Below are 144,179 nucleotides of genomic sequence, written 5' to 3' on the forward strand. Positions count from 1 at the left end.
TCATGGACAATCCGCCTCACTCTGAATGGTCCACTATACACCGTAAAGAATTTGCTAGTTATGAATCTGTGCTTCTTTGATAATCGATGAGTTTTAATTAGAACCTTGTCTCCTACTGCCAATTCGATCTTACGGATCTTTCCTTTCTGCTTCTCCTGCCTATCCTTAGCTGCTTTCTTAATACGCTCTATCTCAACCTTGACAATTTCTGTGTGCCTCTGCTTTCCTGATCGCGGAAAATCTACCAGCTCCCTGACTCGATCTGGTGGTGGTTCATTCTTTAGTACCGTAATTGGTGATAAACCAGTTGCTCCATGTGGTAGCTCATTGAGGATGTCCTGAAAATCTTTGAGAAAAATACTCCAACTTCTATGTTGCCTATGGCAATAGATCTTACACAACTTTCCCAGTTCTTTTACCACTCTTTCACTGGGGTTACTTGCAGCATGGTATCGGGATATGAACACCGGTTTTATCCTTCTTCTCTTCGGTGTGGTTAGCCATTGTCTGGATCTATATTGTGGTCCATTGTCAGCTATTAACTTTTCTACAGTTCCTACTTCTCGCAAAAAGTTTTTAACGATCGCTGCTGCTACTGTCCTTCCCGTTGCACGTTTCAATGCGGTAAAAGTCACATACTTTGACACCAATTCCACTGCTACTAAAACATATCTATATCCTTGCACTGACTTAGGTAGCGGGCCAAACAAATCTGTTGCTCCGAATTCCCTCAATCTACCTGGCACTATCGGAAAAAGTGGTGCTTTGCATGAGATAGTTAACGATTTTGCCTTCTGGCACAATTTGCAACTACCAAGCACGTTCTTGATCCTCCTCTCCACACTAATGAAATAAACTGATTCCCTTAACTTTCTTACAGCATTTCCTTGCCCCGTAATGCCCGTAACTTAGGTGCTTGTACCAGATCAACTTGTTGACTATTTCATTTGGTATACACAACACCCAGTCCTGTGTGTTCGGATTTCTACGGTAGAAAAGGACCCCGTGCTGAATCGTATAAAAGCGCGCTATATTGGCATCTAAGTTCGCTCTAACTCTGTCCTTCACCATTCTCCATGACGCGTCTTTATCCTGCTCTTTCGCGATATTTGTGAGTACCGCCCCTATGTATTTCTCGAACGGCACGCCCTGCATATACAATATATCATATCTGTTCTCGTTTACCTCCTCATCAAAGCGTTGACCATGACCTACTGGGTTCCTTGACAACGCATCTGCCACTATATTCTGTGGCCCAGGAATATACATGACCGTAAACTGAAACTCCTGTAAATAGAGTGCCCACCTAGCGAGTCGTCTATGGTTAAGTTTGGCCGACATCAGAAACTGTAGTGACTTGTGGTCAGTATAGATTTTAGTATGCCTCCCAAACAAATAGTACCTAAACTTACTAAAACCCCATACTATTGCCAAAGCTTCAAGCTCAGTTACCGTGTAATTTCTCTCAGTTTTGCTAAGCACTCAGCTCGCAAATGCAATAGGTTGTTGTATTACTTCTCCTCCTTGCTCTTGCTCTTGGAACAATGTTACCCCAAGTCCACTACGGGAACTGTCCGTGCCATACAAAACTCTTTCCCTAGGTCTGGATGCCCGAGAAGAGGTGCCGATAGCAGTGCCTTCTTTAACGCCTCATATTCTTCCTGCGCGACAGGGTCCCAATTCCATACCGTTTTCTTTCCAGTCAGCTGACATAGTCTGGGTGTCGCTGCACCCCCAATCTTAATGAACCTCCAGTAAAAATTGATTAATCCTAAATAACCCCGTAGCTGACGTTTTGTTCTCCGCACCGGAAAATCTCTGATTACTTCGAGTTTGTCTGGATTTGGTCTTATTCCCTCTGGTGTCACAATGTGACCTAGAAACTCGATTTCTTTTCGTCCAAATTCTGACTTTCCCAAATTCACGGTCACCCCATGTCTCTCCAGTGCACCGAGCAATGTGCTTAACGTTCTATTGTGGTCTTCCCAGTTTCTTTCGGCTATCAGGACATCATCCATTAGGAATGACAGTATTTAGCGCTCTGATAAATGCAGCGGATGATACATTTAACCCAAATGGTAGTTTCCGGTATTGATACGATTTCCCGTAGCACAAGAAAGCAGTGTATTTTCTACACCCCCTATCTAACTCCACCTGCCAGAAACTCATTCTCAAATCAACTGAGCTGAGAACTCTGATCCCGTGGAACTTTTGTAGCAATTCGTCAAGTGTCAGCGGCCGATCTGTCGTTGGCTCTATTATCTTATTAAACCTTCTTGCGTCCAAAACTAATCTAATTGACCCATCCTTTTTTTCAACACAAACTAAATGGCTGTTGTACGGACTGGATGCTGGTTCGATAATCCCTTGTTGTAGCATGCTCTCGATCTCAGCTTCCACTCTTTCTTTGTACACAACAGGTATCGGGTACACTTGGGCCCTAAACTGTGTATGAGGCTTGACCTTGAATCTATACACAAAATTTCTTATTGTACCCGCAGCATGTTCAAATACCTTTCTATTCTCGTATAAAATTTTCTGCAATTCCCCGTAGACCGTGGTCCCTCGTAAATGCCAGATTTTCTCCCTGATCTCCTCCTCCAAACATTTATCAATTTCCTTCTTCTCTTGTTCGAACCCCGTATTCTGTGCCTTTCTACCGGACTTTACCGCCAGACATAATGCTAAGTGTGCGTTATCTTTAGCATATAAGCAATCGTCGAATCTTAATGTAATTTCCTCCGAATCTCGTTTCAACTCCATCGAACCATTTCTCATGTTAACGACTTCTTTATATTGGTTCAAAAAATTAACGCCTAATATCCCTTCAACAGTTAGAGATGACACAATCATGAACACTGTACTAAACCTCTTCGCCTGGCACACAAAGTCTACCTGCGCTTGTAACTTCACCTCAATTCCCTTTCCTGTAACTGCCCCTCTCACTGTTGTCCTTTGCAATGGCAACGTTGGCCATGGTTTTGTAAGACTACAACACTTAAACACATCTTCCCTCAAAACACTCATTACACTGCCTGTGTCGATGACACAAGGTACGATTATATTATTTATTTCTACGCTACTTTTTGGGTGGACTTCACTCCCCACATCTCCTACCTCCTCTAACAGATTCTCCCTTAGTTTTCCGTAATCGATATACCTAATATTTACATCATTAATAGTCCTGGTTTGTACCCGCCTATCATGTAGTCACCTTATTGTCCCTCCGTCATTGTGACAGTGATCGCCTGTCGTGAACCCAATCACTGCCTATCCTCTCTTCGCCCAACATTTTCATTTTCCCTTCTTCTTCCTTCTCTGTCCCATCTTCTGTTTTCCCGGTTTGCCGGTCGATATCCCCATGAATTCTGCCCCCTATTTCCTCGCCATCTTCCATTTCCGTCATTCCTCTGATTACATGCTCTCCTGTCATTCTGATAGTTTCTGCCGTTCCTATCCTCAACTCTGTCTGACCTATGAGTCGTGTCGCCGTTCACAATATTGCTCTCATTACCCAGTTCCTGTAACAAGTGCTGAAATGACGCGGAATCGTCTTAGCCTGTGCCTGCTATCACTATATCTCTGCGCAATCTCACTGGCAACTTCGTTATACAGATCCTAATGAGCTCCCCAGTTTCGTATGGCACATCCAAATACCTATTTCGTCTCAGCATTTCCTGAGAGCACGACACTGGATCTCTTATACCACCTTCGTTACAGTTTGGCATCATCAATATGCTTTGCTTAACCTGGTCCTGCTTACTTTTCGACCAGAATTCATTTAAAAACTTGTCACAAAATATCTTGTAGCTACTACAGTCTTTAATAACTTCCTGTATTTTCGCTCTAGCCTCGTCCCTCAAATGGTTACACACAAACTTCATTTTGAGGAGCGGTCCCCACGATGAAGGTAATGAATCCAGAAATTGAGACAGCCACAGGCATGGATGTTGGTAGTTATCAGGACCCGGAAAACAAGTGTACGTTTGTACCGACACGAAGTGCCTCCTACATTCTTCTTCCGCATTTATGTTTTCCGACCTTGGACTATACCCAGTTGGGTTTGACACCTGTTTTATCCGACACAACCGTTCTTCTAACTCTCTGAGTTCGTCTTCCTCTTTCTGCCTATTTTCGTTTTTTGAATTTATCTCACTCTCCCTCTGCAATCTACCTGGTGGTGTGTCACCTTCGCTACTGCACGCTAATTGCAACTGTGCTAGTTCTTCCCTATGTTTCCTATTTATTTCTAATTGTGCCTCTTTAAACTGTAATAGTGATTGTATCTCCTCCTCGTCGGCATAAACCTCTCGCTGCGTACTGTCAGAGCCTGTTTCGCCTCTTATACTGACCTTTTCTACATCTGCGCTAATCGTATTCATTCTGACTACCTCCGCAACTTCATCCCTGTGTTTATTTAGCGCCACTTCCTGCCGGGTGACGTGAGCTTCCACGCTGTCTAATGCCCTTTGTTTATCTGCAAGTAAGTCCTCCACTATTTCTTTGATTCGCTCATCTGGCAACACATCCCTACGTTCTGTAATATCACTCTCTATTGCACTTATTCGTACCTCCAAATTATTGGCTTTTTCTTTCACGGCGTCACATACTTGCTTCAACGCACCCAGATTCTTCTCCCCCTCATCTAACCGATTATTAACAGCGGACAGACGCTCATCGATAACTCTGTGTAGCTTCCTCATTGCCTCTTTATTTCCCTTATTCATTGCCTCCAATCTTTCCTTACTATCTTTATCCATCGCTTCCTATCTTTCCTTACTATCTTTATCCATCGCTTCCAATCTTTCCTTAGTATCTTTATCCATCGCTTCCAATCTTTCGTAAGTTTCCCTATCTCTCTCCTTATTATCTTTATCCATGCTCTGTAAAAACTGCAGTAGCACATTGTCATTTGCTACTTTCGGTGCGCTCACCTCATTCGCCTGAGAAACCGTAGCTTCGCTAAGGGTAGTTACACTTTCACTGCATATAGTTACACTTTCACTTCATACCTGACCTAGTCCCGGCTCGCCCGCATCGTCTGGAAAAGCCCCCGATTGTGGACAAAGCCCGCTGCCTAAAGGATCACCTAGCCACAGTCCGATGAAAAATTAAGCCCCTTCCGAGTGTTTACTGTTCTCGCTCATTAACCCACAGTCGACACCTACTTCCTGTTCCACTGCTACATTCACCCCAGAATCACTCTCCTCCATGGTGACTACACTTTTCGACTGCGACCTAGCTACTACGGACATTACGCAAAAAATAAATAAATTATACAACGATCTTCCAGCCTTGAACGATATAGCAATTAATTACAAAAAAAAAAAAATAAAAGAACCTCACCAATCCAGAAAGAAATTGCAAACAAATAAATTTTACTTCTTAGCGCTATCACAATATATCCCACCAAAAAAAAAATCTTAACAGCAAACTCGAACAGCACAATCCTGGGAGGGTCGAAATTATGAGAGGCACCCACATGCCTTGCTCATACTGTGGCATCAAGCAGTCAGGCCTGCAAGATGAGTGGTCTGCCAAGCGAGTGGATTAATTCTTATTTATCGAGTAACATGAACTCTCGTACTCACAATTAAGTCACAAATTATCCTCCTATATGAGTAATACGCAATGGAAACGCACATCTATCAGTAATTTACAGAACTCTGACTCTGACTGTTCACTACCCACTGGCAATACCACATTTCCCTTTTTTTTTTATTTAACGGCTTTTATCAACACGTGGCCATCGCACTGAATATGAGTGGCTCACACATTATAAATTCTGGACATCATGACAACATACAATTCGAAGGAAAAGGTCACCAATCATTTTCTTTTCACTATCTTATTTATTCAGATAAATTCTATAACCTAAACACACAAACTCCATAACCTACAACAATAACACATGAGAAATTCCGCCCAGTGGGCATGGCTTTACATTGGTGATTCTCTATCTTACGGTCTCGAAATTATTTAACGCTACAGTGCACTTTCTGGATAGGATGGTGGATCTTTTATTATTTCTCACACTTCGACTCTCACAATCATCATCACGAAACTTTCCTCCAGACTGAGCAGTACAAAAGGAACACGCATAACCCACTACCTCTGAAACTACCTTGCTACTCTCCCATGCAAACCACACATACTTAAATTACATGACATACACCACACTACAACATGAAATACAACACAGGGAATAGTCACAACATTATCACTTTCAGCTTTCCCACTTCAATTAGTATTTATCCCAGTTTCACACGACACTGCCCCACTTCGTAATTCAACTTTCCTACTATGAACTCTGGAGATATATGCACGTCTTCCTGTGCAATGCAAGCCAAGTGGTGTTGAAACGTCCCCTTAGAAAAATTTATACAAGACTGTGCTTAACCTGAGACACAATAGTTTGTTAGCGCAACGCAATCTGACTTTCAAAATTCCCTACAAAAGAATGGCCCTGACTAACATTAAACTATACCTTTCACAAATCACTTACCTCACAAAAATCTTTGTTACTCAAGCTACTGCAATACAGCGAGCGCCACTACTGCCAGCTAAGTAAAAGATTCAAACTACGGAAGGCACTAGCTACTGATAGGCATAGTTAGCAAATGAAAGATATTAATAGAGAACAAACAATGTATTTACCTTAATAGTCATAATATATATAGCAGTTCATGACAAATTACAATACTCCGCCATCTCTCTCCCCACATCCACCACTGCTGGCGGCTCACCTCCAACTGCGCAACGCTATGCGCTGTTCACATCCAGCTGCCGCTGCCCAACACTACAATGGCAGACAACAATGCAAACTAGACACAGACTGCACACAGCACAGCCAGTGATTTTTATACAGAGGTGGCGTTACCCATAAGAAAACTTAAACAGCCTACTTACATAGCCCCCATGCTCCCCACAAAAAATTTTACAAATTGTTTTGGGCAGTGGCCACTAATGATTTGAAAAAATTTTTCATAATTACAATAACAAAGATATCAAATGCACACACTTATTGATACAATGTTGGTCAAAAGCTAAAATTTTCTCACAGTCTATACAGACAGTCCTGATTCATCACAGTAAAATTACAGTGTTTTTCTTATTTTTCAAAGTCTGAACAGTAAAAGAGAATGCACACAGAAGTAGTGGATTTCCGTGCAGTCTTGAAGAAGTAGTGTTGTCCTTCCAACGGAAAGACAGTGCTGACTCTTGACATGCAGACAGGTAATGGGCCACAACAGAGCAAACCCACAGCAGAGTCAGTCGAAGTTTTGAAGAATATTGGTAGGTCATCACAGAGTAGACCCACTATAGTCCTGGTAGAGATTACGGTATTGGTGGGCCACCAGAGGTGCAGACCCACTGCAGTCCTTGTAGAAATAATGGTACTGGTGAGTCAGCAAAGGTGTAGACCCACTGTAGTCCTTGTAGAAATGGCCAGGAGCCACTTGTTGTGACTGTGCAGGTGCACAATCACCATTGAAGAGTCTTGCGGACAATATAGCAAGTCCATAAACCACCACTTGTGCACTCACAAAGTTTCTGGAATTGTCCTTAGAACCAGCAATGCTGTTATCCAGTCCCTTACTGAATCATTAACACACGTGCAAACACTATCAGTCCCTACTTCTCACATACTGTCCATATACTATGACCAACAGAAACGTGTGCAGTGAAATGTAACTTAATTTGAAGAACTGGTGTCTATACAGTTATAAGTTTACAACATGAAAATACAATTACAAAGGTACAAAATACATCATTAAAGAACATAACAATATGGATAACATTTGTATCGAAATAACATATACATCAGTGTTACAGGAATTATGACATAAGTACATACATAAAAGATCGAATAACTTTCGAAACATCAACTTTACATATGAGCATTAAAACAGAACAGAATAAATAATGTCTAAACATCTTCACAAAGTAAATAACATATTATAAACGCAAATTATATTTGAGGATAACAGTATTCATCATCATAGTGAATGTAGCTTAGTACTAGAAAAATTCTACAACATAAGTCTTATCAGATAAACACATAAAGACAGGAAGTACACAAATACACAAGGGTACACAAACACATAGCATAACAATACAAAAGGAAAGGACAGGGTTTGTTTTACTGCAGTATTTTGCAAACAAAACTTTCTTTACTTCTTGGAGATCTCCCTTCATTCATCATTATTCCGAAAAAGTCCTATCTATACCTGCTTTCTGTATTCTATTCATATTTCTTTCAAAATAATTATTTCTCAGTGCACAATACTCGTTTTTGCCAAATCTGCTTCTTATATCTTCTCAATGCATTTCTTCCAATTCATCGCAACTCATTCTCTTATATAGTCTACCCCCTCTTAAGCTAACTTAAATCTACTGAGCTCAGATGCTAAACTAAGGGACGAGGCAATGCAGCAGCACAAAACAATTAACACAAACAGCAATGACAAAAATACAAATGCCAAAGCAAGCAGCATAAATTAGCAGAGCAATTGCAATATTACAACTAATATGAGGCAATGAGCAACAAACAAGAAAAATAAATCGGTAGTAAACTGGCTTAGCAGAGTAACACAAATTAAAATTCAGTAGCACTATGCCTGGCAAACAGCAGCAGAAAATGAAATACCTAAACATGACATAGCTCAAGCAGAAAAAAATAGTACACTAAAGATAACAATGCAGACAAGGGAAATGTATAATCACATCTTAATGTCTATGTAATTAAAGTGGTGCACCACAACAACTTATTGTAAAAAAAATATTACCATGTACTTGAAAAGAATATTATGTATGCAGTTACTGTTACTAGTCCCTTCTTATTGTTCTTTCCTTTCCAAGTGCTCCTTTTTTGAAGAATGTGGATCACAAAATTATTATTTAATAGATCTGTTGACAGAAAGTGTTCACATTAGCAAATGCATTTAATTTTATTTTATGAAACCAATGCTGCAACACAGCTGGAAACCAGATATTAAACAAAATGAGCAATCTCTTAACTACAAAGACAATAGATGTAAAATGTTTCTAATCATTTCATTAGGCATTTTAGTAAATATCATAAATTACGAGCTCCACAGTATCCTTTCAACAAGGAAATGTCAATAGCGAGGACAATGGCCTCCCCTTTCTTTTTTTCTACCTGTGCCGCTGAAAGGCTAATGGCTTTTTTTCGGCTGGCTGTCGCCCAGGTGGGTGCCCGCGACGCATTACGTGCAGGTGGTCACTTAACTTTCTTACGGAAATATTTACGACAGCAGTTTCCGCTATAGTGACAGTCTCACATAAAAATATTTCACAGGTCAAGAATTAGCGTTGCAAATCTGTAGAAAGAAAATCCTATAAATATAAGTGTCCAAATAAAATATTTGTCAGCATTGTGATACAGTCACGCATTTACGCACATTTCATAACTCTTAAAGTACTATTCTTGGTTTCCAACATACTTCTTATTCCTCATATACGGTAGCATCATGCTGTAGTATACAGAGAAGTTGCTGCATTAGAAAATTGTAGCGAAATACAGGAAGATCTGCAGCGGATAGGCACTTGGTGCAGGGAGTGGCAACTGACCCTTAACATAGACAAATGTAATGTATTGCGAATACATAGAAAGAAGGATCCTTTATTGTATGATTATATGATAGCGGAACAAACACTGGTAGCAGTTACTTCTGTAAAATATCTGGGAGTATGCGTACGGAACGATTTGAAGTGGAATGATCATATAAAACTAATTGTTGGTAAGGCGGGTACCAGGTTGAGATTCATTGGGAGAGTGCTTAGAAAATGTAGTCCATCAACAAAGGAGGTGGCTTACAAAACACTCGTTCGACCTATACTTGAGTATTGCTCATCAGTGTGGGATCCATACCAGGTCGGGTTGACGGAGGAGATAGAGAAGATCCAAAGAAGAGCGGCGCGTTTCGTCACTGGGTTATTTGGTAACCGTGATAGCGTTACGGAGATGTTTAATAAACTCAAGTGGCAGACTCTGCAAGAGAGGCGCTCTGCATCGCGGTGTAGCTTGCTCGCCAGGTTTCGAGAGGGTGCGTTTCTGGATGAGGTATCGAATATATTGCTTCCCCCTATTTATACTTCTCGAGGAGATCACGAATGTAAAATTAGAGAGATTAGAGCGCGCACGGCGGCTTTCAGACAGTCGTTCTTCCCGCGAACCATACGCGACTGGAACAGGAAAGGGACGTAATGACAGTGGCACGTAAAGTGCCCTCCGCCACACACCGTTGGGTGGCTTGCGGAGTATCAATGTAGATGTAGATGTAGATCATCTTATTGATCATAAACATATCTCAACAGCATAGTACACATCGTCGTCGTAATAATAACATCATAACACCTCAGTCAAATCTCAAAAACGTCGTACCTTTCTGTAATAATTTCAAAACCTAAAAAAAATTCTCTGCTCATTTCAATAGTGTCTTCTACCTCAAACGTACTTTAAAACTCATGATCCCATACCAAATATATCATTCAAAGCTCTCATAGTATCACAATGGTTCCGAAAAATTATGAACAGTTTACAAAGAACAGACAAAATACAGTTTCATAAGTGTGAAGTTACCCAACTGTGTATTGCGTAAACATGTGACACTGATGTAGTAAAAAAATGTTTATCTCTCAGTTAAATGATCAGATAGCTGTGTAATTTGTGTGTTAGAGAAATATGGTACCGATGTGTAAAGTTGTATAAGCAAATACCATATTAGCTAGGGTTCCTTGTGGTTGCCACACACATGGTACACAAAGTAAGCGTGTACCCCCATGAGGATTAATGTAATTATACCCTCAGGTGTTACAGATTACAGCAATGGAATGAAATGTATCATGGAAAAACTTCGTATCATTGTACTTCAAATATCTTTAAAAATAAATGTTTTAAGTACAAAATTAATCACTCAAATGCGTGTCCTGTAGCGCTAAATGTGCGTCTTGCTGTAAGATAATTCTGTGGAAGTGTCATAATTATCGTCCTCCGAAAGCTAAGTTCTGCAGAAGTCAATGTACTTACCCCATCAATAACGAAAGTGAAATGCTTTGTGTATAGATATCGTAATTATTATGTACATTACTGTGATCAAGAAAATACTATATTGTAAAGTATTGTTGTGCTACGAAAAAGGCCCTCACATTGTAGCTTACTACTAAAACATGTTTTGCTTTCCAGAAGAATTCAGAAAAACTGTGCGGATATAAAACAGATACACTGCAAAAGCAACATTGTAAGTTGTCACTCATTAGTAGCGTCGTGATATAATCGTGTATCTGTCAAAGAAACCAAATGCTAAGTCATCATTAATTCCACAGAAAGTACTTTAAATCCAGAATGTATTTTCAAGTAAACCAAAATGTTCCATTAAAATCTCATTAGCAGTACTGGTAAATGTTCTAAGTATGTGAGCCTTATAGTCGTTACGTAATCGTGCAACTAACAAGCAAGAATGTACACACACAATAACACTGTGACGTCTGTTCACTATAACAATGCATTCGTCATTTCTGTTTCAATAAGTTCTCTTGGTTCTTGACTGGATATTTAACTTCAAACATTGTTGCATGTTAACAGATTCTAAGTCTGACAAGCATACTAGTAATGTAAAGTGAAAAGTTTTATGGCAATGACAAAGTTAAAAAGCAGATTATCTTTCAATAAACGGTTTTACATGTGAAATGTGGTGTAAACCTTTACTCTTCCTAGTACGCAGAGTTTCAACTTCAACGCAATTATCATGTGGTATACGTCGGATTCTGTAAGGTCCATTGTAAACTAGAAAGAATTTGTGACTCAAGTGTTTCTTCTTATGTGACAATGAATGAGCTTTAATGAGAACTTTCTGACCAATATATAATTTCTTTGCATTTGCTTTACCGTGTAGTTCTCTCCTTTTGTCTGCTGCAGATTTTATATTTTTAAGAGCCAAATCAATTATGTCTTTGTGTCGAAGTTTATGTGTATTCGGGAAAGGTACAAGCTGTCTGATTCTGTTCGGTGGTTCTTCATTCTTCAGTACAAGAGTAGGTGGTAAAGCAGTATCATGAGGCATTTCATTCAGCACATTTTGAAATAATTGTAGATATCTGTCCCAATGCTGATGCTTTCTGTGACAATAAAGTCTGCAAAGCTTATTGATTTCTTTCATAATCCGTTCAGACGGGTTGCAATGTGTTGAGTACAATGAAATAAAAACAGGTTTGATTTTATGATTCCGAAGCGTGCGTGACCAAACAGCAGATCTAAATTGCGGTCCGTTATCTGAAATGACTTTAGCAACGTGGCCAACTTCACGTAAGAAATTTTTAACAAAGGCGTTGGAGACAGATCGTCCAGTGGCTTTACGTAACGGAGTAAAAGAAACAAATTTTGAAGTAAGTTCAACAGCGACTAGAACGTACGAAAATCCATTGGATGTTCTGACAAGCGGTCCCAAGAGATCAACAGCAGCAAATTCTTTTAATTTAGAAGGAATAGTAGGAAACAACGGAGCACGATGTGAGACAGTAGATGGTTTCGCCTTTTGACAAAGTTTACAAATAGACCAGACTCTACGAATTCTTTTTTCCATATTGTTAGAATAACAAGTCGTTCGAAGAATATGATAACATTTTCGTGGACCAAAATGTGCGTAGCTGAAATGAATGTACCAAATGAGCTTATTAACAAAATCGTCAGGAATGCAAAGTACCCATAGCTTGTCATCGATAGTGCAGCGTTTGAACAGTATGTTGTTTCTAACCAGATAATAATGCCGAATCTGTGTGTGTGTCTTTTCATGCCATTTGCTCTTGATGTCTTTCCAAATCGGATCTTTATCTTGTTCATGAGCAATGTCCTTTAAAGATGTGGTGATGAAGTTTTCAAAGGCGACTTTCTGAATGTAAAGAATACTGAAATTTTTCTCGAGGTTGCCTTCTGTGGTACTTTTCTCAAGCCCAGCCGGTGCGCGTGACAGTGCGTCCGCAACAATGTTCTCCTTGCCGGGAATGTAGACTATTGCGAAGCGGAATTCTTGCAGAAACAATGCCCAACATTTTAACCTGTCATGATTTAATTTTAAAGACATAAGAAATTGTAATGCACGATGATCACTGTATACTTTTACGTGCTTACCAGAAAGAAAGAAACGGAATTTGTTAAATGCCCAAACGATAGCTAACGCTTCTAATTCAGTAACGGAATAATTTTTTTCAGATTTTGTTAGCACTCGGCTAGCAAAAGCAATGGTTTTCTGAATGGTAGTGTCATTTTCTATGGCTTCTTGAAATAAATGGGCACCAAGACCAACTTTAGAAGAATCCGTGCTAAGGCAGAAATCTTGTGACAGATCTGGATGAGCTAAGATTGGCGCGTGAAGTAACGCTTCTTTCAAAGAATTGAATTCCAATTGTGCTTGTTCGTCCCAGTTCCAAATAGTATTTTTTCCAGTGAGAGAACAAAGTTTTGGTGTAACAAGAATTTGCATATTCAGAAAACGACGGTAAAAATTTACGAGACCTAGAAAACTGCGGACTTGTCTTTTTGTGGATGGAACTGGAATGGCTCTGATTGCTTCTAACTTTTAAGGATCCGGCTGAATGCCTTCAGAAGAAATAATATGTCCCAAAAACTTCACCTTTGTCCTACCGAATTCAGACTTTTCCAAGTTAACTGTAATTCCAGATTCTGCAAAAATACGTAACAAACTGTTGAGGATGCGATTATGTAGTTCCCATGAAAATTCTGCTATTAGAATATCGTCCACATATAAGGTGATGTGACGTTTTAAGAACTCAGGTAATATGGAATTTAGCCCGCGAATGAGTGCTGCTGAAGAAATGTTCAAACCAAAGGGAAGTTTCCGAAACTGATAACAAACGCCGAAACCAAGGAAAGCTGTGTATTTTCTACATTCTGGATGAAGTTCGATCTGATAAAAGCTGGATCTGAGATAAATGAAAGACAACACTTTTACACCATTAAAATTTTGAAGAAGTTCTTCCAACGTTTGCGGCCTGTCTGTTTCAGGAATAATGATAGTATTGATTTGTCTCGAATCTAAGACAAGCCTGATCGATCCATTTTTCTTCTCAACAACATGTAATGGATTGTTGTATGAGCTTACTGCAGGCTCAATAATGCCCTCGTCAAGCATAGATTGTATTTCTGTTCTAACACGGTCCCTATAATGTGCTGGAATTACGTATGGTCTAACACAAAATTTAGTATGCTCACGAACACGAAATTGGTATTGAAATCCCTTGATTGTTCCTGTTTTGTGAGTAAAAACTGTGGAATGTGCTTGTAAAATCTCAAAAAGGTCCTGCCTATCAATGTCATTACGGTTCTCAATTGTTTGAATTTTATTTTGAATTAACTCATTAGTATCAAATATGTCGTCGATATCATCCCTGTCAGTACTTGCAAAGTGATTGTTAGTGTCTAGTTCCCTAGAAAACTCCGAACTGTTGTCTAACAGAAGGTAAAGCCGATTAATTTCCTCGTCATGGTTTGAGAGCTAATCTTCAAATTTCAAAGCTATTGACTTACCCTCCTTCTCTAAACTTATTTCAGCACCGTGAAAGTTTAAGATTGCTTTGAATTCATTCAAAAAGTCTACTTCCAATATAATTTCCGTCGACAATAATGGAACAATAAGAAAGTTCGTAGAGAAGCTGTGGCTTTGACAAAAGAATTCTAAGTTGGTTTGTTGGCGTACATCTACACTTTTTCCAAAGATTGCACCTTGTAATTTAATCTTACGTAACGGAAGTGTGGGGCAATCGTTCGATTTGTTGCATTTGCTAAAGGCTGTTTCACTAATTACTGAGATGGGACTGCCAGAGTCAAGTACTGCCGTAAATTTTACGTCATTTACAGTAATGTGAATCACAGGATATGCAATGTTGTTAAGTTTTACGTCGTGTTCCTGGAGTAAGATGTCCCTAATGTCTTCCATTTTTACGTAATTACTAGCTACGGCAGCTGCGTCATCAGTTTCATAAGTACGTTTTGTTGCTGCCAGCGGTGTGAGTCATTGCCTATTGTCTCTTTGTTGGCGCGCGTCGTTATTGGGATTTGGTGACCTAACTTCTACAAATTCACCGTGACGAGAGGGCCCTGCTCTGTTTGAATCCCGCCAGTTCTGATGCAATTCAGGTCTGTCGTTACGATCATATCGTCTGTTGTCATGTCAGTAGATTCCATAGTTTCTTTCTTGTCGGTCACATGGTGGAGAATTTCTCCCTGAATCATAACTGCGCGCTGGTCCGTTGCGTCTAAAGTTATTCTGTCTCCCTTGATAGTATTTATTTTGGTTCCCATATTGTCTGTTTCTCTTATTGTCTCTGCGATAGTCATTACCACGGAGAGGTGATCTTTCCCTGTAGTTATTACTACTCTGCCAACGGTTGTCATACGGGTGGTGTCTGTTTTGGTCACGATTTGTGTTGTGAGAATAGCCTTGTTGTGTCAAGTTATTACTTCTTTCATCGCGGAATTGCGACGGATGTGACCTGTAATTGTTGTGTTCCTGGTTTCGCGTTCCGCGATTGTCAGTGTCAATTTCTAATTCTTGTAAGAGTCCATGAAATGCTTCAATGTCGTCTTTGCAACGTCCTGCCAAAATAATATGTCGTAAATGTTCAGGCAGTTTGATTAAGCAAATGCGGATGAGTTCTGAGGGGCTGTATGGGTTTGAAAGATACTGATTCTTATGCAACATGTCTTCAAAATATTTCATAAGACTGGAAAATTCAGATTGTTCGAAACGTTTCACCATTATGATGCTACGTTTTACTCGGTCTTGTGTGGCTTGAGACCAATATGCTGAGAGGAAGGCATGGTAAAACTCTCCTTCACTGTGGCAATCGTGAATTACCGATCGCATTCTTACAGCTGGTTCATTCTCCAAGTAGCCACACATAAATTCTAATCTGTGTTCTAACGACCAGTTGGGAGGAAAACAATGCGAGAATTGATGGAGCCATGCTTGTGGATGAATGTCGTTGCTAGAATTCTTAAATGTTTTGAATTTACGTGTAGTAATGAACAGCTTATAGTCAAAATCATCATGTCGGCGAGTCGCATATCGGTCATTGTTAGGTCGTGTCGGCCGTTCCATCTCAAGATTCGGTGCACATTGCCAATTTCTTTCATAACTTCCGAAATGCCCTGTGTTATTATTTTGTGGCTGTTCCGTATTTCTGTGTCCCTCTTCCCGTATTGGGGCGCGAGTATCCTCTGAAATACGTAATTCCTGTATTACCTGTGTCAGCTGATCTTGTACTTCCCGGATTTCTCTTTTGTACTGTGTATTGATTTGATTTTGATTCTGTTTGAATTTTCTAATTTGTTCATACTCTTCTGTGTCAGTGAAGGCTACAGGTCTTGTGTCATTCAGATCATCATCTGCCTTTGTAGATAAGTTAGTGACCTTATCCGAAAGTTCGGCTACTTTCTCCGATAGTGAACACATTTCCTCAGTGTGTTTTTCTGAACCAAGTTTCAGAGTGTCCATTTGTGTTGAAATCGTATCTACTGTGTCCTTTAAGTTTTCTTGAGTTTTTGCAAGTTGCGTAACCGAATCGGTAGATGCAACTGAGTCAATTTTAGCTTGCAAGGTGTTGTGATTTTCATGAACAATAGTTTGCAGTTCTTTTATGGCTGCTTCATGATTCTGTAATGCATTTTCATGACGCGAAATAATAGGTTGGAAATGCTCACAACTTTGTGTTTTTACGTCATTACAGACTTTTTGACATTTCGATTCGATGTTATGTAACTCAGTAGTTCAATCTTCACGTGTTTGTTCAAGCGTGGTGTGAAGATTTTGTTCCATTGCGTCTATCTGTTGCTGTGTTTGTCTCTGGTGTTGTTCCATTGTGTCTAACTTTTGAAGCTTTTGCTGTGTTTGTCTCTGATTTTGTTCCATTGTGTCTAACTACTGAAGATTTTGCTGTGTTTGTCCCATTTGTTGTATTAATTGTAATAACAATGCATTGGTGTCTGAAACATATTCCTCAGTGCTTTTCGGCAGTGAATTTGCACCGGCAACATTCACATTTTGACAAGAAAACGGTGAGAACCCAAAACCTGAGTCTACAGTATTTGCAATATTGTGTTCTGTCATTCCCGATTCCCGAGGCGAGCTGTTGCCGACCGATCGATCGATAATGCTTCCCTGTTCACTACCTGTTTCACTGTCTACACCATTATTTGACGCCCGTTCCATTTCCCTATGCACAGTTACCAAATTACTACTTTGAACATTAGTAAATTCATTACTCGGCGGCGCTGATAAGCTACGCTTGTCGTCACTATTATTTCTCAGTTTACTTTGGAGCCTAGTGTTACGTTTTTCACACGCCATTATTGCCACAATATTTCACACGATAACACAGAAAAGCACAATTTGAAGAGCAAAAATAAGAGAACACATTAACATAGCACTGAAAAAATATCTAGTTAATTGCACGCGCTGCTGAGAAATACTTGGTGTAAAACTGCATGCATGCTACAACTGTTTTACTGTACCACAATGAAAGACTGCAACAACAAAGGAGATTCTCTCTACAATTACGCGCTAGCAATAAACAAAAGCTACACTAATTACACAAACTACAGGAAAAAATCAGAAGATTCCAGTGAAGTATTTTCGGCTAAGGGTCGACATATGAAACGTCCCCTTAGAAAAATTTATACAAGACTGTGCTTAACGTGACACACAATATTTTGTTAGCGCAACGCAATCTGACTTTCAAAATTCCCTACAAAAGAATGGCCCTGACTAACATTAAACTATACCTTTCACAAATCACTTACCTCACAAAAATCTTCGTTACTCAAGCTACTGCAATACAGCGAGCGCCACTACTGCCAGCTAAGTAAAAGATTCAAACTACGGAAGGCACTAGCTACTGATAGGCATAGTTAGCAAATGAAAGATATTAATAGAGAACAAACAATGTATTTACCTTAATAGTCATAATATATATAGCAGTTCATGACAAATTACAATACTCCGCCATCTCTCTCCCCACATCCACCACTGCTGGCGGCTCACCTCCAACTGCGCAACGCTATGTGCTGTTCACATCCAGCTGCCACTGCCCAACACTACAATGGCAGACAACAATGCAAACTAGACACAGACTGCACACAGCACAGCCAGTGATTTTTATACAGAGGTGGCGTTACCCATAAGAAAACCTAAACAGCCTACTTACAGTGTTGCTGGATAGACGGCTGACTCACCTTGTTTCTCTCTCAGAGTATTATAGTTTGAATCAAGCATCACACGGAAACATATCTCGCAAAGTAATATTAAGAACATATTCATCACACACACGAGTCCTCAACTGATACCATGGACGAGTACTTCTCTTTATTCTTTGTCTCATACACAGATTGAGACTCACACAGTACTCACCATGTGGAAGTACTCGCCTCTAATTTCAAGTAATAAATATTTCAACTTACAGTACACACGCTAGTAATTCAGCTTAACTTAAGCACATGGAAGTGTTTCAACTTATTGCTACACGTGGTTTCATTGTGACCGTTGGTTGCTTCTGAAGATTACTACGAACCCATTAATATTACCTGCCTGACATTTAATTCTCCCCACAAAAGTTCCTGAAATAGAGACATTATTATTTCAAACTGCTCTTAAATATTCCACATGCATACCATGTCTCCACTCTTTTGTCTTTACAGAGCACACCTAAGACAGGCCTTAACAGCACAAGATCCAGCGGCAGAATGCTGAAACATGTCCGTTCTTCAGGTTCTCTCGCACCTCTGCCGAAGTGGGGGAGCACCTTGCTACTGTATTGGTCAGCCACATTTCAGGCGCTCAAAGCTCAGGTAAATATCATCTCTTTGGTCCCACCAAAGGTGGCCAAAGGATCGTCTCAAAGATGATCATATATTCACATTCACTATCTGCGGTTAGCACACGACCATACATTCATATATTTCACAGATCTCACCAAACTGGATGTAGGGATTTATTTTGTGGGAGTGCACATGTGATCAATTAAATAAATAAATTGTTATTCTTTCCTACACTGGTATCCGGCTTCGCTGTATTAATTGAAATTGAGTTATTTTACAAAAAAATGTGTTGTTCAGACAAAAATAATGAAGTATGTTGTACCTATTTTCAATGTCGGGCGGTACTGTACCCTTTCAATATTTGTAGCTTTACAACTTAGCTGTATATAGGAAATCAATGTGACAGTTTGATGTGTAATCTTAACTGCAATTTTTCAAATAATATGAAAGATATGTAATGATTTGGAGGCGGGGTTATGGAGGTCAGCGTGACCAGCATTGCCTCCACGAGCGGTATTCCACCAAGTAGTAATGGTTTTGATTTTACTCTCATTTAGATGCCGAGAAATCTCAAAAAATTCTCGAATAATGCCGGGAGGAAACGAGATCAGTTGCAAGATGCTATTAAAGCTTGCAAAGATGGGAAATCTATGCAAATCTAGTCTGCGGCTCCTGGTCTTGTGGTAGCGTTCTCGCTTCCCGCGTACGGGGTCCCGGGTTCGATTCCCGGCGGGGTCAGAGATTTTCTCTGCCTTGAGATGACTGGGTGTTGTGAGTCTTTCATCATCGTTTCCTCCTCATTCACTCGAAGGTCGCCGTAGTGGCGTTAAAGAACTTGTGGAGCGGCTGCCGAACCGCCCCGCAAGAGGTCTCCCGGCCACCAATGCCATATGCGCATTATTATTATTATTATGCAAATCTACAAGGTCAGTGGACAAAGAAAGGAAATTCCTTTCAGCATCCGTCAGGAAAGAATAAAGAAGCCAACGGAGTCTCCTAGAATGTGTCGCATACCGGTGTTCACTGTTCATCGGCAGAGAGAAATTGTGGAACATTTCAAAAAGTTAGCAAATATGTTTTATGACATCTGTCCTCAGGATTTTAGAAGAGCTGCATATGAATTTGCAGAAAGGAACAAAATATTTATCCCCATATTCTCATTCAAATTATCGAAAAACAGCCAAAGTTTGGAAACTTTTTACATGGTGAAAATACATATAAAGGATCTCTTTTTGGATTATTATTGATCCTACTATGAACTTTAGTTTATATTTTCAATATAGAAAAAAAACAAAATGGTGCCCTTAATTATGATTTCATCAGGGGCCTGCGAGAAGTACGCACACTGCGTGCAGTGTAGCCCCTCAGAAGTTATCTGTAATCATAAATGGATAGTATCAGTCGACAGTACATTAACTCTGTGGGAGCTTATACCTAAACACACTGAAATAACCTAAAATTTGACGATATGATGTAAACTCGAACTCTGATTTTTGACGGTCTGTTTCACTCTTATGGCTTTACAAAAAAATACTAAATTTTGGCCAATTTCATGTATTACAGGTAGAAGCTCCCAACAAAAGTGTTTATTTTTCGGGGTCAAAGGTAAAAGATAATAGATTGAAAAGTTCTTATTTTATACTGCACGAAGTTCTGAAAAATATTTTCTCGATAAACACTTTTATATGTATTATTAGTTCAATTTGCATAAACTACATGTAATTATATATATGTAGTCCGACACGATATTACTTTTGTCGCCTCAGTGTATAGCGCATCCTGTCTATATGTAAATATCAAAAGTATTAGACTACATGTTATCATATATTTTCGATGTCGCTGAACGTGAATCTGAAGTTATATTCTCGAAATTCAATCTGGTTAATCCAATATGGCAGACCAAAACTTATTTCTTGACCGATTTTGACAAAAATTTGACCAAAAGAATGTGTTTTCGACCCTTAAATTTAATCTGCAATTTCAGGACCATATACGAATCTTCCTCTATTGTTCCTGGAGAGCAATTCCGTCGTTCTTTTTCAGAGAAAACCGATTTGGCTGAGCCGCTTATGCTGCGTTCGGCTGCCTGCACACGTTGTTCGGCGGATTTTTCAGCGAATATGTTCGCATGCTTACTGCAATACAAATCATTTTGTGAACGTGCGTCACGGCACGACAAGTTTTCTACCTGAGGCGGGCGTCTCCGACTGAGAGCGTCGCGTTGGCCGCCGCACTGCTTCGAACAATGGACTGTAAAATATTTTGTAATGCAAGGATTAAAAAACCTTTTTGTCCCAACGCCCTAGACACATACAACTTTCAAAAAATGCAATTAGAACACATCGAATTTCGATCATTTTGAATGAGAACCTCACCTTAACTATTTCAATCCGCTCCCGCCTATGTCTGATAGAGGTTGGTTAGAGCGTTTTCTGAAGAGAAAGCCCTCCAATTTGGTGAGTTGGTTTCAAGGCTACAGTAAGGAACAAGAGTCCACATGCTATGATAAATTGTAAAATATTACGAAATATACACCAGTTTCCTTCAGCCTGTATCTTCAATATGGATGAAATGGGAATGGGCGCTGTGCAAGAACGTGGTACTGTCCTAAAGGACGGAAACATGTTGGTTCTGTATCAAGCTGGGAATGAAGAGTGAACGAAACTAATGTTGTTGTTGTGGTATTCAGTCCTGAGACTGGTTTGATGCAGCTCTCCATGCTACTCTATCCTGTGCAAGCTTCTTCACCTCCCAGTACCTACTGCAGCCTACATCCTTCTGAATCTGCTTAGTGTATTCACCTCTTGGTCTCCCTCTACGATTTTTACCCTCCACGCTGCCCTCTAACACTAAATTGGTGATCGCTCGATGTCTCAGAACATGTCCTACCAACCAATCCCTTCTTCTAGTCAAGTTGTGCCACAAGCTCCTCTTCTCCCCAGTTCTATTCAATACCTCCTCATAAGTTATGTGATCTACCCATCTAATCTTCAGCATTCTTCTGTAGCACCACATTTCGAAAGCTTCTACTCTCTTCTTGTCTAAACTATTTATCGTCTATGTTTCACTTCCATACATGGCTACACTCCATACAAATACTTTCAGAAACGACTTCCTGACACTTAAATCAATACTCGATGTTAACAAATTTCTCTTCTTCAGAAGCGCTTTCCTTACCATTGCCAGTCTACATTTTATATCCTCTCTACTTCGAACATCATCAGTTATCTTGCTCCCCAAATAGCAAAACTCCTTTACGACTTTGTGTCTCATTTCCTAATCTAATTCCCTCAGCATCACCCGGCTTAATTCAACTACATTCCATTATCCTCGTTTTGCTTTTGTTGACGTTCGTCTTATACCCTCCTTTCAAGACACTGTCCATTCCGTTCAGCTGCTCTTCCAAGTCCTTTGCTGTCTCTGACAGAATTACAATGTCATCGGCGAACCTCAAAGTTTTTATTTCTTCTCCATGGATTTTAATACCTACTCCGAAGTTTTCTTTTGTTTCCTTTACTGCTTCCTCAATATACGGATTGAATAGTATCGGGGAGAGGCTACAGACCTGTCTCACTCCCTTCCCAACCACTGCTTCCCTTTCATGTCCCTCCACTCTTATAACTGCTGCTTTCTACACAAATTGTAAATAGCCTTTCGCTCCCTGTATTTTACCCCTGCCACCTTCAGAATTTGAAAGAGAGTATTCCATTCAACATTGTCAAAAGCTTTCTCTAAGTCTACAAATGCTAGAAACGTAGGTTTGCCTTTCCTTAATCTTTCTTCTAAGATAAGGCGTAAAGTCAGTATTGCCTCACGAGTTCCGACATTTCTACGGAATCCAAAATCTTCCCCGAGGTCGGCTTCTACCAGTTTTTCCATTCGTCTGTAAAGAATTCGTGTCAGTATTTTGCAGCCGTGACTTATTAAACTGATAGTTCTGTAATTTTCACATCTGTCAACACCTGCTTTCTTTGGGATTGGAATTATTATATTCTTCTTGAAATCTGAGGGTATTTCGCCTGTCTCATACATCTTGCTCATCAGATGGTAGAGTTTTGTCAGGACTGGCTCTCCTAAGGCTGACAGTAGTTCTAATGGAATATTGTCTACTCCCGGGGCCTTGTTTCGACTTGGGTCTTTCAGTGCTCTGTCAAACTCTTCACGCAGTATTATATCTCCCACTTCATCTTCATCTACCTCCTCTTCCATTTCCCTAATATTGTACTCAAGAACATCGCCCTTATGTAGACTCTCTATATACTCCTTCAACCTTTCTGCTTTCCCTTCTTTGTTTAGAAATGGGTTTCCATCTGAGCTCTTGATATTCATGCAAGTGGTTCTCTTTTCTCCAAAGGTCTCTTTAATTTTCCTGTGGACAGTATCTATCTTACCCCTCGTGTGATAAGCCTCTACATCCTTGCATTTGTCCTCTAGCCATCCCTGCTTAGCCATTTTGCACTTACTGTCGATCTCATTTTTAGACGTTTGTGTTCCTTTTTGCCTGCTTCACTTACTGGATTTTTGTATTTTCTCCTTTCATCAATTAAATACAGTATCTCTTCTGTTACCCAAGGATTTCTACTATCCCTCGTCTTTTTATCTACTTGATCCTCTGCTGCCTTCACTATTTCATTCCTCAAAGCTACCCATTCTTCTTCTACTGTATTCCTTTCCCCCATTCCTGTCAATTGTTTCCTTATGCTCTCCCTGAAACTGTGTACAGCCTCTCGTTCTTTCAGTTTATCCAGGTCCCATCTCCTTAAATTCCCACCTTTTTGCAGTTTCTTCAGTTTTAATCTACGTTCTTAACCAATAGATTGTGGTCGGAGTCCACATCTGCCCAAGGAAATGTCTTACAATTTAAAATCTGGTTCCTAAATCTCTGTCCTACAATTAAATAATCTATCTGAAACCTTCTATTATCTCCAGGGTTCTTCCATGTATACAACCTTCTTTCATGATTCTTGAATCAAGTTTTAGCTATGATTAAGTTATGCTCTGTGCAAAATTCTACCAGGCGGCTTCCTCTTTCATTTCTTAGCCCCAGTCCGTATTCACCTACTATGTTTCCTTCTCTTCCTTTTCCTGCTGTCTAATTCCAGTCACCCATGACTATTAAATTTTCGTCTCCCTTCACTACCTGAATAATTTCTTTTATCTCATCATACATTTCTTCAATTTCTTCATCATCTGCAGAGCTAGTTGGAATATAAACTTGTACTACTGTAGTAGGCGTGGGCTTCGTGTCTATTTTGGCCACAATAATGCGTTCACTATGCTGTTTGTAGTAGCTTACCCGCACTCCTATTTTTTTATTCATTATTAAACCTACTTCTTCATTACCCCTATTTGATTTTGTATTTATAACCCTGTTTTCACCTGACCAAAAGTCTTGTTCCTCCTGCCACCGAACTTCACAATTTCCCACTATATCTAACTTTAACCTATCCATTTCCCTTTTTAAATTTTCTAACCTACCTGCCCGATTAAGGGATCTGACATTCCACGCTCCGATCCGTAGAACGCCAGTTTTCTTTCTCATGATAACGACGTCCTCTTGAGTAGTCCCCGCCCGGAGGTCCGAACGGGGGACTATTTTACCTCCGGAATATTTTACCCAAGAGGACGCCATCATCATTTAATCATACATTAAAGCTGCATGCCCTCGGGAAAAATTACGGCTGTAGTTTCCCCTTGCTTTCAGCCGTTCGCAGTACCACAACAACAAGGCCGTTTTGGTTAGTGTTAAAAGGCCAGATCAGTCAATCATCCAGACTGTTGCCCTTGCAACTACTGAAAAGGCTGCTGCCCCTCTTCAGGAACCACACATTTGTCTGGACTCTCAACAGATACCCCTCCGTTGTGGTTGCACCTACGGTACGGCTATCTGTATCGTTGAGGCACGTAAGCCTCCCCACCAACGGCAAGGTCCATGGTTCATGGGGGGAAGACCAAACTATTACAAGTGTGATTTTTTTGTAAATAGGAATCATTCACTTATTCAGATTTCGCACTGATATTATTTTTGTAAATTTCATATTCGTTACATTCCATAATGCGATTCAAAATGCTCAACGGTACCGAGCGACCGCCGTGTGTCATCTTCGACCGACAGGCGTCACTGGAAGCATATATGGAGGGGCATGTGGTCAACACACCGCTCTCACGGACGTTGTTAGGTTTCATGATCGGAGCCGCTACTTCTCAGTCAAGTAGCTACTCAATTCACCTCAGAAAGGCTGAGTGTACCCTGCTTGCCAAAAACGATCGGCAGACCCTTACAATCACCCGTCCAAGGACTAGCCAAGCCCGACATTGCGTAACTTCGGTGATCTGACGGGAAACAGCGTTACGACTGCGGTAAGGCCGTTAGCGCATCCCGTAATATGTAATTTAAATATTATTCGCCATGCATTCTTCTTGATTTAAGAGTTGGTTTCCTTCATTATAATGTTATATTTGTGTTTTTCCATTTTTGTGACCATGTAATATTTATTCCTTGTTCTCTGACCGTCATTAAGCCCGTCTGTGCGTATTGCAGGTCATGGTAATATTTTCATTTGATTCATTTTGTACACAAAATGTGACAAGTAAATGCTCTAAACAACATTGTTCCTAAATTTATATATTTCAGTGAGAACGGGCTAGCCGTTTAACAAATAACTACTCAAGTTTTCGATATTATAATTTTGACTTCTCCTTAAGTGACCGCAGTTTCCCCCATCCACCCGACATCAGTAGGGTGTTTAATCAATAGTTATTCATGTGGGCCACTGTTTAATTGCATAGTTAGGTGAACACACTGTCTGTTATTTTGTGTCATGTAGAGCATTCATGTTTCACGGTTGCTAGGACCATCACTGTCCTGTTAGTTACTCGTTACACGATACCTTTTCCGTTAGCTGCACATGAGTACATGGAGAGCGATCTGACTGTCATGCAGTCCAACCCATGTGGATCATTCTGACATCCGAAGGGGTATGTCGAGGGCTTAGATGTAACCTCCCACTTACAAGTTTGTTGACATGCACCCCTTTTTTTTTAAGACACTGGTGTCATCCCTTGTGTTTTCACTTTAATAGTTACGTACCATATTTTAATGCGTTGTATGGTGGAACAGGGACAGGACACGCATGCAGGTAGCGCTTTTTCCATTTTACTTATGGACATCACATCTGGGATAACAAGTTGATATGTCAGTATCACAGAAAAAATTACGCTCTTAGTATGGAATACGTTTAAAAACGATGTATAGACAGGTTGCGCTACACACTGAGGTGACAAAAGTCGTGGGATACCTCCTACTATCGTGTCGGACCTCTTTTTGCCCGGCGTAGTGTAACAGCTCGACACTACATGGACTCAACAAGTAGCTGAAAGTCCCCTGCAGAAAAACTGAGTGCAGAATTTTTTGCACGAACTGAACTCTCCATTACGTCCTATAGATGTTCGATGGGATTCATGTGGGGTGATCTGGATGTCCATTTCACTTGCTGGGATTACCCAGAATGTTCTTCGAAGCAATAGCGAACAGTTTTGGTCCGGTGACGTGGTGCATTGCCATCTATAAAAATTCCATCGTTGTTTGGGAACATGATGTCTACGAATGGCTACAAATGGTTTCCAAGAAGACAAACTGCCTATTGGCTTCTGTCTCGGGTTCTTCGGCCGACGTTCGTCTGATGATTTTACTGACGTTTCGCCAGCACAAGTGGCTGACATTGTTAAAGCTTCACCCTCCATTGCCGGTGGTGAACTGGAGCCGAGCTCGCGGTCGCAGACTGTATGTACCTGCGGCGCCAACGTCCGAGGGTTTCTCCGCGGTCACTTCCGGTGTGGTTCTCCTCTTGCTACCTGCCACGGTCGTTCGCTGCAGTACGGGAATCCAGGATCCGTTTATCTTAAGGCTTTTTGCTTTCTTGTTGAACTTATTCCCGCGGTTTTTTTTTTTTATTTCTACGGTTTCCTGAACAAGCGCGTGGGATAGTGCTTCTCTACAGCCAGAACTTCCGTGTCGGCGAATTTTATTACGTGGTCGGTGTCACTCAGCACGTGCTCTGCCGTTGCCCATTTCTCCACCTGCCCCAACCTGCAAGTCGCGTTCTTTGCTCCTGTTGTTGATTGACTGTCTGACATAACCTTTCTGCATGTGCATGGTATGCGATATATTCCCGACATTGCAACTAGGTCCCTTTTCTCCTTTGCCGATCTAAAACACTCTTTGATCTTCCTTGTCGGTTTAAAAATCGTCTTTACGCCGTGATTGCGCAATATAGGGCCGATTCTGTCCTCCACTCTGGGAATGTATGGAAGAAAGGCGGAACCTGACATTTCTTTCTCTGATTTCTTACTTCGCCGACTGTTTGGCTCTGTTACACTTCTCATATAATTTTTGGAGCACCCATTGCTCCTCAGAACACTTTGCACGTGTTGCATTTCGCGTCTAAGGTGCTGCGGCTCAAATATTCGTCCTGCTTGCGCTACGAGCGTATTAATCATGCCTTTTTTCTGGGGTATCGGTCCATGTGTGTAGGTTTTCGGTACATGCTATGTTCCTGGTTTTCACCATCCCTTGTGACCAGCACATCTAGAAATGGTAGATGACCGCGGAGAAGCCCTCGGACGTTGGCGCGCCAGGTACATATAGTGTGCGACAGCGAGTTCAGCTCCAGGTGTATAGAGTGGCTATTGAGATTAATGACTTAAGATCGCCCAAGCTTCTGAAGTCTTGTCTGTGTGTTTTCGTCACAATGACATTTATTAGACTAGCAAATTTGACTACTGCCCATTCATCTGGCGTGTATACTATTGGACGCCTGCCTCTCGCATAAATTTCACTGCGACCAAAATCACGATCGCAAGGAAGTCTAGTATGACCCACCACGGGAAATTAATGCTTCACAGATTCAAATCTTTTGGTGGCAACGAGAGTCCTTTCCAGGGCAATAAGAGACCAATTCTTTGCCTGGCCCTTACAGTTATCTGTGATTGTGTGGAGATTTTTGGCTTGTGCTTTATTTATCTCCAAGTATTTTAATAAACAGCACCCAACTTCATCTGAACCGTCCTTCTCACTCCACAGAAGCATGTATTCCTTATTAGACCCACAATCGTGGATACCGTAGTTATACGTCCATATTTTTCTCTTGTAGAATGCTGGGCCAGCTGTTAGTTTTGCCGTGGGGAACGTTTGCTGCATGTCCATTGCTATTACGTGGTTCTCTTTCACATTCTCTTTAGCCAGAAAAGTTAAAGACACGATCATATTTTTCCCGCTATCAGCCTTTCTTAGATGCAACTCACATTGTTTTTCCGTTGTGTAATTTCTTCTGTACATAATTCTGGGTTACTCGTTGCTATTAGAAAGGCATCACATGTTGAACATGTGTCGCTTTTCGGCAGTTTGAAGTCTACGTTAAATTCGGACACAAAACTTGGCCTGAATTTGCTGTGTGAGACAGTAGGGACACCATTTTCGGAGTATTTGTCCCGAAATAAAGATGCAATTGTGAGATCGCAAAAAATATGCTTTTGGGGGTTCTGCTGCCTGCTATAGTGACTGTTATATTTTGGTATGGCATTGAGGAAGTCTCTGACACCTTGCACGGCTTCGCCTTGAAATTTATGTGGATGATTGCCATGTTTGCCTGAAAGAAAGGACCACAAGAGTTGATACATTACTACGTGTTATTATTATACTTCAACATCATTTTATTTGATTAAAATAGATATCTTATAGTAAAATACAATATACAAACCTCTTCCATCTTCTTTTGGAACTGCGCGACACAACTTTATTTCCTGCTGCAAATTCCTCACTCTTCGTATGTGGTTCTGTAAACCATGAACCCTGAGGAAAGTTTGCTTGCATATCATGACTTCCATTGGATTTACTTTTACATTGTATGAAAATGTCACAGCTTTGGGTGTAATTTTAATTGTAGTCTTTTTTGGATAGCTATGAAAGAAAGAAGTGTGAAGCAGAACATGGTAAAGTAAATTTGTGAGAGTGTTTTAAAAAAGTGAAACGAACCTTCGCTTTTTTGGTACCATTTTCATAGAACTCATCAGGTGAGTATTCTGGGCGTTAAAGTTTCCTACGTCCCAAAACGAGAGGAAAATATTTTCTTCTTCTCCGATTAGTTTCCTATAGCACTTATTTGAACAACTACAGAGACTTCTCGAAGATGTTGCCTCAACAGTGTCGTTGGATTTAGAAGACACATACTGCTGATCCGCGTTACGTCGACGTTTGGTGTTAAGTTTTTTTTTTCCACTGATCAATATTACGCTTTCTTTTTCTTGAAGAGCTTGGTTTCTGGGGTGATACTTCATATGCTTTACCTATGTCAGGCTGTAATATGAATAGAAAAATAGTCACAGAGCTTCCGTGAGATATAGTCGCAAGCCCCACAAATCATTAGATGCCGCTGAAGTGGCACTGATAATAAAAATATTCATACAAGTTTGTAGCCGTGAGACCTGTATTATTATTACAGTCGGCGGTTATTAAAATTAGGCTCTAAAGGTGTCTCATTAACGCAAAAGGCGACTATCAGCTGTGAGAGCAGTGTTACGAGAAACAAAGTCACAAGCCACTGAACAATGATTACCAGTAAAAAATATTTTTGTATACTTACCGGAACATCTTCTGAGCTGCTACTGTTGCTTGATGGGCACCAAGACTCATTACCATCACTGTCAAAAGGATCAGAATCCTCATTTACATTACTGTCACTGCCATATGCGCCTAGAATGCGCGAAGCACCTTCAGATGTACGTGAGCATTCAGCCATTTTGATGTGGCTTGTGACTATCTACAGGGTGTTTCAAAAATGACCGGTATATTTGAAACGGCAATAAAAACTAAACGAGCAGCGATAGAAATACACCGTTTGTTGCAATATGCTTGGGACAACAGTACATTTTCAGGCGGACAAACTTTCGAAATTACAGTAGTTACAATTTTCAACAACAGATGGCGCTGCAAGTGATGTGAAAGATATAGAAGACAACGCAGTCTGTGGGTGCGCCATTCTGTACGTCGTCTTTCTGCTGTAAGCGTGTGCTGTTCACAACGTGCAAGTGTGCTGTAGACAACATGGTGTATTCCTTAGAACAGAGGATTTTTCTGGTGTTGGAATTCCACCGCCTAGAACACAGTGTTGTTGCAACAAGACGAAGTTTTCAACGGAGGTTTAATGTAACCAAAGGACCGAAAAGCGATACAATAAAAGATCTGTTTGAAAAATTTCAACAGACTGGGAATGTGATGGATGAATGTGCCGCGTACGGCAACCACAGAGGGCAACGCGCAGCTAGTGCAGCAGGTGATCCAACAGCGGCCTCGGGTTTCCGTTCGCTGTGTTGCAGCTGCGGTCCAAATGACGCCAACGTCCACGTATCGCCTCATGCGCCAGAGTTTACACCTCTACCCATAAAAAATTCAAACGCGGCAACCCCTCAGCGCCGCTACCATTACTGCACGAGAGACATTCGCTAACGATATAGTGCACAGGATTGATGACGGCGATATGCATGTGGGCAGCATTTGGTTTACTGACGAAGCTTATTTTTACCTGGACGGCTTCGTCAATAAACAGAACTGGCGCATATGGGGAACCGAAAAGCCCCATGTTGCAGTCCCATCGTCCTTGCATCCTCAAAAAGTACTGGTCTGGGCCGCCATTTCTTCCAAAGGAATCATTGGCCCATTTTTCAGATCCGAAACGATTACTGCATCACGCTATCTTGACATTCTTCGTGAATTTGTGGCGGTACAAACTGCCTTAGACGACACTGCGAACACCTCGTGGTTTATGCAAGATGGTGCCCGGCCACATCGCACGGCCGACGTCTTCAAATTCCTGAATGAATATTTCGATGATCGTGTGATTGCTTTGGGCTATCCAAAACATACAGGAGGCGGCGTGGATTGGCCTCCCTATTCGCCAGACATGAACCCCTGTGACTTCTTTCTGTGGGGACACTTGAAAGATCAGGTGTACCGCCAGAATCCAGAAAAAATTAAACAGCTGAAGCAGTACATCTCATCTGCATGTGAAGCCATTCCGCCAGACACGTTGTCAAAGGTTTCGGGTAATTTCATTCCGAGACTACGCCATATTATTGCTACGCATGGCGGATATGTGGAAAATATCGTACTATAGAGTTTCCCAGACCGCAGCGCCATCTGTTGTTGAAAATTGTAACTACTGTAATTTCGAAAGTTTGTCTGTCTGAAAATGTACTGTTGTCCCAAGCATATTGCAACAAACGGTGTATTTCTATCGCTGCTCGTTTAGTTTTTATTGCCGTTTCAAATATACCGGTCATTTTTGAAACACCCTGTAGCTTCTGAAAATGACTGAAGGTGGCAGAGTATAGAACTACACCACGTCATCACCTGATACCTGTTGGAGAAAGATGGAACTTCTTCAGACCAAGATGAGGAGCGCATCGTTAAGAATATCATAGCATGAATATCTCACCTTCGACAGAAGTATGGCATATGTCTATATCCCTCCGACCCCTTCAATTGTCAAGCATTGACTGAGGAATGAATATCCGCCGATACAGACAGCGATATTCGGCGGTGGTCTCTACAACTTTTCGCCTACTCTAGCGGCAGGTTTTTGCTTCGGATTTACTCACTCCACAGCACACTCTTGACTCGCGTGAAAATCTCAGATTTTTGTAATTTCTTATAACTCACCGCTTTTATTTTAACATATCTTTTCTTAAAGCTGTTGGCAAGAGGGGTGCACTCAGTCCTTGTGAGTCAAACTGAGGAGCTACTTTATTGAGAAGAAGCAGCTTCGGTCTCGTAAACTGACATACGGCCGGGAGAGCGGTGTGCTTACCACATGCCCCTCCAAATCGGCGTCCGGTGACGCCTGTGGTCTGAGGATGACTCGGTGGCCGATCGGTACCATTGCGTTCGGACGTAATTCAGTTTCGTTTTAAAGTTGACTTTAGGCTATTTAACTTTACTTTTCAACTGGTGAGAGCGCTCTATGGTGGAAGATGACGGGTCAGGCTGAGTCAGAAGCAGTTCGTCGTCATTTGCAGCTTTCATTTACTTCCACAGCGGTGTTTGCTGGAGGCTTATGCCCATCTCAGGCGGGCGCAGAGCGGCAGGCCTCGTGTTCTCAGACCTGGGTCCAAGAATGTAATGATGACGGGGCCTCGCTGTTGCTAATACTAGCTGAGCACAGAGGTGCAGGGATCTAGCGACGTCTGCGCAATCAGGCCGCCTACGATTCTAGCTCAAGTCGGGTGAGAGGTGGCACGGCCTGTTTGGCCGTAGGCGAAGATAATGGCTGGCGGACGGCGCAGTGTGAGGTGGCGGAGGCAACCGACCCAGGGGGGCCATTCGGCAACAGCGATTGCTATTGGCTGGAGACCCATGACATCACGGTGAAGCTGTGCTGCGCAGCACAGCATTGCGATGATACGGCAAATGCGCCGCACCATAGACGCTATGGCGTGTTAATCGTTCCTTTTACTTTCCTTTAGGTTGAACACGCAGTTGGACAAATGAAAACAACAGGCATGACAGATGTGTTACACATTAGTACTAAATAAATGACAGTTAAACTGACAAAAAACTCTTTTTATGAAGAAGTAGATGTTAACGTAGTCTATTCCAGATTTCTATTCCCATTTACCAAATCAGCGTGCAGTCCAAAATTCTTCTTCCTTGTGATACAGTTATTCATGGTTTACAACTTTACTGATTCAGACACCTAACCCGTATAAATCTTCTATTTCTTACATAAAGGAAAAATAGTCATGAACCTCAGGAAACTTTTGTGTCAAAATAGAGTACGGAGACTTCAGGAGATATTTTTGTCTACACAGTCCATTTCCATGAAAAACAGCAACTCATTTTTCAGACTGTAATACTTTGTTTGCCCTATCTCGCACTGGAAATCAAAGACCACCACAAGATACAAATAACATACTCTGCATAAGGCTCTCTTACTTCACCTTTTACTGCTGGAAAACCTAATGATTTATCAGTGTTTTAACGCGTAAATGCTATACAGGGTGGTCCATTGATCGTGACCGGGCCAAATATCTCACGAAATAAGCGTCAAAAGAAAAAACTACAAAGAACGAAAGTTATCTAGCTTGAAGGGGGAAAGCAGATGGCGCCATGGATGGCCCGCTAGATGGCGCTGCCATAGGTCAAACGGATATCAACTGCGTTTTTTTAAATAGGAACCCCCATTTTTTATTACATATTCGTGTAGTGCGTAACGAAATATGAATGTTTTAGTTGGACCACTTTTTTCGCTTTGTGACAGATGGCGCTGCAGTAGTCACAAACATATGGCTCAAAATTTTAGGCGAACAGTTGGTAACAGGTAGGATTTAAAATTAAAATACAGAACGTAGGTACGTTTGAACATTTTATTTCGGTTGTTCCAATGTGATACATGTACCTTTGTGACCTTATCATTTCTGAGACCGCATGCTGTTACAGCGTGATTACCTGTAAATACCACATTAACGCAATAAATGCTCAAAATGATGTCCGTCAACCTCAATGCATTTGGCAATACGTTTAACGTCATTACTCTCAACAGCGAGTAGTTCACCTTCCGTAATGTTCGCACATGCTTTGACAATGCGCTGACGCATGTTGTCAGGCGTTGTCGGTGCATCACGATAGCAAATATCCTTCAACTTTCCCCACAGAAAGAAATCCGGGGACGTCAGATCCGGTGAACGTGCGGGCCATGGTATGGTGCTTCTACGACCAATCCAACTGTCATGAAATATGCTATTCAATACCGCTTCAAGCGCACGCGAGCTATATGCCGGACATCCATCTATCACAAAGCGAAAAACTGGTCCAATTAAAATATTCATATTTCTTTACGTACTACACGAATATGCAAAAAAAATGGAGCTTCCTATTTAAAAAAAACGCAGTTGATATCCGTTTGATCTATGGCAGCGCCATCTAGCGGGCCAACCACAGCGCCATCTGATTTCCCCCTTCAAGCTAGACAAGTTTCGTTCTTTGTAGTTTTTTCTTTTGACGCTTATTTCCTGAGATATTTGGCCCGGTCACGATCAATGGACCACCCTGTATAGCCTGAAGTGAATTTCATTGCATGTGGAAGAACATTCTAGATTACAGACTCACTGCACACAGTTACCAAGTCTGTCAGTAATTCTTCTTAGACATTCACGGTTCGGGGTGTTCTTGTACTAGCGGTTCATAAACAACATTTACACAGAGCTCACCGGTAGTGAAACTTAGGGAAGCCGAAGGGTTCAGACAAACGTTGTACTATATTTTATATTTACAAAATGTTTTACCTGTACGGCCACACAATTCCTTCCAAGTTTTTATATTTTTTCACCCATATCACGTATCATAGCTACAACATATACTCATGATTCGTCAACTGCATTAATGATATTCTGAAGCAAACTGCCAGTCATGATTGTATCGAAATCATAATAAACTGGTTGCTTCCACTGCTTATACAACCCGCGAATCATGCATCTTAAACAATGGAATCTGGATCGACTACTATGTCCTCTGTCGCGTCGTAACATATGTGACCATTATTATTCATTTCGGCAAAACTGCTAGTCTCTTTTGCGTTTGACTTGATATCTTAGAGAATACCTGGTCCGCATTTTAATTTCTTCTCGTATTTATGAAGTGTTTCCCTGTGGGACAAAAGCATTTATCGCTTTCGCAAATAAGCATGTGCTTTTGGTAATAGAGCTCTTAAAGTCAGTACATGGAGAATGTCTTCTGATTTCTACATTACGCTATTCGTACAACAGACATCAGATTTGCGCCGATGTAACACATTTTGATAAATCGTTGCTTGCACTTTTGTATAATTTGTTTATTTCTTTCGCATCAGATGAGTTTTTTGTCCGCTTTAACGAAGGAACAAAGCGAAAAAAACATTTGTTTTACTTCGTAAGGCTGCACTACATTTTCATTGCCGCTTCTTTTTATGCATTAAGTGTTTTTAAAGTTCAGTCTCGGTTCTCAGTTTTTTAGTTTCTAAATCCTTATTCATTGTTTCACTGGACTCATGAACGGGAAATGTAGTTGTTGTCTGCTCGACTTTCTTTTTTTATGGGTGACAGTTTCTAAAGCCGTCAAAACTAATTTTTGCAAACTTATTACATCACAGCACTGTACACGATTTCCATAACTCTAATGAATGAACCCACTTTTATTATTCCAGAAATGATTTATCACGTACTATACAACCTCGTACATTAATTTCTCATTATTAATTAGACAAAAAATAGACAAAATCGATAAAATATCAGTCACATAATTCGCTACAACATTTATTTCGATGAGCTTTAAAAATAAAAACTCATGTAGTCAACATGATGCGAAGTCAAAACATTCAGCGTGTCCCGTAGTGATTTTATCCACTTACGGTAGACAGCCACGGTGCCCAACAGTGCCATAATTATGCCCTCAGACACACGCGATATGTGCAGCTATAAGAGTTCATTCGGAAGCTTTATTGTATTCTTACATTGAAATAGTTAATACATCTTGAGAATAGGAAAAAAAATAAGGGCTGTTTCCAAGACAAACGCAGCTGTAATGTGTAGGAGCAAACGCTACTAAACATGCGCAACATTGTTTATTTCCTACACCATGCAGCGAGTTACTGCCATAAAATAATCTAGTACCGCGTTAAAAACGCATTAAATTCATGTGGATGAATTTATTTTAAGGGAATGTTCTACTTATAATTATTTTCAGTGTTATATATGTACTTGACTTCTCACCTTTTCGCTTGCATCCCTGCTTTCTGTAATTTCTCCCTCATTCCAGTTTCGAATGTTTACGCTGGGCACTACTGTCTGCAGTAGCTTCTTTCTCGAAGCCAACCCTGAAAGTTCGTTTCTCAAATCCCGTTCGTACTCTTCAGGCCCGAATGAACTGAACACACATGTACAGTTTTCACATTCACATAGTCTGCGCGTTTGCATCGAACTATGCATTCACGTTGAAAGTGCTCATATTTTGGAAAAACCATGACAGCTAACGTTTGTCGAGCAGTATTAACGCACTGTGCCACAGCGCAATTACAGTGGCCGTTGCTCATGACTGACACAAAACATTTTCTTTGGATGCACACCACAATTTCTGCGTTACGCTGAACGCGGAGCCACCGCAATCATCACACTGACGTCGAGACGTAAAAGGGCGTCTGCCAATTTTTTGCTAGCCAGGGGCCGGAATGACCTACCTCCTTTTTCTGTACACCTTGCCCCGACTTGCGTCTGAGTGGCGGTGTCTGGTGCTGGGACAAGCCGAGTGGGTCAGTGGCTGCGAGAGCCTCAGTTTGACCCTCGGCTCATCAGAGTTGCGGCTGGAGCGCAGGTGGTCCTGTCAGGCTGATGCTGGACCAGTAGCAGCCTCACAGCAGACACGAACTCGAGGACTCGCAGATTCGATGAGCAGCGCCGCCGGACGGCCAGTTTTTACACGCGCCGGAGTGGGTTTGTTGTGTAGCGGCTGCTGCAGATGTCATGCACGTCACGTGCTGGTTTCGGCAGCCAGCTGTCCACTGACCAACACCCTGCGTGCAGCACTTAAACAGGTGCCGTGGCGCCATGTTGCGTCAGCATGTTACAGTAAGTGGCTTCCTTGAGGCACCGAGTCTCTTTAAGGCGCGTACGCAGTAGACCAACGAAAGCCAACGAACGACAGCTAGCCACTTCGTTGGCCGATATTTGCTTGGTATGTACGGGAGTCAAATCGGAGCCAACGAAGTGGTTGGCCTTGGTTGCGGTTCGGCCTGTTGGAGGTAACATCAAAGCGCTGGCGGTTCGCTGGCCGTGGGACCCCTGTCCTAGTGTGGACGCCGTGTCGAATTTTCTCTAGTTCTGTGGTGATATGTTCTGTCTCTAGAACGGGCCTGTATTTAACAAGTCGAACTTTATGTTTTATTGGCAGGCTTCGCACTTTCATGTAACAAGAGCATCATCAGAAACTCTGGAATTAATAGTTTAAAGTACAGTACTTGGCTATTAAATCAAAGAGCGAAACCATTGAATAAAACATACTAAGTGCGATTTGTGGCTGTCCTGAAAAACTGAATTTCAACAGTCACTTTTCTCCTAGGCAATACCTGTTCTCGCAAAGAGTGTGTATTAACTTTAAAAATGCTGGAGTATAGCGCGGAATATGGAGAGAGAGCAATGAAGTTGACAGTTTGATAGTGAACGAGAATGTTTATGGGCCTCTGCTAACTGCGATTGTAAAAACACACTGAAATGACTAGACGCTTGAAGGAAAATAGCTACTGGTTAATGATGTGCACGATGTAGAAAAGGAAATGGTGTCTTTATTGACATCTTTTATCCGTGAACGACAAAGAGAAGCAAGCAGAACGAGGAGTGGCTATTAACTTTCTGCTGCTGGTACAGGTTTCCCCAAGAGGCATTATCTTTGAACATTTTATCGCCTACATGGTTCAACAACATTTCGAAATCTATGGCTTTCACTGGAAAAAATTATGAAGTAGCCCATATTCTAGTTCAGGTTCAACGTAGACATTAATTTTCTACCAGCACACTGTTCACTACTCTTTAAAAAAAGAGGTCGTCCACCGGCGTCCTTTCTTCTTGCCCTTTTCCTGATGATCAGCCTCTGCACATCCTCCTCTTCCATCATAATATCGGCCGGTGAAACTGTAACTGAAACGCTACTATATAACAGTAAGAAAACAGTAGTAACGTCTGAAAGTAACCAGAGCCAACTGCGATACTACATGGTCAAATCCGTTGGCACCAGTCACTTCGTTTGGTATCGGTGAGAAGCAGAATGCAAGTGCTTTGCCGATCAATGGTCGCCCGAATAGTCTCTATCGTTCTTGGCTTTCGCTGGCCTAGTGTGTACGTGTCTTTATGCTAAGCTCGTGCCGTTAAAATAAGAAGTATGTTGATTTTTTGTTGTTTTGTTTTAGGGTGCAAAACTGCTATGGTCATTAGCGCGCGGTCTGTGACTTAGGAAACAGTAAAAAACGAAAACGGAAGGCAGCAGCAATGGGAACGAAACTCAAAAAATTGGAGAAACTAAAAGCAGAACGAAAGCTTAAAAATCCACTACAGAAAGGGGTTGGTTGTCCCCAAAAAGAGCTTCAAATGACTGACGGCATTTCACTGGCACTAATAAAATCGAGAACGCGATCGGCCAAGCGCGTGTCATCTGCTAAAATGGACGATATATCAAGCGACAGCTGTAGACGGACGCGTAACGGAGTAAAATAGGGGCACTCAATTAAAAGGTGTCTTACCGTCCACACCTGAGAGCAGTGGGGACAGAGTGGGGGAGGATCGCCGCTTAAAAGATCTCGATGGCTAAAAAGACAGTGCCCTATCCGGAGTCAAGTGAAAATTACCTCCTCCCGACGACGCGTTCGGGAGGAAGAGGTCCAAGCACAGGGAAGAACTTTCACGTCCCGCAATTTATTATGGGGAAGTGTCGACCAATGTGCGTGCCATAAAATAACAACATGACGACATAAAACGCTCCGTAGATCGGCGAAGGGAATCGATCGAATAGCTGGCCGAAGAAGAGAGACTGGAGTCTTGGCCCCTATATCGACCGCCTTATTGCCACAGATACCAACGTGTCCTGGGAGCCAGAGGAACGCCACAGAGACGACCCCCAAATGGAGCAAGCGCAGGCAGTCCTGAATCCGGTGGACCAGAGGGTGGACAGGGTACAGAGCTTGGAGACTGACGAGAGAGCTGAGAGAATCTGAACAGATAACATACTGTATCCGCTGATGGCGGCGGATGTAGTGGACAGCCTGGAGAACAGCGTAAAGCTCCACAGTATAAACCGAACACTGGTCGGGAAGCCGAAGTCGATTTGGGGTGTCACCAACAATATAGGCACTCCCTACACCTAACGATGTTTTCGAGCCATCAGTGTAAATAAATGTGGCTTCCTTCATTTGTGCACATAGAGCAGCAAATGCCCGACGATAAACAAGTGAAGGGGTACCATCCTTGGGAAATTGACAAAGGTCACGGAGCAGGCAGATCCGGGGACAGAGCCAAGGCGGTGCTGTACCCCAAGTTGTCAAGAAGGTTTTAGGAAAGCGGAAGGAAAGAGAATGGAGCAGTTGACGGAAGCGGACTCCCGGTGGTAGTAGGGAGGAAGGGCGGCCTGCATACCCTACATCCAAGGAGGTGTCGAAAAAAGTGTCATGGGCCGGATTAGTAGGCATGGAAGACAGATGGCTAGCATAACGACTCAGAAGGACAGCTCGCCGATTGGACAGCGGAGGTTCAGCAGTCTCAGCATAAAGGCTTTCCACAGGGCTGGTGTAAAAAGCTCCACGGTGGTGGATAGAGTCGAGACGCCGAAGAATAGACGGCCGAGCAGAGGAGTAAACTATGCTTCCATAGTCCAATTTCGAGCGCACTAAGGCGCGATAGAGGCGGAGAAGGACCACTCGGTCCGCTCCCCAGGAGGTACCATTCAGGACACGGAGGGTGTTGAGGGATCGCAGACAGCGAGCCGAAAATAGGAAACGTGGGAGGACCAGCACAGTTTTCTGTCAAACATAAGACCCAAAAATTTAGCGACGTCCGAAAACGGAAGGTTGACAGGTCCTAGATGTAAGGAGGGTGGAAGAAACTCCTTACGCCGCCAAAAATTAACACAAACGGTCATACTGGGAGAAAAACGGAAGCCGGTTTTGATGCTCCAAGAGTGGAGGCGATCGAGACAGCCTTGAAGACGTCGTTCAAGAAGGCTGGTCCGTTGAGAGCTGTAGTAGATCGCAAAATCGTCCACAAAGAGGAAGCCCGAGACCTCAGGAAGGAGACAATCCATAATCGGATTTACGGCAATGGCAAACAGTACAACACTCAGCACGGAGCCCTGGGGTACCCCGTTTTCTTGGGAGAAAGTACGGGAGAGAGTGGTGCTCACTCGCACTCTAAATGTGCTCTCTGCCATAAATTCGTGAAGAAAAAGGGGCAGCCGACCTCGAAAGCCCCAAGAGAACAGTGTGCGGAGGATGCCTGTCGTCCAACGGGTATCGTATGCTCTCTCCAGATCAAAAAATAGTGTTACTGTTTGGCGTTTCCGGAGAAAATTGTTCATGATATAAGTGGAGAGAGCAACAAGATGGTCAACTGCAGAACGATGCTTTCGGAAACCGCATTGAGCAGGTGTTAAAAGACTGCGGGACTCCAACCACCAAGCTACACGGCAATTCCCCATACGCTCCAAAACCTTACATTCACTACTCGTGAGAGATATGGGGCGATAGCTAGAGGGGAGATGTTTGTCCTTTCCAGGTTTCGGAACAGGAACGACGATAACTTCCCGCCATCGTCTGGGAAAAGTACTGTCGGTCCAAATTCGATTATAAAGGCGAAGGAGGTAACGCAGACTATGGTATGATAAATGCAGCAACATTTGGTTGTGGATGCCATCCGGTCCTGGGGAGGAGGAGGGAGAAGAAGAGAGTGCATGTTGGAGTTCCCACATGGAGAAAACAGTATTGTAGCTTTCGCGATTTTGAGAGGAGAAAGCAAGAGGTCGCACTTCCGCTGCACGTTTCTTCGGGAGAAACGCTGGCGGGTAATTTGAAGAGCTCGAAATCTCAGCAAAGTGTTGACCCAATGAGTTAGAAATTGCGACGGGGTCCACTAATGTATCATGCGCGACAGTGAGCCCAGAGACCGGGGAGAAACTAGGCGCGCCTGATAACCGTCGAATCCGACTCCAAACTTCCGAGGAGGGAGTGAAGGTGTTAAATGAGCTAGTAAAGAATTTCCAGCTTTCCTTCTTGCTATCGCGGATGACGCGACGGCATCGCGCTCGGAACTGCTTATAGCGGATACAGTTGTCCAAAGTAGGATGGTGGCGGAAAACGCGAAGAGCACGTCGTCGCTCACGTATTGCGTCACGGCATGCCGCGTTCCACCAAGGAACTGGGGCGCGGGGGCAATGCGGAGGTGCGTGGTATTGAACGTTCCGCAGCTGTAAGGATAACGTCTGTAATATGGGTGACCTCATCGTCGACGCTAGGAAAGTGACGGTCATTGAATGTCGCTAGGGACGAAAAAAGTGTCCAATCGGCTTGGGCAAACTTCCAGCGTCCCGGGCGCATATATGGCTGTTGAGGCTGCAGTCTAAGGACACATGGAAAGTGGTCACTCGAGTGTGTATCATCAAGGGCGAACCATTCGAAGCGCCGAGCTAGCGGAACAGTACCGACCGAAAGGTCCAAATGAGAAAAATTTGTCGTGGAGGCAGACAAAAATGTAGGGTCCCCAGTGTTGAGGCAAACTAGATTCGCTTGGTGGAAGACGTCTATCAATAGGGAGCCACGCAGACAAGGATGTGGAGATCCCCAAAGCGGGTGGTGGGCATTGAAGTCCCCAACCAGCAAATAGGGGGGTGGAAGCTGACCAAGAAGATGAAGGAGATCAGCTCGTGCCATTGGCGTGGACGATGGAATGTATACAGTACAAAGAGAAAAGGTATATCCAGAAAGGGAAAGATGGACAGCGACAGCTTGGAAGGAAGTGTTTAAGGGGATTGGGAGATAATGGAGAGTATCATGGAGAAGAATCATGAGTCCTCCATGTGCTGGAGTGCCTTCAACAGAGGGGAGATCAAATCGGACGGACTGAAAATGGGGGAGAACAAAGCAGTCATGGGGACGCAGCTTTGTTTCCTGAAGACAGAAGATGACCGGCGAGTAGGATCGTAAGAGGATCGACAATTCATCCCGATTGGCTCGAAGGCCGCGGATATTCCAGTGGATAATGGACATAGGGCGAACAGAAAATGGAGGAATGTGACCAAGGTTGCCGGCAACTCAGCGACTGCTCAGAGCTTGCGACCGACAGCATGGAATGGCATTCAGCCGAAGGCAGAAGATCCTGATCCATAGCTTGTTCAGGAGCAGCTCCTGCCACCAGCGATCGGCCGGTTGATCGGCCGCCAGCAGTGCGCCTCGACGACACAGAACAAGGCCGAGGGCGATTACCGCCAGGTGGTGCTGTAGATGAGACACGCCTTGGCGGAGGAGATGAACTGGGTTTCTTACTAGCCTTCTTGGAAACATGATGTTTAGATGAAGGAGGAACCGATGGTTGTGAAGCTGGGATACGTAAAAAATCTTCACGAGTATGCTCTTTTTTCGAAGTCTTGGTGTCTGACTTTTGGGCTCGAAATTTATCAGAACCCAATGAAGGGTGAGCCATAGAGTGGGCAGGCGAAAGTGGGGAGGTTGAACGGGCGATCTTTGTGCTGGCCGATCTGACGACCGTGGCACTAAAGGTAAGGTCACAAGTCTGCGTGGCCGCCTCCTTTGTTGGCCGAGGAGAGGCAAGGACAGTGCTGTATTTTCCTGTCTGAGGCAAGGTGGGCTGTCAACTGGCGAGTAATTTTCGAGCAGCAAAGGTCGACACCTTTTCCTTCACTCTGATTTCCTGAATGAGCTTTTCGTCTTTAAAAATGGGGTAATCTCGAGAGGAAACAGCGTGGTCACCCATACAGTTGATGCAACAAGGGGATGGAGGTGGACAAGCACCCTCATGGGCATCCTTGCCACACATAACACATTTGGTCGGATTGGAACAGGACTGGCTGGTGTGATTGAACCGCTGACACCGATAGCACCGCGTAGGGTTTGGGATGTAAGGGCGATCGGAAATTATCTCATAGCCTGCTTTGATTTTCGATGGGAGTTGAACTTTGTCAAATGTCAAGAAGACAGTACGGGTTGGAATGATGTTCGTGTCAACCGTTTTCATGACTCTATGAACAGCTGTTACGCCCTGGTCAGACAAGTAGTGTTGAATTTCCTCGTCGGACAATCCGTCGAGGGAGCGTGTATAAACGACCCCACGTGATGAATTTAAAGTACGGTGCGGCTCCACCCGGACAGGGAAGGTGTGTAGCAGTGAAGTACGCAGCAATTTTTGTGCCTGGAGGGCACTGACTGTTTCTAACAACAAGGTGTCATTTCGTAATCTGGAACAAGACTTTACAGGACCTGCAATTGCGTCGACACCTTTCTGAATAATGAAACGGTTGACCGTGGAGAAGTTGTGACCTTCGTCAGACCAAGAAACAACAAGGAACTGTGGCAACGATGGAAGGGCTGTCTGTGGCTGAGACTCATTGAACTTACGCTTGAGAGCTGACATAGTAGATGAGGAAAGCATTGCGAAAGTATCCCCCATGATTACCGACGTCTCCGATGGCGCGCTCCTTCCTTGTGGGGGCCCTCTCTGAGGGCACTCCCGCCTTAGGTGATTGTTCACACCTCAGGTCACACCTCCCGACAAACGGACGGAGGGACCAATCGGCACTTTCGGAAAGTGTCAGCTCGGGTAATCACCCCTCCCTGGGCCTGGCCGTTACAAGGAGGGATGTACGCGTCCTACCTGTCTACCCGGGGTGGGGAATTACGCGTTACCCCGTCACCGACTACGCATGGAAATGCGTGGGTCAGCCTTCAGACACGCACAGGGAGGAGAAAAGAGAAAGGGAAAGGAAAGAAGAGAGGTCTCAAACGCCGCAGCGGAGAAAAGGGCAGAGAGAAGAGGTAAGGAAAAGAGGACAAGGGAAGGACGAAGACTTGCAAGCGGAGAAAGCAAAGAATTTGTTACAGTTTCGAGCGTCCGTCTCCGGACGTAGGCACAAAACATACTCCCAGAGGGGGAGAAAGGGAATGAAAGAGGCGGTGGTGAGGGGGGGGGGGCGAAGAAGGGGGATGGGGAAGGATGCGTAAAAGGGAAGGTATGCAGCCCGGAAAGGAAGGAAGGCCACATTAGCTCGGGGTCCCGTGCTCGCTATGCACATATCCACAAAAGAGTTGTGGACCCCTGGGGGGAAGCATGTTGATGTAGAGCAGATTCGGGTATTATGGAATGGTTGGGCAATAAGGAATAACAGAGATTCTCCTCTGTTAGATACCACAGCGTTGTGGAAATATCATGCTCTGTTTCGGTTCCCATGATATTTTGTAGTGTCAGCTGCTTGAGAGAAATGCTTTTTCACTGTTCAAGAATGTGAGCTCTCTACAGTCAAATTTTGAATAAGTTATATTGCCTATAAAAATGTATCTCAGACACTGAGAACAACCACAGTGCTCATTCAAATAGCATTAGTTTATTATGCACTAGCCTTTTCTAGTCGATTTTTTTTTCTTTAGGAATATGAAAAAGATGTTTTTCCAAGCCAGCCTGTCAAATTGTACGGGACGTCTGTGAGTTCTGATGTAAGTGTTGCTTCTTCTTCTATGTCTTATTATGTACCCATTCTTCTTCAAGGGAAACTTTGGTTTTACACTTGGAGAAATCACTACCAAAAAATTAAGACGTCCAAGAGGTAGAAAACCCGGAACATCGTATATACTAACCTGTTCTCCATACACAAGTCTATTAGAAGTCGACCTAAGGTGTAAGCAAAGCCCAAAAGTGACTTAAATTCTAAGAAAATACCATTTACTTCGAAGGATGATGATGAAGTGGCGATAATGACTCATTGTATTGCAGTGTGCCGTCTGCAACGGACATCGTAGCACGTAATACACTGGAGAAGACCAATATTCAGTGTCTCTTTCACCATGGAAAGTTTTCTGAGGATAGACAGTAGGTAACTGGGTGCAATGTTTGGTGTGCGGTCTGTGGACCTACATCAAGTGCGCTAGCGCAGAGAAGAAAGATTACATTTGTGACTTCCCTATGTAAGAAATGCTATGGTGCCTTACAAAAAACAGAAAACTATATTGTCAATTGTTTTACATATACTGAATTATATTACCTATATCGTGTAGTCTATCATTCCTGACATCTAGTATTTTGCCAAATGTAGATCGGTTTCCCTATTTTGAAACACATTCCCCATTAACTGTCTATTTTGTTTAACGATGTTTTACGATGTAATACGTATCGTTCTCATCAGGTCTTGTGGGACTCTCACAGTCAAAAGGCTGCATTTTGACGACGACATGTGCTCATTCTGACAGAATGTAACTTTGCAGTGTCACTTGAAAATGACCATAAGGCCGAAATTGCAATAGTAACAATAAATATTTGATACAGTCAACTGCGACTATGATTTTTAAGAATGTCTGTTTTGTATTACCCTCTGACGTATCCTCATACTGGGGAGTGATCGAAGACAGTTCTAAAAGAAAAAGCTTTATTACCAAACCGAAACGCATTTGTAACATCCTTTGAGGAATATCAACAAACGTACTTACAACCGAAATGTCTCTCCTATGACATTATCTGTGATGTCCCCACAAACCGAACTCCAGAGTCGTGGTAGGCGACGGCATGAAGATAGGAACTTTGCTGGGCCGATTCTGCGGACATATGGCGGCTGATGTACTGTTGGTGAGGACTCGGACGAACTGCGCTGGGTCTACCGGCGTGGAGCGCTGAAAAGAAACTACTGGTACTGTCAACTTGCAACGTCGAGAGCGGACTGTTGATGCGGCCGGACAGGTACTGCCGGCTTGACGCGTGGGTCGTAACTGACTTCTCACCCTTATTTTTTTTTTTACTTCGCACGGTACGGCGGTGGCCTAAATAGTCAGGCTAGTCAGGCGCGATGGACGCGATGGGTATTCGCGTGGCACTGCAAGGGCAGGTGGCTTGTCATACGAGTGCCCTGCCGACAGCGCTCTCTTCTTCGACAGGCATGCAGCCTGTCGGCGAGATTGGCGACTTCAGACGCCTTGGAGGCGACATGTAAGTCTGTGGTAAACAGCCCTTCCCATACGTGGAAAATTCACTGAAGCGCCAAAGAAACTGGTATAGGCATGTTTATTCAAATGCAGAGGTCTGTAAACAGGCAGAATAAGGCGCTGCCGTCGGCAACGCCTATATAAGACAACAAGTTCAAAATGGTTCAAATGCCTCTGAGCACTATGGGACTTAACATCTGAGGTCATCAGTCCCCCAGAACGTAGAACTTCTTAAGTCTGACTAACCTAAGAACATGACACACATCCATGCCTGAGGCAGGATTCGAACCGTAGCAGTCGCGCGGTTCCTGACTGAGCGCCTAGAACCGCTGGGCCACCGCGGCCGGCTTAAGACAAGTGTATGGCGCAGTTGTTAGAGCGCTAACTGCTCCTACAATGGTAGATTATCAAGATTTAAGTGTGTTGGAATGTTGTGTTACAGTCGGCTCACGAGCAATGGGATACAGCATCTCCGAGATAGCGATGAAGTGGGGATTTTCCCATACCACCATTTCACTAGTGTACCTTGAGTATTAGGAATCTGGTAAAACAGCAGATTTCCGACATCGCTGCGGCTGGAAAAAGATATACAAGAACAGGACCAACAACGACTCAAGAGAATCGTTCAGCGTGACAGAAGTGGACCCTTCCGCAAATTGCTGCAGATTTTAGTCCTGGGACATCAAAAGGTGTCAGCTTGCGAACCATTCAACGAAATATCATCGATTTGGGCTTTCGGAGCCGAAGGTCCAGTCGTGTAGCTTTGATGACTGTACGACCCAAAAAACTTTACGCCTCGCTGGGACCCGTCAACACTTTTGATGACTGGAAATATGCTGCCTGGTCAGACGAGCCTCGTTTCAAATTGTATCAAGCGGATGGACATGTACCCCGCATGTCAGCAGGGGACTGTTCAAGCTGCTGGAGGCTGTGTAATAGTGTGGGTCGTGTGCAGTTTCAGTGAAATTGGACCCGTGATACGTCCAGATATAACTTTGAGAGGTTTGTGGGGCGCTCAACTGCGTGCTCATCAGCGCCCACACAAAGTCCCAATTTTCAAGCAGTCCAGTTTTTACACAGTTCAATCTAGCCACTGTCACAAATGATGATGATGAAATGATGAGGATAAGACAAACACCAGTCCCCAGGCAGAGTAAAATCCCCAACTCGGCCAGGTATCGTACCCAGGTCCCCATGGTGCAGAAGCAGCAGCGCTAGCTGAGAACACTGACAGGTGACAAGTGCGTTAGCATCCTGTCTGATCACCTGTGTCCAATCATGCCCGTTGTGCATTCCAACGGACTTGGGCTACTCCAGCAGGACAATGCGACGCGCCACACGTCAAAAATTGCTACAGAGTTACCCTAGGAACACTCTTCTGTGTTTAAACATTTCCGCTGGCCACGAAACTCCCCAGACATGAAACGTTATTGAGCATATCTGTGATGCTTTGCTGCATGCTGCTCAGAAGAGATCTCCACCCCCTCGTACTCTTACGGATTTATGGACAGCCTGCAGGATTAATGTTGTCAGATCCCGCCAGCACTACTTCAAACATTAATGGAGTTTCCTTGGCTCTTAAGTATATCTCGGTTCTGATGAGAGCCGTTTACCAGCGTCTTCCTGAAGGTGCGGCTTCCCGCACGGCTTGCTTGGTATGCAGAGGAAACGACTACCAGGTGGATACAACGCCCTCTCTTTGACATGTATATACGAGGGTTGTTCGAAAAGTAAGGAACGATTGGTCGCGAAATGAAAACCACAGTGAAAATCAAAACTTTTCTTTGCACATTTAGCTACACCTTCCACGTACTTCTCTACATAATCGCCGCTCCGACTTAGACATTTGTCGGAGCGTTATACCAAATTTCCAACACCAACGTCATAGAAGGCAACCGCCTGTGCTTTCCAATAATTCTCTACACTGGTCTATAGCGTGTAGCCTGAGCCCAAGTGTTGTCTTCGTATCCAGCGTTTCAGGGCCATGTCGTGGGTGATCCAATATTTCCCAACGAAAAGACTGCAGGAGCGTCTTCACTGCCGCTGCAGAGTGCGGCTGATAATTCCCATGAAGAAGGAAGTGCGTGGCGGTTGTGTTAGGTGGGTTGCATTTCATTAAGGCGAAGCCTCTCAGGGGGCCCTCCTACTTGGCAGGAGACATTGTTGCTCTAGGCACCTTTACTCGCTCACAGTGCGCTCACAAGTCAAAAAAGCATCTTGATGTGATTTACAGCCACACTAGAGACACTGCCCAAAACGTCTGTGAAAAGCCTCGTCGGATTTTCACAGTGGTTTCCATTTCGCGACCGATCGTTCCTCACTTTCTGAATAGCCTTCATACTTCATTTCTTTTTGGAAAGAATTTTTTTTAAGTTCCTTTTTCATAAGACATGATTATTGCAGAACTTAATGTCTCCATTTTCTTTGTTTTTGATGGATTTAATGAGTACCACAGTAAACTATGCACAAAAATTTAAATTGGATCCCATAATACCTGTACCTCGTATACTCATGATTTAGATGGCCTTTCCTTGTCACAATCGGTTCCCTCATTTTCCGTTTTAATGCTGCGTCTTGTAAGGTACCATTATTTTCAGATAAGAGCGCATTTTACTTCATTTTCAGTTCTGCTATTTCACATGTGTGAAGTGAATGTATCAGCGCTGCAGTATGTAAGGTGTAACCAGAGAACGGCATGTTTCCAAGCTGGTTAGCAGAGGCGGTTGGCCATCTGACTTTTTCAGAGTCTGTGGGATAACGTGCCGATACAGAAATCACTCGTGACGTCAACAAGTACCTAGGGAAAGTGCGTTTATTGTGAAGCGAACCTAGTAATCATTATTAATAAATATTTGCTAAGGAAAGTTGCTTTTTGCCACTCACATATTATGAAAAGACAACGAGTCATAAAAACGATCTTCCAGTAACTTTACAATGCCAGCAAAAGTTAATAAATAAATAAATGAATATCTTTCGCATAACCAGATGCGTACGACTCTATACGAACTATACCGATTGTACGCTCAAGTTGTACGCTGTGCACTATAGTTGGCAGTCATGGATAGGATGCCTTTCGCTCTAGTTATGCGGCAGACCATGCTCTCGTACCGTCAATAATTAGCTTATAACCAATGCGAACATATTCTTTTTTCGGGCTCTCTTAAAAAAACGGACCATAAAGGCATCCTGTGTAAAACTTATTTGCACAAAAACCTTCTTACCGCTTCATTGCGTGAAACACACACAGTAGTATTGCACTTTCAGAATCCGATGGAGCTGCTACGGTTCTGCAAGTGGAAATAAAGCTACGAGAGCATCTCCACATAACAGTAAGAATAATTCCTATGTGGCAGCTTACTAAGTCAGTTCAAGGACGGACAGGCTTAATTATCACAAAACTTGGGTGTGAAAGCGTGGCCAGTTATTCTGTACGTCCCTTATACCACCGTCTATGGACTCACAGGCTAAACTGAGACATTTATGGAGGTTTAGTACAAATGGCGAGTTCTTGCAGTCTCCCACAGAACGTGAAACGGATATAGAATACGGTGGATTCGAAGCAAATATTTCCGTCTCAAGCCATACCACTACAATGTTAAGTGAGAAACTAATGCTTCGTGTTTCCATACTTTTATTTTACAAGAAAAGGAAATTTTATATACATACTGTAACATTTACAAAATTAACGATTAATACTTACCTTTTCAGTACATCACTACCTTACTCCACAGCTTTTGCACCTTTAAACAACAGTTTATTTAAGGTGCGTTCAAAAAGAATCTCTTCGAGTACCGTACAGTTCAGAATCGTTATGCCAATCAGGCCAAGTTGGAGGGAGCAATGAGGCAATCAGGTCACAGTCGCTCCAGGTTGAAGATACCTGTTTGGTGACACATCGTACCTTCGTGCGTGAAGAAGTCGGCAAATGTTAACATTGCAAAAAATTGTTAACTAAATATATTAAACGGAAACTATCACTTTACTTCGTCAAAATTAGCACATATTTTATTGGTGGAGTGCGAGAAGACGTACAGTATTTATCAGCGCTGCAAATTCTCTTCAGCAACATCTCTCTTTTTCAACAGCATACAAAAACGTTCAAGAGACGTCGTTATCAGGAGAAAGAAAACTGGCGTTCTACGGATCGGAGCGTGGAATGTCAGATCCCTTAATCGGGCAGGTAGGTTAGAAAATTTAAAAAGGGAAATGGATAGGTTAAAGTTAAATATAGTGGGAATTAGTGAAGTTCGGTGGCAGGAGGAACAAGACTTTTGGAGAGGCGAATACAGGGTTATAAATACAAAGCCAAATAGGGGTAATGCAGGAGTAGGTTTAATAACGAATAAAAAAATAGGAATGCGGGTAAGCTACTACAAACAGCATAGTGAACGCATTATTGTGGTCAAGATAGACACGAAGCCCACGCCTACTACAGTAGTGCAAGTTTATATGCCAACTAGCTCTGCAGATGACGAAGAAATTGAAGAAATGTATGACGAAATAAAAGAAATTATTCAGATAGTGAAGGGAGACGAATATTTAATAGTCATGGGTGATTGGAATTCGGTAGTAGGAAAAGGGAGAGAAGGAAACGTAGTAGGTGAATATGGATTGGGGCTAAGAAATGAAAGAGGAAGCCGCCTAGTAGAATTTTGCACAGAGCACAACTTAATCATAGCTAACACTTGGTTCAAGAATCATAAAAGAAGGTTGTATACATGGAAGAAGCCTGCAGATACTGACAGATTTCAGATAGATTATATAATGGTAAGACAGAGATTTAGGAACCATGTTTTAAATTGTAAGACATTTCCAGGGGCAGATGTGGACTCTGACCACAATCTATTGGTTATAAACTGTAGATTGAAACTGAAGAAACTGCAAAAAGGTGGGAACTTAAGGAGATGGGACCTGGATAAACTGACTAAACCAGAGGTTGTACAGAGTTTCAGGGAGAGCGTAAGGGAACAAATGGCAGGAATGGGGGAAAGAAATTTAGTAGAAGAAGAATGGGTAGCTTTGACGGATGAAGTAGTGAAGGCAGCAGAGGATCAAATAGGTAAAAAGACGAGGGCTAGTAGAAATCCTTGGGTAACAGAAGAAATATTGAATTTAATTGATGAAAGGAGAAAATATAAAAATGCAGCAAGTGAAGCAGGCAAAAAGAAATACAAACGTCTCAAAAATGAGATCGACAGGAAGTGCAAAAAGGCTAAGCAGGGATGGCTAGAGGGCAATGTAAGGATGTAGAGGCTTATCTCACTAGGGGTAAGATAGATACTGCCTACAGGAAAATTAAAGAGCCCTTTGGAGAAAAGAGAACCACTTGTATGAATATTTAGAGCTCAGATGGAAACCCAGTTCTAAGCAAAGAAGGGAAAGCAGAAAGGTGGAAGTACTATACAAGGGCGATGTACTTGAGGACAATATTATGGAAATGGAAGAGGATGTAGATGAAGATGAAATGGGAGATACGATACTGCGTGAAGAGTTTGACAGACCACTGCAAGACCTGAGTCGAAACAAGGCCCCGGGAGTAGACAACATTCCATTAGAACTTCTGACGGCCCTGGGAGAGCCATTCCTGACAAAACTCTACCATCTGGTGAGCAAGATGGAAGAGACAGGCGAAATATCCTCAGACTTCAAGAAGAATATAATAATTCCAATCCCAAAGAAAGCAGGTGTTGACAGATGTGAAAATTACCGAATTAACAGTTTAATAACTCACGGCTGCAAAATACTAGGTCGAATTCTTTACAGACGAATGGAAAAACTAGTAGAAGCCGACCTAGGGGAAGATCAGTTTGGATTCCGTAGAAATATTGGAACACGTGAGGCAATACTGACCCTACGACTTATCTTAGAAGAAAGATTAAGAAAAGGCAAACCTACGTTTCTAGCATTTGTAGACTTAGAGAAAGCTTTTGACAATGTTGACTGGAATACTCTCTTTCAAATTCTGAAGGTGGCAGGGCTAAAATATAGGGAGCGAAAGGCTATTTACAATTTGTACAGAAACCAGATGGCAGTTATAAGAGTGGAGGGTCATGAAAGGGAAGCAGTGGTTGGGAAGGGAGTGAGACAGGGTTGTAGCCTCTCCCCAATGTTATTCAATCTATATATTGAGCAAACAGTAAAGGAAACAAAAGAAAAATTCGGAGTAGGTATTAAAATCCATGGAGAAGTAATAAAAACTTTGAGGTTCGCCGATGACATTGTAATTCTGTCAGAGACAGCAAAGGGCTTGGAAGAGTAGTTGAACGGAATGGATAGTGTCTTGAAAGGAGGGTATAAGATGAACATCAACAAAAGCAAAACGAGGATAATGGAATGTAGTCGAATTAAGTCGGGTGATGCTGAGGGTATTAGATTAGGAAATGAGACACTTAAAGTAGCAAAGGAGTTTTGCTATTTGGGGAGCAAAATAACTGATGATGGTCGAAGTAGAGAGGATATAAAATGTAGACTGGCGATGGCAAGGAAAGCGTTTCTGAAGAAGAGAAATTTGTTAACATCGAGTATAGATTTAAGTGTCAGGAAGTCGTTTCTGAAAGTATTTGCGTGGAGTGTAGCCATGTATGGTAGTGAAACATGGACGATAAATAGTTTAGACAAGAAGAGAATAGAAGCTTTCGAAATGGGGTGCTACAGAAGAATGCTGAAGATTAGATGGGTAGATCACGTAACTAATGAGGAGGTGTTGAATAGGATTGTGGAGAAGAGAAGTTTGTGGCACAACTTGACTAGAAGAAGGGATCGGTTGGTAGGACATGTTCTGAGACATCAAGGGATCACCAATTTAGTATTGGATTGCAGCGTGGAGGGTAAAAATTGTAGAGGGAGACCAAGAGATGAATACACCAAGCAGATTCAGAAGGATGTAGGTTGTAGTAGGTACTGGGAGATGAAGAAGCTTGCAGAGGATAGAGTAGCATGGAGAGCTGCATCAAACCAGTCTTAGGACTGAAGACTATAACAACAACAACAAAAAGGTTCATCTCAAGTGGCATCATAATTCTCCCTAGTTACTGACATTGCTCTCGTAGTTCTATATTATGTTTTGACACTGCTCTATAGATTACTTGTTTGGGAAAATACCCTTTCAGTACCAGCATACTAAAACAGGTGAAATGAACATATCATTTGGAATAAATCGCTTTATAACTGTTAAATCCAGAACAAAGAGGTGTCCCGATATACATCTGCAAAATTTCGGGACGGAGCTAGAAAAATTGTGACTGCCAGAAAAAAATGTTGGGCGGGGAGAAGGGAGGGAGGGTGGGTGGGGGGGGGGGGGAGGCGGATGCAGATGGTCACCTTCAATGCGAGCGCCATCTATGGCACACAGCATATCTAAGTGATATTCCAGTTCCATGTCTGGCCTACCGTGTCCTCATTAACGTGTGCTTTTCTGATGCAGGCTGACAGTTCCTGCAGGCCCTACCCAATTAAAAAAACGTAATGATGTTCCAAAGGACCGGGGTCTCCGATCTGGTCTGTGCGAACCATTCCAGACACTGCGTCAACTGCTGGGGAATGGCCAGTCAATAAGCAACATGAGAAAATAAGAAATTATAAAGAAAATTTCGGTATGTATTTGAACATTATGTCGCAAACCGCACCTTTCTAACTATTCCAGTTTCTGAAATGTGCATGACCATAGTTGTAAAGATCATTTTGGGACATCCTGTACGTGTACAGGAGAGCGTGTAAGCGTGCTTGCCTCTGGGTATCTACAATAAACGAAGAAACTACTTACGTGCCACGTACTCATTTATTAAATATTAACTAAGGTTTATTACAATTTATTTATTTCCAATCAGTCGAATTTCCCGAGACACGAAACAAGGTCATCGTTATCCCCGGAGAGTTGTACAAAAATCCCTCCATTACGCCTCTGGACGCCCTCAAAACTATAACCAATCCTGGGAAACCCAATGTTGCAAAATTATAACTTTACCTAACTAATTAAATGTATTTGTGCGTATAATAACACTGAGCGAGCACGCTCACAGTTTATTTGAACATGGGTACACTATGTGATAATGTTATTCAGGTCAACAATTTTAAGGTATTAATTTAAAAGTGTGTCTGATCGCTATGTGCCAGACTTGGAAAGGCGAGAGCCATCCCGGTTTCATGCCCTGTCGCTTCGAAACGCTTTTGCCAGCCAGCCTGAGTGTGGTTTCTCACGCGGTATCTCCACACTCATCTAGGCGAATTCCGAGATGGTTGATAATTCAAACCACATTTACACGATGCACAAACACTTGCAGCACGTAAAATGTATCTACATAATAACACTGTTACGCTACCACATGGGACGCATGCAATAGGCAATTGGTACATGAATAGTTCACCTAAGTGGCTAACAGTTTTATTGCACTTCAAATGATACAAACTGTTCTGTGATTTTTCGCAACGACAGTCAGTCTCTTTACTTCTTACTATTATTTGTTGCATGCGCCCCGCGTTTTCCGTTTTTCTATTTTACAAGTACTGCCATAGCAATTAAAAATTCACAAGCACCAGTAACTTACTACATGGAAGTAATTGGAACTGTATAGCACTATGCGAGATTATTTACTACTTTTTAGTCCGTTTATGAAACGTGATACAAGAAAATTTTTTATTTAAATAGCTATTTTCTGCTTTTTAGTTTTGTATGAAATTTTTCAACTGATTTACAACATTTTGATGAGACTACAACAGAGGCATATGGTAAATTTCAGGTTCCTTTTAGGTGCTCTTCAACTGGGTCAACCAAAATACTTCTGCCTCCTCTGTACATCTTGCAAAAAGACAGCGAGTGTAAAAATTAGAGACAATAGACCACACACGGAAGCTCATTAGCAATCGTTCCTAACTGGAGCAGGAAAACAGAGAAATAGCACTGATACACCAAGTACTCCACCACGCACCAGAGAAGAGAGTCATTTACTGTTACATTGTCATCCAGTTCTGAGCTAAGTTGAAAATTTCAAACCTTTAGCTTATCAGAGAGTTAGTTTAAAACGAGTTGCAAAATTTATACCGAACAGACAGGCAGACTGAAAAACAAAGTGCCTTCCGCCACATACCAAAATCAAAAGCGGGTTAATATTGCATTGTCATCCAGTTCTGGGCTGCATTGAAAGTTTTAAGTCTCTAGCTTATCGTGAAGTTAGTTGAAAATCAATTACAAAATTTGTACCGGACAAACAGAAGAGAAACCGCCCTAATAAAAACATGTTAAAAAGTGAATGTTCATTTTTATATAAATAAATTTACAGTGCAGCAACAGATATTAAACTGTCACGCCAGCCAAAAATTGATATTTAATGCCACAAGTACGAAAATTCGTATTTAAGTAAGTATATACATTTTGCAAATAATAAATTTTTTGAAATATGTTTTAATCACACCTCCTTGAAATAAGATATTCTGTTCGTTTGTGAAAAGGTTGTCAGTCCTAATCATTGATTCACGTGTAACGGAAAACGCTGAAAAAGTATGTAAATAAAATCGCTCAAACTCGGAAACAGATTGAAAATATTCATATAACGGCCGCGCTACCCGGATACTATTATGTGCCGCCTCTTTTGGTAACAAGGGGATATTTTCCAGACTGTGTCACTTCGCGCAGGGTCCCTCTGTGCAGGTAGCCCACTTCCTTTCTGTGCGCACCCTTAGATCGGGCAAAGTTTTAATTGTACATCATTACAGACTGTAGCGCCTATAACCGCTCGGCCACTCCGGCCGGTGTACATCATTACGTCACAGTGACTAAAATTCATACAGTTTTTAATAGGAGATATCGTCTCTTATCTCTATGTGTTACGCATTTGCCTGTTACCCCTCTTAATTAAAATTTTTCGTCTTTCTACCTGTCCCTCCGTCTCCCTTCTTACCCACAAGATAGTAATTAATCAACAATTCAGATAATCTGTCATCTTCCATTCTTGCAGAGTCGTCCATCCAGTTGTTCCTGTATTCCTTAAACTGCTCATTTAAGCTTTTCCCTCCCAGCTATTCTCCGGTGTCAGCTTTTATGTTCTGTCAGAGAGTATGTACCCAGGAACACTTCTTTGGAGTTACATCTCCATGCCTGTATTCTTTATTCTTTTCTTTCATTTTTTCACAGTCCACAATTGATTTCTCACTGTTATAGCTGGTTCTGACATCGTTTTGTAGAACTTGGGTAGAATTTCCTGTCTTACTTTCATTCTGAGGGTACCATTCATTTTTCCGCTAATGAAATTAAATCCTTCTACTTTCTTTGGTATCTCCATTTCTGTCATTATTGAGATAATTTTTTCTAAGAGATTCAACGAGTTTATGTTTTCTATTTTCTGATCACGTATTATCATTTTGCTGGGAACTGGCTTATGGTGCCCGAAAGACCTAACTTCTGTTTTCCTTGACGATACAAACAGATTATATCCATTTGCGGTTGTGGATAAAATATTAACAGCTCTCTGGACTGTATTCTCAGCTCCAAGAAAGTCATGTGCAGCAAATGTCGAACCACGCAACTAATTATCTGACGCAAATTTGCCTAGGAACAGCGATTCCTTAAACCGGTGAGAAACCAGAAAATAGTTGTACCCAGTGCTACACCATATGTTTCTGAAAATATTGTGTATCCCGGCTATGTCAGTGCTCTGTGAGTGTGTCTTTTCAAAAGCAGAACAAGTATGTACCGAGAAAAGCAGCTGACTCACTTTAAGCAAAAAAAAATATATTCATAAATCATAACAGTTTTACTTTTGGGGTACACAATTGTCAGGTTGATAGTAAATGAAGCATTTAGATATTTAAATTAATTACAATTATGCTATATTTATTATAATGTATATTGTCTCCAATAAAAGTGTGAAAATATAACAGGAATTAGTCTTGATTTTAAAATTTTCCTACTTGATGAAAATTATTTACGACTTCATTGTAATATTTTTAATTTTACAGCAGATCAAATTCAGATGATTGAAACTTCAAAACTTCTAGGAACATAACATTAAATTATTACTTCTCTTTCCACGATTATTCTAAACAGGACTAAATCAGATAAAAATACAGGTATAATGGCCTGAATTAAAAGGACAAGGTGACTTCCTTTTATTTATTTTTGTGAGTGAATGATGTGTGGGAAGTCACAAAAAAGAGCTAGTGCATTCCAGTGAGTGAGCAGTTCTGATCCGACCTCTGAAAAGAACAATTTTGCCCATCCCTAGCGGACAAGCTCGTTGCAGAGCTCATGTTTCTCACTGGTCCCATTCCTTATATAATGGTTCAAATGGCTCTGAGCACTACGGGATTTAACTTCTGAAGTCATCAATCCCCTAGAACTTAGCACTACTTAAACCTAACTTACCTAAGGACATCACACACATCCATGCCCGTGGCAGTATTCGAACCTGTGACTGCAGCGGTCGCACGGCTCCAGACTAAAGCGCCTAGAAGCGCTCGGCCACACCGGCCGGCATTCCTTACATACCCGCATCGGAGTTGCACTGTATGTTGCATATACGTACACTGCAGCAACGCTCTCAGATGGAATATTTTTGATCACCCATGGATAAAAGTCGTGGTACCCAAGGTGCATGAATCTTGGAGTAGTTCAGTTTTTCGATAATGACCATCACACTTCCTTCATCTATGGATACTGGGGACGTTATTCATCTAATGTTACCTTGCGGTCATAGTGGACTGCTTGGTCGATATGCAGCATGTTGCACCAAGTCACTGCAGTTCCTGGCTGGCCGCTTCTTGTTTCATCGGCCAACTGTTCTTGTCCTTCAGGTTCTCTAGAGCAACGAACCAATCTCCTAACGGTGCTGACATCCACCCTAGCATCTCCCGTAGTGTCATCAGCCCCTCAAGAATGGGATTGGGCGTCACAACTCCTGCAGTAAGGAATTCAGTAACATAACGCTGTCTTAAACGTACACGATATGGTGATGTAGAGCTCTGTTATTGGAATGGATTGTGGAAGGTTTGTGGAAATGTGCCAAATTCATGGTTGCTGCTTTACCGACTTAACGAAGAAGAAAAAGAGTAGGAGGCACTGTTTTCTAACTGGCCCTCGTGCAACGCGGGCAAGTGACTACAGAGGCGAGTTTGAGTTCAGTTACCTTGTGGAGAAGCGTTTAGCAGTTACGAGAATGTTAACAGGCCCATAGCGACAAGCCACAAAACAAAATTTCTGAGGTAGCGAGGCTCGTAGACGAGTCCCAATAAAAGTCTCTTGTGGGCGGTCGTTAACACCCTGCAGCGGATGCCCCTCCAGATGAAAGCCCGCTGCACAATATATCACTGTTGAGTTATTTTATTTTCCCTCGTGGCCCTTTTTGCCGCCGCGGGATTTGTAACGTAATTTCGGCTGTGAGCAGGCAGCGGCTTCCGGCGCCGGCGGAGATAAAGCACGCCCTGGCGACGCCCGCCGCCACCGTCGCCGCCGCCGCTTCGGCGTCGGTCCGGCGTCGCCTGAGGACGCCTGTTGAGGCGGGGCGCCGCGACGGCGCTGCCCAGGGGTCGCTGAGGTCGGCCAGGCCGGTCAAGGGCGAGGACGGTGGCTGGACGGAGGCGGGATGTGGCGGAATCAGTGCCAGAGGGGGCGCGTGGTGGGGCAGTGCACCGGCGAGATTGGACAGCGTGTAGCGACATTACAATGCATCTGGCTCTGGAAAACACGTCACAGTGCCTCTCGAACTTGTCTCCATTCTCTGAAAGCCACTGCAAAGTGCACGGCAGAGGGTACTTTTCTGTGTACCACATACGAGGGGCGACCGATATATTAAGCAACACAACTCTTTTCTCAGCCAAAAAATGCTGAATTTGCTGCGGGACATCGTGGAACATTCCAGTTTCGGCCGCTGTAGTTTCTTGAAGTTCCGATTGGTGGCGGTGCTATATGCAGCCTTCAAAATTGCGTCTGCAACAGTGCTGCGTTCCAAGCAGAGAGCTGTATTGAGTTTCTTTTGGCTGTAAACCAAAGCACCGCAGATATTCACAGGTGCTTGCAGAATGTCTGCGGAGTCGTGGTAGTGAACAGAAACGCGGTGTGTTGGGCAAGGCGGCTGTCATCATTGCAAGGTCGTGCAAACCTGTTCGATTTCTTGTGTGCCGGCCGAGCGAACACAGCTATGACTCCTGCAGTGTTGGAACGATTGGACACTCTCGTTCGAAGTGAGCAACGAGTAACACCTCGCTGCCAAATCGACGTCTCTGTTGGTGTGCTGATACACTTGTCCACCAATTGAGGTAAGCAAAAGTGTGTGTCCACGGGTTTCCTCGCCTCCGAACTCAAAACCATAAACGGCAACGAAGGACCATCTGTCCGCAATTGCTTGGGCGTTACGAGACTGATCAAGACAATTTTTTGTCAAACATCGTCGCAGGCGGTGAAGCATGGGTACATCCCTTCGAACCAAATATAAAACTGCAATCCGTGGAGTGACGGCACGCCACCTCTCCTCCGAAGAAAAAAAAATCAAAGCCGCCCCATGAGCCAGTAGTCATGGTGAGTCTGAAGAGGTTATTCCGCTTGATGTCCTCCCTCACGGTGCAACGGACAACTCGAACTATATTGTGCTACCCTCAGGAAATTTAAAAAACGACTTCAACATGTTCGTCATCCCAAAACTTCAAACTCTAACTTCTCCTCCTCCATGACAACGCACGGCCTCAAACAAATTTGGGCACACGAGGAGTGCTTCAAGGAATGCTAGTTCTGCAAGGTTCGCAGGAGAGCTTCTGTGAAGTTTGGAAAGTAGGACACGAGGTACTGGCGGAAGTAAAGCTGTGAGGGCGGGGCGTGAGTCGTCCTCGGGTAGCTCAGATGATGGTGGTAAATACGAAGTTCGCAACGAATCAACGGCGGCACGCGATTCATTTGGCAGACACTCCACTATGTTTAGGCTGCGCAACAGTGGACACTGATGAATATCGTTTAGCATGTAGTGGGACCGCATCGGTGTGGCAATTGGCACAACAGATATTGGCGTTCCTATTACGCTCCGCCCCTCACACAATTTCATCAGACACACTTTTTTTCCCCCAAGAATCTTATTTTCCGGTCCAAAAAAACCAATGCAGTGAAATGGGTACGGGGAATTGTTGTGGGCTACGTCTATAACGAATCGGAAAAGGACAAAATGGATTTTTGGCATTTCCTCCTGGATGGTCACACGAAGCTGCAACAGCATAAGAAATATAGGCAAGATTTTGCTAATTACTTGTGACTTACATTTACCGACCCACCGGCCAGATGGGGTGTGACGGGTGATAGATAAGATAGACGAAGAAGCCGAGATAGAAATCGATCACACTTACGACCCCTAGTTAATTTCGAGAAGACGACCCAGTCTTACACCAACGTCTGGAGAACGAGTCGATAGATGGCTCTCTTGCTCTGACGAATGTCGGGTCGTGAGCAGGTGTCGCCCCCAATATGAATTTCATTTCATTGCTACAGGAGCATGTTTCTTTTGTATTTGTACTATCCGCGATGTCTTCATGTCTCTCATTTGGACATTTTCAGTTTTATTCATTGTAAGTAGGATGTTTAGGTTTTTATATTGGTAGCGCCACGTAGTGCTCTGAATGAAAATCACTGACCGTGCTGTGTGCAGTCTGAGGTTGGTCGGCATTGTTGCAATATTCGCCATTGTAGTGTTGGGCTGTTGGCTGTTAACAGCGCGTAGCGTTGCGCAGTTGGAGGTGAGCCGCCAGCAGTGGTGGATGTGGAGAAGTGAGATGGCGGATTTTTGAGAGCGGATGATCTGGACGTGTGTCCATCAGAAACAGTACATTTGTAAGAATGGATGTCATGAACTGCTATATATATTGTGATTTTTGAACACTATTAAGGTAAATACATTGTTTGTTCTCTATCAAAATCTTTCATTTGCTAACTATGCCTATCAGTAGTTAGTGCCTTCAGTAGTTAGAATCTTTTATTTAGCTGGTAGTAGTGGCGCTCGCTGTATTTCAGTAGTTCGAGTAACGAAGATTTTTGTGAAGTAAGTGATTTGTGAAACGTATAGGTTAATTTATTCAGGGGCATTGCCTTGTAGGGATTATTGAAAGTCTGATTGCGTTGCGCTAAAAATATTGTGTGTCAGTTTAGTGTTGATCAGAATAAGTAAAGAGAGTAATGTCTGAGTACTTTCAGTTTTGCTCAGCTGTTTGAAAATCAAATAATGTAAGAGGTTTATCAGCACAGTAATTCATTAAGTTTTCTAAGGGGACGCTTCATATGGCGACCCTGCCAGGATTCGAACCTGGAATGAAACGTCCCCTTAGAAAATCTAATGAATTATTGTGCTGATAAACCTCTTACATTATTTGATTTTCAAACAGCTGAGCAAAACTGAAAGTACTCAGACATTACTCTCTTTACTTATTCTGATCAACACTAAACTGACACACAATATTTTTAGCACAACGCAATCTGACTTTCAATAATCCCTACAAGGCAATGGCCCTGCATAAATTAACCTATACGTTTCACAAATCACTTACCTCACAAAAATCTTCGTTACTCGAACTACTGCAACACAGCGAGCGCCACTACTGCCAGCTAAATAAAAGATTCTAACTACTGAAGGCACTAACTACTGATAGGCATAGTTAGCAAATGAAAGATTTTGATAGAGAACAAACAATGTATTTATCTTAATAGTGTTCAAAAATCATGATATATATAGCAGTTCATGACATCCATTCTTACAAATGTACTGTTTCTGATGGACACACGTCCAGATCATCCGCTCTCAAGAATCCGCCATCTCACTTCCCCACATCCACCACTGCTGGCGGCTCACCTCCAACTGCGCAACGCTGCGCGCTGTTAACAGCCAACAGCCCAACACTACAATGGCGAATATTGCAACAATGCCGACCAACCTCAGACTGCACACAGCACGGTCAGTGATTTTCATACAGAGCGCTACGTGGCGTTACCAATATAAAAACCTAAAAAGCCTAATTACATCATTTCCTTACTTAATTAATTGTCTAATTATCCATTATTTGTCAACATTTGGACATTGTAGACACTTTTTATGCGGTAGTACAACAATATGTATGTCAGCAAAGGTTGTAATTCTGATATTGAAAAAAGAAGACAAAAAAAGAAAAAAAAATATCGTAGAGTATTTGCCCGCGAAAGGCTAAGGTCCCGAGTTCGAGTCTCGGTCCGGCACACAGTTTTAATCTGCCAGGAAGTTTCATATCAGCGCTCACTCCGCTGCAGGGTGAAAATCTCATTCTGGAAACATCCCCCAGGCTGTGGCTAAGTCATGTCTCCGCAATATCCTTTCTTCCAGGAGTGCTAGTTCTGCAAGATTCGCAGGAGAGCTTCTGTGAAGTTTGGAAAGAAGGAGACCAGGTACTGGCGGAAGTAAAGCTGTGAGGAAGGGGCGTAAGTCGTGCTTGGATGGCTCAGATGGTGGAGCACTTTCCCGCGAAAGGAAAGGTCCCGAGTTCAAGTCTCGGTCCGGCACACAGTTTTAATCTGGCAGGAAGTTTCACACGAGAGGAGTTCACAAAACTTCACTGGATTATTCTTCCTTAGCCACCCTGCAGCGCAGATTTCGCACCTTCCGACGTCCTTCTGTCAGCTCCAACAAAGGATGCACTTTGCAGGAAGCAGTATGTGGATGATGTGAAGGTTATTGATGCAGCAAGACGTTGGTTGCAACGTCGACCAGTAGTATTCGAGCCTTCCCAGTACGGTGGCGTAAGGCGTCGCATTAAATGGAGATTATGTTTCGTACCCAAAAGAGAGGGGAATAATATGGCTTATTGAAATCCTAAATAAAACCAACCCGCTTTCAGAAAAAAACGTATTGCCTTATTTATTGAACGGTCATCGTGTAAGGTCTTCTTCCCGTTCCATTTAGATATGAAGTGTTGGACAAGTTATTAATAAATGCCTCTCTATTATCTGTCAGTAGCTTAATTTTACCTGCCTCAGCAGCTGAGTTCGATAACGCATGCCAGTGTCTTTTTCGTGTTTATTTTTCCCGCTTGCCATTCGATAATGGAGCAGGCAAGACATTATACGAAAATGATTCTAACGAACTCTCTGCCAAATCCTTGATTGTGAATTGCAAATTAGTCGCGTGGATGCATATGTAGACCTAACGCTGCTTCTTTAAGCTTTACAATTAGGCTTTCTTGGGACATCTGAAGGTCTATCTTCAAGCGTCTGCCCTGTATATTGGCAACATTTACCGTTGACTTTCTTATTAGTGTGTCACGTGGCTATTTCTGTCGTGTTTGACAGCGGTGACATAGATTAGACACGACAACTTTGGCGTCAAACAGTGACAGCGATGGATTTCAGAGCATATAAAAGTGTCGAGAAACAGTCAGAAGTAGAAGCAAGCGTCTTCATGCAAGCATACCTCAATGTTACTGGATTCCAGGGACGACTGCACCTTTAGTACACTGTTTCATCCGTGTGCAAATCAGGCGAAAATATGGCGAGGGAAACAACCAAATGTCTTTTTCTGCTAATTACGCATTAATCACTGCATAGTCCTCTTGAAATATGTGAAGTTGTACGAAGGTGAACCATCATCTTGGGGGCTAAAACACCTCTCACTGGGAATTTTCTATTCAGATTCTCCACTACACAAACCTACTCTTATACAGAAATACTTGGTACAGTACAGTAGCTTGCAAGGCAAGCAGCTGAGTGAGTCCAGTCAGCTGGAGTGTGGGTTTTGAACATTTTCAGCCGGCTTTTAACACAAATTCTGGTCTGACTCCAGTTCTATCTGAGAATAAGTTATAGACAAACAGTTTGCTGTGTTCTGGGGCATATGTCCCCCAATACAGTATGTTTTCTGCCAGGTTTCCTACTCGGTAAACGTTAACAACATGACATGTTTACGGTCAGGCTTGAGGAAGATACTACTGAGACAGGCGGCGCCATTGGCGCCAAAGTCACCGCCTACCCTCTTATGTTGCTCACGTCTGAGGAAAGAGAGCAAGAAACCTAACGTTCTGCTCGTCCAGTATTTAGGTGGCCACAAGCCTCAAAGACGGCCAGTTACAGTTGTGAAGCCAGTTGAACTGTCACTCCAGTGAAGTGAAGTGACAAGCAGTTACCTCTGGTTACCCATGTGTTGCCTACCACAGGTATCGAGTAACCTTTGCACGACCTCCCGTATTTCTACTCTGCTTCTCGAGAATTTACAGAGTGCACTTTGCCCAGCCAGTTGGGTACCATGGATTGAGCTTTGAACAGGAATGTATAACTTATTCTGTCTGAATTTTGTTATGATGATGGCAACGAGGCCGATATTGTGTCCTATGCACACTCATTTTTTTTTGTTTTTTTTTTTTTTTCAGTCTACTGACTGGTTTGATGCGGCCCGCCACGAATTCCTTTCCTGTGCTAACCTCTTCATCTCAGAGTAGCACTTGCAACCTACGTCCTCAATTATTTGCTTGACGTATTCCAATCTCTGCCTTCCTCTACAGTTTTTGCCCTCTACAGCTCCCTCTAGTACCATGGAAGTCATTCCCTCATGTCTTAGCAGATGTCCTATCATCCTGTCCCTTCTCCTTATCAGTATTTTCCACATATTTCTTTCCTCTCCGATTCTGCGTAGAACCTCCTCATTCCTTACCTTATCAGTCCACCTAATTTTCAACATTCGTCTATAGCACCACATCTCAAATGCTTCGATTCTATTCTGTTCCGGTTTTCCCACAGTCCATGTTTCACTACCATACAATGCTGTACTCCAGACGTACATCCTCAGAAATTTCTTCCTCAAATTAAGGCCGGTATTTGATATTAGTAGACTTCTCTTGGCCAGAAATGCCTTTTTTGCCATAGCGAGTCTGCTTTTGATGTCCTCCTTGCTCCGTCCGTCATTGGTTATTTTACTGCCTAGGTAGCAGAATTCCTTAACTTCATTGACTTCGTGACCATCAACCCTGATGTTAAGTTTCTCGCTGTTCTCATTTCTACTACTTCTCATTACCTTCGTCTTTCTCCGATTTACTCTCAAACCATACTGTGTACTCATTTGACTGTTCATTCCGTTCAGCAGATCATTTAATTCTTCTTCACTTTCACTCAGGATAGCAATGTCATCAGCGAATCGTATCATTGATATCCTTTCATCTTGTATTTTAATTCCACTCTTGAACCTTTCTTTTATTTCCATCATAGCTTCGTCGATGTACAGATTGAAGAGTAGGGGCGAAAGGCTACAGCCTTGTCTTACACCCTTCTTAATACGAGCACTTCGTTCTTGATCGTCCACTCTTATTATTCCCTCTTGGTTGTTGTACATATTGTATATGGCCCGTCTCTCCCTATAGCTTACCCCTACTTTTTTCAGAATCTCGAACAGCTTGCACCATTTTATATTGTCGAACGCTTTTTCCAGGTCGACAAATCCTATGAAAGTGTCTTGATTTTCCTTTAGCCTTGCTTCCATTATTAGCCGTAACGTCAGAATTGCCTCTCTCGTCCCTTTACTTTTCCTAAAGCCAAACTGATCGTCACCTAGCGCATTCTCAATTTTCTTTTCCATTCTACTGGTTATTATTCTTGTAAGCAGCTTCGATGCATGAGCTGTTAAGCTGATTGTGCGATAATTCTCGCACTTGTCAGCTCTTGCCGTCTTCGGAATTGTGTGGATGATGCTTTTCCGAAAGTCAGATGGTATGTCGCCAGACTCATATATTCAACACACCAACGTGAATAGTCGTTTTGTTGCCACTTCCCCCAATGATTTTAGAAATTCTGATGGAATGTTATCTATCCCTTCTGTCTTATTTGACCGTAAGTCCTCCAAAGCTCTTTTAAATTCCGATTCTAATACTGGATCCCCTATCTCTTCTAAATCGACTCCTGTTTCTTCTTCTATCACATCCGCCAAATCTTCACCCTCATAGAGGCTTTCAATGTATTCTTTCCACCTATCTGCTCTCTCTTCTGCATTTAACAGTGGAATTCCCGTTGCACTCTTAATGTTACCACCGTTGCTTTTAATGGCACCAAAGGTTGTTTTGACTTTCCTGTACGCTGAGTCTGTCCTTCCGACAATCATATCTTTTTCGATGTCTGCACAATTTTCCTGCAGCCATTTCGTCTTAGCTTCCCTGCACTTCCTATTTATTTCATTCCTCAGCGACTTGTATATCTGTATTCCTGATTTTCCCGGAACATATTTGTACTTCCTCCTTTCATCAATCAACTGAAGTATTTCTTCTGTTACCCATGGTTTCTTCGCAGCTACCTTCTTTGTACCTATGTTTTCCTTCCCAACTTCTGTGATGGCCCTTTTTAGAGTTGTCCATTCCTCTTCAACTGTACTGCCTACTGCGCTATACCTTATTGCTGTATCTATACCGTTAGAGAACTTCAAACGTAACTCGTGATTCCTTAGTACTTCCGTATCCCACTTCTTTGCGTATTGATTCTTCCTGATTAATGTCTTGAACTTCAGCCTACTCTTCATCACTACTATATTGTGATCTGAGTCTATATCTGCTCCTTGGTATGCCTTACAATCCAGTATCATACCAGGCTGTTCACCCGAGATTTATTTCGTCAGCTTTCTTGTTCCTTACTATTCTAGCATATCCCTCGATCAGTAGAAATGATATCTCTATAACGTTTCTTTGAGCCCGTAACTTGAAAATGGTACTCCGTTTGTTGAATGCGGGTGTCGACAGCTCGCCTACAGGAAGTGCAGCGTGCCGGCCAGCAGAGCTGCAGGGTTTTCCCGCGCCCCGCGCCGCGGCTGCAGGCCAAGTGTCTGCCATTATCTTCGTGGCTCGCATCAAAGGCAGCGCCGGCGTCAGACGTCACATCAAACGATCGCGCAATTTGTCAGTATTATGTTCCGGCAAAGCGCGTCCTAATGAACCATTCCCGCGTGAACTAGAATTTGCGCCAATTTTGATAATTGCTGGCCATAATTAATTGTAGCGCGCTCGCAGCGGCGTGGATTTATTAACCTGCGCGGCGATGCGTACGGGGGGCCGGCGGCCTCGTCGGTGGGCGGCGAGGGGCGGTCCACCCGCGCGAAAGGTCAGCACCTGCGGGGGGGCGGATGGCGCGCCACGCTTCGCCACTGTGCGTTCCGCGGTCCGACCCCCGCCGCACGCGCTGTCCGCTGTCCGCTGTCCGCGCCCGTATTTCAGCCGCCGCCAGCGAAACGCGGCCGGCGCCACCGCGACTGTCTCCCGCTCGCGACCGGCGCCCATTTGCGGTGCGGACTCGTGAGACCTGCGGCTAACCCGACAACTCGCTACCGACACCGACACGCGGGCACCCCGCGCAAACATCGCTCTCCGCACAGCCTCGCGCCGTGCACAAACTGAGTGGTCGCTTCGCAAAATAACAGACCCGAAACTGTAAAAACAGTGAACACCTCGCACAGGTGACTAGAACTATTCAGAATACGAGGGGCGTCCAAGAAGTAATGCTACAGTTATTTCCTGAAATCATGTTCGTTTCTTTCAGGAGGAGGAGGAGGAGGAGGAGATTAGTGTTTAACGTCCCGTCGACAGCGAGGTCATTAGAGACGGAGCGCAAGCTCGGGTGAGGGGAGGATGGGGAAGGAAATTGGCCGTGCCCTTTCCAAGGAACCATCCCGGCATTTGCCTGAAGCGATTTAGGGAAATCACGGAAAACCTAAATCAGGATGGCCGGAGACGGGATTGAACTGTCATCCTCCCGAATGCGAGTCCAGTGTGCTAACCACTGCGCCACCTCGCTCGGTCTTCAGGATTTCAGTATACCATATTGTTCCCCTCCCTTGTCCACTCTTTTCACCACAAAACATTTCTCAATTCGATCTCCGTTCAGTGCGGCGGGCTTACCCCATTGTATTGCGATGGGCTGTATGCTCAACCGCCAAGATGAGAAACGTAGAAGTACACTACTGGCCATTAAAGTTGCTACACCAAGAAGAAATGCAGATGATAAATGGGTATTCATTGGACAAATATATTGTACTAGAACTGACATGTGATTACATTTACAAGCAATTTGGGTGCATAGGTCCTGAGGAATCAGTACCCAGAACAACCACCTCTGGCTGTAATAACGGCCTTGATACGCCTGGGCATTGAGTCAGAGCTTGCATGGCGTGTAAAGGTACAGCTGCCCGTGCAGCTTCAACACGATACCACAGTTCATCAAGAGTAGTGACTGCGGTATTGTGACGAGCCAGTTGCTCGGCCACCATTGACCAGACGTTTTCAATTGGTGAGAGAGCTGGAGAATGTGCTGGCCAGTGCAGCAGTCGAACAATTTCTATATCCAGACAGGCCCGTACAGAACCTGCAACATGCGGTCGTGCATTATCCTGGTGAAATGTAGGGTTTCGCAGGGATCGAATGAAGGGTAGAGCCACGGGTCGTAACACATCTGAAATGTAACGTCCACTGTTCAAAGTTCCGTCAATGCGAACAAGTGGTGACCGAGACGTTTAACCAATGGCACCCCATGCCATCACGGCGGGTGATACGCCAGTATGGCGATGACGAATTCACGCTTTCAATGCGCGTTCACCGCGATGTCGCCAAACATGGATGCGACCATCGTGATGCTGTAAACAGAACCTGGATTCATCCGAAAAAATGACGTTTTACCATTCGTGCACCCAGGTTCGTCGTTGAGTAAACCATCGCAGGCGCTCCTGTCTGTGATGTAGCGTCAAGGGTAACCGCAGCCGCGGTCTCCGAGCTAATAGTCCATGCTGCTGCAAACGTCGTCGAACTGTTCGTGCAGATGGTTGTTGTCTTGCAAACGTCCCCATCTGTTGACTCGGGGATCGAGGCGTAGCTGCACGACCTGTTACAGCCATGCGGATAAGATGCCTGTCATCTCGACTGCTAGTGATACGAGGCCGTAGGGATCTAGGACGGCGTTCTGTATTACCCTCCTGAACCCACCGATTCCATATTCTGTTAACAGTCATTTGATCTGGACCAACGCGAGCAGCAATGTCATGATACGATAAACCGCAATCGCGATAGGCTACAATCCGACCTTTATCAAAGTCGGAAACGTGATGGTACGCATTTCTCCTCCTTACACGAGGCATCACAACAACGTTTCACCAGGCAACGCCGGTCAACTGCTCTTTGCGTATGAGAAATCGATTGCAAACTTTCCTCATGTCATCACGTTGTAGGTTTCGCCACCGGCGCCAACCTTGTGCGAATGCTCTGAAAAGCTAATCATTTGCGTATTACAGCATCTTCTTCCTGTTGGTCAAATTTCGCGTCAGTAGTACGTCATCTTCGTGGTGTAGCAATTTTAATGGCCAGTAGTGTAGATATCCTCGGTGTAACAAAGCAGGTAAATCACTTAATAAAGGCAAGGCCTCCGGTCCAGATTATGTACCAGTCAGGTTCCTATCAGAGTATGCTTATAAAATAGCTCCATATTTAGCAGTTATATACAACCACTCGCTCACAGAAAGATCCGTACTTAAAGACTGGAAAATGGATCAGGTCACACCAGTACCCAAAAAGGGAAGTAGGAGTAATCCACTGAATTACAGGCCTATTCGTGATGACTGAGTGTTGTGTGCTGTCCTTAGGTTAGTTAGGTTTAAGTAGTTCAAAGTCCTAGGGGACTGATGACCATTGATGTTAAGTCCCATAGTGCTCAGAGCCATTTGAACCAATTTTTTGAACAGGCCTATATCACTAACCTTAATTTTCAGTAGGGTTTTAGAACATATACTGTATTCGAACATTATGGAATACCTCGAAGAAAACGATTTATTGACATAGTCAGCACGGATTCAGAAAATATCGTTCTTTTGAAACACAACTAGCTCTTTATACTCATGAAGTAATAAGTGCTATCGACAGGGGATGTCAAATTGATTCTATATTTTTAGATTTCCAGAAGGCTTTCGACACCGTTCCTCACAAGTGTCTTCTAACCAAACTGCGTGCCTGCGGAGTATCGCCTCAGTTGTGCGACTGGATTCGTGATTTTCTGTTAGAATGGTCACAGTTCGTAGTAATGGACGGAAAGTCATTGAGTACAACAGAAGTGATATCCGTATTTCACCAAGGAAGTGTCTATTGTTCCTGATCTATATTAACGACATCGGGGACAATCTGAGTAGCCCTCTTGGATTATTTTCAGATGATGCTGCCATTTACCGTGTTGTAAAGTCATCAGATGATCAAAACGAATTGCAAAATGCTTTAGATAAGATATCTGCATGGGGCGAAAAGTGGCAATTAACCCTGAATAAAGAAAAGTGCGAAGTCATTTGCATGAGTACTAAAAGAAATCAGCTAAATTTCGATTACGCGATAAGTCACACAAATCTGAGGGCTGTAAATTCAGCTAAATACTTAGGGATTACAATTACGTATAACCTAAATTGGAACGATCACATAGATAATATTGCGGGTAGAGCAAACCAAAGACTGCGATTCACTGGCAGAACACTTAGAAGGTGCAACAGGTCTACCAAAGAGACTGCTTACACTACGCTTGTCCGCCCTATTATGGAGTATTGCTATGCGATGTGGGATCAGCATCATGTGGGACTGACGGATGACATCGAAAAAGTTTAAAGAAGGGCATCTCGTTTTGTATTATCGTGAAATAGGGGAGATAGTGTCACAGACATGATGCGTGAGTTGGAGTGGCAAACATTAAAACAAAGGCTATTTTCGTTGCGACGGGATCTTCTCATGAAATTTAAATCACCAGTTTTCTCCTCCGATTGTGAAAACATTCTGTCGGCACCCACCTCCCATAGGGAGAAATGATCATCACGATAAAATAAGAGAAATCAGGGCTCGCACAGAAAAATTTAAGTGCTCTTTTTTCCCCGCGCGCCTTTCGAGAGTGGAACGGTAGAGAGACAGCATGAAGGAGGTCCATTGAACCCACTGCCAGGCACTTTACTGTGAATAGCAGAGTAATCACGTAGATGTAGATGTAGGTGTAGATGCTCTAATGGTATGACGAAGCTACTGTCTAGCTGCATCAGTAATCTCCCTGTAATCCGCATATTGCTTCCGACGAAGTGCAGCCGTTACTGGATCAGACACAGGGAAGTCCAAAGGTGCGTGATCCGCGCTGTAGGATCGGCGAGGAAGACAAGTCCAACGAATGTTTGCGACCTCCTCTCGTGTAATCTAAAATGTGTGAGAACTTACGTTGTCATGCAGCAGGGAAGTTCGGTTGCATTTTCGTGGCGACGAACATGCTGAAGTCGTTTCTTCAACTTCAGTACACTTCAGAGCTGATCGTGGCACCACGAGGGAGGACATTAACCAGTAAACCCCTTCAGAAACGCAAAAGACCGTCACCATGGCTGTACCAGATGAAGGTGCTGTTTTGAACATTTTCTCCGGAGAAGAGGTGCTGTGGCGCCATTCCAATAATGGCCGTTTCGTTTCCGGTTCGAAGTGATGAATTCCTGAAACTTCCTGGCAGATTAAAACTGTGTGCCGGACCGAGACTCGAACTCGGGACCTTTGCCTCATTCTGGAAACATCCCCCAGGCCATGTCTCAGCAGTATCCTATCTTTCAGGAGTGCTAGTTCTGCAAGTTTCGTAGAAGAGCTTCTGTAAAGTTTGGAAGGTAGGAGACGAGGTACTGGCAGAAGTGAAGCTGTGAGGGCGGGGCGTGGTTCGTGCTTGGGTAGCTCAGATGGTAGAGCACTTGCCCGCGAAAGGCAGTCCCGAGTTCGAGTCTCGGTCCGGCACACAAATTTAATCAGCCAGGAAGTTTCATATCAGCGTACACTCCCCTGCAGAGTGAAAAATCTCATGATGAATTCCTGTTTCATCCTCTTTCACCGCCTTTGTCGAAGTAAGAGAAAAATTGTCACCATGAGCCTCGCAACGCGCAAGCAATTCCGCTGAGGTGGTCCTTCGTTGCTCTTTATCGTCTTCTGTTAGGTTGGTAGCAACACAGCGGGCACACACCTTTGGTACCGCTACTGGAGGATGAGTGTGTAACACTACTAACATAGACGTCCAGCTTTAGAGTGAAGTGTTTGATCGTGATCCGTCCATCACCTCAAACGGGAGTGTCTACACGTTCCCACACTGCAGGAGTCGCAGCTGTGTAAGGCCGGCCGGCACACGGTAGATGCGACAGGTTCGCGCGATCTTGTTGCGATAGTGACGGACGCCTCCCCCTGCGACTCAGCGTGCTTTAGTTCACTACCAAGACTCCATAGACAATTCGTGAGCGCCTACGAATATCTGCGATTCACTGTTTTTCCACCAAAAGAAACTTAATGACAACTCTCTGCTTGGATCGCATCTCTATTGCAAACGGCATTTTGGAAACTACGTACAGCGTCGCCACAAATCGGAATTTCATGAAACTGGGGCTGAAGTGGGAATATTCCACGATGTCCCACAACAAATTCCGCATTTTTTTTCAACCGAAATTGGTAGAGAAAAGAATGTGTAGCATTACTTATTGAACGCCTCTCGTAGGACCCTTCTTTGTACAGGAAAGTAAGTGAAAAGGGTCATATAGTACAGGGTAAAGGAATACATATTGCCAATTGCAAAAAAAAGCTTTTCTGAAATAGAGAAATAGAATGATGAGCCAAATTCATTGCGACTAGCCTCCACAGCGAGAATGATGCCCAGTGGCGTTGTGGGCATTTGACGCGTTAAGGGAAGAGTGTAAGCGGAGCAGAAAAGAATGAAGAATCATTCTACTGACGAGTGGCAACTGAAATCGAGAAATCACTGACCAAGAGAAGTTGACAACTGGTACAGTTTACGGCCGGTTTCACGTTGGGTCAAAATACGAGAAAATTACCATGAAAAGAGCGTCCGGAGTTAAGAAGTTTCGTTTAGCAGTTTGGTTAGAGTATTGTTGGGACTACGTTAGGGGGGTAGGACGTCAAACGGGCCGACTTGGAGCAGGAGAGGCACCACAGGACATTTTAATTTCCACTGTTGATCCTTTAACAAAATATTCATAAAACTTTGTCAGTATGACCGGGAAGGATTCAGGATTCACTCTCACCGCAGTGGACGTTCAGAAACATAATAAAATAATTATTTTACATGTGAAATTTCATCAATTTTTCACTTACTATTGCCTGCATTTGTTGCGACAGGTACACTTCCCTTCACAAGTAAGAGAGATTCTTCGATGAAATTTGCACAGCACACAAACCATACCTACAGGTGTGTGAAACTCTAGAATTTATTTAATTTCTAAAAATATGAATGAGCTGTTACATTTTAAACTTCATGTTTAGAAAAAACTCAAATTTTATAGTTAATTATTTCAATTTTCACCACAGTTTTTAATAGATTTGGAAAATTCTAGAGTTCCATAGTAAGTATGGTTTGTACGCTGTCCTACAGTCATCGAAAAATCTCTCGTACTTATGAAGAAAAGTGTAGCTATAGCAACAAATACAGCCAATAGTAAGAGAAAAAAATGATGAAATCTCACATGTAAAAAAAGTTATTTTCTTATGTTTTTGAACTTCCACTTCTATAAGTGTGAATACTGAATCCTTCCTCGTCATGCTGACAATGTTTTATGAATTTATTTGTAAAAGTATCGACAGTGGAAATTAAAACGTCTTGTAGTGCCTCTCCTCCTTCAAGTCTGCCCGTTTAACGTTCTACCCCCCTTAATCCGGATGTTAGAGGTTAGCAGCCGTTTCTTCCGAATGTTAAATGTCAGGTCCAACGCTGCAGTCGTCTGTGAGCCGCGCGGTGAGCTAGCCGGGCTGGATAAGTACTGCGTCGTTCGGATGAAATATTTTTATTTAGCGAAATGAGATCGAATTTTTAACTGGAGGCTATTCCAGAAGGTATGTAGTTAATTACGAACACCTATTTCATTATTTAAACATTAATTAATAACTGGTTTTTATTAATTAACTTCTTACCGGAGTGTAAGTAAGACAATTGTAAAACGCGAGTGAAAAAAGAGAAAAGTTTTACATTCCACCACATTTCGCCTCAGTTTTCATTCCGTCCTCAAGTATGTTCTAGTATCTTCACGAATCAGACATAAAATGCAGCTCTCGGTCTCAACTCCGTCTTTTATACATTTTATGAGTGACAACTGCAAAATGTTATTTACGCTGAGTAAATAGTATCTAGCGTCGAGAAGTTTCGAAGCGACGCCATTGCAACAGCCAAGCACTATGTCAAAGAACACTCCTGGTACAGTATGCCAATAGAATGTTGATACACGCACCAGATATAATTTATTCCATGTTTTTATCAATAGACCACCTGTCGGAAGATGCACAGGAATCAGCAAACACGTTAATAACGGAATAGTGTCTAAGCTTTGTCCGAAAGTCTTTTAGCATGAAAAATATGAAGGTGGTGTTCCACAGACTTTTCGCAATAACTGATCCCTATATTTCTACTTTTCAGAAATCATCTCCGAGTAAAGAGAAAACTTTGTCGTAGGAAGCGGTTGCCCTCTTGATGCTTGGTGCAAAGTATTACCAGGAACCAGATGCTGTGGACGATGTTGAGGATACAAATATCGGCAAGGAAGAAGATGAGGAAGGAAATGAAGATGAAGAACAATAGGCACAAGAGGAATAGGATTAAGAAGACCTATGAAGCTTTCAATTTTTGTTACTAATATAAATTTTTTGTAATAAAGACAGCAATATAGGCAGTTTTGTAATAAAATTTACCATTAAAAATATAAATGTTTACCTAAAACATCTTTTGTTCAACTCATTAATTTTTTCCAGATTATTTTCACCATACTGGATCCGCAGTTCTCAATTTTTCATTTCCAAGCTTTATTCCAAGTTTCAGAACATCCATTACACCCACTTTTGGCCATCTTTGAGAAACTTTGAAATTTTGGCAGGTATTCATGTTTTTGGACCATTGTGCTGTGCCTAGTGCTGAGAACCTCACAAACGGCGAAGGTGCATCTGTGGAAAGTGATTGAAGCTCGATAAATCCACAATTAGGCGACAAGGTGTTGGACATCCAATCCTTATCGTTCATCGCACATTGTTGAACCTGAGGCTCCGCAGCAGAGACCCATATTTGCCCGTAGTTACCCAACGATATCGTCGATTACGATTCTAGTGGGCATGGGAGCACTGACAATGGACGTTAGATCACTGAAAACGTTTTGCGTGGTCCGGTGAATCACGTTTCTTGATACACCAGGCCGATGCTTGTAAGTGGATACGTCGTCCTCTAGGTGAACGCCTGCTCGAAACATTCGCGGCGCTACGATACAGGCTGATGGAGCAGTATTATGCTACGTGGGACATTTACCTGGACTTCCATGGAACCCGTTGTACTAATCACAGGTACCACGCCAATTTTTTTTTTTTTTTTTTAGTGTGGGATATAAGTTTAAATATTAGGGAGTCTTGTTTGATTATATAACAATGTGAAACGCAGATAATAAAAAGTTCAGACCAGGATGAAATAGCGGCCGAAGTGGCCGTGTGGTTATAGGCGCTGCAGTCTGGAACCGCGAGGCCGCTACGGTCGCAGGTTCGAATCCTGACTCGGGCATGGATGTGTGTGATGTCCTTAGGTTAGCTCGGTTTAACTAGTTCTAAGTTCTAGGAGACTAATAACCTCAGAGGTTGAGTCCCATAGTGCTCAGAGCCATTTGAACCATTTGAACCAGTATGAAATAAAAGCCTTTGGAGCGTACTGCTACACGACTATTACATTTACAGCGCGTGGCTGCTGCGGTCGCAGGTTCGAATCCTGCCTCGAGCATGGATGTGTGTGATGTCCTTAGGTTAGTTAGGTTTAGATAGTTCTACGTTCTAGGGGACTGATGACCTCAGATGTTAAGTCCCATAGCGTTCAGAGCCATTTGAACCATTTGATTACATTTACACATCGGATAATGAGGCGATACTGAATCTGAAACTTCCTGGAAGATTAAAACAGTGTGCCGGACCGCGACTCGAACTCGGGACCTTTGCCTTTCGCGGGCAAGTGCTCTACCACTGAGCTGCCCAAGCACGATTCATGCCCCGTCCTCAATGCTTTAATTCCGGCAGTACCTCCTCTCCTACCTTCCAAACTTCACAGAAGCTCTCCTGCGAACCATGCAGAACTAGAACTCCTGGAAGAAAGGATATTGCGGAGACATGACTTAGCCACAGCCTGGGGGATGTTTCTAGAATGAAATTTTCACTCTACAGCGGAGTATGCGCTGATATGAAACGTCCTGACAGATTAAAACGGTGTGCCGGACCGAGACTCGAACTCGGGACCTTTGCCTTTCGCGGGCAAGTGCTCTACCACTGAGCTGCCCAAGCACGATTCACGCCCCGTCCTCAAGGCTTCAATTCTGCCAGTACCTCCTCTCCCACCTTCCAAACTTCACAGAAGCTCTCCTGCGAACCATGCAGAACTAGCACTATTGGAAGAAAGGATATTGCGGAGACATGGCTTAGCCACAGCCTGGGGGATGTTTCTAGAATGATATTTTCACTCTACAGCGGAGTATGCGCTGATATGAAACTTCCTGGCAGATTAAAACGGTGTGCCGGACCGAGACTCGAACTCGGGACCTTTGTCTTTCGCGGGCAAGTGCTCTACCACTGAGCTGCCCGAGCACGATTCACGCCCCGTCCTCAAAGCTTTAATTCCGCCAGTACCTCCTCTCCTACCTTCCAAACTTCACAGAAGCTCTCCTCCGAACCATGCAGAAGGTAGGAGACGAGGTACTGGCGGAATTAAAGCTGTGAGGACAGGGCGTGAGTCGTGCTTTGGTAGCTCAGTGGTAGAGCACTTGCCCACGAAAGGCAAAGGTCCCGAGTTCGAGTCTCGGTCCGGCACACAGTCTTAATCTGCCAGGAAGTTTCATATCAGCGCACACTCCGCTGTAGAGTGAAAATTTCATTCTAGATACTGAATCTGTCACGACCAGACGAAACTACTTTCGTCTGGACATAACTTTAGTTTCCTTAATCGCTGGGAGGAGGCTCGTCAATACAGAATACACGAAATGTAAATCACCTTTATTTACTTAACTTTGACACAGTGTTTTGCCACAGGATTGCTTGATAATTTACAACTGTCATTAACTATGTAAGCATTACTTGATGCCCAGGATAACAACCTGTTCTGTTGCAGTACAGCGTGCTACATTTACGGAAGTACATATGCAGCAGAACTTTTCAATGTCACTGTTCTACACACTGGGGTCCAGAACTGGACAGAGCTCTTGTATGCTCGACACTATACTGACTTCGGTGACAGGGTGCTACTATAGTGAGAGAAAGGGCGCGACTTCTGGAGTGCCTCCCATTGCTTGTTACCGAATACACCGGGCTCTCGTTAATATCTGTGATATAGATTTGCGTTGCTGACTTTGGTGTGGCACCTCAATCTCTGGACGATATCACAGAATCGATCAGGGGAAAAAAGTAATTTATAGCATAACTTGAGAAAGAGAAAGGGGCTGTTGATAGGACATCTCCGGAGGCATGAAGGGACTATCGATTGGGTAATGAAGAAAAGTGTGAGCAGGGGGGAAAATTATGGAGAATGGCCGTGTTTCTAATACAGTAGGCAGGTCCAAACAGACGTGGGTTGTAGTAGCTATGCATAGATGAAAAGGGTTGAGCAGGATAGACTAACTTTGAGAGCTGTATCGACGCAGTCTTCGGACTGAAGACAGCAACAAAACAACAACAGTGGGACATTTGACAGCCAACAACCTTTTCCACCAAGATTTTCCAGGTAGACAGCAATCCTGGAAGGCCTTTCCCGGAACAGCTCGTAGAGTCGTCGTTGGAACCTTGTAACGTACGTACAGTTAAATGGTCGAAATCGTACGTCACAGGGAGAGTCAGCCAACATATTACTTCGACCGAAAAGATAGTGGTACCGAAAGTACCCTCCACGACACAACGTAAGGTGGCTTGCGGATTATAGATGCAGTTGTAGCTCCACAGGTTTTCTGGTTAGAAATTAGAATGTTTATTATGACAATTTGACCTTCCGCGAGAATTTTTGCCATAATATTCGCTTTTCTAGCTGACTAATAAACACGATATAGAATGTGTATCTTCGGCAGAGAACTCGTTAATTAGGAATTGAAGCATGCCGCTGGATTTTCTCATCAAAATAAGATTTCTTTCAGAACATATTTTTGTTTTCCAAGGGGTCCCAGCTACCTATTAACATCTTCCACACACATACACGTAAAGTTACTGATAGTCCCAATTATCTTTAGAAAAAACAAAACTTTGAAAACGTGGTTTTGTTTACTGTGTAACTCCTAATAAGAACAACTGAATAGTTTAGTACACAAACCCAATAAAATTATGATACACTTAAAACCGAACAGAAAGCATTAAAGCTTTAGGATTAAAAGCCCATAGCTTTCTTTCAAATTTCACTAAATGGCAATTGATCACAGCTTAACAATATTCTGTTAATTAATGAAGCATTTAGCGGACTGTTGTCATGTCTTTTACGCTTCCTGATTACACCTTTGATGACTTACTTCTGCTGACAGAAAGTTAAAGATTACAGCGTAAACATAGATTAAATTAATTGCCTTTAAATTTATTGTAAGTATAGAATTATCCTAGAATCTGCTCCAATGCTCAAGCCGACATATTCAATCATAATGTGACAAATAATGATTATGAAATGACTCGAACAACAGCTCTTAGAGTGACCAGACAATTATTACGAAATAATTCGAACATTAGCTCAAAATGACCAGATAATAATTACAAAATAATTGTGATACGACAGAAATCTGGGTGTGAGGAATGCAGCGTGCTGGTGATTTTACCAACCATAAATTTCAAGTCATCATTTACTGATAACAGACAAACAGCTTATTACATATCGTTGATCATAACACAGTTTAACATTCACTTGTATTTCATCATGTTCACGATTTAAAAAACAAAGGAAAAAAATTCTTTTGGCCTGCAAATCACTAAAAACAAAACGTCAATAAACCACAATGACATCTTAAAACAATTTTGATCAACGACACTGTCTGCCAAACAACGTCACTCAAAAACCAATCAATGTCACTGACTGTAAACCAACGTCACTAAAATGTTGGTGAACTATACTTTACTTACACATCACACTACTGGAGCAGCACATAGCAGTAAAGAGAAAAGCAAACAACCAGAACAACACAGACATGTTCAACTATGACGATGACGAGCAGACAGTAACTTCACTCTAACGATTACTGGCATCGCAGCTGTTTATCGTTTTGCAATCACAGCTAACATGACTCCAGTAAGAGGGAGTTGGGGTTACAGGTGCAATTTTGATTTCAAATTGATATGCGAATTAATTAAATGGATCAATTAATCACCCCCGCCCACCAGCGTTCCTCCTCCTTCCCCCCCCCCCCCACCCCCACCCCAGACAACGTCCATCCTGGCACCGTACTCCATACACGGTAGCGAGTAGTGGCGGGAATGCGGTACAACTCGTTGCCTGTAACTTGGCAGCGCCCTCGTTGCTCTTCAGTCAAACCTCTCTGACTGCAGTACAAAGACTGGCTGCTCCCCAACGCACTTCAGCCAACAGTGTCTTCACTCTGTCGTCCCTAGGCAGACTTGGTAAGACCCCGTACCAGACGACGGTGCTTAGACTTCCTCCTTAGTAACAGACAATACCAGCCACACTGCACTCACAGCAAGCCTCTCTGAAATCTATATGCTCAGACATTCCCTAATTCCAAAGGTGGGTGCCGAGACACAAGGGTTTGTTAGCTGGTTGACTCTGCCTCACTACAAAAATTATTATCTATAAAATATCGTTACCACTAAAATTACTCACGCCATACAGTGCCATAACTCGACCAAACTGACGCCTAAGCTGCCTCTCAAGTCAGGCTCTTATAGTAACAGTGATCTAATATTTCAGTTACTGTCCAGTTCCAATTATAACCACGCTTTGCTGCCATGGAAATGGTAGAGTGTCTGGATCTGGGAGTATTAGGCACAGGGCATGTAACATTTAAACATTCCATTCACTAATTTTGTTACTGTCAGTTTTCAACAAATTTGAATTCTTAGTCTAGTAAACATTTAAGAACTTGTCCCAGAGGCACTCAAGACTGTTTACAGTAACTTTGAAAGACAGTTTCCTATTAATTAAATTTTAAAGCCATAGGTTGATGAATCTAGAAACGTTTAAAAACAATTTCTTTCAAAAACAATCCAACAAAGAGCCAAAATCAGATGCATTTGCTACAGTTTTATAAGGCAATTACATGGAACTTTTAATACAGGTGTAAATTAAGTAGCACTGAAATTAAAAAAAAATAGATTCCAAAGATATATAGCTCAATTATTCCTTTAAATGCACTAGGACAACAAAAATTACCAAGTTTTAAAAGCTTTTAAATGATTAAACGACCAGAACACAAGAAAATAAATGCTTTGATTAAGAGTTTCATTGCGTAGTCAAAAAATGCTGACATTTAATTAACCAAGCAAGGTCCAAATGGTTCAAATGGCTCTGAGCACTATGGGACTTAACTTATGAGGTGATCAGTCCTCTAGAACTTGAAACTACTTAAACCTAACTAATCTAAGGACATCACCCACATCCATGCCAGAGGCAGGATTCGAACCTGCGACAGTAGCGGTCGCGCGGTTCCAGACTGTAGTGCCTAGAATCGCTCAGCCACCCTGGCCGGCCCAAGGCAAGGGTAACTACTTGAGCTCAGGTCACATTCCAAACAGTTGCTTGGTTGAGATCAGATTCTAAAACATACACAGGATACACATTAAAATTATACACTCCTGGAAATGGAAAAAAGAACACATTGACACCGGTGTGTCAGACCCACCATACTTTCCCCGGACACTGCGAGAGGGCTGTACAAGCAATGATCACACGCACGGCACAGCGGACACACCAGGAACCGCGGTGTTGGCCGTCGAATGGCGCTAGCTGCGCAGCATTTGTGCACCGCCGCCGTCAGTGTCAGCCAGTTTGCCGTGGCATACGGAGCTCCATCGCAGTCTTTAACACTGTTAGCATGCCGCGACAGCGTGGACATGAACCGTATGTGCAGTTGACGGACTTTGAGCGAGGGCGTATAGTGGGCATGCGGGAGGCCGGGTGGACGTACCGCCGAATTGCTCAACACGTGGGGCGTGAGGTCTCCACAGTACATCGATGTTGTCGCCAGTGGTCGGCGGAAGGTGCACGTGCCCGTCGACCTGGGACCGGACCGCAGCGACGCACGGATGCACGCCAAGACCGTAGGATCCTACGCAGTGCCGTAGGGGTCCGCACCGCCACATCCCAGCAAATTAGGGACACTGTTGCTCCTGGGGTATCGGCGAGGACCATTCGCAACCGTCTCCATGAAGCTGGCCTACGGTCCCGCACACCGTTAGGCCGTCTTCCGCTCACGCCCCAACATCGTGCAGCCCGCCTCCAGTGGTGTCGCGACAGGCGTGAATGGAGGGACGAATGGAGACGTGTCGTCTTCAGCGATGAGAGTCGCTTCTGCCTTGGTGCCAATGATGGTCGTATGCGTGTTTGGCGCCGTGCAGGTGAGCGCCACAATCAGGACTGCATACGACCGAGGCACACAGGGCCAACACCCGGCATCATGGTGTGGGGAGCGATCTCCTACACTGGCCGTACACCACTGGTGATCGTCGAGGGGACACTGAATAGTGCACGGTACATCCAAACCGTCATCGAACCCATCGTTCTACCATTCCTAGACCGGCAAGGGAACTTGCTGTTCCAACAGGACAATGCACGTCCGCATGTATCCCGTGCCACCCAACGTGCTCTAGAAGGTGTAAGTCAACTACCCTGGCCAGCAAGATCTCCGGATCTGTCCCCCATTGAGCATGTTTGGGACTGGATGAAGCGTCGTCTCACGCGGTCTGCACGTCCAGCACGAACGCTGGTCCAACTGAGGCGCCAGGTGGAAATGGCATGGCAAGCTGTTCCACAGGACTACATCCAGCATCTTTACGATCGTCTCCATGGGAGAATAGCAGCCTGCATTGCTGCGAAAGGTGGATATACACTGTACTAGTGCCGACATTGTGCATGCTCTGTTGCCTGTGTCTATGTGCCTGTGGTTCTGTCAGTGTGATCATGTGATGTATCTGACCCCAGGAATGTGTCAATAAAGTTTCTCCTTCCTGGGACAATGAATTCACGGTGTTCTTATTTCAATTTCCAGGAGTGTATAAGATACACATTAAAATTATATAGCATAGATGTGGTGATAAAAGACGAATCTTGAAAATTAGGTGGACTCATAAAGTAAGGAATGAGGAGTTCTGCGCACAGTCTGAGAGGAAAGGAATATGTGGAATACACTGATAAAGAGAAGGGACAGAAAGATAGGACATGTATTAAGACATGAGGGAATGATTTCCATGGTACTAGAAGGAACTGTAGAGGGCAAAAACTGTAGAGGGAGACAGAGAGATTGGAATACATCCATCAAATAGTTGAGGACGTGGGTTGCAAGTGCTACTCTGAGTTGAAGAAGTTGGCACAGGAGAGGAATTCGTGGCAGGTCAGTCAGAAGACTGGGAGACGTAAGAAGGCGTTTCTGGGAAACGTAAATACGTGGACTTTTTTTAATACATAATAGTGAAAAAAAATCCTGCTTCTGTCAGTGCAAAACAATAATGGACCACGTTCCTCTTCTTGGGCGTGTACCTCGCTAATCCACTTATACCTCGCGTTGGTGTCGGGTACGTCTTCGCGTGTGGTGGTGGATCCTCTCCACTGATACTTATAGGCAAATTACATTCTCCTACCCGGGACACCCCAACTTGGTGGGGGATCGAGGAAGGTACTCCCTAAAAAATTAGCGTAATATGTTCGATATGGATGTCTCATAAGCTGTGAGTGACATTCTTGTAGTAAGGCCCAAAAGTCGAGTACATTCTTACTGCCGCCCCGCAAAAGATAAAGCACAGTCAAACATCGAATCCAAGTCACTGTGTTTGTCTTTGTTCGGGGATGATACACTCCTGGAAATGGAAAAAAGAACACATTGACACCGGTGTGTCAGACCCACCATACTTGCTCCGGACACTGCGAGAGGGCTGTACAAGCAATGATCACACGCACGGCACAGCGGACACACCAGGAACCGCGGTGTTGGCCGTCGAATGGCGCTAGCTGCGCAGCATTTGTGCACCGCCGCCGTCAGTGTCAGCCAGTTTGCCGTGGCATACGGAGCTCCATCGCAGTCTTTAACACTGGTAGCATGCCGCGACAGCGTGGACGTGAACCGTATGTGCAGTTGACGGACTTTGAGCGAGGGCGTATAGTGGGCATGCGGGAGGCCGGGTGGACGTACCGCCGAATTGCTCATCACGTGGGGCGTGAGGTCTCCACAGTACATCGATGTTGTCGCCAGTGGTCGGCGGAAGGTGCACGTGCCCGTCGACCTGGGACCGGACCACAGCGACGCACGGATGCACGCCAAGACCGTAGGATCCTACGCAGTGCCGTAGGGGACCGCACCGCCACTTCCCAGCAAATTAGGGACACTGTTGCTCCTGGGGTATCGGCGAGGACCATTCGCAACCGTCTCCATGAAGCTGGGCTACGGTCCCGCACACCGTTAGGCCGTCTTCCGCTCACGCCCCAACATCGTGCAGCCCGCCTCCAGTGGTGTCGCGACAGGCGTGAATGGAGGGACGAATGGAGACGTGTCGTCTTCAGCGATGAGAGTCGCTTCTGCCTTGGTGCCAATGATGGTCGTATGCGTGTTTGGCGCCGTGCAGGTGAGCGCCACAATCAGGACTGCATACGACCGAGGCACACAGGGCCAACACCCGGCATCATGGTGTGGGGAGCGATCTCCTACACTGGCTGTACACCACTGGTGATCGTCGAGGGGACACTGAATAGTGCACGGTACATCCAAACCGTCATCGAACCCATCGTTCTACCATTCCTAGACCGGCAAGGGAACTTGCTGTTCCAACAGGACAATGCATGTCCGCATGTATCCCGTGCCACCCAACGTGCTCTAGAAGGTGTAAGTCAACTACCCTGGCCAGCAAGATCTCCGGATCTGTCCCCCATTGAGCATGTTTGGGACTGGATGAAGCGTCGTCTCACGCGGTCTGCACGTCCAGCACGAACGCTGGTCCAACTGAGGCGCCAGGTGGAAATGGCATGGCAAGCCGTTCCACAGGACTACATCCAGCATCTCTACGATCGTCTCCATGAGAGAATAGCAGCCTGCATTGCTGCGAAAGGTGGATATACACTGTACTAGTGCCGACATTGTGCATGCTCTGTTGCCTGTGTCTATGTGCCTGTGGTTCTGTCAGTGTGATCATGTGATGTATCTGACCCCAGGAATGTGTCAATAAAGTTTCCCCTTCCTGGGACAATGAATTCACGGTGTTCTTATTTCAATTTCCAGGAGTGTATGTCCTATCTGGGAGAAGTAGTATGCGTGGTTCTATTGCTTGCGGCACCACCCGAAAGAGGAAGGCGATAATTTTTTGGACAAAACATCATACGTCCGCCGAAGGCCCGCATATCAGGCGATGTTCCTCTGTGTCTATGACATGGCACTGTGGACACAATGGCTCATCCGCCATTTGAATTGTATGCAACATGGAACGTGTTACGTATTTCCCATATACCACCTGATACCACAGTGCGTGCGTTCCCGTATCAAGGTGTGGGTGGTGCACTGTACGCCATACCACTGACCACGTAACTGTAGGTTGGCGGCGCTCTACGGCATTATTCGGCCGTCGTCAAGTCAAGATGCGATGTATATCACGTGCCGTTGTCGTCCTGGTAGTCGGTAGTTCCATATGTACATAACTGTGTTCCACAAAAGAGGTTCGCATATGGGCAAGCGATGGTGAGATTTGAGACACCGATACTGGTGTCGAACGAGAAGGTGGAGCCAGTTCGTCGATCAAGGTGCCCGTCTGACTTGTCCAGTGTCGTGTCCACTTCTTTATTATCGTGCTTACGTAAATAGCCACTGCTCGGTCGCGTACGTGGACTAATCCAAGACCTCCACGACTACGAGGAAGGGTGAGGGTTTCGTATCCGACCTTAAAAAGCAGACTTGTGCTCACAAAATATCCTAATGCCGCCAGGATTCGGCCGCGCCAGCACCACCGGCATAGAAAGAACTTGTGCCAGGTAGGGGATGCGAGAAATGATTCAAATGGCTCTGAGCACTATGCGACTTAACTTCTGAGGTCATCAGTCGCCTAGAACTTAGAACTAATTAAATCTAACTAACCTAAGGACATCACACACATCCATGCCCGAGGCAGGATTCGAACCTGCGACCATAGCGGTCGCTCGGCTCCAGACTGTAGCGCCTAGAACCGCACGGCCACTCCGGCCGGCGGATGCGAGAAGCTAGATAAGTGTTGGCAAAGGTGGCCCGGTGTATCAAATTCAGTGCCCTTAATCTGTGACTTCGGACACTGGCACTGCAGAAGATGTCTGTAGCTCAGTGCCGCCGTGCGTCAAACGTCTGTAGTGAAGATCATTCCTAGGAATTTCATCGTGTTGATCGGCTGTAAAGGTGCTACACTTCCTGTCAGGAGTCCTCTCCCGATGTTCATCGCTCCCGACTTTGCCATGTTCACGCGACTTCCTGTAGCCATACAATACAAATTAATCCAACGCAGGCCCGCTCTTGCCTCGTCGCCTAACCGTGCTAAAAATGCTAGGTCATCTGCGTATGTTCTGCATATAAACTTGTTGTGAATTATTTTCATTCCTTTGAGTCGATTTCGGAGCCCGCACAGCAGCGGCTCGACAGCGATGGCATACAATATCGTCGACAGCGGGCACCCTTGTCTGACCGCCCGTGAGATGGTGATGGGCCCCACCAAGCGTCCATTGATGAGCACTTTGGATGCGGCTTGATTAATGTCGGCAAATTCTCTTCTGTTCCTTACAGTATTTAGAAGTAAAAATATTGATGGAATTGAAATATTTTCAGAGATAATATTTTATGATAGCATCTGTATCTTGTCGAGTACACACTGTGCAGTGGAGCTGCTAGTAAAACGCACTTGCCGCGACTGATGCAAAAGTTAAAGATACGTCTAAATTATGAATGTAAGTTTAACAGACGAAAAATCACGTCAGAGATGTTACAACGTGGCGTGTACTGCTTGTCTGCTGTGCTGTCCCTCAGAAAGCACGTGACGGAGATCGTGTCGGCCACACATTGACTCCCGCTGCGCCACGTCGTGGGTGGTCCCCCAGCCTCTAGCCTGCAACTTCCTCCCACCAGCGCCACCTGCTTCAGAGGCACGTCCTTATTAAATTCTGGCTTTCTGGCTCCACTAGGACGGCGCCCCTTCCATGCTCCGACTGCGTCACAAATTCTCATTAGCTGGCATTAGAAGGGCACGGCGGTTGAGGGCAAAGCCACACGGCGAATAGTGAACGCTGCGGCGAGTCCCTAGGAGCAGCAACTGCGTGTCTGTGTGTTTACGTGTGTGTGTAAGTGAAAAGCCTGAAAGCTACTCTGCGGCCTGCCACCGACTCGGTCTGGTCTGGTGAATACGCATTGTATCGTGATTACTGCGTCTATGTAGGTCCATATACTTTCGTGGCCGTTGTCATCGAAGGTAAAATGTTACAGATTGTTTGGCCGCGTCATTTTCCTCAATTTCTTCTTGTACAATCGACGTTTCGATCCCCCAGCAATGATCTTCTTCAGGATTACCTAATATTCCCATTTAGCTCAAGACTGTCAAAGATCGCCTTAGCGTTCATTTAGAAAAGAAAATTTTCCCACGATTGTCCTGAAGAAGTAGGTACAGAGGGTGAAATTTTTTTGGCTTCTGTTGGCAGGCTATCTTCATTACACTGCTGTGAGTGTTTCGCTGCCTATCCAATGGCGATTTTTTCTTGTACCAGTGCTGGTCTGTGCCGTCCTAGTGAAAGTACACATTTGCCAAACACATCATGTCATCCTAGCTTCTGTATCTGGCGACTCGGTCGAATCCTTGCAGCCATTTCGTCGGAACCCGATCAGCGGGACCAGAAAACACTGACTTACTTCTGTTACGGAATCCGTCAGCCATCTGAATACAAGAATGTGAAGAACGGTGTACTGCTTGCACTGCGGTTCCTGTCCGTGAAGGCGATAGCTTTTACGTTCTCTCACTGAAACTACGGTGATGTAGATGTTTTGAAGCACCCAGCGTCTCCAGCATGTCACGTCGAAACCACAACCAAGTTCGAATCCGAAGACAATGAAGTTGAGCGTTTAGCACTGAAAGCACGTTTATTACTGACACTAACGTACAACCAGACGGAAACTGACCTCCCGGACGGGGGCCGGTCGGAGTGGCCGTGCGGTTCTAGGCGCTGCAGTCTGGAACCGAGCGACCGCTACGGTCGCAGGTTCGAATCCAGCCTCGGGCATGGATGTGTGTGATGTCCTTAGGTTAGTTAGGTTTAATTAGTTCTAAGTTCTAGGCGACTGATGACCTCCGAAGTTAAGTCGCATAGTGCTCAGAGCCATTTGAACCATTTGAACCTCCCGGACGGAGAGTGCAGTTATTTATACAAACAATGAATTTTCCAGAGTGATGGTATGTATACGAACATCAAATATTCCATAACATACAAATATTACAAACATAAGCTACTTCAAGAACCTTCCAAAAATGATGAACACTAAACAACAAATGACTGCTGGTCATCAAGATTGAATTGCCGATCCTTCTGCACACCAGCCAGTCGTGTTACCCACTACACCACGTTGTATGCACCTCCACTCCTCCCAGTTTACTATACAGTAGTGGGAATCATTATAAAGGAGGGGTTGCTGAGAAAGTAATATACACTGTCTGAAGCTCATATATATAGAATTTATTATGATAGCAGTAGATACATATAAGACATAAACAATCATGAGGAAATTACGTGGTTTCTTTCATAACACGAGTAACAAAATAATGCGTTTGCATTTCCTGTGTGGAAACTGGTATAAAGGCACTAAATGTCCTATTATGTTATTGAATTTTAGTGCTTTATACATCCTCCGTTCTTCCTAACTGCCTCAAAAATTCTCTTTGGCATTGATTTTGTTAGGGTTTGTAGTTTTTGCAGTGAAATTGTCGCCCACTCTTCTTATATCACTCTTTTCAGCTCACATACAGCTTCAAATTGCCTTCAAATGGTTCAAATGGCTCTGAGCACTATGGGACTTAACATCTGAGGTTGTCAGTCCCCTAGACTCAGAACTACTTAAACCTAACTAACCTAAGGACATCACACGCACCCATACCCGAGGCAGGATTCGAACCTGCGACCGTAGCACCAGCGCGGTTCCCGACTGAAGCGCCTAGAACCGTTCGGCCACAACGGCCGGCAAATTGCCTTCCATTGCTATAAACACTCCAAAGGTTTTCCATGGGGTTCAAATCCAGGCTACGTCCCGGCCTGGGCAACAAATCGATAAATCGATATTTTTATCTTCAAACCACCTTTTGTTATAGCAGAAACATGCACAGATTCATTATCTTGCTGAAACAGTAGACATTCGAACCTAGGTCCTCATGCACTCTAAACCATACTGTCTCAAGCATCTCAGTGTACGTATGAGAGTTCATTCTTGTGTTCACCCAAGCAATGCAAGATTTTCCTTTAATGTAGTTGCTGCGCAAATCACAACGCTTCCACCACTAAAATTTCTGCTCATTCTTACTTGCTGTTCTATTCTCATATCATGCCAGTCATACTGATATCCATCAGGATCACGTAAATTAAACTTCTTCTTATAACTGAAGATCACATTATATCAGACCACCTGCTTAGCTGGGTGCTTACGTGCAAGGCTCCCATGCAGTGTGCGCGGGTTCGATTAACGACCGGGTTGGAATTTTTACATTATACAAGTCTCAAGTCCATGACATACTTTCTCAGCAAACCTCAATCTAGCCTTTTTTGTTGGGTTTAAAGCATGTTTCTGCAGTCGTTTCTTGAACATAAGACGTTTTCATTTGACAACATTCTTCGTTCACGTCTGCCAGTTACTGCGATTACTGACACCTGCAATTCAGCAACACGTTGAAAAGAATAATGATCTGCCGCCCTTGCTACGCGCAAAAGTAACCATTTCGATGTCTCAGATAATTTTCTGCTTGGGACACATTTTCCGTTCTGTCCATATCGTGCGCCAAATCTAACGAAATTATAGATCAACAGTACTAGTTCAACTTCTTGGCGATTTGACGATTAGAGAGTCTCATTTCCTTCACTTGACGATGTTGCTTCCTCATCACATGTCAATTGTTTTCCGCGTGTCACCATCACAATAGTGGTTTATGTACACAATAAGTATTGTCACTAATAGTGACTGTTTCCTATCTGCAGGAAAGGCACGTACGCCCACGCTAACACAGCACAGAGCCAACTTACTTTATACAGACTTCCACCTTGTGCCTCCTGAATCGATCATGTATTGTTATAAACTGAACTACTGACATCAAACGTGATACCATTTGTCAGTATACTGGATCTCATACCGCTGCATATATACTATACACAACTATTCCAACCGACAATGTCAATTTTACTACAAACACTCATTCCTTTATATAGATTTCCACTAACGTATTTCTTTGATCCCTTAGCTTTTCCAGTACCGCTATATCCATAACTTTATACGTCCATTTTATTTTCTGTATTCTCCTCCAAACCCATCCCTCGAACTCTTCGATTTTTCTCTTCCTCTCACCTTCAATTTCCATCTTTCACAACCACACATAAAAACACGCCACACGAAGCTTTTCCTTAACTCCTATCTCATTTTGTAGCGTAATAAGCATTTACGTTACTGGAAATACTGCTTTGCCATCGCAATTCTTGATCTCGTTTGTTTTTCGCTGGGCCGCTTATCAATTAGCCTGTTCCCCAAATAACTGTGCAGTGCAACCAGTTTAATCTGATCTTCTATTGTTTTCACTTTCATAGCTTCTTTGTGATTGACTCCCACCACTCTAGTTTTCTTTGTGCTGATTTTCATTGGTTTGCAGTCCATCTTCAATCTTGGATAATGTTCTTATAAAAGTTATTGTTTTATCTCCAAACAGCACCTTGTCATTGTGTGGAAATTTGCATCAGCCCATATCGTAAAATTGTGAAATTTCTTCTGTAGTGGAGCAAGCTTCATACAAAACGGAGAAGAAAACTGTCTACCATATTGCGCTCATTGACTCAACATGACGCCTGGTCCAGAGTCCGCAAGAGTTAAATCTGTCAGTTTGTGTAAAAAATAGGTTGTAGCTTCTGTTCCGACACCACTGTCACCTGTGTAACAATTCATCATCCATTTCATGTGTGATGGATCAACTGGGATTGGAAGTTGCTAATCCCCTGGGGAAGGGACTGCTTCCTTCAAGTCAGCAATGAGCTTCACTTACAAGCAACGTGAAAGAAATTGAGATTTTAATTCTTAGTTGGCAGATATGATTAAACCAGTGTCGAGAAAGGGTCACAGCTGCAGTGTAGTCGGAAGTGGAAGATGTAAATTTCGTACGAGTTTGCACAGGTATCAACGGCAGCATGATATCCCGCACACTTTTCGGACTTGGCGCGAACTGTATGTACTCAACTTCCTCTCTCCGTCTCCGCGAAATAAAACGTTATGTTATGCCTACGGCTTTGCCTTTTAATGTTGTGCGATTATAAGCCGTCTCTGGTTCCTTCTCTCAGCCTGCTCCTCTGTCAGCCATGTGAGCATCGTTTCCTTCTTCTTGGCTCATCCAGTCTCTGCACAAGGTGTGCATATTATTTCAGATTTGGCAGTGTTAGTGGTAGTGGATGGTCGGTTGCACTTCCCACCGGGAAGTCTAGTGTTATCTTACGCGCCAGTGTGAGAATGTTCTTAATGTTTTCTCACCGTGTAACTGGAGCCGTAGCGGCTCCCCACGCTCCTCAAGTGGACGCTTTAAGGGGAGGTTTACTATCTTTGTCCTGAGAAAAGCATGTTCTTTGAGAATTTTTTCTCCAGATGTGTTGTAGATATCGCCGGCCGAAGTGGCCGAGCGGCTCTAGGCGCTACAGTCTGGAACCGCTCAACCGCTACGGTCGCAGGTTCGAATCCTGCATCGGACATGGATTGTGTGATGTCCTTAGGTTACTTAGGTTTAAGTAGTTCTAAGTTCAAGGGACCGATGACCTCAGAAGTTAAGTCCCATCGTGCTCAGAGGCATTTTTTGTGTTGTAGATTTCAATGTCAAATTTGGTCTAAATATTTATTCATATTTCCTCTACAAACAGGAATTTTTTCGACCGGAAATGTCGAAAGAGCATAGGCGGAAGTGCCGTCGGAACGAAACAAAATTTCGATGTAGACTTCCAAACACGGTATGTCACAGGTCAGCCGGCTCGTCTGAATTCAAAACTAAATTGACGTTAGCGAAGTATATGAGATTCTTTAAGAGCTGTACTTCGCTTAAGTTATTTGGATGATGGAAACAAATCGGCAGCCGTGTAAAAAAAAAAAAAAAAAGTGTTTTTCCATCGATTTTTCGACTTCGTCGGCCAAGTAAAAATGTTTATAGAGGATGGATCGGAATAAAAGTGGTACAACTCCTAGACAATTTAGTTAGCTTCGTCGGAAACAAAGAATCATTCCAATCGGTTCAGCAGATTTGAAGTTACCATACCGCGCGATAGAAAAACGTCATTTCGAGAAAAATGCGTTTGGAGTTTTGACTACATATAAATTCAATATTATGCAACGTACGCTCAATCTGCTATTCCGGGTCCATCCTCTTCCTCATAGAGGGCGTTCTGCTCGATCTGGGCCATCCTGCGCTGTTCCAGAGCCGCTCGCACGGCCGGTGACAAGCGGTTTTCGGCCGCTTGAATCCGGTGGTCGTCCGAATGCCTGGCGAACTGCATCGAATAGAGTCCCAGGGTGACGTCCATCGCTGTCATTGTCTTCAAAATTGCTGCATAACCCTCGTTGAAGCTGCTCCCTGCCAGGAAAGTCGCAATCTCCACAGTCTTCGCACCAGAATGCAAACACGCGCGTTCAAACTTTCATTTGAATTTTGTGTGTTTCCTCCCAAACACCGGTACAATAACTCGTCCTTCGAAAGAAAAACACTGGTGCGTGAAAAAGGTCGATTTCAGGCAGGTGCATTTATTTGTTCAGCCGCGAATAAAAAACATTTCCGTTCCGTACTCGGAAGAACCGTTTCAGGGGTGGACTGTAAACACTTTTATGGATCCACTAATGCAATTTTAAAAAAATCGATTTTTTGAACCAAAAGGTATTAAATCTCTCATTAATGCGCTCGCCTATATGGGCGAGTTTTGCCGCTTGAATGTGACCATTCTTCAGCCATCTGATTGGTTTGAATCGGCCTGTCACTAGTTCCTCTCATGTGCCAGTCTTTTCATCTGAGAGTAGCACTTGCAACCTACGGCCTCAGTTATTTGCTAAATGTACACCAACCCCTGTCTGTATTTACAGTTTTTATCCTCTGATGCTCCCTCTAGTACCACGGAAGTTATTCCGTGCTGTCTTAACACATGTGCAATCATCCTGCCCTTCTCCATTTCAGTGTTTTCTAAATGTTTCTTTTTTCACCGATTCTGCGGAGAAGCTGCTCATTCCTTACCTTATCAGTCCACTTCATTCTCAACATTCTTCTGAAGCACCGCAACCACATCTCAAGCTCTTTGATTCTCATCTGTTCCGGTTTTGCTAGTCCATGATTCACAACCATACAGCGCTGTGCTCCAAACGTAAATCCTCAGAGATTTCTTCCTCAAAATTAAGGCCAAAGTTTGACACCAGTAGAATTCTTTTGGCCAGGAATGCCATCACTGCCTATGCTACTCTGCTTTTTATGTCCCTCCTTGCTCCGTCCACCATAGGTTATTGAATCGTAAAACTATTACAGGTTCACCAAAAGTTATTAAACACAATTAATACACAAAATGTAAAGTGGAAGTAGGTGCCAAGGAATAACTGGTGAAATTACACACAATTTTCAGTAACACTCTTTATTCAAATTTGGTGCAAGACTTTACGATATTTTTAAGAAAAACCAACAATGATCTAACAAATAAGTCACGATTTACGATACGAAATGACTTTTCAAATTATTAAGTGATTGTAAAAAATTTCACGCCAGTAAAAGGCAACTACAGGCAAGCAATTTAACGTATACAACGCGACGCTGTATAATATTTCAAGCTCAGCTCAATTACAGGTGAATTTCACTCCATTAATAAATGAATACAATTTGAATATATGAGACTTTGGGCAGACAAATTTCCCATTTCGTTACAACAGCGGTAGCTACGGCTGCCCACAACAGCTTCGCTCAGGCTTATCAAATGGCGCAGAATCTAACTTGTCTGCAACATATAAAAACAATCTTGTTTACAAAAATTCTCAAAGTAGAACAACAAAAACGCATGTGTCATGCACACGGAGGGGGGGAACACTCACAGCTGATAACATTAACATTTCCGGAATATATAAACTGAACAAATTTTACAAATTTCTGCCAGTTAACTTACGGCAAACGCACACGCTCGCAAGGTAGGACTTGCGAACTTTTACAACATTCTCCTTTCATGGCAACAATTTCAACCCGTAATGAAATGGCAAACTTTTGCATGGCAAGAAAACACACTAATAACCAACTACCTGTATAAAACACATAAGCACGTTGAGTAAAAGCCTTAAAAGGTATTGAATTGGAAAAACACACAACAGTTTTGGCTGACTAGAAACAATATTTAAAAAATCCGCTACGGCGTACATTAACAACCTTGCTTGATTACAGCCAAATACACACAAACACAAATTTACGTAAGTTACAGCTTCCAGATGTGCAGGAATTCGTTATGCAATTGACTAGTTCTTACCACGAGACAAAAGGAGTTTTTCTTCTTTCTTAGAGTACCTTTTACACGGGAGTCTAGTAACACTAGTCATGCTAGGCCAGAGAATGGATCAGGTCTTAGTGCCTTGCATTTTAAAACAGTAAAGCCATTGGTGCATTAGAGTTTCATAGACATGGCAGAGGCTAACAGTCGAATAAACCCGTAGGTAGGCTGAGGGGAAAGAAGCAATCAGAACCACAGATTTACTCTGACTCCCTCCCCCCCCCCCCCTTTCGTCCTCAAAAGGGGACAAACGGACCACCCTTTCTAATATTACCACCTTCCCGCGGGTGGGCAGACGAGACTGCATGGCGGGAAATCCCCAAAATATACGGCTGGTATAATTAACAAGAATAAGTAAATGGAATTCAATTAAACTTCATAAAATCTGTTGACAATCAGTACTCAACTTCTGGTGCGTTACGACTCCCAGGACCGAACCAGCACAGCACTTTCAAATGCTCTGCCGAGCCGCCCTCTGCCAGCCGTTTCAAGGGACGCAGGAAGGCGCGCCGATTTTCAGAACCTCCACGCCGGTCGACAGCATACGGCCGAACTACAAATTAGGCCCCTCGCGGACCCTCGCTCAGGAAGATTCCTTTCGCGACGAGCAGTTAACGCCCCATACCACGGAGTCGCTGCTCGCGTCGCTTACGCTGATGCCGCGGTCTGCGTGCTGTCCCTCCAGCACCAGCAGAGAAGTCGCTTCTTGATGCCCGACTGCCAACTCTCTACGAGAGCCCATACAGCCACTTCTTAAACCCACGCGAACAGCCCACTTTTCCCCTTTCCCGCTAGAGGGAGAAACCGAAGCCTTCAATTGCGACAACGGTGCCTCCGCCAGAAAACGGAGGGCGACTGCTCCACGCTACGCGCTGCGGCGCGCTTTTCAAAGCTAACTTTACTACGGCTGTTACTATGCTGCCTAGGTAGCAGATTCTTAAACTCCATGTACTTCATGATCCTCAACACTAATGTTAAGTTTATCCTTGTTCTCATTTTTGTTACATATTATTACATTTAGGTTTTTCAGTTTACTCTCGATCCGCATTCTGTATTCATTAGAGTGTTTTCGCCATTCAACTGGTTCTGTAACTCTTTACAGTTTGGGTGTTGTGTGATGTCCTTAGGTTAGTTAGGTTTAAGTAGTTCTAAGTTCTAGGGGACTGATGACCATAGATGTTAAGTCCCATAGTGCTCAGAGCCATTTGAACCATCTTTACAGTTTCACTGAGGATAGGAATGTCGTAAAGGAACATTATCATTAATATACATGAATTACTTTCTCAGTTACGAATATGGATAACCATCAACAGCATAATGGAATGATGACAATGAAAAATTGTGCCGGATCGGGACTTGAGCCCGGATTTCCCTCTTATCGCGAGCGGTTGCTTTATGATCAAGCTATATGATCAAGAATTATGGCTAAACACATACTTCCATAAGTCGTCAAACATGCAACTACAACATGGACTCGTATATCGATTACGTCTATTCTCGTATATGGAAAACATTTTAATTGAAAGTCGCTTGCCCGGTGCTGGCTGATAAATACGATATGCCGGTGCCTGTTATTTAGAAATATGATTTAATGTTCCTTCGGATATGCATACGTGTCCGAAGGAAGAGGCTCTCCGGTGACTACAGCCGTTGTGAAATACATGAAATGTATCCACATTTGCGAATATGGACGACCATTAGCTATATAAAGAACATTGCGTCGTACTACTTCTGAACAACACAGGCACTGCAATATCGTATTTATAATTCATATCCTTTCACCTTGGATTTTAATCCCTCTTCTTATCCTTTGTTTTAAAATAAATGTAAATGTCGTGTGACTAGGGCCACCCGTCGTGTAGATCGGTCGCCGGGTGCAAGTCTATTGATTTGACGCCACTTCAGTGACTTGCGCGACGATGGGGATGAAAAGATCTACATCTACATCTACATGGTTACTCTGCAATTCACACTTAAGTGACTGGCAGAGGGTTCATTGAACCATTTTCATACTACTTCTCTACCATTCCACTCTCGAATGGCGCGTGGGAAGAAGGAGCACCTAAATCTTTCCGTTAGAGCCCTGATTTCTCTTATTTTACTATGATGATCGTTTCTCCGTACGTAGGTGGGTTTCAACAAAATATTTTCGCATTCGGAAGAGAAAGTTGGTGACTGAAATTTCATAAATAGATCTCGCTGCAAAGAAAACCGCCTTTGTTTCAGTGACTGCCACCCCAACTCGCGCATCATATCAGTGACACTCTCACCCCTACTGCGCGATAACACGAAACGAGTTCCCTTCTTTGCACTTTTTCGATGTCCTCCGTCAATCCTACCTGGAAAGGATCCCACACCGTGCAGCAATACTCCAGCAGAGGACAGACAAGTGTAATGTGGGCTGTCTCTTTAGTGGGTTTGTCGCATCTTCTAAGTGTTCTGCCAGCAAAGCGCAGTCTTTGTTTGGCCTTCCCCACAATATTATTTATGTGGTCTTTCCAATTTAAGTTGCTATTAATTGTAATTCCTAAGTACTTAGTCGAATTAACAGCCCTTAGATTTGTGCGATTTATCATATACCCAAAATTTATCGGATTCCTCTTAGTACCCATGTGGATGACCTAGCACTTTTCTTTATTTAGTGCCAGTTGCCACTTTTCGCATCATAGAGAAATTCTCTCTAGATCATTTTGTAATTGGAATTGATGGTCTGATGATTTTACTAGACGGTAAATTACAGCGTCATCTGCAAACAGTGTAAGGGGGCTGCTCAGATTATCACCTAGGTCATTTATGTAAATCAGGAACAGCAGAGGACCTATGACACTACCTTGAGCAACGCTAGATATCACTTCTGTTCCACTCGATGATTTACTGTCTATCACTACGAGCTGTGACCTCTCTGAGAGGAAATCATGAATCCAGTCACACAACTGAAACGATACTCCATGTGCACGCAATTTGATTAATAGTCGATTGCGAGGAACGGTATCAAAAACCTTCTGGAAATCTAGGAATATGGAATGGATCTGAGATCCCTTGTCGATAGCACTCATTAGTTCATGGGAATAAAGAGCTTGCTGTGTTACACAAGAACGATATTTACTGAATCCGTGCTGGTTATATATCAATAAGTCATTTTCTTCAAGGTGATTCATAATGTTAGAGTACATTATATGCTCCAAATTCCTACTGCAAATTGAGGTCAGTGATATGGGTCTGTGATTCAATGGGTTACTCCTATTTCCTTTCTTGAATATTGGTGTGACCTGTGCTACTTTCCAGTCTTTGGGGACAGGCCTTTCGTCAAGTGAGCGGTTGTATATGATTGCTAAGAAAGGCGCTATTGTGTCTGCATACTCTGAGAGGAACCTGATTGGTATACCATGTGGACCGGAAGACTTGGCTTTCTTAAGTGATTTGAGTTGTTTCGCAACACCTAAGATATCTACTTTTTTGTCACTCATGCTAACAGCTCTTCTGCTTTCGAATTCTGGAATATTTACTTCGTCTTCTTTCGTGAAGGAATTACGGAAAACTGTATTTAGTAACTCAGCTTTAGTGGCACCATCATCGGTAACATTTCCATCGCTATCGCGCAGTGAAGGTATTGACTGTTTTTTGTCTCTGGTGTACTTTACATACGACCAGAATCTCTTTGGGTTTTCTACCATATTTTTAGACAATGTTTCATTGTGGAAACTATTAAAAGCATCTCGCATTGACGTCCGCACTAAATTTAGAGCTTCCGTGAAACTTAGCCAGTCTTGGGGATTTGGACACCACAATACCCAGTCCCTAACCGGAGAAAGCCTCCGACCCAGCCGGGAATCGAACCCGAGCCCTTAGGATTGACACTCAGCTGCCGTCGTTGCTTCTTCTATGCATACGTTGAGTAATAAGGACAAAAGGTTACACCCTGTATCCTTTTTAATCCGAGCACTTCGTTCTTGGTCCTCCAATCGTACTGTCCCTCTTGGTTCTGATACATATTGTGTATTACCAGTCGTTCCCCATAGCTTACTCCTATTTTTCTCAGTATTTTGAACATATAACATCGTTTTACATTGTCGAACGTGTTTCCTAAGTCGACATATCCAATGAATATATCTTGAATTTTCTTCAGTCTTGCTTTAGTAAGCAAAAGCAACGCCAGGATGACATCTGTGAGGCAAATTCTTCTGTATATTATTCTTGTCAGTAACTTGGATGCATGAGCTGTCAAGCTGACTGGGAGATATTTGTCGCACTTATCTGGCCTTACTATATTCTAAATTTTGTGGATGATGTGTTTTTGAAAGTCTGATCGTATGTCGCCTGTCTCATAGCTTCTACACATCAACATGAATAATCATTTGCTTCTGGCTTCACCCAGTGATTTTAGAATTTCCGGTGGAATGTTATCTATCCCTTCGCCTTGTTTGAGCACAGGTGTTCCATAGCTCTTTTAAATACTGACTAACACTGGAGCCACTATCTCTCCCATATCAAGTTCTCCTTCTTCTTCTGTCACATCGTCAGACAGTTTCTCCAGTCACATAGGCTTCCATCTACTCTTTCCACCCATCTGCTTTCTCCCTGCATTTAACAGTTTGATTCCTGTTGCTCTCTTAAGGAGGATTTCATTTCACCGAAGGTTATTTTGACTTTTCTCTGTTGAGTCAGTCCTCCGAATAATCTTTCTTTTTTTTCGATTTCTTCACACTTTTCTTGCAGTCATTTCGACTTAGTATCCCTGCGTTTCTAGTTTATTTGATTTCCGAGTGGTTTATATTTCTTTATTCCACTTTTTCCCTGAGTATTTTTGTACCTCATTCGTTGGTGAATCAGTTGAAGTACTGATGTTGTTACCCAGCGTTTATTCGCAGGTATCTTCAATATTGCTATGCTTGTCTGTCCAACATCTTAGATTGATCTTTTAGACATGTATCCCCCCCCTTTTTTTCAATTGAACTGTCTGATCCGTTATTCTTTATAGCAGTATCTAAATATTTTGCATGCTTCAACAGCGTTTCATCATTCCTCAGTACTTCAATATTCGACTCGCTTCTACACTGATTTTTCAGGACGATTCTTCTGAACTTCAGTTCAATCTTCATCATTACTAAATATTGTGACTGAGACTGTAGCGTGACAGAATAATTAAAATGCCAGACTTGTGCAGGACTATCTGTGCTGCTCATGCTTACCGGCGTAAGGTAGAAACATACGAGTGGGGTTCAATAAGTAATGCAACATTTTTTTCCTCAAAGCAGGTGGGTTTTATTTAGGATATCAGTACAACATATTATTTCCCACTCCTTTGTCTAAAAGCCCTGTTTTGCAACGTAACTTCTGTTCCATGTGAAGGCCTCACGCCGCCATTCTGCTAGGGACTGTAGCCCGTATGGTACCTGTTGTGGATTGGCAAGACAGCCAACCCACTATGAGAGGAAGCCGAAACGCACGCGTTTTAGCTCACGCAGTCTGGCGTGAGGTCTGGAACAGGTCAAGGAAATGAGACTAACAAAAAAAGTACGTAGCTGCTGGAATACTTAACTTTAATCCATAATTGGTGAACATCGCTCTTGACGGTATATATTTTACAGCATCAATAGTAACTGGTAATGGCGCCTTGCTAGGTCGTAGCAAATGACGTAGCTGAAGGCTATGCTAACTATCGTCTCGGCAAATGAGAGCGTAATTTGTCAGTGAACCATCGCTAGCAAAGTCGGCTGTACAACTGGGTTGAGTGCTAGGAAGTCTCTCTAGACCTGCCGTGTGGCGGCGCTCGGTCTGCAATCACTGATAGTGGCGACACGCAGGTCCGACGTATGCTAACGGACCGCGGCCGATTTAAATTCTACCACGTAGCAAGTGTGGTGTCTGGCGGTGGCACCACAGTACCACCCTACTGGTCAACGTCGGAGAGACCGTCTTGCTGCATCAGTAACCGCCCCGTCATCCACGAACTGCTTCCCGCAGAGTTCAGCCTTCATTGATCCAAACGGATGGAAGTCGGACGATGCCAGATCCGCATTGTATGATGGACGAGGAATAACTGTCCCATGAAATCTGTGAGCTCCTCTCGTGTGAGCAGACTTGTGTGGCACCTTGAGGAGAAGAAGTTCGTTTGAATTTTTGTGGTGACGAAGATGCTGAAATCGTTTCTTCAGTTTCTTGAAAGTAGCACAGTACAATTCTGAGTTATCGGTGCATTATGAAGGAGGGCATCAGGAGACCCCAGAAGACCTTCGCCATGATTTTACGCGATGAGGGTGCAGCTTTGAAGATCTTCTTCCGAGGAGAGGTGGTGTGGCGCCAGTCCATGGACTGCTGTTTGGTTTCGGGTTCGAAGTGATGAAAACATGTTTCGTCGCCTATGACAATGTACGCCGGCCGCGGTGGTCTAGCGGTTCTAGCCGCTCAGTCCGGAACCGCGCGACTGCTACGGTGGCAGGTTCGAATCCTGCCTCGGGCATGGATGTGTGTGATGTCCTTAGGTTAGTTAGGTTTAAGTAGTTCTAAGTTCTAGGGGACTGATGACCACAGATGTTAAGTCCCATAGTGCTCAGAGCCATTTGAACCTATGACAATGTACTAAAAAAATTGTCACCATCAGCCTCGTAGCGCACAAGCAATTCCACTCAGATGGTCCTTCGTTGCTCTTCATGGTTTTCTGTTAGGTGGCGAGTACTCCAGTGGGAACCACATCTTTGAGTACCCCAACTGGCGGACAAGTGTGCCAGCACTACTTACAGGTACGTCCAGTTCAGCAGCCAGATGTTTGACTTTGATTTGTCGATCGCGTCGAATGAGAGTGTCCACACGTTCTGTCATTGTAGTAGTCACAGCTGTGCGCGGCCGGCCGGCAAGCGAGAGATCGGATAGGTTTGCACGACCTTGATGCGATGTTGATAGACCCCTCGCCCTACGACTCACCGTGCTCTTGTTCACTATCAGGTCTTCGTACACATGCTACAAGCGCCTATGAATATCTGAGATGCTCTGGTTTTCTGCCAAAAGAAACTCAGTCACAGCTCTCCACTTGGATCGTACATCATGTACAGACACCATTGCCGCGCGGGATTAGCCGAGCGGTCTCAGGCGCTGCAGTCATGGACTGTGCGGCTGGTCCTGGCGGAGGTTCGAGTCCTCCCTCGGGCATGGGTGTGTGTGTTTGTCCTTAGGATAATTAAGGTTAAGTAGTGTGTAAGCTTAGGGACTGATGACCTTAGCAGTTAAATCCCATTTGAACATTTTGAACAATTTTGAAGGTTACGTATAGTACCGCCATCTACCGGAACTTCATTAAACTCCAGAGGCTGAAGAGGGATTATTCCACGACATCCCACAGCAATTTCTGAATTTTTCAACCGTTCAAATGTGTGTGAAATACTATGGGACTCAACTGCTAAGGTCATCAGTCCCTAAGCTTACACACTACTTAACCTAGATTATCCTAAGGACAAACACACACACTCATGCGCGAGGGAGGACTCGAACCTCCGCCGGGACCAGTCGCACAGTTCATGACTGCAGCGCCTTAGACCGCTCGGCTAATCCCGAGCGGCTTTTCAACTGTGACCGTCCGAGAATAGAAATGTGTTGCATTGTTTATTGAACGCCCCTAGTGTAAGTGTCAAACCTTCCAAACTCTAACAGTCAGACCGAATCAATGACGGTTAGCGAAATCGGTGTTCCATTTAGCAAACAAGGACGTGCGCATTGAAGTGATGAAAGCCAGTAGCTTCAGCTGTACTAGCTCGAAAACAGCTGAGACTGAAATTTGAGTTTTCTCTTCAGAATGTTGGTCCGTTCTCTCTTAAATACGCTACACACGACACTCCTCGCAGTGGCGCTTCGATCGTGATTCCTCCCTCTTGATATGAGGCAGTTGCACGATATTACGAAAAGCAAACGTGCCTAGGATGCCCCTTTATCTAATAGAGAGCGCACTGCGTCAGATTCGCTCCACGGGCGGAAGCAACAAGACCCCGGTAGGCATCTGGTGGGAACAACGCGCCGTCTTGTAGCGGCAAGTGTGGCGCGCGCGTTCGCCGGCGTAGCCGCCATTTGTCACTCGCTTTCTCGTTTATCAACCACGCCAGAGTTGCCTCCAACCATGGACCCCGCATCCGACCAGCTCTGGTCCGTGGACTTGCTGTGTTCCTTCTCTCCCCTTTATTTCTTTCTGCTTGTCTCTCTCTCTCTCTCTCTCTCTCTCTCTCTTTCCCTCTCCCTCCCTCCCTCCCTCCCTCTCTCTCGGTCGCTCTCTTCCTTTCTGTCACTCCCCCCTCCTCTCACTCCTCGACGCAAGGCACGGTGTTTTTAAGACTCGCAGAGTCAGCTTCAAAGTCAAAACGGGTTTCGGGCTCGTCTGCATCTGTAGGCGCCCATATGCTTTCGTGGGTGTGCTTGTGTGTGTGTGTGTGTGTGTGTGTGTGTGTGTCGTGGCGGAGGAGATAAGAAGGAAAAGCGGGCGGACTGAAACGGACCGCTGCTCATACATTAAGCCGAGTGGCGTCCTAAATGAAATCGCCGTCTGGAACTGCAATCGCTCTGACAGAACAAACGTGCGGCCCTGACAGCTTGCGGATCAGCGGACCGGAACACTGGACGGCGGACCCGCGGTCATAAAGTGTTCTCGCTAAAGCCCCAGAGACGCCGCCGCACATTGTTTCGTCTGTCGAGGTCACTGCTCCGCACCATAGCGGCATTCTGCTAGAGCGTGCGTTCACGTCACTCTGTGGCAGGTAGTCGCGGTTAAGAGAAAAAAGATTTCACTCATTTTGTTCAACTATCGACTGGAATGGAGAAAATTCATCAATACTAAGGGTGTTCAACTAAATAAAACGACTATAGACTGTTTAGCTGTTGCTAACGACATGGCGTTAAAACTGACTGACTGGATAGTGTCGAAGAACAAAGGAGACAACATCGGACTAAAAGTATAATTTGAAAAAAACATAGTTCATGACAAATATGAATGACCCACAAAACCTTAAAATGCGTGAGAACACAGCATCTAAAACGTAATGTTTTAAATAACTTGGAGAATGAATAACGAGCAATACAAAAGAAAAAAAAATTCACGATATCAACGTTTTGCACACCGAGAAGAAAGGGCGAAGATTAGATATTCTCGAAGCAAGAAATGTTTAAACCTCTTTCTTGAAATGATTGTCTCATTCACAATGAGCAGCTGCAGATGCGTAATAAAAACTTCTTCAACGGTATAAAGCCGTTACTTGATATTTGATTTCGGGTTTCGTCGTGCAGTTATGGAAATGTTCTTTTTTCCATCTAAGTCAACTCATAATTCTTTGTTTATTGAATGGTTTATATTGGCTGCATTTCACGCTATATCGTTTTTCTGCAGGCTGTGTCATTCAGTACTCTTTGTGTTTTCTATAATGGTGTTTTCATTCTTTAAACTGTACTTCTAACCTCTGATGCAGACAGAATGTTATCTTATCTGCCGCTGTCAAACAAACTATTGCCTTTTACGTCATTACTGAATAACGTTTATTACAACATTCGTCTGTCTGTATTTGAATGTTGTACTTGCGGCTACTAGATGGCACTCTTTGCGCAATGTTCACCTGCCCGCAGTTACTAACGCGGGCGTTCAGCCCGTTGCTACCTGTGGTTTTATATGTATGAGCAGCCCGTAGTGGCTCGCCTTCCATGTTTTCTTTTTTAAATTTTTGTGATTAAAGCATTTCTCTCTTGATATTTTTCTTATATCTGACATGTAAGTACTGTTTTCTTTCCTGTACTGTCGGTCGGTATTTACACTTTTACCTAAAACATATTTCCCGTAATTTTGTGTTTTTGTTATAGGCCAATTTGAATATTTAATTTCTGATGAAGGCACTTATAGAATTGTTGAAATCTGGTCAAAAGACTTAAATTTTGTGACAGAGGGCTGTAATTGCTTTAACTTTACATTTTTGCAGTTTTATCTTGTTCCTGTCTCATTTTCTGCACCGCTTATCCGCGGCGTACTTCTTCAAACTCGCCCAGAAGGCCTGAGAACTGGAAATGACATAAGATTTATGTCTTTGTGTTTCCATCACTCATCCTGTGTAATCCACAACAATATTTATATAATGGCATCCTATATTACCATGTTTCCTTCCTTGACTTGCCTTTTGTGTGAAATAATGATTATACATGTCGTTTTGGATTTATGAGCCATGTGGCAGTCCAGCTGCTTTGCGTCTGCCGGGACTACAGGGTAACCAACTTAATGTTCTTTGACCGGGAGAAAGATCTCTGTCCCCACCATACGTATCTTGTTTGTCTGTTACGTTGGTAGCAGAAACGAGCCCTCTGGTATTTCCGTTCTGAGTGTTTCTCTGGGTGATATCGCTAGAGAGGCACTCTGCTGAGCACTCTCCGGAGCAGATTTCCGCCTTCCTCGCCACTACAGGATTTAGAAGCGGTCCTGATCGAAGAGAGGTATAACATTTCACAGGAGACTGTACAATAATTATATGCCAGTATTCCAAAAACAATCACAGCTGTGTTAAGGGCAAATGGGGTCCAACCCCTTATTAACAAACCAGTCCCAAGTAAGTAAAGGTATTAACATCATTTTTCCGACCCACTGTATCTCCACGTGCTCTTCGTTCAATGAACCCTCAACTCGAATTTCTGTATTTCAGTGTGTGATACTAATTAGATTAAATGATCAGCGTCTTATGTGCTATTTGACCACCTATATTTTCGTAATTTGGGAGGATTTTTGTAGCCTCTTTTGTTTGTGGGGACCACATGTCGCATGAACCAGTGGGGGTTCAACTTTCCTCCTCTTTTAGACCTGTTCGTAATTTCCTCATAATTTAGTCTAACTTTCTTGAGTTTGTTTCTTTCTAATTTAACGATTTTTATTTGTTTCAACAAATTGTTGCTCATTGAGTAATTTATTCACCAACGTGTTTCTTTGCTTTCATCATCTGTATTGCGTACGATAGTTCCGGTATCTTGTACTTGTTTCAGTTGTTCAGTTGATATAAATATCTTTTCTGTAATTGCATGCTTATGGTGATAGTTAATTTCTCTCCAAACTTTATCTTCATGTGTAAGACCAGTTTCAGTGCATCAGCCTGTACGTTCCTTTTCCGCTCCCTCCACTTCCCACACAACTGATCACGATGAACGGATTTGTATTATTTTAACGTATTCTGGTGAGTTGTTTAATGCTCAGGCACCAGCCACTTTTGGATTAGGGTGTTACCCTTTTTGTTAATTTATTGATTATTTTACAGGGTAATTACATGTTTTGATCTTGCACAATTTGAGTGAATTAGACAGAACCCGATAAATTCCGATTATCCAGTCATACGGAATCTTGCAGTTCAGCCTGATCTTTCATGTAGCGAAGGGCCAGGACTGGTTAACACCCCGTTATTTATAAAATTTCATACTGCAAAGCCTCTGTTGGATTCCTTTCATGTTAATTTTTTAAAACTGTTGTCATTTTGCGGCATACATTCCACTTCTAAATTTACTGTGGTGTTTCTGACTATCTGGGAGGAGATTGAGCAGTGAAACGAGTTACTTTTACACATAATCAGGAACGATCTGTCACACTACTACACTTTAAAACACAGTTTATATGTAATTCATGTCGCACAGTCTCATACGAAACCTACATTCACTTTCTTTTATATACTGTATATGATAAGATACTGTCATCCCCCTTCCCTTCTGTGTGAAAGGATGAATGAGCAAAGGTATTTCTAGTTGCATGCTTGATGGTAGCAGACAAGCCTGTCTGTTAGAGAACAGTAGGACCAATGTCGGAACAGGTAGCTACACTTTTTAAAAGCAAAGAGGTTTCTATTCTTAGTATGGTCCTGTCCGTCCCTTGTCATGTTGGTACAGGAAGCTGCCTCTCTGGTCACTTCCGTTTGTATTTGTGAGGCACCCTCAGGAAGGGACCAAGGCAGTCGGTCCGCGGCGAGCGTCTGAAGTGGTAAGATCTCTGGCTAAGCACGTCTCTGCTAAGTCTGTAGGACAATGGATTTCTTGAGTTCAGCCTAACTGAAAATTTAATCACCTTTATTTCAGGTTTAGATCTAAAATATCTAATGTTATCTTAAATTGCAACGCAGTGTAATTCGAGTGTGAAGTTCAGAATATCTCCCAGTAGTTGCTTTGTCACTACTTTGTGAGTAAAGTGGAACCATGTGTGGATGACCCGTAACTCTAACTAAGATCATCAATCTTAAATGCGAATGTGCATGAGATTATAACGTCTCATCTTGACAATATTTTTCAATATAGCAACTTGGGGTGTACTTTGTGAGACCAGTACCACGTGCTTATACAATTGTTTGACCCATCAGGTTAATAGTAAGACGATAGTAACCAGTTCGAGGTTTTTCTTTTGTAATTTGTGTTTCGATGTAATTTATTTTAATTATCAAAATTATTGTGGAGTTACACTCTTTGTGTAAACCAAGCTGACCACGTGAAGCGTGTAGTGTAATCATCAAAGTAGCCCTCAGCTATACTTTTCGGGAAGATTTCACGGAGAGTTAGTATGAATTTAATATACCAGTGTGTGGTAATTTCATGACGGTCAGGATTGTGCTACGACCGTAACTTCTTTGGGTGAAAATTGAATCGGTTGGTTGTGGTTAATTTCCTCTTGCATATGTTTCAACATTCTTCGTGTGTTATTTTATGAATGCAGTGTTGTATGCAGTCTCCCAATCTCGGCTCCATATTTGATGTGTTCCGTAAGATTACAAACTCAAATTTTCACAATCCTAAATAAGGCACCAGTTTAGTTATGAATCAAGTTTAATATGCTGAAATTTTAACGGAACAATGATCAATGTTAAAATAAATGTCCAAATATAAACTGATTTATTTCTTTTTTTTAAATTGTCTTTACATATATATTGGTCATCGTAAGATGACTACTAAAAGATTATAATTAATGTTAATCTGGTTGGGAATTTGATAAGCTAGACTGGATACTTGGTGAAACAGTTGCTCAATAATGCAAGGTTAACTTCCCCAGATAGCTCACGGCTTTTAACCCGCTTTTATTGTCTTGAATATCGGCACCGCTTTCAGAACAAATTAATGCATCAACATTACAATACTTCGTATAAGTGGCTAACCACCGCAAACGTATGTCCTCTTACGTTTCTACCAAAAGAGGGTATTTTACACTAGACTGTAAAATAAAACTATTTACCTTTCCATCTAAAATATAGCATGAAGTCACGGGGCGGCAACATATTGGTGGAGCACCTCGATGAAAGTCCTTGGTCAGGACAACCCCTAAATACTCAAACTAACACAGGTAGCGATTTTCCAGTAATAACACACTATTCCTTGAATACTGATTGTAATGAAGAAAATTTACAGATATGGAAGTGTTTACAATACCAATGATAATCCAGCAGAGAAACATTGCTGCCCGAACCAAGCAAGCTACACGTTGGTTCATGGTTTGGGATAGTGCAGACAAAGGGTGAAGCTGACCTAGAAAGGGGCTTCACATTTTTGCAGCCCTTCCATGCCCCCCTGCAGTTCCTACCATGAGCTGCCGGCCTATGGCGTCAGTTCCTTTTTCTCGTACCTCGCGGTACCGGACAGTCTTTTACTGGTGAGTTGATTGATTACATCGAAAACAGTTTGTGCTGTCCGATAAAAACTGTTTCCCCAACTCTCAACTGGGGTGATTCAAGCCGAAAGGTCCTCCAACTATCGTTCATCTAACTGTGCAAAGCTATTCGGTTTGTTTTCTGAAATCATACTTCCTAGAATAGGTCAAGCCGTAGTAAGTCATACTGTACAATTATTTCCTTTTTGGGATTGCATCAAATTTATTAATATTTCATTTCTGTAAATAGATTCTTGTTTTCTTTCAGCATCTTTGCTATAGGAGAGTGGCGTCGCAAATCTGTCTCTCATTTCAGTTTGTGTGGATCCCTTACCTATGAACGTGCCATATACTTTCTGTAACGTAATATTAGAATTGTTTTTTTGTAATTTGATTTGATTTCATTTTGCGAGTTTCCTTTTCCTTGTAGCACTTGAACTGGTGACTGCAACCACGTGCTTCTCACGTGATATACTGCTGTTCCGGTAATTCATTCTTTCTTACTGTAACTTCTTCATACAACCGCCGGCCGGTGTGGCCAAGCGGTTCTAGGCGCTTCAGTCTGGAACCGCACGACCGCTACGGTCGCAGGTCGAATCCTTCAAATCCTGCCTCGGGCATGGATGTGTGTGATGTCCTTAGGCTAGTTACGTTTAAGTAGTTCTGAGTTCTAGGGGACTGATGACTTCCGATGTTAAGTCCCATAGGGCTCAAAGCCATTGGAACCATTTTTTTAATAACTTCCGTGAATTCTGAGTTTTACGGTGAGCTTTGTTATCTGAATTAGACTACGTGAATTCCCGCCACTTGCTGAATATTCAGGTCAGTATCACTGTATGATCATGTTCGTTGTTCAACTCGTATTTCAAATCATGTGGCTATTTTTTTTTTCATTTCCAGATATTTCCATACGTTTCGTACTTCGGAAATGGAGAACGTCTATGCGAGTTACTGATCACGAAATCCACCGGTAAAGCTAATTGCTCTCTGGCCCATCGAACATGAGTTTGGAGTACACTATTATGCTTACAGTTCCTTCCTTCTGTGTATGTGAATTTTTGGTATTAATGTGCGTGTGTGTGTAGTTTGACGAATCCTTCCTTTCTTAGTTGTCTTGTATTGTTACCACATGTTGAGACATTGTTTATGAAGTAGGTACTATGATGAATATAAAACATTCCTCTGGGATTATGATTTTAGTTGATGCTCTTTTTACGATTTAAATCCGTGGTTAAATGTTCAAGTATTTCTCAGTTGTGGTTCTAACGCTATTTAGTTGAACCCACCTAATCTTTCACTCTAGCTTCAAGGTCATCTGACTACCAATAACAATCTGATTTTTAAATATTTCTTATTTTATATGTTAATCTGAACGATTTTTCTTTATGTTTAATCACGTCACGGGTCTAAATTTCCGCTCATTCCGTGTAATCTTAAGTGATTTAATTACTTATCAGGTCAAAAATTTAACTGACTGAGACTTACTCTTTATAGACGAACAGAAGGCTCTCTTTCTATCTGACCATCGAGTAGGTTGCGTAGTTTAAAACGGGTAGGAATTATTATACTACAAAATAAACATTAGAATTACATTATTATTATTATTATTGTCTTCAGTCCTGAGGCTGGTTTGATGCAGCTCTCCATGCTAATTTATCCTGTGCAAGCTTCTTCATCTCCCAGTACTTACTGCAACTTACATCCTTCTGAATTTGCTTAGTGTATTCATCTCTTGGTCTCCCTCTACGATTTTTACCCTCCACGCTGCCCTCCAATGCTAAATTTGAGATCCCTTGATGCCTCAGAACATGTCCTACCAACCGGTCCCTTCTTCTTGTCAAGTTGTGCCACAAACTCCTCTTCTCACCAATTCTATTCAATACCTCCTCATTAGTTATGTAATCTACCCATCTAATCTTCAGCATTCTTCTGTAGCACTACATTTCGAAAGCTTCCATTCTCTTCTTGTCCAAACTATTTATCGTACATGTTTCACTTCCATACATGGCTACACTCCATACCAATACTTTCAGAAACGACTTCCTGACACTTAAATCTATACTCGATGTTAATAAATTTCTCTTCTTCAGAAACGCTTTCCTTGCCATTGCCAGTCTACATTTTATATCCTCTCTACTTCGACCATCATCAGTTATTTTTCTCCCCAAATAGCAAAACTCCTTTACTATTTTAAGTGTCTCATTTCCTAATCTAATTCCCTCAGCATCACCCGACATAATTCGACTACATTCCATTATCCTCGTTTTGCTTTTGTTAATGTTCATCTCATATCCCCCTTTCAAGACACTGTCCATTCCGTTCAACAGCTCTTCCAAGTACTTTACTGTCTCTGACAGAACTACGATGTCATCGGCGAACCTCAACGTTTTTATTTCTTCTCCATGGCCTTTAAAACCTACTCCGATTTTTTCTTTTGTTTCCTTTACTGCTTGCTCAATATACAGATTGAATAACATCGGGGAGAGGCTACAACCCAGTCTCACTCCCTTCCCAACCGCTGGTTCCCTTTCATGCCCCTTGACTCTTATAACTGCCATCTGGTTTCTGTACAAATTGTAAATAGCCTTTCGTTCCCTGTATTTTACCTCTGTCACCTTTAGAATCTGAAGGAGAGTATTCCAGTCAACACTGTGAAAAGCTTTCTCTAAGTCTACAAATGCTAGAAATGTAGGTTTGCCTTTCCTTAATCTATTTTCTAATTTAAGTCGTAGGGTCAGTATTGCCTCACGTGTTCCAACATTTCTGCGGAATCCAAACTGATCTTCGCCGAGGTCGGCTTCTACCAGTTTTTCCATTCGTCTGTAAAGAATTTGCGTTACTATTTTGCAGCTGTGACTTATTAAACTGATAATTCGGTAATTTTCACATCTGTCAACACCTGCTTTCTTTGGGATTGGAATTATTATATTCTTCTTGAAGTCTGAGGGTATTTCGCCTGTCTCATATATCTTGCTCACCAGACGGTAGAGTTGTCTACTCCCGGGGCCTTGTTTCGACTCAGGTCTTTCAGTGCTCTGTCAAACTCTTCACGCAGTATCGTATCTCCCATTTCATCTTCATCTACATCCTCTTCCATTTCCATAATATTGACCTCAAGTACATCGCCCTTGTATAGACCCTCTATATACTCCTTCCACCTTTCTGCTTTCCCTTCTTTGCTTAGAACTGGGTTTCCATCTGAGCTCTTGATATTCATACAAGTGGTTCTCTTCTCTCTGAAGGTCTTTCTAGTTTTCCTGTAGGCAGTATCTATCTTACCCCTCGTGAGATAAGCCTCTACATCCTTACATTTGTCTTCTAGCCATCCCTGCTTAGCCATTTTGCACTTACTGTCTATCTCATTTTTGAGACGTTTGTATTTCTTTTTACCTGCTTCATTTACTGCATTTTTATGTTTTCTCCTTTCATCAATTAAATTCAATATTTCTTCTGTTACCCAAGGATTTCTACTAGCCCTCGTCTTTTTACCTACTTGATCCTCTGCTGCCTTCACTACTTCATCCCTCAGAGCTACCCATTCTTCTTCTACTATATTCCTTTCCCCCATTCCTGTCAATTGTTCCCTTATGCTCTCCCTGAAACTCTGTACAACCTCTGGTTCTTTCAGTTTATCCAGGTCCCATCTCCTTAAATTCCCACCTTTTTGCAGTTACTTCAATTTTAATCTACAGTTCAAAACCAATAGATTGTGGTCAGAGTCCACATCTGCCCCTGGAAATGTCTTACAATTACATAGAAGATTTAAATTCCAGACCTAATGCAGGTGCTTGTCCTCAGAACAAGAGAAACTGTACCATTGTGCCCCACAGAAGCAAAGAAACAATTGAACAAACAAATAATTTAAAACAATTTAAACACCTGATCATTCAGAATGAAAGCAGATATAATTCCAAAGAATCGATGCACCGAGTGCTTTAAATTTCAAAGTTAATACAAGGGTTGAACGCCTGAGAGCTCAAAATAAGAAACATATACAGATTTTTAAAAAACAATCTCTGTATTTAATAAGATAATAATGGAACTACAGCCATTTAAAATGTGTTCCTCCTTGCAACTATTTTAAAAATAACTCGGGTATGTTAGAATTACCAAGGATGCTGACCCACTTTTAAGACCCAGGTCAAATAATGGCCACTACCGAGAGTTACAAATGATATAGGCGTGTACATAACCCAAGTTTGAGTTGCTCAGAAAAGAGAAGTAACTTCTGTAAATCATACCCAACACTTAATCTCACGGAAAATAAGGTGCCGGTCATTTACATACATTAAAAAAAGTTTTGCATCACCCGGTTCCCAGAATTCCTGAAGATAGACGTTGACTGTGGATACCGTATCACAGACACAGTCCCTTTGACTGTTCAGAAATGTCACTAAACCCGCCCAAAGACGTCAACAACCATGCATGAGCAGAGCCTATTAGACGGAGTGGGTCCGACAGCCGATCACTTAAAGTCATTCCACCAGGAATACTTGTACACGGCTCGTGTTGTCTGTAGCTCAACCATGCCTAGATTGGGTCAATTCCGCGGTTCGACCGCGTCCGCATATTTACTTTCTGTCAGGAAGCGCTCTCAACAAGGGAAGTGTCCAGGCGTAACGGAGTGAACCAAAGCGATGTTGTTCGGACATGGAGGAGATACAGAGAGTCAGGAACTGTCGATGACATGCCTCGCTCAGGCCGCCCAAGGGCTGCTACTGCAGTGGATGACCGCTACCTACGGATTATAGCTCGAAGGAGCCCTGCCATGCCACCGCGTTGAAGCGCAACTTCACTCCCGACTCCCACGGCGAGGTCAATCTTTGCATCCACGACACCATACAGCGCGGTACAGATGTGCCCAACAACATGCCGAATGGACCGCTCAGGATTGGCATCACGCTCTCTTCACCAATGAGTGTCGCATATGCCTTCATCCATACAATCGTCGGAGACGTGTTTGGAGGCAACCCATCAGGCTGAGAGCATTAGACACACTTTCCAGAGAATGCAGCAAGGTGGTGGTTCCCTGCTGTTTTGGGGTTGCATTATGTGTGGCCGACGTACGCCGTTGGTGGTCATGGAAGGTGCTGTAACGACTATGCGATATATTAGTGCCATCCTCCGACCGATAATGCAAGCATATCGGCAGTACATTGGAGAGGCATTCGTCTTCATGGACGACAATTATCGCTCCCATCGTGCACATGACTTCCTTCAGGATGACGACATCACACGACTAGAGTAGCTAGCATGTTCTCCAGATATGAACTTTATCGAACATGCCTGGGATAGATTGAAAAGGGCTGTTTATGGACGACGTGACCCGCCGACCACTCTGAGCGATCTGCGCCGAATCGCCGTTGAGGAGTGAGACAATTTGGACCAACAGTGCCTTGATGAACTTGTGGATATTATGACACGACGAATACATCTACATCTACACCTACATCTACATCTACTTCTACATGGATACTCTGCAATTCACACTTAAGTGCATGGCAGAGGTTTCATCAAACCATTTTCATACTACTCCTCTACCATTCCACTACCGAATGGCGCGTGGGAAAAAGGAACACCTAACTCTTTCTGTTCGAACTCTTATTTCTCTTATTTTACTATGATGATTATTTCTCCCTACGTAGGTTGTGTAAACCAAATATTTAGGCATTCGAAAGAGAAAGTTGGTGATTGAAATTTCGTAAATAAATCTCGCAGCAAAGAAAATCGTCTTTGTTTCAGTGACTGCCACCCCAACTTGCGTATCATATCGGTGACACTCTCACCCCTATTTCGCTATAATACGAAACGAGCTGCCCTTCTTTGCACTTTTTCGATGTCCGCCCTCACTCTTACTTCGTAAGGATCCCACACCGCGCAGCTATATTCCAGCAGAGGACGGACAAGTGTAATGTAGGCTGTCTCTTTAGTGGGTTTTTCGCATATTCTAAGTGTTCTGCCAACAAAGCGCAGTGTTTGTATCGCCTTCCCCACAATATTATCTATGTGGTCTTTCTAATTTAAGTTGCTCGTAATTCCTAGGTATTTAATCGAACTGACAGCCCTTAGATTTGTGGAATTTATCGTATACCCTAAATTTATCGGATTTCTTTTAGCACCCATGTGGTCGACCTCCCACTTTTCTTTGGTTTGTGCTAATTGCCACTTTTCGCACCATACATAAATTCTCTCTAGATCATTTTGTAATTGGAATTGATCGTCTGATGATTTTACTAGACGGTAAATTACAACGTCATCTGCAAACAAACTAAGGGGGCTGCTCAGATTATCACCTAGATCATTTATATAAATCAGGAACAGCAGAGGGCCTATGACACTACCTTGCGGAACGCCAGATATCGCATCTGTTCTACTCGATGATTTACCGTCTATTACTACGAACTGAGATCTGTCTGAGAGGAAATCACGAATCCAGTCACACAACTGAGACGATACTCCATATGCAAGCAATTTGATTAATAGTCGCTTGTGAGGAAAGCTATCAAAAGCCTTCTGGAAATCTAGGAATATGGAATCAATCTGAGATCCCTTGTCGACAGCACTCATTACTTCCTGGGAATAAAGAGCTAGCTGTGTTGAACAAGAACGATATTTTCTGAATCCGTGTTGGATGTGAATCAATAAGTCAATAAGTTCATACAGGAATGCATCAATGGAACAGGACGTGCTACTGGGCATTAGAGGTTCCGGTGTGTACAGCAATCTGGACCACCGCCTATGAAGGGTTCGCTGTGTGGCGGTACAACATGCAATGTGTGGTTTTCATGAGCAATAAAAAAGGAGGAAATGATGTTTATGTTGATCTCTATTCCAATTTTCTGTACAGGTTCCGGAACTCTCGGAACCGAGGTGATGCAAAACTTTTTTTGATGTGTGTATTATATGAGTTTTGCAACGGCAGAAGGAAGTCTTTCTAAGGACAGCGGCCATATTGGCTTGGGACAGTTGATTGTATGAGCTCGACGAAGCAGGACCTGTACGGATGTGTGGTGTTTGCCATGCAACAAGTCTATGATGGAAACTGTGATGCGTTCTGCTCGTAAGGCAGCCCATCGCTCCCAGTTTATTAGCATTCTCCAGCGCTCCTGATTTGTCGTCGTACTTTCCTTATCTTGATGTTGTCAATTAGCTGACATCTTCATCAGCGTACGGTGCACTTTCCAGTCACCATTCATTCTAATATAACATTTATTATTTAGTCTCATCTCAAACAGTGTTCCAGCCAATTTCTTTTCATTTTCTTAGCTGTTCTTGATATTCGTCTTTTCTCTTTCACCCTTTCTTTATTTATGTATATACTCCAGCTGTCTCCAGGTCCACATCTTAAAATCCTCTAAGTGTTTATCCTCTCTCCGCCCAGCACTATTCAGGGCAACACTCTATAAATCCACTGATCTTCCCGTAATTGCTTATTTAATAGATTACAGAAAACACTCCTCTTTCTGTTGTAAGTGGCCTGTGCTTGTAATTAATCAGAAGTACATCGAATGTGCCTTATGAATTTTTCCGTGACTAAAATGCCAGTTTTACTTTTATGGATGTTGCCCCCTTACTTCGTGCAGTGGTTAAACTGGGTTTTGAGAAGGATTAATTGACTTTAATGACTAAGTTTCCTAACGTAAGAATTACCATTTGGCATTGGAAAACTTTAATATGTCTCATCTTGTAGGCAAAACAGTCGCAGTAAGCACGTTTGGCTCATAAACGTAATCCTAAATATCTTTCTACAAGAACCTGAATATAATGAACATTTCAAAAATATTTTCTGAACCATAACGTAGTATCTGCTGTCAGATCACGATCAAAACTCACCTGCTGGAACCCGTAAGGATATCACTAAAAATACTCGAAGTTATCTTACGTTGGCTTAATGAATGCTCCACGTAAAGAATAATTCTTAATGAGCAAGTAACCATGCTAAAAGCAAATGATCCCAGCTGCACCCCTGTTACTGAATAATTTATAGGACCGTGACCACGTGGTTCATTTAACGGAAGTGTTGTAGATATACATTCTCAGTTTCATGATAGGCATATTTTCATGATGGGAAGGTGTGTGAATAAACACAGAAATGCCTCATAACACTTCATAATTATTAGAATCATAAAGTACAATCTTTTCGAATGAATTCACAGTGTTCCAAGAACAATCCAGTGCCTTTAGAACAACAAGACAACGATTTAGTTCACAAAATATGCATAAAACCCAGAATAAAGCAACGAATCGTTTGGTTAATGGAGAACGTGTATTGTTTAGTTTGGTTACGAACCAGATGTACATATGAGAACATCTTTCACCAGTATGTCTCGCCAAGCTACCCATTCCAGCAAATAATACCTTAACGTCTACTACTCGGGCTAACAAAAATGGAGGGTGCAATTGTCATCATAATCTTTCACACACAAACGTAGATCATAATCAGAAACCACTCTCTCAGTATAAATAGTCACACTTGCTCCCTACAGCCACTCCACACCACAAACAGCAATGGATTAAAACTCAGTAGAATCTTTCCTTAGCTTTCCAAGTATGGGCCATGCTGCGCACTACGGTCAGGTCACATTCCTATTGGCAGAGCCACCACACATCTCAGAGTCCAAAGTTAAGGCAAACTACCAAAGCTGAGCCTGAAGCGACTACACCACCGATATCGACCAGTGAACACATACTGTATTACCATGGCAAAGACTGCTCGTGAATTCACGTATGCATAAAATATGAGGAATTTGAAGTTGACAGCTTTAACAGGCAACTTTCGCTGCAGAACATTTCTTTTCAACAGCTCTGTCATAACTGAGTTCGTCGGGGGACACAGTTGGGAATAGTTTTTGTATTGACCTGAACACTAGGGACCCCGCAATCGGAAGGAAGTATTGTGACTCCGCAGTGCCTTGAACGCGATGAACTGCACAATGAGCTTGGAACTGTGCCAGGTTTTCGTGCCATTCTTCTTCTGTGTCGTTAAATTGCCGGTACATCTGAAATGTAGCGTCCACTGTTCAAAGTGCCGTCAATGCAAACAAGAGGTGACCGAGACGTGTAACCAATGGCACCCCATGCCATCACGTCGGGTGATACGCCAGTATGGCGATGACGAATACACGCTCCCAATGCGCGTTCCCCGCGATGTCGCCAAACACGGATGTGACCATCATGATGCTGTAAACAGAACCTGGATTCATCCGAAAAAATGACGTTTTGCCATTCGTGCACCCAGGTTCATCGTTGAGTACACCATCGCAGGCGCTCCTGTCTGTGATGCAGCGTCAAGGGTAACCGCAGCCATGGTCTCCGAGCTGATACTCCATGCTGCTGCAAACGTCGTCGAACTGTTCGTGCAGATGGTTGTTGTCTTGCAAACGTCCCCATCTGTTGACTCAGGGATCGAGACGTGGCCGCAAGATCCGTTACAGCCATACGGATAAGATGCCTGTCATCTCTACTGCTAGTGATACGAGGCCGTTGGGATCCAGCACGGCGTTCCGTATTACCCTCCTGAACCCACCGATTCCATATTCTGCTAACAGTTATTCGATGTCGACCAACGCGAGCAGCAATGTCGCGATACGATAAACCGCAATCGCGATAGGCTACAATCCGACCTTTATCAAAGTCGGAAACGTGATGGTACGCATTTTTCTTCCTTACACGAGGCATCACAACAACGTTTCACCAGGCAACGCCGGTCACCTGCTTTTTGTGTATGAGAAATCGGTTGGAAACTTTCCTCATGTCAGCACGTTATAGGTGTCGCCACCGGCGCCAACCTTGTGTGAATGCTCTGAAAAGCTAATCATTTACATATCACAGCATCTTCTTCCTGTCGGTTAAATTTCACGTCTGTAGCACGCCATCTTCGTTGTGTAGCAATTTTAAGGCCAGTAGTGTACTTCAGCCACGGCAGCAAGCGAGCAGTTGACAAAGTTAGGCACTTCAGAAGTGCATCCACGCTTGGCCCGAAAGGCAATGATCATGCACTTTCGGACATCAGATAAATAGTTCCGTTTCCGTATTACTAAAACGCTGCACTGTTCCCCCTCGATACGTCTTATATACCCTCCACTGCTGGTGCTGCCACCTGCCCTCTGTGGGTGGTTACTGCACATTGACATCGATCATAAGTGGCGATCACATTACTGTGACTTGATCGTGTATATACAGCAACAATTTCCCCCAGCCTTTTACTGTTGTAATCTTCTTCTCTTCTTTGGCCAACAGTGGATAGAAAACTGAACAATGATTCCATGGAGTACTTCCTGGAGGAAAAATAGGATCGCAAGCGCATGTGAACCAGTGTACTGTTCCTAATCACTTTTACTCAGATGCGATAAAAGAATGCTCGACCTCTGCTGCTTTCTTTGATTGGAAATATTCACTCCACCACAAATTACACATCTTCATCGAAAATAAATGCTTTGTGAGTAAACGAGTAGGTTACTATTCGTGAAGAGTCAGTGTCTGGTTAACGTTTGACACCAAACCCCTGGAGTTTTTGATACAAGGAGCTATTTAACCTTCACTTCGACTGTGGCATTATTAAATAATTATTACTATTGTGCAAGGAACAATAGTGTCCATATAAGGAACCGGTCTAACTCGATCTTTTAGTAACTTTTGTGATATCTATATGCATTGCAGAAGGTTAATAACGACGCGGAATACAATTAAAGTGCTCTCTGTGGAAGCACTTGTAAAAGTTAATTAGAAACACGTTCGCAAGGTCTATTCAAGTTACTACGAAACGATAGGGATACGTAAATGCAACTGCATTTAAAGAGAAGAAATTTAATTTTTAAATGAAAAGGTGTGTGCTGATGTATAAACTACTAATTAAACTCAAACGGTACATTGTTTTGCAATTATAACGAAATTATTTTGCAAATAATGAGAAATGTTCACGCCGATGGCTGTATTTACTTAATATACCACCAATCGTTTTCAGTGCTATTATTTCGGCCCGCATCTCGTGGTCGTGCGGTAGCGTTCTCGCTTCCCACGCCCGGGTTCCCGGGTTCGATTCCCGGCGGGGTCAGGGATTTTCTCTGCCTCGTGATGGCTGGGTGTTGTGTGCTGTCCTTAGGTTAGTTAGGTTTAAGCAGTTCTAAGTTCTAGGGGACTTATGACCACAGCAGTTGAGTCCCATAGTGCTCAGAGCCATTTGAACCATTTTTGCTATTATTTCACATATAGATATGATCTTACACTTTACATTTTTCGAATGATATTTTGCAATTCTGAAGGTATCAGACACATTCTTAACGAGTCAGACGCGGCCATGATCATTCATGATTTAGGTTTCCGAAAACTGCTCAGGAAAATTTCTCGGTGGTTTCTCCTAAGACGTAGCAATCAATTTTTCTTCGTCTTCTTACCACTGCTGCTTCTCTTTCTCCGAAGGCTCATTCAATGAAACATCAGGGATGAGTTGAAGTTCTTGATTCAAGGAGAAGTATGTCAAGTATTCTCTTTCGTTTCCTTTTAATGTTTCTGTTTTTTATAAACATTCCGCATGATAGTGAGTGATTTGAAGCCAGTACGGAATGTCGGTTGTTGAGTAAAACGGGGACTAAACTTGGCTACTGAAGCAAATGAAAACGAGAGATTGGGCCATGCTAAAGTTCCGCTAAGGCGTTTTATTATAACAAAATGCTTTATTCGTCACTACTGGCAAATTTCGACCACAGTGACATCATCAAGTGTCATGGTCGCTTGATAATGACCGTCTGAATGAAACTAGTCACTACTGAAAAATAAAACGTTTTGTTCAAATAAGACAGCTTAATTACGGTGTCCTTTAACCGATATCTGAGAACCATGGATCCAACTATAAGAAACACGATGAATGTGAGATGTTAAGCGTATCGACGCGCATAACGAAGCCTTGGGCGTGGCATTGATTATGACATGTAAGAGGTGCACATCGATTTTTCTTCAGAGCGAACTGTTTTAGACGTTTCAGGCTGCAATGCCAGCGTCGCTGGTGTCTTCTACTCTAAAGCTAGTAAAAGGTGGGTAACTTTCTTTTTGATTTGTATGTCAGTTTGAGTATTAAACAGGTTTGGAAGTTAAAAATTACTCTGTTAACTTTAGCTAGTGCTATTCACGATGATGTAAACATAAGTGTGTGAGCCAACTGTTATACTCAAGGACAAATTTATCTGCGCTGTGGGATGGATTGACAAAACCTAGATACTAATGTACATTATTTATTTTGTAGTAACATGCTACAGGATGCTGACTTTCGTTCGTGAAATACTGCAGATAATATCTTGTAATGATCTAGTAATGTTCTTCAGTTACTGATGAAATCTTTTCATTTCAGTGAATTTGACAGAACACCCTTAATAATACTCGCCTCTTTCTAGGATTTGTTCAGTACTGAGTACAACGCTAGATGATAGAGTGTTAAGTAACACACTAAAATAGTTGCAGTTTTATTCAAAATCCTTAATTTACTGCCACACACTTCTTATACAGTACTTTAGCCGAAGACATCACTAGGACTTTTGAAAAAATTCACGTTACTTGTAGTCAAGTTTTGTTCATAGTCTAAAACTGTTGTATTTTCTTTAGCCGCTTTTATGTTCAAATGGTTCAAATGGCTCTAAGTACTATGGGACTTAACATCTGAGGTCATCAGTCTCCTAGACTTACAACTACTTAAATCTAACTGACCTAAGGACATCACACACATTCATGCCCGAGGCAGGATCAGCAGCACGGTTCCGGACTGAAGCGCCTAGAATTGCTCAGTCACAGCGGCAAGCCCGCTTTTATTTCGTCTCGTTGTCTCTATAGAGCTGTACCATTAGAAGCAAGAAGAGGACGTTGGTTGGCGGCCAGTATCCTCGTTCAATAACACGAACTACACACAATTAATAATTGGGTTCTTTATTCCTAAACAAAGAGCTACTTAAGTTCTCATGTGCTATGATACAAACTCTCTTCTGCATAGTCCACGTAGCCTCAATGCTGTTGAAGAAGAAGTCCGCTATGTTCACTATAAGGTTGCTATGTACTGCCTGTATCTGGTGCTAGAGGCTACGTCTGCGGCTCCGTCTCGGTGACACGTTGGAACTCCATGACGTACAAACTCGAACTAACTGGCGTAACAGGCTCGAATTAACTGGCTAACTGGAACGAACTAACTAAACTGGCCCTCCGGTCCTCAGTGATAATCCTAAATACTGTCGGTTGAGAGGGCGTTTGTGGCGCGTTTCCAACGAGTCTTGTCGTTGCCCACTATCGATACTCTCGTAACCACTGTGTCGCATGGTGTGCTGGCGCCAGCGTATGCCAGCACATTCCTCCCCTACGAAATACTGCACCATTGTGGTGTAGTGAGACTGCGAACGACAATGGGGAGGGAGGCAGGATGCTGGACGTAGTGATTGGCCTGGAGCCGTGACGATGGAGGATGGCGGACTGCCGACCGCATCCCCGCCATCTGGCTTGTGGGGCAACAGAAACATCCTCCAGGAAACTACTGCCAAGGCACACGTCCAGGCTGTGTGCTGGGGCGATGGAAGTGACGGCGACGGTGAAGGCGGGTCCAGGCCTATAGGGTCGGCAAGTGGGGTCGGCAAGTGGGATCCGCTCCTCCTGGGGTGCTCTGGTGGCACACACGGGCGGCTGCGAAAGCTGCACAGTACCAAGAAGCCATGAATCGGGGAGGGGGGTGGGGGGGGGAGGAAGAAAAGTAGCAGAATCACAGGGCAAATGACATGTGCGAATTTGGTTCCGGTGGCGGCGCTGCAAACCATCGAGATCTGCAATCAAGTACATATATGAGCCAATGCGCTCCTGGAATTCGCCTCTTTACCTGAATACAACGAGATCGCACGGCGCAAAGCGATACTTGTCGACCATTGGCGGCGCCGGATGCTGCAGTGTCTGTATCAACGCATCAAGTGTAGCAGTGTCCGATGGCGACGGCCATGCAGAAGTCCAACCCGTGATCGCCCGTCCCGTCAGTGGGAGAGATAGGAGGCGAGAAAGAGTTGCAGCGCCTGTTCCCGTGAGTGGGTGGTGCGAAGCTTGGCCATCTGTTGCTTGAAAGTGCGTACGAAGAGTTCTGCTTCTCCGTTGGACCGCGAGTGAAACGGAGCCCTTGTTAGATGACTAATGCCATTGCGTTCAATAAACACAAGCACTTCTGGCAAACCCTCTATGCAAAATATTTAGGACAACACTCGAACGTTGCTACGCGATGTGGTAGAGTTCATAGGCACCGCAAATGCGAACTTGCTAAAAGAGTCTACTACTGGAATGAGATTTTCACTCTGCAGCGGAGTGTACGCTCATATGAAACTTCCTGGCAGATTAAAACTGTGTGCCGGACCGAGACTCGAACTCGGGACCTTTGCCTTTCACGGGAAAGTGCTCTACCTTCTTTTTTTTTTTAATTTTGTTCGTTGTTGATTGTTGTGTTTTACGTTGCGGACGTCACATGACGTCCGTTAAAGTTCGTTTTGTTGATCCTTCCACTCAGTTTTTTTTTTATTACAGAAGCTAAACAGCACCATTTGAGCTACCCAAGCACGACTCACGCCCCGTCCTCACAGCTGTACTTCTGCCAGTGCCTCGTCTCCTGCCTACCAAACTTTACAGAAGCTCTCCTGCGAACCAACTCTACAGAAGCTCTCCTGCGAACCAGGTTCACAGAAGAGTTTCTGTAAAGTTTGGAAGGTAGGAGACGAGTTACTGGCAGGAGTGAAGCTGTGAGGACTGGACGTGAGTCGTGCTTGGGTAGCTCAGATGGTAGAACACTTGCCCGCGAAAGGCAAAGGTCCCGAGTTCGAGTCCCAGTCCGGCACACAGTTTTAATCTGCCAGGAAGTTTCGAGTCTACTACTATTAGCCAACGAGTGTTCCAAAATGGTCCTGCAAAGTCAATGTGCACTCGCTGCCATGGCGATTGAATCTTAGGCCAAGCAGCAAATGTCTGTGGCGGAGCGGATTGGTTCTCCATGCATGCGCGACAGTGTGACGTCCTGCACCAAGCCTGGCGATGAATTCCTCAGATCCAGGTAACGGATAAGTGTCAACTACTGTCTGTGGGTTGACTGTAGACTTGAAGTCAACACAAATCCGTATGCACCCGGAAGGCTTAGGTAACAAAACGAGAGGACTTGCCCACTGACGAGCTTGAATGGGAGCAATTGCAGCATTTTCTCGCAATTCTTTCAGTTCATTGGCTACTTTGTCTCTTAAAGCAATTGGAACGGGGTGGGACAGGAAAAACATAGACTGTGCATTGTTTTTCAATGTAGCATGCACTACACAGTTATTAGCTTTTCTCATTGCTTCGGAAGATAGTTCAGGAAATCCATTAAGCAAGCTAGCTACATTGGCTTTCGTATCAAAAGACTATATGGAAAGTACATTATCTTGGATGCTAAGGCCAGAGAAATTAAAGGCATCTAAACCTAAGATGTTCTCACCGTCTCGTCATTTCAACAGCTTAAAAATTCACTGCTTTTGTGTGGGATTTGTAAGTGACAGACAAACTACACTGTCCAAGCACTGGAATTTCCTGACCGTTATAAGCAGTGAGGTGCTTGCTAGATTCAGAAAGGCATGGTGAGCCTAACTGTTTGTACGTGGCACGATTAAACAAGGTTACTCATGCACCTGTTTCTAACTGAAAGTTCACACGACGGCCAGCAATGCGTAATGAGACCAGTAGTTCGTTAGAACGTCGGTGCTCATCTCTAGCTCGAGAATGAGGCACAACATAAATCTTACTTTTGTCAGTACCTGTTGTAGGTTTGGAAAGCACAACGTTCATGCATGTGCACGAGCCTGTTTTTTTCTGGGAGAGGGCAAGATTGGCATTTTCGGGCCGTTGCAAACAAACTGCTTGGACGTGGCCTTTCTTTCCACACGTATGACACGCTGCGTTACGTGACGGGCAATCTTGCCTTTTATGGCGAGCAAAACATCTAGGGCAAGACTTCACTAAGTTCACAGGTCTGTTTACATGTTAATGAGGCTGTCCGCACGGCTATGTACGTAGGCTGGAACTTAAATAGTGGCAACACTGCTGTGGAGACACTATGCAATGGAATCTACTATTGTCGCTGATAGCACACGTTGTTGACATTCCTACCTTACCTCCGAGCAAATGGACTCGCCCGTCATCGGCGTGGGCACAGTCGAGGGAAACACAGTCACTTGTGAGCGAGTGGTCTAACGCAACGGTGTCACTATGTTATCGAAACAATGGAGTTGGATCAAGATTGAATGTGCCAGAGGTCGTACAGCACGAGAGTGTCATCAAGGTCTTCAAGAGGCGTGCGAGCCGTACAGAACAGTGGCACGTTGGGCAAAAGCCTTCAATGAAGGGCGGCAAACTGTGGCAGACGTGCATCAGGCAGGTCGTCCTAGCGCCTCTGAAGAAGAAGTGCATGCTGTTGCCGCGTTAGTGGACAGTGATCGACACCATACGATTCTTGAGCCCGCCCACGAAACTGGATTAGCGCATACGACTGTGCTTCGCATCCTCAAGGAACGCCTGGACATGCGAAAAATTGCATCACGATGGGTTCCGCATGACTTGACGGAAATGCAGAAATGGATGCGTTACGATGCTTCTGAGACGCGCTTGGAGCGCTATGAGAGCGAAGGAGAGGCTTTCTTACGACGTATCGTAACACTGGGTGAGACACGCGCCACATCGTATGAGCCAAAACTGAAACGCCAATCCAACGAATGGCGTCATTATGGGTCGCAGTCAAATTCGAAAATGCGTCGGAGCCCCAGTATGGTGAAAGTTATGGTGATTCTCGTGTTCGACTGAATGGTTCAAATGGCTCTAAGCACTATGGGATTTAACATCTGAGGTCATCAGTCTCCTAGACGTAGAACTAGTTAAACCTAACTAACGTAAGACGTCACACATATCCATGCCCGAGGCAGGATTCGAACCTGCGACCGTAGCAGCAGCGCGGTTCCGGACTGAAGCACCTAGAACCGCTCGGCCACAGCGGCCGGCGCGTGTACGACTGTGATGGTGTTATCCAAAGGCATTACGTTCCTCCACAGCAGACCGTCAATGAACAGGATTACTGTTCGTTTTTGAAGCATCACGTGCGACCAGCTTTGCGAAAGAAGCGGCGACACTTTCTGCGCAACCCACCCATCATTTTGCACGGCAATGTGTGGGCGCATACAGAACAAGCTGTCGCTGCTCTTTTCAGTCGATGGGACTGGGAAGTACTGTACCATCTACCATACTCCCCGGACTTAAGTTCTTGTGAGTTTTATTTGATTCCGAAGATGAAGGAACCACTTCGCAGCATTCGCTTCAGAACTGCTCCATAGATTCGACAGGCAGTACACCGCTCCATTTGCACCATCAATAGGACAGACTCTGGTAACGGAATACTACGCCTTCCACATCGCTGGCAACGGGTTCTACATAACGCTGGTGACTACTTTGAAGGACAGTAGCAAATGCAAACATGTAACTCTTTTGTATCGCTTGTGAATAAATAGTTGCCACTATTTAAGTTCCAACCCTTGTACGCACTTGCTGTTGTGGCTGCCCGGGGGTGTTGCGAGCATGGGGTGACTCGCAAGTACACTTAAATTTACACTTCCTAGTCAGGCCCATTACTCCTGTATACCACTGACGGTACGTCTGTTCCGTCTTTTTCTGCAAACGAAAAAACTGATACCTCGCTCCAGCTACTTGCACTTGCTGATCGTAGTACTGCGTTAATGCAGCGATTACTTTGTCATAACTGGCCGCTGTGGCCGAGCGGTTCTAGGCGCTTCAGTCTGGAACCGCGCGACCGCTACGGTCACAGGTTCGAATCCTGCCTCGGGCATGGATGTATGTGATGTCATTAGGTTAGTTAGGTTTAAGTAGCTCTAAGTTCTAGGGGACTGATGACTCAGATGTTAAGTCCCATAGTGCTCAGAGCCATTTGAACCATTTTGAACTTTGTCATAACTGAGTTCGTCGGGAGACGCAGTTCGGAATAGTTTTTGTATTGACCTGAACACTAGGGACTCCGCAATCGAAAGAAAGTATTGTATCTTCGCAGTACCTTGAACGCGATAAATTGCACATGAGCTTGGAACTGTGTCAGGTATTCGTGCTATTCCTCTTCCGTGTCGTTAAATTGCCAGAACGTAGATATGCTGGGCAGCGGCACTTGTTGGGCGTGTCGGTCCGTCGGTTGGACGGCCGATGCGGCTTGTGCAGCCAGAAGCTGTTGCACCGTCGTCAGCAAAGCAGCAATTTGTTGGTTCTGAAACTAAAAACCTTGTTAGATTCATTACATAGGCCGTCTGCTGCTGAGGCGCCGGGGCAGGGGATAGAGGGGGCAGGGTAGCCGTGGTTTACATACGTTATAGCAAAAAATAAGCGAGCAAAGCCCTTGAAAAGAGAAATTTGATTAGTTCTTGGGCTCCCCTCCTGAAATACACGCAAGAACGCAACAACAAATTAGTAATTAGAAACCCATGCAATCTGAAACAGAAGATAGGCAAGAAAATTCTTCTTCACTGAAATGTTCTCGTCGCCGCTGTTATATCCTCATTAGCCACTTTCATGTTCTCTCGTTATTTCTCATGGGAAACAAGGAGAGGATGTTGGTTGGTGAGCGGTATCCTCGTTCTATAACACAAACTATACACAATTAATAACTGGGTTCTGTATTCATAAACAAAGAGCGACTTAAGGTTCCACGTGCTATGGTACAAGTTCTCTTCTGTATAGTCCACGTAGCCTCACTGCTGTTGAACTAAAAGTCTGCTATGTTCACTATAAGGCTACTGTGTACAGCCGGTCTCTGTGCTAGAGGCTAAGTCTGCGGATCCATCTCATTGGCAGGCTGGGACTCCATGGCGTACAAACTCGAACTAACTGGCGTAACAGGATCGAAGTAACTGGCTAAAGCCGGCCGCTGTGACCAAGCGGCTCTAGGCGCTTCAGTCGGGAACCGCGCTGTTGCTACGGTTGTAGGTTCGAATCCTGCCTCGGGCATGGATGTGTATGATGTCCTTAGGTTAGTTGGGTTTAAGAAGTTCTAAGTCTAGGGGACAGATGACCTCAGATGATAAGTCCCATAGTGCTTAGAGCCATCTGAACTGGCTAAACTGGAACGAACTAACTGACTAAACTGGCCCTCCGGTCCATGGCTGAGATTTTAAATACTGGCGGCTTAGAGGGCGTTAGCAGCGTGTTTCCAGCGAGTATTGTCGTTGGTCTCTATCGATACTCTCGTAACCTCTGTGCTGCATGGTGTGCTGGCGCCAGCGTACTGCAGCACAAAAACACCATGAACTAATTCATACCAAGCATAGCATGCTATTATGGACAATAGTGTATGCCTATTCAACTCCGCCTTGTTTCATTTTTCTCCAGACTGCGTAAAATAGAGCTGTTTTAATACCAATAATTGAAATATTACTTAAATAAGCTAACTGTGTATATGTTATCAGAAGAACATTTTTCACCTCAATAATTCATACGCCTTTTCAAACATTAAATTATCAGTTCCTGTGTTTTTGAAGCGATATTTTAATTACTTTTTTATACAAGCAATAAAAGCACTTTACGAATTACATAAAATCAAACACACATACCTAGCGGGATAGCGCAGTGGTTAGCACACTGGACTCTCATTCGGGAGGACGACGGTTGAAACTTGCGTCGGGTCATCCTGATTTGGGTTTTTTACGATTTCCCTAAATCGCTTAAGAAAAACGCTGGGATGGTTCCTTCGAATAGGCACGACCGCTTTCCTTCTCCATCCTTCCCTAACCGAGCTTCTGCTCCGTGTCTAGTGACCTCGTTGTCAATGGTATGTTAAACAACCAGAAAACTTAGTTCCTTAAATCAGTATAAGCAGCAGGGCTGAATCGCTCCAGCCGAGGGCAAACAGTCAATTCAACACGGTATACAAGAGGCAGTATCCAAGGCAGCATCCTGGCACCCCCCCCCCCCCCCCGGCCCATGTTTAACCTGTACATCAATGACTTCCCGGCTACCCAAGACACGACGGTAGTCAACTATACGTATGGCACGACCATCATAGCTCAAGACTGGAAACCGTTAAATATTAATTCACGACTACAGACATCACTCAGAACTGCCGAGCCCTGGTTGAATGGTGGAGTGTTGAAGTAAATGTCTACAAATTCGAGGCAGTTCTGTTCACATGCAAACCGAAACACCTGCACAAACGTCAGAACTGCAGACAAATAACACTACACACACGTCCAATACGTTTCTCTAAGAAAGTCAGATTTCTGGCTGGACCAGACGCTTACATGGGGCGACCACTGAATACATAATCAACCGAGCCAATGTGAGGCTCAAACAGCTTTACACCAAGCTCAACAGGTGAAGCATACTCAACTGGAGGGTGTTGAGGTCCATGTACACACCACTAATTAGACCACTGACGATGTATACAGCTCCAGTTTGGAGAAACGCCTGCAGATTACACAGAAGAAAGTGCTGCATACCATAAGCAACGCTCAACTGCACACACACACACACACACACACACACACACACACACACACACACAGCAGTCCTTCACAGAGTACTCTTGAAATTCTCAAAGCGGTATTCAAAAAGTTGCCACACGACTGTACAAGAAAACGAGACACTCGAACAATAATCCTTTCGTCCTTAACCTGGGTAACTACAATCACAGTCATGGGTGGAAACACAACCGCACAAAAACACTATTAATTACACGTTGGAGACAATTAATCTCCTACAGATAACACCAACACGCAAATATGACGAAAAGTACTGGTGGACTCCTGCAGCACAGAAAAATTAACTGGCTCTTCCAGGTGTAAACTAGCCGACCAACCGGCAACGCAGGGAAGCCGTATTGCACACTAAACGCAAAAAAAAAAACCAAAACCCTTACACCGTGATTCATTTATGACCAATCGACCTCTTATATGACAGTCTTGACTGCAGCTGGCCCAGGAGACTTCGCAAATGCCCAACCACGGAGTACCGCTCCACGAAAGGACTGACACACTTTATGACGACCTAAGCTATGACACCTGTACTGAGCATTGCACGATACCCAAAACTAGCGTCCATGATTTGTCGCTAATGGCAAGAAAACCGCTACTGCTGTTACTGCGCTTTCCTTGGCACTTTTTTCCCTCTGCCCTTAAAACTGCTACCCTTCGTTCGATTTTCGTCCACTATCTGTCTCCTCGACGCGACCTATTAGTGGATAATACTATCCAGACGCACGGACAACATCTCGGCCGCACATCCTGTGAAGTCCTCGATAACTAAGAAATACGAAGGTGAGAGAAAATCTTTTGAGATGGTCACCACGTCGGTGTGGGCATGGAGGGGATTTTTATGCTCCAACCCAGGCTGCATTGTTGTCAGATTTCCCCCTGAAATTAGACTATTCCGAGTGGCGGTGGGGGGGGGGGGGGGGGGGAGAGGGGGGGGAAGGTGGAACTATGTAAGCTGTTGCTTCTACTAATGATTCAACAAGGATCGTCCGATGTCTCGGCATCGATGAATAATACAAAATAAAGTAATATATCGTATGGCTTGTACATTGATCGGAAGCTATCTCTTATTTAAAAGCAGATTTGCACCACAGACTTGTTGTAAGACGCAGTGACTGTCACATGTAAGTATGGCTGATGGCCTCGGTTAATCTATATTCAGGTTATATGGGATTACTTAGCTACCAAAACGATATCAAGAGGAAATCGATTACTGCATATTTATATTACAAAGGTCGACGCACATGGGAAAACCAAACATAAGGAACATCTTCATTCAAAGAACAAGAAAAACACGTGGCATGGAACTCTCAGTTACAAGTAATACACATGTGGTGGGTCAGCATAAAAGAGGCATTATTTTCAGAGATCGTGATGAGTAGACTTTAAATGATGTGGCAGAAACAACCGTTTTACACGTGGTTTTAACGAGAGGTACGGCATGCACCGCAATTAATACCTGGATTTGGCAAGTTAATGAGCAATTCACGATAACTCAGTATTCACTCTAGTAACTGTTGATGCCCAAAGCGTGAGTTAACTGAAATGGTAAAATGAAGAGTCATGACTGTGACTGTGAAGCGGCTCACACATGACCCAAGGTTTATAAACTCCACACGATGCTAATTTCAAAAAAATGTGTGTGAAATCTTATGGGACTTAACTGCTAAGGTCATCAGTCCCTACGCTTATACACTACTTAACTTAAATTATCCTAAGGACAAACACACACACCCATGCCCGAGGGAGGATGCTAATTTCAGTTTGATCCTAACACTTACCAATCCTACTGCCACCTCGGATCTGGAACGAACACCACCTGTTATACACCGTCCTCATTAACAGAATACTCTTTCCACCGATCCCCAGAACGTAAATGCTCTGTGCGCCAATCTCTGACACCAAATGCTTTCTGTATTTTTCATAACTCTGACGTCTCACCAAAAATAATTGGTTCAAAATGGTTCAAATGGCTCTGAGCACTATGTGACTTCTGAGGTCATCAGTCGCCTTGAACTTAGAACTAATTAAACCTAACTAACCTAAGGACATCACACACATCCATGCCCGAGGCAGGATTCGAACCTGCGACCGTAGCGGTCACGCGGTTCCAGACTAAAGCGCCTAGAACCACACGGCCACACCGGCCATCAAAAATAATTCCACGAACAATCCACGTTAGGCCTCTAGAGCTCTTGCTTACTTTTTTGGCCTATGGGAAGAGAGAATATTTTCCACATGACTTACCTCCTCTCATCTTATGAGCCTCAGAAATTTCCACGCCGCGTATTAGCGGCCAATGAGAGTTCTTATCTCTGCGTTACCCTATGAGATCTGAGCAAAGGTTCGCCATCTTCCCCTGCCTTTCAGACGATTTTTAAAATCATAGTAACTAAGCCACAAACATTCTCGTGCTTCTGGAGAATACCTTTGGCAAAGCTCAGTGTGGTAAGGGTGTAACTTCCTAGTCATTCAACACGCTGTCAACTCTTGGTTGCCGTCCGCAAGTCTGTCATGAGCGTAACCCATCGTAAGTTGCAAAGCTGTGTCCTTGCGACTTGAGCTAGCGTGTCTGCAGGAGGCGTAATTCTGCCATTAATTGTGAGACTCTCCACCATAGCACACTGAGAAGGAATCGTAAAAGACAGGCCAAGGCAGAATGTTCTGTATACGTTACGTGATGGTCTCCATTGTCTGAGGAAGACAAAGTACCGCTCTTCCCATACAGGGAGCAGAGTGAAGTGAGAATTCGATACACCAGATGAAAATACTGTTATTTCAATATAATCTGACTTGCTTTTTCTTGCCCTGTCAACAGGAGTATCGCGTTGTCTATCTATATTACATTACAAGGAGTTTGTCACTAGGGTGGTTATAATTAAACTTTCCATATTTATCACGCTATAACACGGAAAGTAATTACTGTACGAGTACCAAACTTGGTAGCATTAATGTCAAGGACATGGGGAAGTGAAATGAGGCAGAATCAATTCAATTGAAACACGTTTAATGTGCTGCTAAGGTACATCATAGCATTACACACCGGTATATTTACTGCCACAAAGGGGCTCAATATGGCGCTCATGTGTGTCCAGAAGAGCCTGAAAGCGCAGGATTGTATTGTGCACAGCATAACCAAGCATGTCCGTAGAAATACTGGCTACCGCTCTTGCTATGCTGCGCTTCAGGTCAGCACATGTGTAAACCCTGGTAAACCCTTTCCTTCAGGTAGCCCCACAACCACAAATCAGAGGGACTGACATCAAGCGATCGTGCCGGCCAAGCATTTGGAAAGATCGGTTTAATGATTCGATCGTTTCCAAACGTGTTTCGGAGAAGCAGATGAACTTCACGAGCGATGTGCGGTAGGTCCCCGTCTTGCATGAAAACTGTTGAGTTCAATACGCCTCTCTTCTGTGAGGCGGATGTAACATGCTGGCTAAGCATATTGCAGTAACGCTCCCAGTCGCACTGCACGTCTTGGTCTACGACCGGCAACATGATCAAAAAAGAATGGGCCACTGATGAACGTAGCCGTGAAGCCACACCATACGGTGATACGTTCACCATACTTCATGTACAGTGACTGGAGGTGAAGATTCCCACACTCGGCAATTCAGTGTCTTCACCTTACCCGTCAGAGTAAAATGAGTTTCGACTGTCCATAGGATGGTTCACGGGTTCACGACCAGCCCTCGTCAACTTCAATCCTTGCGAGGAAGTGAAGAGCGAAGTCGACACGTCGTTGTGCGGCCTATGATGCAAGCTGCTGTACGATATGGACCTTGTACAGATACCATTTGAGAATGGTTTGAAGCACCATCCGTACAGTGGACCGGGGAATGTTGAACTGTCGTGCGAAGGCACGCGCACTGCCTTACGATCGGGAGTTGCGCGCAGTGTCGTCTGCCATAGCAACAGCGATTTCATCAAGCATCGGTGGTGCAACCGGTCGTCGGCCTCATCTCGGAGCGACGCCCAGCTGTCCAGTTGATTCGAGCTTCTTCATCACGCTCCGCACAGAGGGTGGAGAGAGAGGACCATTCCGTAATCCTTTCAGGCGCCTATATTCCCAAAGTGCAGCTGCAGCATGACTGTCGTTTTGATAATAGAGCTTCACCAATAGTACCGTGCTCCTTTTCTCCAAGCTCATGTTGACTCATCAACAAGTGCATTGCGACTGGTCAGGTGTGCGAGAGTATGAATCACGATGACTGATGACGGTAGCTGGTGACCATAGTTGGAACTGGACGGTGGCGCTGTGACTCATGGAAATCATGCACCCCATACTCTGGACATTAATGCTACCAAATTTGGTACTCGTACGGTAATTATTTTCCGTGTTATGACGTGTTAAATAGAGAAAGTTTAATTATAAACAACTGGTACTTTTTCCCTCTTCATGTTCGCACTGAAATTACATGTGTAAATCAATTCTAAACAAAAAATCGTAGCAGGCGGCAGTCAATGTGAAGTTGTGAGGCACACGCCAGCATCTTTCTATATTCACTTTATTAATTTGGCTTCTTGGTCATTCTTTGGCAGTTTTAATTTGTATTAGCTAGATTACGAAGGGATTCAGCTGTACGAACGTAAAATGACCAGGTACTTAATATACATTACTTTTGTACTAAGGTACATTACTTTCGTATTTAGTGTGCTGTTGCCTCCTGAGGATGCAATGCAAAACAAGTTTGTAAACCAATGGCTTTAGAGTCAATAGAACTGAATTACAGTTTTATGATGGGTCATTTTACAGTTAAGAACTAAAGTGAAAAATGTAAACATAATCTATTGTTTTATTTTTTTCTTACAATCTCTGGAACAATAATATTTCTGCACCAGAATCACAAAACTGAGTGAGACAAATTAGCTGATGGAACTCTTTTGATAGGCTGACCACAAACTTCAGAGTAAAGATACACTGAATGGGAATTTTGGGCTACGTGACCGTTTGAATAGCAAGACCGCTGGAAGTTTCTTCTACTGTCCACAGAAACATGCCAACACCGAGGTTGGCACAGCTTTCGACGGAAACATTCATCAAGCTATAAATCAGACCAAATGAATTTCAGCGAGCTAAGATTCTGTTTAGTGCAAAAAATGTTTAAGCCTCTGAGAAGCCCGATAATCAGACACGAATATTCACCAGAAATTCTTATGCTTGTTAGATGTTCCAAACAGTTATATCACTATATTGGTCTCATACAGATCTGCTACTCACGCGTAAAAATACCATAGTCTCATTATACGGAAGGTGGCCCTTGTTCTCAGTGTTTCATGAAACTATGAAACGTATTTATCAGTAGTTGTCTAGGTACCAAGAAATTAGAAACATCACGTCAAAAGCTATTTGAGATATAAAAACTAGGCGTCTCATCCTATACAGAATAAGATGGTATAAATTGTATGAACTAGGTGTTTAATGTGCTTTTGTTGTATTGTACTTCTGCATACTGAACTCATTACCTACGGAAACCATGGGGCTGAAATTTGCTTTGTGCTGCTCAAACGTAGTTGACCCCTACCTATACCAACACCACTGTGCCTGTCACACAATCGATACTCCACCACTCTGCATAGAGCATGTGAAACAGAAACTGAGAGGAACGCTAAGGTCACCAGCCCCCAATTTGCAATAAACACACGTAAGTCAAGATAAAAAAATTTTTGGCGATTGTCGCATCATACTTACAATACTACTTTTTATTGCAATTGTCACGTCACACAACACATTCTATTAACTTTGCAGAAGCACTGTTTATATTTATTGTGTCATTATTTGCACAAAAGCTGCTAGGTTCGAATTCCCGGATAGGGAAAACTAAAGCCAATGAAGCAAATGTTCAAATGTGTGTGTAATCTTATGGGACTTAACTGCTAAGGTCCAGTCCCTAAGCTTACACACTACTTAACCTAAATTATCCTAAGGACAAACACACACACCCATGCCCGAGAGAGGACTCGAACCTCCGCCGGGACCAGCCTCACAGTCTATGACTCCAGCGCCTTAGAGCCAATGAAGCAAGGTAAATGAAACATAAACTGTTATCACTGTTGAGCACCAGTATAATAAAACGTATATGCCAGCTCGCGAGTGCCGAGGAAGAAGTCCTGTGCACCTGCTGCTTTTAAACACCCTGGACGAAGTGATTTTTCGATTGGTATTCCCACCTGTCCAGCTCGCTCATCAAATGCTTGTGCCATAGAATCAGTGACTGATTTTAATGTAATTTTATACTGAAAATTCGTAGCGCCGAGCCGAGACTCAAACTCAGGACCTTTGCCTTTCGTGGGCAAGTGCTTTACCAATTGTTCTATCCAGGCATGTCTCACGACCCGTACACACAGCTTTTCTTCTGCCAGTACATCCTCTCCTACCTTCCAAACTTCAGAGAAGTTCCCCTGCGAAACGTGGGAGTAGCACCTCTGAAACAAAAGATATTACGGAGACAAGGCTTATATTAACTGCAGCTTTCAGAAAGTTATCTTACCAGGTGAAGTAGCAAAAAGTCTTCGTCGCAGGGTTGTAATTATTATTTATTTACCAATGAGACCCTTTTCCTGGTTCAGGTATCTTCAGATTGGCAGGTGCTTGATGGTGTTGGGCACATTGGGATACCGAGCATACAGATCGTACCAGCACTTGACTGCCCTTGTCAAATATTTGGAATCACTGGGTGGTGTCCCTGTTGAGGCGTGCGACATAGTCCACTGAATGCAAAACAGGATCAGGCCTTTGTAGATCTGTCACCATTAAAACATGTCAGAGGTGTAGTTGCACATATCTGGGCGATGCAATTAGCAGTGGGCATGGTAACACACATCTTACCAGATGGGAGACCGACTCTCTTTCCTTTTTGTCTTGAAGTCAGGAAGTAATCTTATTATACAAGATATTAAGAATATAAGTACAGATATATTAAACCGATGTTTATTAGCAACCACAAAATAAAACACATTCTGGGTTCGGCGAAAGATACGATTGACAAGGTTCCTGTCGCCAGAGTTTATGAAATCGGATGCGAATGTGGACTGGTGAATGTAGGTGAGACTGGGCGTCCAAGGTTATCTGAACACGAGAGATATGTCAGTGTCAAACAATACATCAGATCAGCCGTGTCAGAACACCAGTAACAATGCAGGATGAAGATAGAATTTCTAGAGGCCCGCGTACTGGCGAAAAACCCGTTTAGTTCAAATGGTTCAAATGGCTCTGAGCACTATGGGACTTAACATCTGAGGTCATCAGTCCCCTGGAACTTAGAACTACTTAAACCTAACTAACCTAAGGACATCACACACATCTATGCCTGAGGCAGGATTCGAACCTGCGACCGTAGAAGTCGCGCAGTTCCAGACTGAAGCGCCTAGAACCACTCGGACACACTGGCCGGCAACCGTTTAGTGTGAGGAGGAAGATTAGAGAGGCTATAGAAATAGCCAAGCGACCCGACAACGTGAACAGACAAGACGGGTACCGACTTCCAGGTCCTTGTCTGCCAGCAGAGACAGCTTTGCGGAATGACAACTCTCGCAAAGCAACATGCGCGTGCTAGGCCACAGTGGCGGAGTGTACACAGTGTGCTGACGCGCCCTAGTCGACACTAGGCAGTTAGTAAACAGCGTTTCGCTGCAGTCATCGCTCAGTTTCCTATTCGCCGATTTCCACCAATTGCAAGCAACAAAGTAACCTCCGATGGAAAATGCCCATTTCCGCCAATGACAACACGCAATGCAAAGACCAATAAAGGAACACCTAATACCCTTCCTCCTCACCCTCATATCCAATGACACCACTTTTTTTTTCCTTTATTGAATGTCGATTTCTCCTTCCCCCCGCCCCCCCCCCCCCCCAAAGGACGGGACGGGCTGACAGCAGATTAATATGCCGCTCTACAGCCTACAGAAGAGTTAAAAAATCATAATGATAAGATAACAAATAATAAAAAATAGGTGATAAAACAGTGACTTTTAAAAACTGTAAAATGGTGGAAAGTTGTAGAAGACAAAAAAGAAAAACAAGGGGTTGATGATGCTAATGAAGACACACAGTAAATAGACAGGCACAATTTAAAAAACATGGTCACAGTCGGGCTTCTAGTCGCAAAAGATAAAAAAACATACCTAGCGACTGTATGGTTTCTGTTCACAACACTGAACACTCACTTAACCACTGCACACTGAAGATTATACACCACAGCCTACACACAGGGGGGGAGGGGGGGAGCCCGACAGATAAAGGGGGAAAAGGGGGGATAAGAGGGAAAGCAAAAGGGGGTTGGTGATGGAGGAAGAGAATACAGGAAAGGGGGGGCAGGGAAAACACGAGAAAGAGTGGGAAAGGCAATGGAGGGGAAAGCAAAAGGACTTGGGGAGGAGAAAAGAGTGAAAGAAAGGGTAGGTGGGGAAAAACACAGGATGTAAGGAGGAGGAGAGGGAGCCTGGGAAAAGGGTAGAGGGAAGGAAGGGGAAGTGAGGATCAGAGTTGATAGAAATAAATGTTGGGAGAGAGGGTGTCATCCAGGAGGAGGAATTGATGCAAGCCACCTTGGGAAAGGAGATGAAGGGTGTAGAGGTGCAGGGTAAGGGGGACACAGTGGTGAAGACATGGCAGCAGGTGGGGGTTAGAGAGGAGAAGAACAACCAGGAGACAGAGGGGATCAAGTCAACATGAGGTGTAGAGGAATTGAAGCAGATGGGGGGAAAGAAAACAGGTCATAGAGGATCCGCATGGAGGACAGAGAGCATATATGGAAGGTGAGGCAGAGTACATGGTGCTCGAGGATCTGGAGGGACTTATAGACTTTGGGGGGGGGGGGGGGCGGCATATCCAGGCGGGACTAGCATAACAGAGGATGGGACGGATTAAGGATTTGTAGGTGTGGAGGTTGGTAGAGATGCTCAATCCCCATGTCCAGCCAGAGAGGAGGTTAAGGTGACAGAGGCAGTCGTGGGCTTTGGATCGGATAGAGTGGAGATGAGGGATCTAGGTGCAGTGACGGTCAATGGTGAATCCAAGATAGGTGATGGTGGGAGGGAGGTGGACAGGACGGGTGCAGATGGTAAGTGAAAAATCACGGAGCCACAAGGAGCTGGTGGTATGACCTATGATGATCACCTGGGTCTTGGAAGGATTGATTTTAAGGAGCCACTGGTTCACCCCCCCCCCCCCATGAACCATGGACCTTGCCGTTGGTGGGGAGGCTTGCGTGCCTCAGCGATACAGATAGCCGTACCGTAGGTACAACCACAACGGAGGGGTATCTGTTGAGAGGCCAGACAAACATATGGTTCCTGAAGAGGGGCAGCAGCCTTTTCAGTAGTTGCAAGGGCAACAGTCTGGATGATTGACTGATCTGGCCTTTTAACAATATCCAAAACGGCCTTGCTGTGCTGGTACTGCGAACGGCTGAAAGCAAGGGGAAACTACGGCTGTAATTTTTCCCGAGGGCATGCAGCTTTACTGTATGATTAAATGATGATGGCGTCCTCCTGGGTAAAATATTCCGGGGGTAAAATAGTCCCCCATTCGGATCTCCGGGCGGGGACTACTCAAGAGGATGTCGTTATCAGGAGAAAGAAAACTGGCGTTCTGCAGATCGGAGCATGGAATGTCAGATCCCCTAATCGGGCAGGTAGGTTAGAAAATTTAAAAAGGGAAATGGATAGGTTAAAGTTAGATATAGTGGGAATTAGTGAAGTTCGGTGGCAGGAGGAACAAGACTTCCGGTCAGGTGACTACAGGGTTTTAAACACAAAAACAAATCGCGATAATGCAGGAGTAGGTTTAATAATGAATAGGAAAATAGGAATGTGGGTAAGCTACTACAAACAGCATAGTGAACGCATTATTGTGGCCAAGATAGATACGAAGCCCACACGTACTACAGTAGTACAAGTTTATATGCCAACTAGCTCTGCAGATGACGAAGAAATGTATGATGAAATAAAAGAAATTATTCAGATAGTGAACGGATTTGAAAATTTAATAGACATGGGTGACTGGAATTCGAGTGTAGGAAAAGGGTGAGAAGGAAACGTAGTAGGTGAATATGGATTGGGACTAAGAAATGAAAGAGGAAGCCGCCTGGTAGAATTTTGCACAGAGCACAACTCAATCATAGCTAACACTTGGTTTAAGAATCATGAAAGAAGGTTGTATACGTGGAAGAATCCTGGAGATACTAAAAGGTATCAGATAGATTATATAATGGTAAGACAGAGATTTAGGAACCAGGATTTAAATTGTAAGACATTTCCAGGGGAAGATGTGGACTCTGACCACAATCTATTGGTTATGACCTGTAGATTAAAACTGAAGAAACTGCAAAAAGGTGGGAATTTAAGGAGATGGGACCTGGATAAACTGAAAGAAACAGAGGTTGTACAGAGTTTCAGGGAGAGCATAAGGAAACAACTGACAGGAATGGGGGAAAGAAATACAGTAGAAGAAGAATGGGTATCTTTGAGGGATGAAGTAGTGAAGGCAGCAGAGGATAAAGTAGGTAAAAAGACGAGGGCTAGTAGAAATGCTTGGGTAACAGAAGAAATGTTGAATTTAATTGATGAAAGGAGAAAATATAAAAATGCAATAAATGAAGCAGGCAAAAAGGAATACAAACGTCTCAAAAATAAGATCGACAGGAAGTGCAAAATGGCTAAGCAGGGATGGCTAGAGGACAAATGTAAAGATGTAGAGGCTTATCTCACTAGGGGTAAGATAGATACTGCCTACAGGAAAATTAAAGAGACCTTTGGAGACAAGAGAACCACTTGTATGAACATCAAGAGCTCAGATGGAAATCCAGTTCTAAGCAAAGAAGGGAAGGCAGAAAGGTGGAAGGAGTATATAGAGGACCTATACAAGGGCGATGTACTTGAGGACAATACTATGGAAATGGAAGAGGATGTAGATGAAGATGAAATGTGAGATATGATACTGCATGAAGAGTTTGACAGAGCACTGAAAGACCTGAGTCGAAACAAGGCCCCCGGAGTAGACAACATTCCATTTGAACTAATGACGTTCTTGGGAGAGCCAGTCCTGACAAAACTCTACCGTCTGGTGAGCAAGATGTATGACACAGGCGAAATACCCTCCGACTTCAAGAAGAATATAATAATTCCAATCCCAAAGAAAGCAGGTGTTGACAGATGTGAAAATTACCGAACAATCAGTTTAATAAGCCACAGCCGCAAAATACTAACTCGAATTCTTTACAGACGAATGGAAAAACTAGTAGAAGCCGACCTAGGGGAAGATCAGTTTGGATTTCGTAGAAATACTGGAACACGTAAGGCAATACTGACCTTACGACTTATCTTAGAAGAAAAGATTAAGGAAAGGCAAACCTACGTTTCTAGCATTTGTAGACTTAGAGAAAGCTTTTGACAATGTTGACTGGAATACTCTCTTTCAAATTCTAAAGGTGGCAGGGGTAAAATACAGGGAGCGAAAGGCTATTTACAATTTGTACAGAAACCAAATAGCAGTTATAAGAGTCGAGGGGCATGAAAGGGAAGCAGTGGTTGGGAAGGGAGTAAGACAGGGTTGTAGCCTCTCCCCGATGTTATTCAGTCTGTATATTGAGCAAGCAGTAAAGGAAACAAAAGAAAAATTCGGAGTAGGTATTAAAATCCATGGAGAAGAAATAAAAACTTTGAGGTTCGCCGATGACATTGTAATTCTGTCAGAGACAGCAAAGGATATGGAAGAGCTGTTGAATGCTATGGACAGTGTCTTGAGAGGAGTATATAAGATGAACATCAACAAAAGCAAAACGAGGATAATGGAATGTAGTAGAATTAAGTCGGGTGATGCTGAGGGAATTAGATTAGGAAATGAGACACTTAAAGTAGTAAAGGAGTTTTGCTATTTGGGGAGAAAAATAACTGATGATGGTCGAAGTAGAGAGGGTATAAAATGTAGACTGGCAATGGCAAGGAAAGCGTTTCTGAAGAAGAGAAATTTGTTAACATCGAGTATAGATTTAAGTGTCAGGAAGTCTTTTCTGAAAGTATTCGTATGGAGAGTAGCCATGTATGGAAGTGAAACATGGACGATAAATAGTTTGGACAAGAAGAGAATAGAAGCTTTTGAAATGTGGTACTGCAGAATAATGCTGAAGATTAGATGGGTAGATCACATTACTAATGAGGAAGTATTGAATAGGATTGGGGAGAAGAGAAGTTTGTGGCACAACTTGACCAGAAGAAGGGATCGGTTGGTAGGACATGTTTTGAGGCATCAAGGGATCACCAATTTAGTATTGGAGGGCAGCATGGAGGGTAAAAGTCGTAGAGGGAGGCCAAGAGATGAATACACTAAGCAGATTCAGAAGGATGTAGGTTGCAGTAGGTACTGGGAGATGTAGGACCTTGCACAGGACAGAGTAGCATGGAGAGCTGCATCAAACCAGTCTCAGGACTGAAGACCACAACAACAACTGGTTACACCATGTGGCAAAAAGGTCAAGGTCATTCTGGAGAAGGCATTGGGAGTGTTGAAGAATAGGAGTGAGAGCAAGGAAGGTAGTGTCATCGGCACACTGCAGGAGGTGAACTGTAAGGGGGGGGGGGCAGTTGGGGCATATCTGCTGTGTACAGGAGGTAGAGGAGAGGCGAGAGGACAGAGCCCTGGGGCACACCCGCAAAGGGGCTGGTAGGTACAGAAAGCAGCGTTGTGGATGGTAACGTAGGAGGGTTGGTGGAAGAGGAATGAGGCAATCAGATGGACATAGTGGATAGGAAGGGTCTGGAGCTTAAACAGGAGACCGAGATGCCATAGGCTGTCTAAGGCAATTTCAAGGTCTATGGCGACAAAAGTGGTGGAGCGACGGGAGTTAAGCTGGAGGGAGAAGAGATGGGGCACCCGTAGGAAGGTCGAAAGCCACATTGGGTGTTAGGGTAGGAGATGGTGTCAGTGGAGGTGTTGATGGATGCGCCAGGTAAGGATGGATTCTAAGAACTTGCTGAACACCGAGGTGAGACATGTAGGGCGGTAGGAAGAGGCATCAGATGGAGGCTTGTTAGGAATTGGGGAACGTCAATATATGGGAGGTTTTCCACATGTTGGGGTAGAAAGCTGGTGGCAAGGATTACATTGTAGAGGATGGCAAGGACTGCAAGAAAGGATGGAGGACAGTGTTTGAGATAGTAGTAGGTAATGCGGTCGCGGCCGAGGGTGCTGTTACTTTTAGTGCAGAGTGTGAGGCTGATGTCCTGTGTACTGACGGGAGTGTTTGGATCTGATGGTGGTGTGTGGCTCATGTACTGGAAGAAAGAAAAGGAGGTGGCATGCATTGCGTTGTTGTGACCCTGAAGAAGACACAGACTATGGGCCAGGGCAATACTAGTGCATAAAAGACGCAGAAATGTAAGTCTGTATAAGAATTTGTAATAAAAAAAGTTTCAAACCTCAATATCTCTGAACTACTTTTTTTGCAATAAATGACCCGTTTTCTAAAATAGTTCTGATGGTTGAGACATGAAATTTTCACAGAATGCTAAGCGTGAGAGTCAACACATATGGAACTAGAATAATTAAAATATCGTGTGTTGTTTTGTTTTTATGTTCATTTATTTAGAAAATTCTGTCAAAAAATTGAGTGTTTGAAAAAAGACAACATGTCCCACAATACAGTTTTAGTAATAATTCTAGTTCAGTGGTTCTAGAAAGGTCCATTCAATAATTATGTAAAATTGTAAATTGGTTTTTAAAAAGTTTCCAAGATAATAGGTCACAAAATTCGATACTTTAACATTGGCAGCATGGGACATACAATGTCTCCTTAAGAACTGCCTATATACCACCGTGCATTCCCTAATCCACCCCTTTTTTCCCAGGAGAAATACGTCGTCTTTCCCCAAGAATTTTTTCCTTTCTCAAATTCGAATGGAGTATGCCTCCCTATACGATCCTAGCAATATCCAAATGATGCTTTAGCTTCCCAGTGACTACCTAGCCTGTAGGAAGCCCCTAGAGACGTCACAGCAGTGTTCATAATGGTTCTCTGGTGAGTGTAATCTGACTGCAGGAAAAAAGTACTCACCTTGCAAAGGGACTCTCATGATTAATTTATTTAATTAGCCAATTAATTTGATGTCCGTGACGTGCTTCTGGGTGGTGGAGGCGAGGGCGAGAGTACCATGAATTGAGCGGTGATCAGGCGTTTTTTCATTGCAGCGACATCTTTTAACTAAATTTCAATCTCCCGCCTACACAGGTAGGTGTGGCCACCATACTATAATCAGCTTTATTACCGAATTTATAAAGTGATACATAGTATTAACCTCGTGTTTGCAAACTCCTCTGCGCTGCTATTTGCTTTCCTTAAGAGACTTCATAGGTTACGAAGCATCTGCCTGCCTTAAGAGAGTTCGGAAGTGAGGAGGTAGAGCTTGCCTTTAGCACTCTGTCATGAGACAAAAATGAGTTAAATATTCTAGTCCTGTATTGCTGGACGTAACAGATATCAAGACGATAAGAATGGATTTTTTCTTGACAAGAGAATATTTAAAGAAAATATCGCCTATGGCATATTGTTGTACAGGAACCTCACAACAAATAACGACATTTTGGCGATGTGAAAGCGCGTGTATGCTACGATTCCTTCTGTCCTCGAAAACAACTCATATAAGAGGGAGGAATATACATTTCACATGAGAATGGACAACAACACTGTCTCGGATTGGGTAAACTGGATTTTTTAAACTGGGGAGAGTGTATGTCAGGAATGGAACTACAGTTACAACTACACTCCTGGAAATGGAAAACAGAACACATTGACACCGGTGTGTCAGACCCACCATACTTGCTACGGACACTGCGAGAGGGCTGTACGAGCAATGATCACACGCACGGCACAGCGGACACACCAGGAACCGCGGTGTTGGCCGTCGAATGGCGCTAGCTGCGCAGCATTTGTGCACCGCCGCCGTCAGTGTCAGCCAGTTTGCCGTGGCATACGGAGCTCCATCGCAGTCTTTAACACTGGTAGCATGCCGCGACAGCGTGGACGTGAACCGTATGTGCAGTTGACGGACTTTGAGCGAGGGCGTATAGTGGGCATGCGGGAGGCCGGGTGGACGTACCGCCGAATTGCTCAACACGTGGGGCGTGAGGTCTCCACAGTACATCGATGCTGTCGCCAGTGGTCGCCGGAAGGTGCACGTGCCCGTCGACCTGGGACCGGACCGCAGCGACGCACGGATGCACGCCAAGACCGTAGGATCCTACGCAGTGCCGTAGGGGACCGCACCGCCACTTCCCAGCAAATTAGGGACACTGTTGCTCCTGGGGTATCGGCGAGGACCATTCGCAACCGTCTCCATGAATCTGGGCTACGGTCCCGCACACCGTTAGGCCGTCTTCCGCTCACGCCCCAACATCCTGCAGCCCACCTCCAGTGGTGTCGCGACAGGCGTGAATGGAGGGACGAATGGAGACGTGTCGTCTTCAGCGATGAGAGTCGCTTCTGCCTTGGTGCCAATGATGGTCGTATGCGTGTTTGGCGCCGTGCAGGTGAGCGCCACAATCAGGACTGCATACGACCAAGGCACACAGAGCCAACACCCGGCATCTTGGTGTGGGGAGCGATCTCCTACACTGGCCGTACACCACTGGTGATCGTCGAGGGGACACTGAATAGTGCACGGTACATCCAAACCGTCATCGAACCCATCGTTCTACCATTCCTAGACCGGCAAGGGAACTTGCTGTTCCAACAGGACGGTGCACGTCCGCATGTATCCCGTGCCACCCAACGTGCTCTAGAAGGTGTAAGTCAACTACCCTGGCCAGCAAGATCTCCGGATCTGTCCCCCATTGAGCATGTTTGGGACTGGATGAAGCGTCGTCTCACGCGGTCTGCACGTCCAGCACGAACGCTGGTCCAACTGAGGCGCCAGGTGGAAATGGCATGGCAAGCCGTTCCACAGGACTACATCCAGCATCTCTACGATCGTCTCCATGGGAGAATAGCAGCCTGCATTGCTGCGAAAGGTGGATATGCACTGTACTAGTGCCGACATTGTGCATGCTCTGTTGCCTGTGTCTATGTGCCTGTGGTTCTGTCAGTGTGATCATGTGATGTATCTGACCCCAGGAATGTGTCAATAAAGTTTCCCCTTCCTGGGACAATGAATTCACGGTGTTCTTATTTCAATTTCCAGGAGTGTATTTGTCCAAGCCACGCCTGCTTCTCTTGCAGTGTGCACAGCCAGTGGCAGGGGCGGTCTCAGTGGCTTGGCCAACTGGAAGCTGTGCCAACCAGTTAGTTACAAAGAAAGGCTCCAGCTAGTCAGCTGTTGCCCACAGCTGCCAGGACAGGTCCCAGCAGCAGCTCTCATGGGTGCATCAGAGTGGCTGAATAACAAACTGATCAGGATGCTGGTTGAGAACCAACAGAAGGGGATGTGTGTGTTGCATTTGTTCTCTGATTTTTAAGTGGAAATTTGAGAAGATTCAATATGGCTTGCATTTGTGCTGGACAATCATTATTATATGTAAACTGATCAGTTGACAGCTGGGTGT

The sequence above is a fragment of the Schistocerca americana genome, chromosome 5 (genome assembly GCF_021461395.2).
Source record: "Schistocerca americana isolate TAMUIC-IGC-003095 chromosome 5, iqSchAmer2.1, whole genome shotgun sequence".
Lineage (NCBI taxonomy): Eukaryota > Metazoa > Arthropoda > Insecta > Orthoptera > Acrididae > Schistocerca > Schistocerca americana.